The sequence below is a fragment of the Sphaerodactylus townsendi genome, linkage group LG08 (genome assembly GCF_021028975.2).
Source record: "Sphaerodactylus townsendi isolate TG3544 linkage group LG08, MPM_Stown_v2.3, whole genome shotgun sequence".
In the NCBI taxonomy this organism is placed as follows: Eukaryota; Metazoa; Chordata; class Lepidosauria; order Squamata; family Sphaerodactylidae; genus Sphaerodactylus; species Sphaerodactylus townsendi.
Window position 1 is genome coordinate 68177621 of NC_059432.1, and position 136401 is coordinate 68314021.

A 136401-nucleotide genomic window follows, 5' to 3' on the forward strand; every position below is an offset into this window, starting at 1 on the left:
GTTTAGAAGAAGAAAAAGAGTTTGGATTTATATCCCCTTTTCTCTCCTGTAGGATACTCAAAGGGGCTTACAATCTCCTTGCCCTTGCTCCCTCACAGCAAACACCTGTGAGGTGGGTGGGGCTGAGAGAGCTCCGAAAAGCTGTGACTAGCCCAAAGTCACCCAGCTGGCGTGTGTGGGAGTGCACAGGCTAATCTGAATTCCCCAGATAAGCCTCCACAGTTCAAGTGGCAGAGCAGGGAATCAAACCCAGTTCCTCCAGATTAGAATGCACCTGCTCTTAAGCACTATGCCACATTGAAAGTGATGCTGTTTCAGTGTGGGGGATAATCCACCCCAAAACAGCATCACTTTCAATGTTGTTTAACTAGGGACCCCAGATTCTCCCTTTAAGGTGGATTTAAAAGGAGAATCTGGGCTCTCTAAACACCATTGAAAGTGATGCTGTTTGGGGGTGGATTCCAGCATCACAGCGGCTGCCCGGGGTGTGTGTGTGTGTGCAAAACTCAGATTTTGTACCAGGCTCCATTTTCCCTCTATGCCTCTGCCCAGAGGGGAGGGGCAGGGCAGGGCAGTCTGCCATCCCCGACCTTGGAGAGCTTTTATAAGCACTAGGCCAGGGGCAGGTGGGGGTGTGGGGCCCCCCGAACCCCCCCTAAAAAATCTATACCTACGTCCCTGGATAGACAACAGCTTCTTGAATAAGCCAAGGCAAACATGATATTTTAGACAAAAGGATCATTTAATAAAACAGAACATAAAATTGGGCATTCAAAAAATAAATACACAGTATGATGTTCCCTACCACAATGACAAATGCAGTTTTAAAAATACAATTTCAAAGCATCTGCAACAGAAAGAGTTATATGCAACCTGCCCTTGATCCCAGATCAAGAGAAAGGCTACCCCATGAGATGTCTGCAAAATATATTATTTCTTTCATTTCAGACACAGAAAACACACATGGGCGCAGAGAAAGAAGAGAGTGTAGATAAGCATATACTATGAAAAAAACTTTTATTAGTTTTAAGAAGCAGAGAACTTTCGAAGGGTGATGACAATCAAGGCCACAATCACAGATGTGCCCAGCAGAGCAGCAATCACAATGGCACCAATAGCTCCTGGACCAAGAGACCCTGTAAGGAATAAGGGGAGGAAATCCTGTAAGAACGTACTGATTGTGAGGTTCCAGCATATACTTTTGCTAAATGTTTCAGTGTCCAGATAATACACCTGGATTACACTGTATCAGCCTGAAGAGTTCTATTATCCAAAGCCCATCAACTTTACTCACAGAAACCAGTAGTTGCTAATTACATTTAGCTGGTAAGTCAACTTAGGGCAGGGCAGAAGGTTGAGAAAAAAACACAGGAAGGGAACAGAGAGGCAACATTAATAGGCTAAAAACTGATACTGGTTTCAAACAGGAATAAATAAATTGCTCCTAAACTACACTAGGTAGGTGTATAAATGAGACAATATCTTGTTCTCCCTAGAGACCTTGGAGACTTCAAACATTTTCTTATGAAAAATCTGACCTCTTGGCTCAAATAAGTACAGTATAAGTGCTACAGGTTTGAATCCTCCATTGCCATGGAAACTTGCTGGGTGACCTAAGACTTCATCTTGGCTAACCTAACTTACTAAGTTGTTGGGAGGAGAAAACAAAGGCGAGAAGAATGATGTACGCAACTTTGAACCCATACTGAAGAAAAAGATGGCATAAATGAAGGTACTGCTCCGTGGGCCCGGGCTTGGCTTTACGGGTAGGATCAGGAGGGCTATGCTGACTGTGTGTTGGGAGGCGGGAGGGCTTCTGGCAGCCCGTGGAGCAGCAGTGCCTCCACAGGCAGGAAGCAATCGAATGTCTCAACAGCGATCCCTTCAACGAAGTGAGTCCTGCTCCTCAATTGGTGGAGGGTTCGCTGTCGGGAAATAAAATGCTCAGCGCTTTATTGTTTACGATATATGGGCTCAGTTGGGCAAACTGAGCACTCTTTGTGGAGGAGGGGAAATGTCTCAAAAGCAGAAACCATGTGCATACAGAAAATACACAACCATAACCACGGGGAGAACGCCAAACAGGCCTGAGGAGCTGCAGCACAAAACTCCTCGATGCTTAAGGAAGAAAATAGCCTCCAGAATAAATTGGATTTAGATTGCCATTTATAATGAACAGTATTCTCCTGGGCATACTCCGCTGCACGTCCACACCAAGAACATCAGTTGTGTGTTCTTTGGAACAGTGAGTTTGTAAAATGCCAAAGGGATCCACATGGCTAAATGTACAACAATAAGATCTGTACTGTGGGCATTCATGGTTTACAGAGCAATGCAACAGGTAACACTCAGCACCATATCTAGAAATGTATATACCATTGCCATCATCCTGCTGGTGGAGATGAGTGGTGTCCTCAGGTTCATAATCAGAAGTATAAGGTGGGAATCCTGGAGAGTCTGAAAACCGAGTGGTGGTTGTGGTTTCTAAAGGCCCCCCTCCGGAGGGCAGCTCTGGTGGATCATTCCACAGTGTAGGGATGGGTCCTTGGGGGTATTCTGCTGGAACAAACGCAAGTCGAGTTAGTCTCTTGAAACAGCGAACACACCCCTAAAGCATTACTGTGCTGAGAGGTGACTAAAGGCTTCCTGCCCCACTCAGCAATATTCCAGGGACATCTTTCAGTATTACTGCATAGACTGGACAGCATTGCTCCCTAGTGGATAAAGCATCAAGTCCTTTCTTTTAATGTCTAGCAGAATCTAATGGTGCATTGGAGTCACCATCATTCCCTTGCCTTATTTCTGCCCATCTCTTTCCTTTTTTCTATTTTTCTATCTATAGTTTGTACTGATGCTAAATATGAATCTATGTTCATGTTACTTTGCATTCTATAGTAATAATATGCACAAATTGACAAAATATCCAGCAGAAACATGCTATTTGGGTAGGGTTGCCAGCCTCCAGGAGGGGCATAGGGATCTCCCAGGATACCACTTATCTCCAGGTGACAGAGATAAATTCCCCTATAAAATGGTTTCCTTGTAGGTGTACACCACCCCAAATCTCCAGGAATTTCCCAGTGTGAAGATGACATCCCCAAATATCTGGGTGCTCCGGTGGGCAAATTTAATCTGGATTTTCTCTAATGGCTAAATGTGGTATATATGTGTGTGGGGGTGTGGGGGTGTGTCAAACCTATGTTGGTCTAGAAATAAGGATGCAGCCACACAAAAGAGAAAGGGAAATAATCACTGCTGAAACAGACATGACTGCCCTGCTGGAATCAACACTGATATTCTATTTCATCTTTCCTCTTCCCTGTTCCTCCCTCTCTATATATATGCTGCTTGAAGTTTCACTTCATGCATCCAAAGAAATGGACGATAGTCCTCGGAAGAATACACTAAAACAGATCAGCTAAAGACTTCGCATTTTATTTCAACGTGAACTTTCTCGGATTACAGGCCATCTTCCGGATGCATAATGTCCATGGAAGTTTATGCTAGAATAAACTTTTGTTAGGGTTGGATTCTTATCAGTTTTTCTGCTACCACAAGAGGGAAAAGGAATGATGTTACTCCATTTCCCTCCTCACTACACAACTTTTTGATCATGCATCTGACACATATCCTATGCAAAGTCTTATCTAAGGTACCCCCACCACCCTGCTTGAGCCAGTAGATTTTTTTATGGGGGGGTTCAGGGGGGCCACGCCCTCAGCTGCCCCTGATGCTATAAGTATGCCGCTTAGCTGCAATAAACCCTGTCATGTATAGATCTGATATTTTATTGAGTGCCAAAACTTGACTTTTTCCCTTAGATTTCATAGCTAACAAGAAGTCAGATTTAAACTATATACACCTTAAGTAGAGCTAATTTTGTTCAGTGAGGGCATGATGACAAATTCTGACTACTAGGTAAAGAACCAAACTCAAACATGACCACATTCTGCTCATCACATTTTCCCAAATAATCTCCTGCTCATCTAAAAGCTTCTCTATTCTCTAGATCCTTTGAGGCTGAAACAGAAGTAGAGGACAGAGATCTTGAATTCTGCTAACTATTTTTGCAGGTTGCAGATTTTTCATTTACTGCATTGGCTTCCTGGATGACTTCAGAAGCCTGATTCTGTTTCTCATTGCAAGGCAGGTTTGAACTTCATAGTTCAGTGTTTGCTCATCAGTCTGGATATATTCGTATTTGATTTGTGCTGCACAGTGAAGAGTGTACAGCTTGAAAAAGCTCACTGTGTTTCAAACAAGCAGTTGGCCCATTAACAGGACAGCATTATGCACAAATGGTCAATATTAATGGGGCCTTTGCACCGTTGATCTCTTCTTTGCCCCCACTATTCGCTTCAACCTCCTGCAGTAGAGACTTGTTTGCCAGGACAGTACAAGCAGGACACACAGCCTGGAACACAGACCCTCCCCCTGACTGTGCCCCTATGATGCCTTCTCAGGTGAAATTCCATAAAAACTATTTTTTCTTTGATGTTGCAATTCATGTCCTGTTTTTTCCCCCAAGCAGGCTCTGGAGGGACTAAAAAAGCCGTTTCTGTTTATATGTGGCTGGGCCCAGAAGGCAGTATCAATGCACATTTTGTTCAGGCAGGATGAAGCTGAGGCCCTCACAAGAACTGGAGACATTTAGCAGGGCTCTGTCGAAACCACTGGAAATGTCACACCATGGCTGCAAATTTGAACAGAGCACCCAATTGGAACAGGGCCATCTAATCACTGTGAGATGACCAGCTAGCCTCAGGAAAAATGAAGTTAAGGACCAACGGTAATAAACAGCTTGCCAAAACAAGAGCACATATAAGGGGTTTTATATGAATGCACTGCATAGGAAACACTCAGACTTAGACCAATGAGGAACAGAATAAGGATTCTCCCACTCTCCCTACAAAACCATTAATAAGAGATGAGCAGTGTTAGAGCATTTGCTTTTCACATTTAAGTGCCGAGCTTCAATACAAATCATTGCCAGCAAGAGGAAATTAAAATAGTAGGGCTGTTACTGCACTAGCCCAGCAAAAAGACTAAAGAATCCCGACAGACCAGAGTAACATGGGTCGATTCTGCACTTGCGTTATCGACCTAAGTTCAAGCTATGTTCGACCTAAGTGCTCCGCACAACCACTGGGATCGATGTGGTTTTGTACCACCCTGTGTAACGGTCAAATTTCCGACTCCAGTTGGGAACTACTACTTTTCCAGGGAACCATGCTTGAACTCAGCTCGATTCCAGTAAAGTGCGAAATCTCTGGTGCCAGGAGTCCCCCATTCAGCCAATCACAGCTGAGTGTTTCGGGCATGTGTACAGCTGGAGAACCGCCGCAGCGAAAATCGCACCTAATTTTTCCCCCTCTTCTTTCTTGCGTTCGAAGCGATGGCTGGTCGCACAAATGGCGCACAATTTCCGCGTACCAATGTAAGCGGCCAATCAAAAAAATGCCACCTTCGTCCCTCCATTCCTGTGGCAGTTTTTTTAATAACATGTGTGGGGATAGACGGAACATGGCCGTAGAACAGTAGCCAATTGGAACAGAGCGGCAAAGAGGCACAGGATGATTCCGCCCTCTGAGCTGGGATCAAGCTGGTTGCAGTGGGGAACAACAATGGCTTCAACCTAGGTTAGTACCCTTCTCAGGGAACTGGGTTGAACCTATTTTACTCGTGTGCGGAATCGCCCTTAGACCTCTGTGTTACTGAAAGCCTGAAATATACCAATGGCATCTCTATCCTTACATACTTCCATGTCTAGTCTTATCATGCCGGGAATGAGAAAGTTCGCCCCTTTGAATATAACTGTGCAGAATCCTATCATCAATAACTGGTTTGCTCCTCAGCCAAGTATGGACAATGGACACCTGGCCTGCCAACTAATGCTTTACTCAGACAGTTCAAGCATTTTGATCACATTATACTACACTCGCCACATCAAAACATTTCCACATGAAACATTTCTCTCATGGATAAGCCTTCCACGCTTGTTCTTCATACTTCCTCTCACATTATTTAGAAATCTATAACTGTGGGACCAGGTGCTGCACAGCCGCCTTTGAATACCTGACCAAACCTTATTCAAGTTACTTCACAAATTCTAGCATTACTGACTGGTAACTTGTCCTCTCAGATTTGGACAGCAGACTTCACTTTAGGGCAGTTTTTGAAGATTGTTGGATACCCTGCCATAGAAAGCATTTAGGAGGGAAAACCCCAACCAAATCTATGTCTTCTACATCCTTCCCTATAGTGGTGAGACATGGACTTTTTCTAACTGTTAAGAAATCCAGCGTTTATTTTGCTGCTCATATCACATCCTTGACTTTTGCTGGCCAGATAAAATCACCAGTGCTTAAAATGCTTGGCAAGGCTTTGGGTTTTTTTTCTGAAAAATGGATGCCCAAATGCTAAGGGCCCCAGAGGTCACAAGTTACCAATTTAAAGATGCTTAGCATACAACTTAAATACATCAAGGTTTCTTATACATTATCAGACCATTGGCTTATCAAGTTCAATACTGTCTACTGTTGACTGGAAATACCACTCTAGGATTTCACATGAAAGTGTTTAATATCGCCACCTGATCCTTTTAAGTGGAGAGATCAGCAATATGGTCCCTGCCTGTGATGTTCTACTGAGCAATGGCCACACCCTTTGTTTTAGGAAATTAATATCAGTAAGCAAGAGGCTAATAACAGGAATGTCTGTCATCACAGGGATTCATAATTCTGAGTCAATGGTGCCTGGATTTCCAGAACAACTATAGTCCTTAAAAATATTAACTGTGATGCAGCTTACTAAAGAGTTCAGATATGACATACCCATGGCAAATCCTACCAATCCAGGATCATCCTCTGTAATTCCCAGCAGGCAAATGTAATCCAAATTGTTCTGCTCCCCAGGTGGTTATTTAGGTGCCTGCACCCGGCCAAAGCAGAATGTAAGACTCACTGACTCAGTTAACAGTTCAATACTTAAAGCTTTAATTGTAACAATGTTGACAGACCCTGACTCCTCCCGGGTCTAACTAAATAAAGGTTACTTTGTTGCAGAAACTTTCTGGAGTCTGGAATTTATTGTAAATACTGTGAGACTATAACATCTATAACTGTTTAACTTAAATACTGTGAATCTATAACATGTGACTGTCTAACTTGTTGCTGTCACCCAGCTTCCGTTGGCACCTAACTGCAGCTGTCACCCAGCTTCCGTTGGCCCCTAACTGCCAAATCAGACAGGTTGCTGGGTAATAACTGCCGTAGAACACCAGCCCTAGGGCTTCTTAAAGGGACAGAACTAAATTCGGTTCCCTCCCACTGAATACTGTACAAAACATAGCTAAACCCATACTAACTGTGGGGAAACTAAAGGGGAAATTAACAAAGGCTCTGTGGGGGCATGACACAAATTATTTCAAATCCTCCAAGAGGTTACTACAAATTCATAATCTTACAAAGACAGATGTTTGTCATGTATTTCTGTTGAAAGACAAGGTATAGATATCTTAATAAATGGAATATAATGACTTGGACTCGGAACCCCAGGAAGGTTTGTAGTAGAGGGGTGAATTTGGGCTGCTGAACGCATGTGGAGGGAAGAAAGTCATACTATGTGGATGGAAATCCTTATAATCACAGAAACACTTTTCTAGATCCAAGTTAATGATTTGCATCAATTCTCCCTAACATATAATGTCAGCTCAAATGCAGAATTCTCTGCTTAAGGAGAAAACAGATTTTAAAACTTCTCTGACATAGCTGCTATATGCTGTATAAAAATATTACTTTCAGTTTAAGCATCCATAAATATGCCATATTTTAATAGTTATATGATCTGAAGAGAAACCAGAGTATATACTTTAATACTAATAAGATATATTTTATTTATATTGTATAGTTATATATTTTATTTGTATTTGTGCAATTTTTAAATCTGGAATTTTACTGGTCAATGACCATAAATAAGTCTGAATTTACTAATAAGAAGGGTTTGATACTATGAATCTGGAATCCATTAATCTTGCATTAATTAAGCTTTTTATGACTTATTGTAGTGTGGCAGCGTTTGTAGTGTGGCAGCGTTTGGCTTCTTTTAACACACAGGCTGCTTAAGTTCATAACTCACCATTTTCCTCCCTAGACAGTTTATCCCCTGCTGACTTGCTTTTTTTGTAGGAATTTTCTCCTAAAACTTGACACAGGTCAAGGAAAGGAAAATCATAATTTTGTATGCCTTACTAATAACATTTATTTGTATTTTTAACATGTACCATTTTTCTTCCAGAAGTACTGCAAAGCAAATTATAGTAAATGAAGCCAATTTAAAACATTTACTTTACTTAGAATTATTTCAACTAACCGGTAACTCTAGCTCCCTAGCCATAACGCTTATCAAATAATAACGTACAGGTGAAGATTAAGATTTCAGCCATTTTATGTGAATTTGGGCTGCAGTTTCTATACAGGCTTCATTCAAACAAGAACACAAAGTTAGGGGCAAGTAAATGAGCCTCTGCAAATTTATTCAAGAGCAACTTCTTCTCACTAGAATTAACCCACAAAACAGCCTGGCTATAAGTCACAAACCTAGGATCACTGACCAGTCACTCATGAGTTTGCCACAGCGATTGTGATGCAGAGTAGTGGGCAACAATTGTTGGTCTGAGAATATTTCTGTAAATATTTTGAAAGTTTGATATAACTTGATCAGCCTGAACTCCAGCCCACTAACAGAGCAAGCAAAGGCCAAAGATCTGTTCCTCATCTAATGCCAGCAGCATATCTGTCCCATCTGAATAAAACTGAACCATAATCATTGGAAGGCATAAAGGATTTTTTTTGCAAGTTTCTAACCCACCTTTTGAATAGTTCAGGCTGCTTAAAATAAAATTAACACATAAATACTATCTTCCAAAGAAAACTCCATCCTCCAGGGAGATCAAAATACATTTCAGAAAGTAGACTAACACTAAAAAGTTCATCAGCCACTCAGCCCTAAACCAAATGCCCTCTCAAGGATGACCTTTCAGAACTTCTCAAGTCCTTTCAGGGAACCCATCTAATAATGAGGGGCAGCGAGGAAGCATGTTTTGCAGACTCTTTCAAGTAAGTTAAAGGTCTTTCTCTGAGTTTTTGGATGACCAGTAATCTGGCTTCTCCTTCCCAGAGTTCCAGTCTATGAAAGCCAAACCATTGGTGAAACACAAATAAATGTCCTTGTGTCAGATAGCTGCATTCTATGGAGTTGTCCTGGTCATAGAACTCCTGTGATTGACAGACAGTTTGGATAGAATTTGGAGAATGGCAGTTGGAGAGTTCTGACAGATGAGAATTGACAGTTGATTGACAGAGAAGTTAAAAGACAGAGATCAGAAACAGTGGTGTAAGTTGCAAACTGTCTGACGGAGGATTCTCCTCTGAAGTGAAAAGGAACATATTTGGGTTTTACATCAGAAAAGATCCACAGCCAGTTATTTAGGAAAATATTTCTAAGATTGATAGAGTGATTCCTCAAGAGTGTGACACAAAACAGCTCAGGTGAAAGGAGTGATCCCAGGGCAGTTTAAAGGAGAAACTGAAGTATGTTAACATTCCTGACTCCTTCAGCTAAATAACAACTCTGTAAAAGAAGCTCAAGTTTAAGAAGCAAACCAGTGACTGCCAAGAGAAATCACTGTCAATGGAAAATAAAAGTTTCAACATTTGTATGTGAACTATGTTGATTCATTTGGAATTACAATATTCCACTTAATGAGCATCTCAAATTCCCCAGTTCTGTTATCTTGTTACAAATCACATGGCTGTTATGAAGTTTTGCTAACTTGACTTTTAAATCCCTCAAAAGTGACACATAAAACCATTTTAAGTTGCAATTCAAAAAACCGTCAAGTGCCATAGATTTCTGGCCTTTCATAGAAAATAAGTGGCAACGGTGTTGTAACAAGTTAAAAGATTAAAATAAGATGTTGGAGTATGTGAGAGAATAAGATAAATAAAAACACTTTATTGAAACCAGGCATTCCAACACAGTCCTCCTTTGTCCATTCCTTTGCATACAAAATGATTAACAAAGAGGAGAAAGTGGCTGCCATTTTGATCTTCTCTCTCAATATCTGCAGTAATGGACAACAACTGATTTGATTTCTCTGCTTCCTGAATAAACTGGTATTTGGCATTTTCTATTATTCAATTTAATACTGATCTACTTTAAACAAGCAACTTCTATTTATTTATTTATTCTATTTATTTATTTAAGTCAATGATTTAAAACAGTGGCCATCTAGGAGACACCAACCATAGAAGGCTGCTGAGAAGCTGGCATCAGAATTAAGTTTGATTTTAACTAATGTTCTTGCATGAGATGGCTTGGGCAGTGGCTAAAAAGGTTAACGAGGTGATGAAAACGTTTTTAAAAGGTCCATAAAAAGGTAGGGGGCGTTGCTGCTGCAAGTACTGACTGACTGGCATCTAAAGGTCTAGAAGAGATTTTCTGCACTCTGGTGAAACAAACTGGAGCAATCAGCCTTCAATAGCAAGTGATTAGTAAACAATAATGCTTTTCTCCATGGCTTGAAAAATTTCACCTGTAAATTTCTTCATGATGAGTCCTTGTTAAAGATGCAGGTCAAGATCAGCTTGATTTTTATCCCTCACTGCTTAACAACAATCTTATAGTTGGAATTCTTTGATTGTAGTCTTCTTCCCATGGAAGAGTTACTATCAAGAGAGACACTATCCTGCAGCAAGGGATAGGTGTCAGGGGGATTGTATCTAGTTGATTGAGATGCATTCCTAGCTCAAATTGTATCTAGCTGATTGAGATGCATTCCTAGCTCAATGTAACTGCTGCAAGATATATGTAACCAGCCTGCTTATATGCTGTCCTGGCACATTCTTTCCTTCCTCTTTGCTTTATGGCTTTACATGCCAAGTAAGTAACTAAACTTTCCCCTGACACTTTGGTCTCATGGGAAACGGGATTGTTTCTGTTGTCCTGTGGGGTCAGGATGCCAGATGGCTTTATCTCTATTGCCAAGCTTGGGGCACCTTAGCTGTAAACTAACTCTTTCTCACATTCTTTGAGAAAATGGGAGGGGGGGATTAACATCAGAATAAAATGGGTAGCAAAACCCAAGTTCTCCAGAACTGGCTTTGTCCAGCTGGCTGCTTCAATGCCTATCAATAAACACTGCTGATCAACAACACAGAGTCCGTTTATTGCTTCAAGGTTCGAGACCTAACAAAAAGGTTACTTGCAGCAATCCATGATTCTCTCTCCAGTCCTCAATAGAAGATATCAAGGGTTGCACTTACCTGAAACTGTAGATCATAGTGTGGGCTCCTGCGCAGGCACACAACTGGACTACGCATGCGCAGGCCAGCCACAGACAGATTATAAAGCTTCTTCTGTTCTGTTGCTATGCAAAAAAGCACTTACTTCCCCTCCCCCACATCAGAGGCAGGAAGCTTCCCACCCAAACAGTCACATAACAGGAGGTGGAGGAGTGCCATTCCCTCAGTTCTCCAACAGCTACCACAGCTCTGGAAAAATAGCTAAAGCCAGAGAGCGAATAAACAGCCACAGGGGTCGGGGAGGGGAGGATGTGTGCCTGCACAGAAGCCCATTCAATGAACTAGTTACAGGTAAGTGCACCCGTGTATTTCATAATTCTGTGAAGTCCTGCATTTGGAGACTAGCACACAAGAAAACCATGGCAGGCGGGTGTGGGTGTTTATTTGAACAAAGCATGTAACACAGCTTTCTCCACAGTAGCCTCCCTGCAAGAGCCAATATCAACGGCATAGTGCTTCATGAACATGGTCGGGAAGGACCATGCCATTGCTCTGCATATGTCCAGGATATCCACTCTGGCACTCCAAGTGACTGAAGCCTGCACTCTGGTTGAATGGGCATGGACTTCCAAGGGGCAGTCCATGTCAGCAGACTGGTAAGCTGGCAGATCTGTGTATGTAGTACAATAAAGTTCTACACAAGTCAAGTCTGTGCAGCATCTTTTCAGCCAGGTAGGTGGGGTTAGGAAAGAATATTAGAAGGATTATGTCCTGGCCCAAATGAAAACAAGAAACCACTTTAAGTAAATGCTCAAGGCTGTGGCAAAGGACTGCCTTATCTGCATGGAATCCGGTAAACAGTAGATCCCAATGGAGTGCCTGAAGAGCCCCCACTCTCCTAGCTGATGTAATAACCACTAAGAAGGCCGGTTTGTAGGATAACATGGCAATGTCACAGGTGGTCAGGGGTTCAAACAGCAGGTTCATCAAGGAAGTGAGGACTACGTCAACACATTACAATGTTTTAGGCCTCTGGAGGAGGCTTGAATTGTAATGAAAGGCCAACAACCAGCTACTGTGAACTGGCAACTGTGAGGAGGAGGAGGAGGAGGAGGAGGAGGAGGAGAGGCATTAACTGAAGTGAAGAACAGAAATTTACTGAAAGCCCAGAGAACAAAACAGAAGTTCAAAAACTATATGATTAAAATGAGGACTGAAAGCTGGTACAACGAAGCACTGCACTGCCAATTTCTGAAGAAGATCAAGGCCAGGGTGGGCAATGAAAAGACCTGCCTGTGGTTAACAACTGGAACTCTGAAAAAGGAAACTCATTTCAACCGCTCAAGCGCAGGCCATTAGGACAAATACGATCAAGGCAGAATCAAAATATCCTCAGACGATGCAAAGTGCAGATGGTGCAATGAAGCCAATAGAACTGTTGATTGTGTACTCAGTTGCTGCAAAAAGATCACCCAGACTGAGTACAGAGGTACAACTCAGTGGCCAAGATGATCCACTGGAATTTATGCAAGAATTACAACATTAGAACAGCTAAAAACTGGTGAGAACATTGTTCGGAGAAAATCACAGAAAATGAGAAAGTCAAGATCTTGTAGGACTTTCAAATCCAAACAGATGAAGTGTTGGCACATAATACGGCAGACATCACAGTAATTGAGGACAAGAAAGTGACTATCATCAACACCTGGAGAATCTGAGGTCCCCAGTTTAAACAATGAAAGTGATGCTGTTTCCGGATGGAGGATAATCTATCCCAAAACAGCATCACTTTCAATGTTTAAACTGGGGACCTCAGATTCTCCCTTTAAGGTGGATTTAAAAGGAGAATTTCGGCTCCCTAGTTTAAACACCATTGAAAGTGATGCCGTTTGGGGTTGGATTCCAGCATCACAACAGCCGCCCATGGGGCGGGCCCCCCCCCCACAAAACTCAGATTTTGCACCGGGCTCCAATTTCCCTAGCTGTGTCTCTGCTTGGAGGGGAGGGCAGAAGGGACTGCTGGCTGGAGCCCAGCCGGTGGGGGGCGGGGCAGGGGAGTCTGCCGTTTCTGGCCTCAGAGAGCTGCTTTTATAACTGAGGCCGGGGGCGGGAATAGGGGGCGTGGCCCCCCCAGGGGCAGCTGAGGGCGTGGCCCCCCTGAACCCCACCATAAAAAAAATCTATACCTACATCCCTGGGTATTGGTGTTGTTAATGAGTAATCTGAAAAACAACTTCATGCATCTGATGAAGTGGTCTTGAAAGCTTCTTTCTTAGTTTAAAACCTCTTCCGTGAAAGTATGACACTTCGCACATGTTCAAAAGCCTTGTTGCAGGGCTGAGCACCAATATTTCAAACTGGCTGTAGGATTAATTGGTGTTAGCCTTGGCTCAGATGAAGACCGAAGATAAGGCTCTGTAATAGAAAGCAGGTTCTTCAAATACCGATTCATTCTTTTTCTGATGTTTCTTTAACCACAAAGCATAGACTCTGGAGTCAGTTACTTTTATGTTCTGTTTGCAGTTTGGTGGAGGCTTTTAGGTACCTAACTGGTTTCTACATTACTGTGACATAAAGTGGTGAAGGACCAATCCCTTCGGTTCTTAACTGCTAAGATTTAAAACATGAGTAGAGCCTTTGGGATGAGATCAAGATTTCCCTGCCCACTTTGGAGGACTCTGCTGTGGAAAGCCAGGAAATGATGACATTTAAAAACCTGGGATCAAGTGCATTCGGAGACCAAGAGTGGGCAGTACAGACTCAGGTAGCCACAATGGCACATGGCCAGTGTGTGGATGAAAAGAGTCCTTCTTCCGAGGCACAAAGGGAAGTCTGTCATGGTGCAAACTGAAGCATGGGTCCACACAAAGTGCCACGGTTGTGCTGAATGTTAAATAAACTTGTTTACAAAAAAGCTGTGGTTATGTATATATCTGGGCATCCCAGCGGACTGCGTGTACCCTTTTCACTGCTTTGTCGGGACTAGGCAAGAAATTTTCTTCTTGACTATTTAGTTATAATGCAAAAAAACCCCCAACAACCCCAAAAATGCAAAGGAAGAAGCTAACAACCTTTTGTAGGACCTTACAGCAATTACATACATTTTCACAGAGTATACTTTGTCTATTGTGAATTTAAGTATTAAGGAAGCACAAAAAAGGCATATCTAAATCACCTAATAAGTAAGATACTATTTGAAGCTCTGTAGTTCATTCTCCTAAATATATGGTCTAAAAGGACCCTTTCTACCCTTACCTCCAAATGAGGGTGAGGTTTAGAAACTTCTCTTGCTCATCGGTACACTGACTGAAGAAAGCATGCTGAATATTATGAGAAAAAACAGGGGAAGACAAGCTGAGGAGATAATCTGGTATTTAGGGTGTAATGGTGTATAGAGAAGAAATTAAACTTACCAGCTTTCACAAAAGGGAGCAGGATGCCAGACAGTGACAACAGGATGAGACGAAGGACCGTGGTGTGGGGCATTGCTTCCTTCAGGAACCAAGAAGCCTTTGAGACTGCTCAAACTCTTTGGAGCCTTAATGAAGAAGTAAGTTTTGGACGCTAAATGAAACCCTCGTCCCGTCAGCTCTCAAATCTCTTTACACGTGTATATGCAAGAGTTGCAAACTCTCTGTAGAATCTCATCCACATACACTTACTGACTGGCAGGTCTACCTCCTCCAGCCAAAAGACAACTCCACCCTCTTACAGTTTTACTCTACTCCCCCCAATTCCACAGTCTCAACCCTTCCCATCAGAGCAACATATACACCCTCTGGCAGTTAGCTGCAAAACCCCAAAGGCGCCAAGGACGGCACTAAGTATCTAACAACTGGCATATACATCTAACATCACCCTATGTTAAGGACAGTGGTGAATAACAGCATTCATTAAAAAATAGTAAACCAAAAATGGGCGTATATTTGGATACATCCTGTAAGTATTCAGTGGCCAGCTTGTAACAAAATTAATGACCACAGAAATGTTAGGGTTATAAGTGTCAGAAGGGCCTACTTCAACACAATACATTATCAAGACCAAATGAGAAAACAACAACAAAAATTCACTGCATTTCATCAAACCAAAATCCTTCTCCGACTGATACTGAAAAGCATGTATATAAATTTTTTAAAGCCCTGTTTCCTCTTCAGCTGCAGAGCTGGAAAGAATCTTAACTGGGGATAGGGCAATTTGACTGTTTCCAAGATCATTTACAGATCCTATAAGAAACGGATACAATAATTAAATTGAAGATATAACAAATAGCTCAACACAGTAAAAACTTTTTTGTTCAACTAAAAAGGTGGCCCACTCAATCAACTGAATAGTAGGTTTATTCGGGTCCAACAGTGGTAATTTTTGTGTCTAGGAAAGGTTCTGTTTGTAGTGGAATGGACTCATGGGATCCAATCTATTATTTTAAAATACAAATATTTCTAGAAGTTGCATAAAGAAAGCATCACCTTAAAGAACATTTCTTGCCATGGGCTGTAACACACATGCCTTTTTTCTTGAGAACTGCTTCTCAGCTGCAAAATTAGGCAGATTTAAAATAATGAATGGATCAACTGGGCAACAGACTGCATTAAAAGGCATTCATTTAGAAGTGTCCTAAGGTTGAACAGAACGTAATCCACAGAAATCTCAGCTCCATTGTTTCTTATTGATCCAACACTTAAAACCTAAGGAGAAGGCAGATTTCTAAAGACAGACCATTTCAGAGCAGTATCTGCCAGTGCCCAGTTTACATGAGATTAATGCACTGGGTAAACATTTGCAAAACATTGGGCATAATGAAATTCTCATCAGCTATCTTCAGAGTTTACATTCAAAATGAAACACAAAATGCATTTACTCAACCTGTTTACTGAAAAATCACAAATCATTCAAATGGCTTCCACTGCTGACGTGCGCCCCACTATCTGGGCTGCTTTCATGTTTAATAATAAAAAACCATGAAGAAGAGGCAGCAACACTTGAGAACCAATCCAGGTCCAGGCTCAAGTTTTACTCTCACTGCAACAGAATATTTTTGAAACTGTAGGTTGACACTAAATTGCAGCTTAGAAGCATTCTTGCAGATGAGTAAAAAAAGCTAAAAGGGCAGTTTTAACAAAATATAGTGCTAACTTCTGGTTGTGTTTTTCTTCATGAACTTATTGATTTTTCTTAACACAAACAAATCCAACTTATTTCAAGCTGCTTGATCACCGTTTTTGCAGTGACAATACTCTCAAGCTAAACACGAATTATGTTGGTCATTTAATCATTGAATAATTAGTTGAAATAAAACTTGCACACTACAGTACAGTGAAGGATTATTCTGATTGGGAGAGTTTTGGAAGCTGATCGTTCTCTGCAGCTCCCCCCACAAATCAACCTGATATTCTAACAAACCAATTATGGCCTATTAGATGAAAAAGACTCACCAAAGCGAGCTCTCAGATGAGTTACTTTTACATGAAACCATTCCTTACAGACATGCTTGAGCTGTAAGTTCCAAAACCTCCGTGCTACTGCAAAGTTTGGGCCAGACTGATTTAATCTACTGTGGTTTGTTAATTCTCCTATGGTCCAGAATTATTCATGTCCCAGTAAACAAAAATAGGGTTAAATTCCTAATTATGATGCTAAATATGATGCCATATTCAAAGCTCTGGAAAAAAAATAGATGGGTGAGGCTACCTTGTAAATATACTCAGATTTTTAACTTAGACCTGTCCATGGGACAAGGACATATATAAAGGGACAAAGGCACAAGTAGGAAATTGAAAATCTTTCCTATCATCCACTCGCTTTCCTTCCTTTGATTTAGTCATCAACTACTTCCCTTATCACATCCCCACATTTCACTGAATGTCTTTGACAACACAAAGGAGTCAATGAAAACTAGCTGTGGAAAAAAAAGTGAAAAACAAGAAGTTGATTATGTCTATATTTAAGAGTTCCACAAAATTCCCCCTGTTCCTAACGGGTAGAATATTCTAGGCAAGGACTAGAGAGTCATCCCTTTGGGTTTGCTAAAAAAATTATCTTGGTTTCTGTGTAGTAGTAGTTGTTTTGTTCACACCGGGCTTATTAATATTCTCTTTCAAATACATGTTTACAATTTTTAGAAGAACTAGCCAGGCTTGGTCCTCTTGCATAAACAAGGCAAACGCATGAAAGGGTGTGTGTCTGTGGATGGAAGGAGGGAAGACTTTTTAAACATGTCCAGTCTCAACTTAACTGATGTTTATTTTCACCTCTAAAATTATCAAGCCAAAAAAACCACTAACGTTCCTCCAGGGGTATCAAATAAAGCTGCTGCTGTCCTTCCATGTCTTGTGTACTTGATTGTTACTTGACGAAAGGAGTATTGGTAGATTTTTAGGTCTATTTTAGCACCAGGAAACGTTGCCAAAGCTGGCTTTGACAAAAGCAAACAATGTGTGCTCAGGTATAATACAACCAGGTTTTATTTAAATTCTCTCTTTTTCACCCCCCCCGAATGAGCAAGAGTTCCGAGGGAATTTAAAGTTCTGTAAACATTAACTACCCCCTTCTCCCCTTTATAAGTTTACAAAGCAAAGGAGATCAGGAGACCAGATCTGTGGCACCTCCCAGCCTCTCTGTGCTACTGGATCCAAAAACTATATACAAGTCTGCAGCCATCTTTGTATAGTTACTGTACACATTGAGGACAGAGGAAGAAAAGAAGAAAAATCAAACGAAATAAAATCTAAATCAAACTGCTCTGGAGCAACTTCAGTTTCTTCTTCAGGCAGTAATGGCAGAAAAAAATGCTTCACGCAGCAGCATAATTTCCATGGGCACACTGCAACCCTGTGCAAGTGGGAGCGTGGGCAGGGGACTGCAACCAAGTGCACCGGCCATTTCAGATGGTTTTACATTTCTGGTGGAAGGGAGAGGAGCTTTTGGATGACAAGTATCTAAGCACATTGGATTGGAAGTGGTGGAAGAGTGTGCTACACAACGAGAACCAGCATCCCTCACTTTATCCCTCCGTGTGGTTTTTACAAACAGAGACGCTGCCAATGCTTAGATTCCTTGCCTCATTTATTTCACTTGGAAGATGACAGCTCCCTGCTCTCGGTATTAATGCTGCTGCAGAACTTACAAAAATTCTGGACCATCACCATATGTCACCAGATGAATCTGGGTAGGTTTCAAGTTCCAAAAGTAGTGTCAACTCCCACACAAAACCAACAGGTGAAAATACATATGGTAAAGATCCTATGCGTCTCTGAAACGAGACAAATTCACAGCAGAAGGGTCCAAAATAACTGGCCCAATCACTCTGGAGGAAGTACGATTACAGGAAAATTCAGCCTGAAATAAAGAGAGGTACGCTTTCTCCCACAACTTGAGTTCCCAACTGTCCAGGAAGGCTGGAGCAGGCTGAAGCATGACTTCAGCAGCTTTGACATCACCACCCAATGAAGACAGACTTGAATTTCCTCTCCAGATTCAATGTGCTGAAGAAGGGATGGCAGGGGTGTGCAATTCCAATCCAATCCAAACTGTATGCTGCCCGTCACTCCCTGCTGTTTCCAGCTCTAGTGGTAGCTTATGAATGTTCCTCTGCATTTGGAAGGCATCTTTAGCCCTGATGGAACACGGAAGTCAGTATCTGTGTGGCATTTTGGTTTTGAATGACATCTGTTAACCATGAGCTCTCCACCATGATTGCACCAGTTAGATATGATGAGAGTGATGAAGGAAGGGAAGGGGAAGGGAAGCTACCATATGTAGACCTCCAAATGGCTTTCCAATAACGTGGGAGAAGAAATCACAGAACAGTGATTTGCCCCCAGCCTCACGAATAAATCTTCTTTCCCATCTACCCAGCAGAAAGAACCAGAGGCTGAATCAAGTGAACGAGATTGTGCATTCCTGGGCAGAAAGGACTTGCTGAGGCTAGAAACAGCAGCCTGAGATGATCTGATTTTGTGATCCGTTTTGCAAGGCAAAGATGATTGCAGGAGATAGAAAGTACTGTCCAGCAGTAGAGAATGCATGGTTAACAGACACAGGAAAAGCCAGTCAAGTTGCATATACTCAGTAGTCATCCAAAGTCTCTATTTCTCCCATGTTGAGCCGCTCTGATGAGGCGTTGACAGAGAAACCTATAAAGCAAGACAGATTTAGTATTTAGTATACAGAACTGCTACATTTATTCACATATCTCTTGAAAGTAACAGAAGTGATGCTAGTCAAAAATATATCTGAGACAAATGGAAAATGGGCTAGAACATTATAGCATTTACTCAAATGCAAGACTAAGTTTTTTTCCCCACAAGTATGCCATAAAGGGGAGGGGGTCATCTTAAATTCACCAGCAAATTACAGTTACAGCCAATAACAAAAAAGTTCTTGTGTGTAACATTTTTAGGTGTGGTTGTCTTTCATAAAGGGTTGTCTTCCTTCCAGGCAAAGGTGAGAACTGAAATAACGGTGGCCAGGCAGGTTGTAGCTAAACACAGGTGTAGCTCCAAGAGAAAGAACTTGGCTGTCACTGCATCTAGAACGGGGGTCTGCAACCTGCGGCTCTCCAGATGTTCCTGGACTACAATTCCCATCATCCCCTGCCAGCATTGCCAATTGGCCATGCTGGCAGGGGCTCATGGGAATTGTGGTCCATGAACATCTGGAGAGCCGCAGGTTGCAGACCCCTGATCTAGAATCTTAAGTTTCTGTTTTAACCCCTGAAACTCTGGTCCTATTAATCAAATGCATCATTAAAAAAGCTGTTTTTCTGTCACTGCAGAAGGTTGCGTACAGTGTTTAGGGTCAGTATTAGGCCAACTGGATTCCAATCTGGAGTTCCAGAACTCACCTAACAAGCTGGGATCTGCACGAACCATTTTTTGTTTCTTTTTCTTTTTGCCACTCTGCACTGCCTCAAAGTTGGATTGCTGGTTGTTGCTCTGATTAGTCTGAAAGACTGAATGCAACGGACTATGGTTCATCCCCCACACAGAATCCTGGAAGGCAAATAAATAATGTTATTTATTATGGACTGAAATAATGGTGTGCCTAGTCAGAAAGAATACATAAATAGCATCAAGCCAGTTATTTAAACCTGAAATTCTGTCTGTCTGTCTGTCTGTCTCATACACACACACACATACACACACCCCATGTTGTGTGCTGAAAGTATTAAGGACAGTTGCACTACTAACACATCAGCTATCTTCCTGGCAATTTCATAATATAGTTTGGCCTCCTTTCAAAAACCAATTACTATACCTCTACAGCCAGGGAGGCAAACTGTCTGTTCTTCCAATAACAGATATAAATATTAACCCAAAATAAAAGTATGAACCTGCTGCTGCCGCTGTTGGCTGGCTTTTTGTTTGGCACGATGTTCAAGAAACTGCTTGGCAAATTCCTTGGCTTCAGGGGTGTCTCCAAGATAGGCTCTGATGTAATCGTGAACCTCATAAGGGGATTCCACTTCCTTCAGAAAAGAAACAAACGTGGGAACTGCAACAAGAAGGGCAGATGAACCATGAAGAAGACATGCAGAGTATACAGACTCTGAAAAATAACCCAGACATTTCAGTATTAATTGTTAGAGTTAATTTCCCCATTCTATCTTTCTATATACCAATTGCCTTACCTATCCATCTATCTATACAGTGGAGAAATTAAACCTAAAACACACATACACACTCTCTCTCTCTCTATATATATATATAAACTATATATAACTATATAAATAACTCACTCACTCTGTATGTATAAACGATATATATACATAAATCTCTCTGTGTGTCTCTATATATAAACATATGATGTACATATTGTGTGTGTGTGTAAAATGAAAGATAATCTTGACTTGTGAAGCAACAGAAAGTCGTTGCTCCTCATCACTAAGGTATGGAATAAGTTATTTTTCAGATTTAGCATAAGGTCTGTTTTGACATCTCCAGTTTAACAAATCAAGACGTAAATTATAGCATCAGGTCTGATTCTAGCTTTCTTTCAAAAACACCAAGAGCTAAGTAAAGGAATTTCTGCAGATTGTTTTGGCGTTTTTCTTAATGGTTCAAACACTGAACAGAGCAGAACACCACAAGTCAGTGTTCAACTATGATGAGTCAGTTCTATCTGTACACACTGTGAAACACTCACACTCTTCTCCAGTTCTTACCATCCAAGTTGTTGGCTGTGTTGAGTGCATGAAGCATCTGTTCACACCACTGAGTAAATCCATCCTGGGCTTTATTAACTCCTTGGAACAGCTTCAACAATTTTTCTTCTTCTTCTACTTTCTTGTTCTGCCGGGTTGTAACACCTACAGATTTGCTAAGACAATGAAACACTATGTGAAAGCAGAGTAGAAAGAGAAGAGATACATTTCCCACAAACACACGCTGCATAAGATGGGGGATTGGTAAGTTCCAGCAGTCTTAAAGAAGTTCTCCCTCTGAGGTGGAGGACATCTTTCTGGGTAATTCCCAGTATTCACCAGGGAGGCAGGAACAAGGTCTTTATGTTTCCTGTAGTCTGCAGCAATTACCCAAAAAAAATCAGTTCTTTTCCTGCCTCAGGGGAGAGCTAGTTGCTGTGCTACCAAAAAAATCTGCCTTTATTATATTTCTCTTGTTTTCTCCTACTTTTCTTAGTTAATCTTTATCCTTCCTCTATCTCTCTTGTCTATCACCCTCTGTGATTTGTCTTCATTCCTGTTTCTCACTATCTCAGTGAGACACAAGAACAAAAATAAAACACATGAAATATAATTATCATCTGCCTTATCCCTTTAAAATGACAGAAATAACTTAGAAAGCATGGGACATTAAGAGAAGCTGGCTGCATTGAACACAGAATTAATAGAGTGTTCCCTTCCACTGAAAGAATTCAGAGCCCTTCGGGGATTGGGCGGTATATTAAGTCAAATAAATAATAATAATAATAATAATAGATAACAGATCTGAATCTCACCAATGAAAGGAAGAGGTGTTTACCTGATGCTAGCATTGCTCTTGTTTTTATTGGTTGCATTACGAGGTCCCACTTCTTTTACAGCATCATCCCAGAATCCCATGTTGGAGTTTTTTGTATCAGCATTGCTCCAAATATTGCTGACAATATCTGATGACCACTGGCTGTTAGGATTGGTATTTAGAGAGCCCCATACAGAATTGCCAATGCTGGTGTGCAAATTAGAATGTTGCTGGAACACAAGAGAGAAAGAGAACGTGCTTATTGAATTAAAAAGCAGAAGGCTCAACTAAATAAGTTCTAAAACAGGGTAAAGATATTTGGGGAGATTGTCTCACGCTTTTTTTAAAAAAAACTAGAAAATTAGCAACATTACTCACTGTCGTGCTGCGGGACCTGTTTGGCTGGTGCTGCTGTTGCTGCTTCTGCATCTGCCTTGCCTCTTCCTGCTGAATCTCCAAGAGGGATTTTGTAGTGCCTGCAGGTTTGGCAACATTTCCCCAACTAGACAGTTTTTGTTGCTGCTGTTGCTGCTGCTGTTGCTGTTGCTGCTGGAGAGCTTTCATTAGTTCATGCTGCTGGCGCCTTTGCTAGAAGGTAAATTAAATGCAGAGTATTCCAGATTCTTAATATATATGGGATAATCGGTCATCACTTGCTACAAAAACATTTTAAGTAGGGCTCAATAAATATTAATAGAAGTGTTTTGTTGTCTACATTTATCACAGACTCATTAATTAAGTTGAACACTGACTTTTTGTCCAAGAGCAGTTTGAATTTATACCCTGCTTTTTTCAACTGTAAGGAATCTCAAAGTGGTTACAAACTCCTTCCCTTCCTCTCCCTGCAAAAAAACAACAACAACATTTGAGGTAGGTGGGCTGAGAGAGTTCTGACAAAACTATGACTAGCCCAAGGCCATATCAGTAGGTTTCATGTGTAGGGGTGGAGAAACAAACCTGTTTCACCAGATTAGAGTCCGCTGCTCATGTGAAAGAGTGGGGAAATTAAGCACAGTTCTTCAGATTAGAATCCACCACTCTTAACCACACTTTACCATACTGGTGTTCTGAGTACTGGTGTTCTGAGTACTTCTATAATGCATATACCCACCTACACTTCCTACTTGGCTTTCAAGCCAACAACAATGGAGAATGCAAAATGGTAGAGTAAATGACCTCTTCTCAAAAAACAATTTTTTGAGCTACACAGTGAGGAGTGCATCTGCTTGATCTTTAAAATTCACAAGTCACCAGGATGGAAGGACAAGACCTTTTACCCACCAGCTGGCCCAAGAATCCCTATGCAGCCCCCCCCCCCCCCAACTCCTCACAGCTCCCTTGATTCCCGCCAACCCCAGGATGGACCCAAATGACCGGGGGGAGGTATCAGCTGTTTTGGTAATCTTGCTTTTGCACAAATAACACCCAAATGCTGTCTGGTCTCCCTTTTTCATCTTTTAAAACCCAATTATTCATAAGTTTTTCTACATTTGAAAGTCCTGCAGTTCTAATTAAATGATTTTTTAAGAGAGCTAGGGAATTTGGGGCTAATACAATATGGGCCCTCAAGCAATTTCACTAGTACTGGACAGCACTTCTCATTTTCAGAAATCAGAAACTGAGAGGTTTGCTATTATCTTTTTTCCCTCTACTATTTTTTTAAAAAAACTTGTTCTTAAGAAAAAAGGGAAAAGGAGAGCAATACAAAAGAATCATTACAAAATTTCAAAAAACACAAAAGGAGAAACCTTATCATTCCACGGCATTACAGTTATCCCCTTCCACATGGTTGGGGTTAGGGGCACGGTGTCCCCCACAATCTGGAAATTCATGTAAATTGTTCTGATCCTCCCTTTGTACCAGAGAATAAATCTGGATTTTTTTTCTTTTTCTCTTATTTCAAATTTTAAAATTAAAATTGCATATTAAAATATAAAATATGCTGATATTATACAATACTAAACATACATGTTATGATTTTGGAGTTTCTAAACCTTTTGTGTGTCATTTGCTACCCTTGACATGTTGTCTGCAGCTTCCACACAACTCTGAAAAAATTGTTAACGTATCTAGGTGTACTGTTATATTAATGAATCTATTATGATATCAGTTGGTTGCCTGTCTACAAGGGCCAAGAGGCAGGGTGGGCCAAAATAGCCAAGTCAAGCTGCCAGGCATATGCAAGCCTCGGGGAAGGACTAGCTTACTGACTTATTGCAAATAAGATGTGTAAAAGCAATTCTTCAGCATTCTAAAAAAATGAAATGAAAAATATAGAGAAAAATTGGCTAACATCACAAAGAGCAACAAAAAAGATCAAATGCAAGTCTGAGTTACACTGATGGAAGAAGTACTATTTAATGCCTTTGATTATTTTAATGGGGCTAAGAATTGGGGTATTGGGGGAGAAGAGGAAATAACTGAAGACATAGGAAGGAGGGACTGAATTTGTACCCCCGTTGCTGCTTGTTTTCTCTTGTATATACTGTTTCATTTCTGCCTGTGGAACTTTATTGGGAAGATCAGCTGAATATGGAAAGTTTAACACATATCACAGTGACCTCTAACTGCTACAAGCCGAAACTACAGGCAAATCAGCAACCCAGGAACTGCAGGTAAGCACAGATAGGTTTCTTAATGGCAAGAAATTCAAGAACGTTAAGATTCAAATGTCTTTCAGAACTTGGGAGAGATTCTTCTGAGGTATGGGTAACAACAATTACTTTAAGTAGCTATCGGAAACTTATTTTCTGAGTTGTGAAATTTACCTCTTCTCGAAGCTGCCGCTCCCTCTCTTCTTCAAACTTCTGGATCTCAGCTAATGACAATGTTGCCTGGGACTGACATGATCTTGAATTAGATTGCTGACCCCATGTTGATGAAGAAGGAAGCTGGAGAAAAAGACCCAGAAAGAGTAAATTGTTTTGTTTAATGAAGGAGCTAAGTACCACAACAAAAATAAATTTTCATCATTTTCAGCTGAGGAGACAACTCCTACCCAAAAAGAATTCTGTGACACCAACAAAACACAAGTCTCTAGCTCTGGAAAACAGTGGGCTGCAAGCAGATGACTCCTGTATAGTAATAATACTGCTAAAACACATTCTGATGCTTAAACAAATGTTGCCTGAACATGTATGAAATTGTATTGTCGAAGGCTTTCACGGCCAGATTCAACTGGCTGTTGTGGGTTTTCTGGGCTGTGTGGCCATAGTCCAGTAGATCTTGTTCCTAATGTTTCGCCTGCATCTGTGGCTGGCATCATCAGAAGTGTATCACAGAGGGAAGTCTTTTACACACTGTGTATGACAGACTTCCCTCTGTAATACACCTCTGAAGAATGCCTTTATATAAAGACAAAAGCCTTCATATAAAGCAGTGGTGCGACTGTACTTGGAGTACTGTGTTCAGTTCTGGTCGCCACATCTCAAAAAGGATACTGAAGAAATAGAAAAAGTGCAGAGAAGGGCAACGAGGATCATTGAGGGACTGGAGCACCTTCCTTATGAGGAGAGGCTGCAGCGTTTGGGACTCTTTAGTTTGGAGAGGAGACGGCTGAGGGGGGATATGATTGAAGTCTATAAAATTATGCATGCGATAGAAAATGTTGACAGAGAGAAATTTTTCTCTCTTTCTCACAATACTAGAACTAGGGGACATACATTGAAAATGCTGGGGGGAAGAATTGTTCTTATGTTCTTAATGCCAGCCACAAGTGCAGGCGAAACGTTAGGAACAAGATCTACTGGACTATGGCCACACAGCCCAGAAAACCCACAACAGCCAGTTGAATCTGGCCGTGAAAGCCTTCGACAATACAATTTCATACATGTTCAGGCAAAATTTGTTTAAGCATCAGAATTCTTTGTCACGGCCACACAGCCCAGAAAATCCACCACAACCATGTATGAAATTGTCTGACTGCCTGAGCAATTCGCTTTTGTTCTTACAAAGGGCTTATTCTCAGGGGTGCAACTAGTTGACAAAGCAGGTCTCAGCAAGAATGGAAACACTGATGGATAAAATCAAGCTGTCCGCTGACCGAGACTAGATCTATCCTCATACACCTATCAGTTTTCCAGGGATGAAAGGGTATAAAAAGGCAAGCTTTAGCAACAGAACTGTAAATTTTAACACAATCAGCAGGCAGATTCTGCACTAGTTTGGGTTGTGAACACAACATTTACAGGAGTGATTTCGCATAAGTAGGAAAAAGTTTTGGTACCTTCATTTGTGCAAGTTGCTGCTGCTGTTGCTGCTGCTGCAGTCGGCGCAAAGCTTCCTGTTGCTGCTGCCTTTGCCGCAGAATTTCTTTCTGGCGTTGGAGTTCCAGCTCCTTCCGCTTTCGTTCTTCTTCTTCAAGCCTCTGCCGGGCTGCTTCCTCTTCCAAGCGCAGCCGATTTTCTTCTAGCCGGCGCTTTGCCTCCTCTTCTTCACGAGCCCATTTGGCAGCCTCCTCTTCCTTCCCAAAACAGAAATAATATGTAAAGTCTCAAAGTGGCTTTAATACTTATTTAAAAAATGGTTTCCTTTAAAAAACAACAACCTGTATCCATTACACAGGATAAATTAGACAGATAAAAGCCTTTATTTCAAATAACGTTGCTTATTCCAAAACGTTTGTCTGACGGAGTACTGCAGACAACTTATTCCAGAATACCCTCCAAGCAATTCCTTGAGTTCCACTTTTTCATTTTTTTCATTTTACAATCCACATTTTAAAATATCAGTTTTTCTGATGCAGAATCTTTGTAAACACTCAATCAAACAAATCAAATTTAAATGGTAGATGATATTTTAGCGTTACTGAAAGCTGTTTCATAGATGTATGAGGAAGAAAACAAGGGCACACGTGGGTAGGTAGGAGAAAAAAGAACAAGGTATAACAGAGAGCTGTTTATTCGACCTTTTAGGTCTCAAGCAGACACTTCTCTGGCTCACACCCTAGACCATCTGTCCAAGTGGGAGCCAGAGAAGTTTCTGCTTGAGATTCCCTGACAAATTGCGAAACACAGTGGAATTTGAAAGGTGGAATAAACTGATCTCCCTTAAAACTTGTTGCTCTTTATTCTCACAAAAGTATGAACATCCCTTACAATGAAATGCATTAGGCTGGATGTAAAGATGCCTGTCAGCATGTGAAAATGGCAGACCACTGTGCAAGGAAAGTGAAACCATTTTCAAAGAAACCCTTCCACTGCCTGGCAGAAGCAAGAAATAAAAGAACAGTGATGACCGTACATACTTTTGTGCAACTGTTCTTTGCTGAAAAGTAGTTCTGCTCATGGCTCTTTGGAGTCTACACATTGTATTTGAGGTGATGTGAAACAACATAAAAGCTCTACAGCTGGTGCCAAATCAAGCAGAAGCAGTAAAAATTTCATATTAATATCAACTGCTCATATATATATATACACAAGTGACGTTCGTTGCAATCACCAAGTGCCAATCAAATGATTCTGAACAAGGCAACACTGCTCCTCCTGTCACCTGTTTACGAAGCAACTCTTCTTGCTGTCGTCTTTCCTCTTCTTCTCTTCTCCTCTCCTCAAGTCTTCTAAGTGCTTCCTCCTGTTGCTGCCGTTCCTCTTCCTCCCGCTGCCGTCTTAGTGCAATTTCTTGTTCCCTCTGTCGCCTCAGGGCTTCCTCCTACACAGACATATAAAGATGTCAGTTAAAAAGACTAGCAAACATTATTCTAGCACAATTGTTGAGTGCTGGTCAAACTTAGGGCTGACTTATGAAACCACAAACATTTCAAAACACATTTTGTTAGATTTTAAATTGCTCCTGCTTTATTTTGCTACTCTTGAGATCATTATCAAAGACAGAATCATTAATACTTTAAGAAATAAGACATGGCAGTTATGTGAATTCAAGATGGTGATGGTGTAAAGAACTCAAAAGTTTTCAACGACTCTCAATTGTATCTATTGCTTATTCTTTACACTGAGATTAAAGATTCCAGTTCAAGTGTGCAAAAAAATTAAAAACAGCACCAAAAACAAAGTTCAGAATTGTGATTGTGTCTTTGGTCAAAATGAGGATTTTTCACATTTGCTTTGGGAATACCCTTATACCTGATCATGAGAGGAATGTCTATTTCCAATACATTTGTGTGTTTCGAATACATTTATGTGTTACAAAATATTTTCTCCTTGAGGAAGGCTTAAATATTGCTAATTGCATAATTTTGTTTATCCAGCATGAACCTAAACAAATCTCTTTTTGATCTGTATTTAAGTTGGTTAAGTAGAATACACGTTTTTGAAATATGTATACCAAAATATGGCTTACACTGGGTATAATGTTTTGTGGTTTATGTAATAAAATTGTCAGCTTCTATGTTTGCAGTTTTACTGAATGAATACTAGTTTATTAACACAAAGAGAACCCTGGCGTTTATCAGACAAACTGGGATTTTAAGCATTCTACAGGAGATATGAAATATGAGAGAGGTATAATGACTAAGGTGTTTGACTGGGATCTAGAAAACTAAGGTTCAGATCCCCACTTGTGCCATGAAAGCTTGCTGGGTGACCTTGGGCCAATCACACTCTCAGCTCTGATCCTGGCTAGTATTAGGATGGGACATTTCCAAGGTATATCAGGGTTGTGACATCAAGAACATAAGAACTAGCCTGCTGGATCAGACCAGAGTCCATCTAGTCCAGCTCTCTGCCACTCGCAGTGGCCCACCAGGTGCCTTTGGGAGTTCACATACAGGATGTGAAAGCAATGGCCTTCTGCTGCTGCTGCTGCTCCTGAGCACCTGGTCTGCTAAGGCATTTACAATCTCAGATCAAGGAGGATCAAGATTGGTAGCCATAGATCGACTTCTCCTCCATAAATCTGTCCAAGCCCCTTTTAAAGCTAAGCATTCTACAGGAGGTATGAAATATGAGAGAGGTATAATGACTAAGGTGTTTGACTGGGATCTAGAAAACTAAGGTTCAGATGCCCACTTGTGCCATTGAGGCAGACAATGGCAAACCACCTCCAAATGTCTTGCCTTGAAAACCTTCTGGGGTCACCATACTTCAGCTATGACTTGATGGCAAAAACAAACAAAAAACCAGGAGATGTCCATTTAACATAAAAGCAAACAACACTATTTAACTATTTTGGGGACATGTATGATGAATTTTATATAAAATGGACCTCATATTTACATAAGAGATGGAACAGGTAAATTAATTTCTGTGACTGTCTCCACACATAAAGCCATGAAAACAGGTTCTTGTTATGATATCGCTGTAACATTTATAGCACATTTTTGAGAAATCACCTGCTTCCTGCGTGCTAGTTCCTCCTCTTCTCGCCTCTTTCTTTCTTCTTCTTGTCTCCTAAGGAGCTCTTCCTGTTGCCTTCGAAGCTCCTCCTGCCTCTTCCGCTCCTCTTCTTCTCGTTTGGCCCTTAGTTCTACTTCTCTCCGCTCCTGCTCTAGCTGAAAGTACAGAACTGGTGTTGGAAGTGAAGTCCACAGTAAGTGAATATCTCTACAGCATATGGGGTGATTCTTGCTCTTATATTACGAACTGGCCACCTTTAATATAGTCACTGGCTTAATCTGCTAGGTCCATGGTGGCGAACCTTTGGCATTCCAGATGTTATGGACTACAATTCCCATCAGCTCCTGCCAGCATGGCCAATTGGCCATACTGGCAGGGTCTGATGGGAACTGTAGTCCATAACACCTGGAGTGCCAAAGATTCGCCACCACTGTGCTAGGTAATGTCTTCTTTAAGTTGTGTCCATACGATTTCTTGTAAAAACAACTAATCTTCATGTGACAGTGAAATCAGGCATTATGGAAATGAAAGCAGTGATAGACTACGATCCCAGAGCTGTAGAGCTCCCTTCATGAAGAGCCTCGACTGCTGTCAACTCTACTAAATTTTAGTCACCAGGTAAAGACACCCTCCCAATACTTCTACGTGACTGACTGTTGTCCCCATGTTTTCTTCAGCCTCAGTATCATTACAGTCATACTTTCTAATATCTGTATTTTTAACTGAATGCTAATTTAATCTAGCTGCTTTTTATTGTCTTTAGATCCTCTTCATGTTAATTTTCTGCTCTTTTAATTTATGTGTTGCTGTTGTTTTTATATCTGCTGACAACCGTTTGTGTTTTATGATATTTTTATTGTATCAGTTTCTATTATAAACCCCAATGGAACTAGCTTGGAATATAAACATGTTAAAATGGGTTAACAAACAAACAAACAACATCTGCTCCTGAATGAACAGTCTTCATCACTTGCTTTACTCCCAACTGTGGCCACACAGGTCAGGTCACTTATTTCGAAATTGGAAATGACAAGAGGTTACAACTAGAATTGCCAGTGATATGTATCTACAATGTCTTACTTTTGCAGCTTTGGCCTTTTCAAGCTGATGCAATTGTTCTAGAGCTGGTCCCTGAGCTGCAGTATCAATTGGGAGATCCCAGACACTGCTTCCTTCCCAGACTGCAAAACAAAGGGAAAAACAGAATGTGTACTAATGAATATTAAATCAGGAGAATATAAATGTGTAGTTGTTTATATTGGCCAGTTCACTGATAATTTAGAAGTATCACAGTACACAGGAAGGAATCTAATCTGGAGGAACCCTTCTGTTTCTTGGACAGGACCCCTAACTTCTTTGAAAGTCTAAAAGCAGAAAGATCCAGATAGATTTTATGTCCCAAGGCAGATATGTTTTATCTCACAGAAATAGCAGAATACGTGAACAGGCAATAAATATGCATAAATAAACACCTGAAAATAAATGCTGACTAAAAAGATTCTAATTAACTATAGGCTTGTTAAGGACAGATAAAGTAAAATAAAACACCCAATAGGCTAGAGGCAGATAGCCTTAAAATATCTACTTCAGCAGCAAATGTAAATGAAAATTACCACCGAACCTGCTTTCTTTCTCTCATATTTCAAATACATTCTTCCCCTGTGCTCCAAACGACTTCCTCTGAGCCACACTCTGATGTCCAGCAGAACACTGATGTTGCATTTTAGTCTTTGCCGTAGAAACAAAATTGGGGAAACTGGAAGAATCCCACTTTACAAACTGAGCCTTATGTCCTGCCCCTACTTTGTGCATTCAGAAAATAAAACCACTTTTTTTCTATGCAGAATTCAGCTGATATTGTCAGTAATAAAAATGTCTCCACTTACTCCAATACAAGCTGGAACCGATACTTTATCGAAAAACAGTTTTTTAAAGAGACTTTAATATAAAAATAGTCACAACTAGTTTCAAACCTGTAGCCTGTGGGGCTGCTGCCTGAAGTTCCCAAATAGACCCCGTGTCTGGCACTGTCACAGATCTTGTTACAGGTGGCACTATGTTCTGCTCAGACTTCCTGTAATGTAAAGATGATGATTTGGCATGCTGACCTCAAAAGGGCAGTTCTACTCTGCATCTCAACGGACCTGTTTTAAATGTTAACATTGTCCCTGATCTCTCTTTTCTTAGTAGACTGAACAGCATAATAAGGTATGACTATAACTTTCTTTAATTTGAATAGTGTCCCATCAGCTTCACAAAGCAGCCTTCTATCAAAACTGACTGGCATTTCAGCACAAATTTTTGTACTGACAGTGGTGAAAGGTAGAATGTGTTACAATAAATATAGGGACAGGACTAACACAACGAAACCATGTAACACCAAGCTTTCACTCAATTTTGTGTGTCTCATGCCACACCTGAAATATTGGCATATTCTTAACAACACTAAATCAAAGTACTTTTGAACTAGAACTAACAGCCACTATCTGTCACAGATAAGGCATTTTATACATTACATATTTACATATACACCTATGTTTTTTTAACTGTTCATAATTTAAAATGTTAATACAATAAATATGTCTGCAAACTACAAGTGCTCCAGTGATAATTGGCTGCAGCTTCCTGCTGAGTAATAAACTGATTCATATGTGCAGTGGCTCAATGACCAGCATCCTCACCTCATCTTAAGTGCCTGGAACTGTTGCAAGAGGAGCGCCAGCTGCTGCTGTTGCTGAGATGAGAGAGCTGCTTTTTGCTGTTGCGCCAGTGCATATTGTTGTCTTTAAAAGAGAAGGAGGAAACGTTTAGTGCTTATCTCCAGAATGATTCTGTTACTCTATCTCTTGTAGCTCATAATTGGTTTTCATTAAAAATGCAAAATAAAATTGCCAGGTCATACTCCAATATCTCATGTCATAATTTTCAAACTAGAATGTCCACATGAGGCAAAGACACAAAGAACACGTGATGCATAACAACTTAGCCGGAAATGACCAAACACCACAGGAAGAATTTCTCAGGTATCTATTTTCAATGAACAGGATCTTCGTATGCCTCCCCATCCCCCCATCCCAGATACAAGGAAGGACGAATGTTCACTATCATACCACTTTAAAGGCAGGTGGGAAGATACAGCTAAGCAGATACTTTTATAGTGCAAATGGCAAAACAACCATGTGCGACATGAACAGAAACACAAAGACATATACATGCCAGGCACTTCTACCTCAATGCCCTCAAAATCACTCCATGTTGCGCAGATGGCCAGTGCAGTGTGCAGGTGTGGCAGCTCTACCAATGTTAATATCTACTGACCCTGAGTTGAGCACAGATAACTAAAGCAGCACAAAAAGGTCCTTAGCAGATCTTTTTATTGACTTACTGCATCAAAAACTGCTGGTACTGGATATGCTGCATTTGGTACATGGCCGTGAGTTCCTGTTGTCTAGACAGCCTTTCCTGGTCCAACTCACCCTATGGATAAGAACAAATCAGTAACTGAGCTTTGGGGGCGGAAATATCAACTTTCTGCATTGATGAGTTTCCTGGTGTGGAGGGTCAGCTCAGTTACAACCCAGTGTTAATACCCAGCTATGGTATATAGAAAATGGCAGTATATCCTCTGTACTAAAACCTAGTTCTGCACCCCAACACCTCAAATTCCGGAATAAGAAAGCTGACCTGTGACTCGTACAGTGATCTAACACTGACAGTGACCATGAAGTTTTATGTATTGAATATGTTTACCAATGAAACATCCAACCTTTTTTGCATTATATCTTATCTCAGTTTTAGTTATTTTTTATTTGGAAAAATGTTATGCCACCTCTCCAGGAACATGCCTGACATAGCAGACACAATAAAAAGTTACCAAACTGAAAGATATTAATTAAAATTCAGCATTAAAAACCCATCCAAGAATCAAAACATGTACCATAAAACAGACCACTGACAGCTTCATACAGCATTTCTGGACTAGAAGACATTAAATGGGCTGCCTTCATTAAAAGCCTGGGTGGACAGAAGTGTTTTGGCAAAGTGGTCTCAAGCAAGTCTTAAGGGAATGGTCATTCTACCTGGTTACTATGGAACAAGAGTCAGTGCCAGGATTGGAAGATTTCTCTCTTCGTGCTGTATTATGTAATAGCCAGTAATTCTGAATTGTTGCCTTGAATGCAATATCAGAATATCACTAAATTTTGAACAGCTGCCAAATTAAGCTATACTTCCTTTACTGTATGGGACACCCAGTTTCATGTCTATCAAAAACAGGGGCAGAAAACATTTCCCTAAAGGCCACTGCTTTTCTGGTAGCACAAAGCAAATCATAATATCAGCAAGTACATGAATAGAATTGTTCAAGTAACAATAATCTTTGCAATACCCCTGGACAGAAAGCCAATATTATTTCCACACTGCAGATAAGAAACAGGCTAAAAGTGTGCAGTTTGACTAAAGCCAATTACTAAATTTGTCACTGGGCACAACTTGAACTGGAAACCTCGCCAATCACAGCTCATTACCTTGATCATAACGTTACACTGTCTCATATAAACTCGGCAGTTTCCTGCAGATGATTATTAAAATCTTTCATTTTAACTTGGTGATTTAAAGTTCATTGTTTTACACCTGACGTTTCTCAAGTATTTACCAAGTGTGGAGGGGGTGCTGGACCTGGAGAAAAAGGGACCCTGCCCCACATCTTCATGATGTCTCCAAGTGGCTGGAAGGTCTCATCACAAGCTCTTTTTACCAATAGAGACATTGTGAAATATCCAGCCTGGAACCACTCCGTCATCTCCTGATTGCTAAATGGACCTTGAAAAATCACACAACAACATAGGAGTCATATATTTTATAGAGTCAATATAAAAAAAAACTCCAGTAGGTTCTGCGTCAAACTGTTACAGCAATCATAATATAAATAGCAATGTTATTGGGGGGGGGGGGGCTATAAAAATAGCAACATTTTCCCATCAACAATGGCCGTGTATGGCTAAAGGCAGCCCATTGTGGCTTGCACGCTGAACAAATTGTGGCAGCTGAGATTCTGATGGACATTTTCTACACATATTCTTTACTACCCATCAAACCCAACACTTCTCATTCTGATCCAACTTTTAAGATGGTACTGATACTTTCTGGTACAAGTACACTACTTATGTGTACGAGATTATATTTAACTTTTCAACACTGCTTTGTAACAAAAATCAAAAGAGAAAGCTTACCCTGAATTTCTCCTTGCGGATCTTTATAGTACCACTTTTGCATGGACTCATGGAGTAACGGCACTGAGGAGCCCTTTGCTCTCTGATCCTGAAGTTTGGCTGCAAGTCTTTCATCATCTAGGGCACTGTCTTGCAAATATGCTACCATTTTCTCAGCTTGCTACACAATAAATTGAAACACAGAGGACTTTATGAAAAATACCTTCAGTTGGTAGGTGCAACGGTAGAACAGAAGAAAAAATACTCTGACCTTTGATCGGTTTCTTTTGGGATTGCATGTCTTGTGCCATGAAGTTGTTTCCAACTCATGGTGACCCTATGAATCAATAACCTCCAAAATGTCCTATCATGAGCAGTCTTGCAGACTGAGGGCACAATAGTGCAATTATTATAAGAAATTGAAGTCCTATTCTAAAATCAAGGAAGGTCAAATGATGTACCCAGGGTTACTCATTCAGGTCAATCTATGAATTTCTTCAATCAGTTCGGAAGCACATTCTTCTCTTGCTTATTTGGAATAGTGCACTCAATGGTTCCTATGCATATGGTGCTCAGGAATATACAGGTACTGTACATTGGGAACACACATTCTGACTGATCAAGATCCATGATAGGATATTGCGTTGGTTAGTGCTGATCCTTCTAGTGCCCAGATGTTTCATAGTCTCAAATCAATAATCAGCTAGTCTTGGATAAAACAAAAGGGACACTGTGGCATAAACTACCCTACAGATAAAACTCTGCAGCCTAGCTTTCAACTCTGATATTGAACCAAGGATATTTTTGTTGGATTAGTTTATACAAGTATTCAAAGCAGAAAGAATAAGATGGTTAACTCCTCCACCGTGAGCTTCAAGGAGACAAAGTTTCAGAGTCTCCAGGAATCTCCACTGAGAAGGACCATTCTTACCTCCCCCCCCAAACACACACACCATTAAGATAATGGATAAGATAATCCTGTTGTATATATTCTGCTATTCTTTCTCCCCTCCCTAACTGAAATAGCAGTAGTAGTTAAAATGTGACTAGACTGTTATTTGATTTATTTGTGCTTGTGGTGCTTCAAAAAAAAATAAGAGGGCTACATTGAGCATAAAGAAGGAGTGGCAGGTGCCTAGCCAACAGTAACATGAATCAGGCTTATGCTCAAGGAAAGAGGTTTCTTCCTTCCAACCAAGCAACCTCCCATAGTTATTTAAAGTAGCAGATTCCAGTTGGCAAAAGTTCCACAAAATTTCCACATATGGGAAAGATTAAACACGGCTACCTCGAATTAAGATTAAACACTGCTACCTCAAATCTAGTCCTGACTGCTGTTGTGTCCCAGGAGTGAGCGTGCATGGCAAATTCTTGCCTATTTATGAATCTGTTAGCAGGTTCTTGACCTGCACAAGAGGAGGCCTTTGCCTCTATTCTGAGCACAGATAAGGAAGCAACAGTCAAGTCAAAAGTTTTGGTGTGCATTTACCTAGTACTGTGGGTACCAGCTTAACTATCAGAATGTGGCCATGGATTTAGACCTCTTCATTAGCAGGGAAGACCTCTGAGGTACAGAACCAGGTTGATCTTCCAAAATTTTTTATAAGCAACTCTCTACCTGGATTAAGAGGGTGATGGTTCAGGGAGATTTCTGGTTTAAAACTATGTAAGAATAAATAAAAATACTACCATTTTCATTCCAAATCCAAGGGAGACTGACAAACTACATCATAAAGACAAATAACAGATCCATCTGACTCCATCACTGTTGGACAACCAGCTAGACTTTCTAGGAAGTCCATAGGGGGTACTAATATTGGAACTGACGTCTACACACTGCAGCCTCAGGTAGTGGCATCTGGGAGCAGTAAATTTGTATGCTAGAACCCTCCAACCAAAGTCTGAATCCTAAATTGCGGTTAGCACAAACTATGATGGAATGATGCTGTAGGTTAAATGCCTTAAATATACAATTATATACATCTACAGCAACAGGATACAGGCATACCCTGGTACAGGCTCTATTTTGCCATTAATTCCTAGTCACATTCCTTTGTTTAGCCACATAAGAATGTCTTTTACTGCTGACAAAGAGTCCATGTATGCACACAGATACTTTAGGATTACTAAAATGCCAAGTATTAAAAAGCTGAACTATACTTTAAAAAATTCCAGTGTAAGGCATGTGCAGTCCAATACTATGCACGTCTAATTAGAAACAAGCCTTACTGAGCCCAAGGCTTTCCATTTTAAAACTATTCTGTTACATACACATTGCAATAGACCACAGTCAGTTACACTTGAATATTCAGACAGCAATTCTATTAAATGGATTTCAAATGGATTCCAATTCGATTAATTGGATTAATTGGATTCCAATTGGATTCCAATAGTCACCCTTTTAGGGATGAGCAAATAAGAAATGTAGACCTGCTAATATATATGAATATGTTATGTATTTGATAGTTGTAAAGAAATGATCAGAAAACTGAAATCTCTTACAATATGTACTACATTTGAACTACTGGTCAATAAAGTATTATCTGTGTTATTCTCTTCAGATTTGTTAACAGAGACTCACTCTGCCTTTCCGCTCAATTTTTATTGCTACTTCTGTATACAGTGATTACTTTGTACATGATATTTTGAAACTGGCTCCCAATAATGGAGTATAACACACGCATATATCATTTCAGACATGAAGGATTCATAAATGTAAAATACGTAACCAACACTTTTTTTTCATTTAAAACATACAGCTGGCATGGGAAAGGTGTTTGTTTGTATGTATTTTGGAAAAAGGTATATCCAAATTTCTTACTTGAGTATCAGAACCCAAGTATGTCACACATAAAATGCAATATATGAGCTGCTTATCAGCCTTTTTATCAATCTCAAAATTCTTGCTAGTTTCCCACTTCTGATCAACTTGAAAATCAAAACTGGGTGTGATTCACTGTACTCACTAAACTCATCTGGTGTAGTTGCATTCTGGAACAAGATCTAGGAACTGTCTTGAACACAACAGTTAATCTAAAACTGAAACTCAATTTCTTAAGTTAGGCGTTTACCTTCTGAATAAGTAAGAGTTAATTTTCTCTTTCCATTCGAGAAACCCAAGGCAACACCATACGTGATGAGGCCATATCTGTTTAAATTTAGAATCTATTGGAAAATACTACCAGATTACAGAATTCATCAACCCTTAAAGATGGCAAAAGTAAAAAAAAAATCTTGTCTAAGAAAACACATGTCTCAGATTTACAAAGATATTTGAGAAATTTAGCTGAACCATCTCTCGACAGCATTTTCCCAGAAAGAAGCCCAAACTTCACTTCTGCATAGAAACCTGCGTTTAAAAAACTTATTCTGAGATTATTGTTCAACCCCTACCCCCAAACATAACTGTAAGGAATTTAGACAAATAAGTCACTCTTTTTCAGCTCCCAATACAGGACTGTTAAGACCTTTGGATGTCAGTGACAATGCGATCCCAACATGGATCATAGGAAACAAAATCTTTAAAATGACTATTATCTTGTGGATATTCACCATTGAACTTAGAAAGCATCAAGTAGGAATCTGCAAGGATTTGCTGGATAAATTTCTTTCTCCCACACTATTCCCTTCACTCAAAACCCCCCATAGCCTCTCCTTCCTTTCCTGACTTCTCTCCCTCCCTCCCTCCCATCCATCAGTCAATCTACCTTTATCTTCTTCCCATCTTCCGTTTTCTGTCTTACCCTACCCTTGGTCCCCTCTATCCAGGAAAACTATAGCAGTCAGGCAGTGGTGGTTGCTAGGCTGGGCCCAGTTGCACCTGTGAATGGCACACATTTTTCTAACCTCAGCTTCTCTGAATTACTTCCTTTTCCCCATCACCTGGTGTCCCCCATACCCTCAACCTTCACTGCTTCCTTCTGTCCTTTCCACCTACCCGCTTTTCATCTGCTCCTTCATCTCCAGCAATATTTTTCATTTACTTCATTTGTAGCCTACCTTTTACACAACGCAGATACAAGGTACATTCATTCTTCTCTCCTCCATTTTATCCTCAGAAAACACTGTGAAGCAGGAGTGAACTTGGAATGAAAAGCTCCTCCCCAGTCAACTATGGACCTACCCCCCAAGGAGGGAGGGAGGAAGAGTAAGGGAGAGTCTGCCTGACCTAACCCTCCCTCCCAAAGGTGGGAGGAAAGAAGAAGCAGTCTGCCTAGCCAACTGGCCAGGAGCTGCTTTCCTAGATTCAAGGAGGCTTCTGGCAGGCCTCTCATGGGACTCAGCTGGGCATTTTGCCTCACCTTGTAACGTCTAGCTTTGTTCAGGGCTCAGCCTGTCTGCCTCACCTTGAACAGGGCTCTGCCTTGTTGCTGCCTGACTCACCTTGCCCAGGGGTTGGCCAGGCTGGGTGCCACTGCCTACTTCACATCATTTGGAGTGGGCCTCAGCCTGGGTGCTACCATCTGCTTTGCCTTGTGCAAGGCACGTCCAGGCTGGATGCCAGAGTCTGCCTCATGGGAGGTGGTTGACTGGGAGCCAGTGTTTGCCTTGCCTCAAGCAGGCTGAGCCAGATGCTATCACCTACCCTGTCTCACTTTTTCTCAGGGCTCTGCTGAGCTGGGTGGTGTTTCTCCTGCCTAGCCTCAGGCTGGCTGGCTGGTGACTTTTCCACCTTGCACAGTGTTTGGGATAGTGTATAGTCGAAGGTTTTCAGTGTCAGAATCACTGGGTTGTTGTGGGTTTTCTGGGCTGTATGGCTGTGTTCTAGTAGTATTCTCTGCTGATGTTTTGCCTACATCTGTGGCTGGCATCTTCAGAGGATCTGGTAGCAGTAAAGCAAGTGGAATATATATGTATATATGTGAAATTCCCAGAGTGGGAGAAAGAACCCTTTGAAATTGTAAAAAGTGTTAAAGGTGCAGTTTGCAAGTGTAATTTGCATGTGTAAAGTGGAATTCCCCCATTTTTGCATTTGTATGTAACACTGAAGTTGCATAATCAATTGGTAAGGGTATTTGCATAGAAGTTTGCCTGTGCCTTTAAGTACTCATTTGCAATCCTTTTTTTTTTTTTTTGTATCCTGCAGAGAGACATCCTGAGTCTGGGCTCTACAGACCAATGGTTACTCTACTACAGACATCAGAAGAGCTTCAAGATCAAAAACAAACCACAGGAATAAGATAAACAGCCACCCAAAGGGAAGGTGTTTTTACCATCCATCACGGGAATCACTGATCGAATAGGGAAACTGATGAAGAAACATCACCTCCAAACAATCTTCAGACCCACCAAGAAAATTCAACAAATGTTACATTCAGCAAAGGACCAGAGGGATCCTCTAATTTCTGCAGGAGTTTACTGCATACCTTGCAGCTTGGACAAGTCATAAAGGGAGCATGACATGCAGTGTCCAAACACGAATCAAAGAACATGAAAGGCATTGCAGGCTAATTCAGCATGAAAAATCAGCAATAGCAGAATATTATAAACCAAGCTGGACACAGAATGTTATCTGAGAACACAGAATTCTGGACCACTCTGACAACCACTACCATATGTCTGACTATACAGAGAAGCCATTGAAATCCAAAAGCACGTGGACAATTTCAACAGGAAGGAAGAAACTATGAAAATGAACAAAATTTGGCTACTAGTATGTAAAAAAATAGCAAATAGCCAGAGTTAGATGAACCATGCATGTCATATGGTATCAAGTTTAATGATGCTTCTGGAAAAAACAGAATCAAGACAATGATTAATGAACACCATCAGACTCAGGGAGTCTCTCTGTAGGAAGCAAAAAAATGTTCATTTTTATAGTTTCTTCCTTCCTGTTGAAATTGCCCACGTGCTTGTGGATTTCAATGGCTTCTCTGTATAGTCTGACTTAGTGGCTGTCAGAGTGGTCCACAATTTCTGTGTTCTCAAATAACACTCTGTGTCCAAAGGATCCCTCTGGTCCTTTGCTGAATGTAACATTTGTTGAATTTTCTTGATGGGTCTGAAGATTGTTTGGAGGTGATGTTTCTTCATCAGTTTCCCTATTCAATCAGTGATTCCCGTGATGTATGGTAAAAACACCTTCCCTTTGGGTGGCTGTTTATCTTATTCCTGTGGTTTGTTCCTGATCTTGAAGCTCTTCTGATGTCTGTAGTAGAGTAACCATTGGTCTGTAGAGCCCAGACTCAGGATGTCTCTCTGCAGGAAGCAAAAAAAAAAAAAAAAGGATTGCAAATGAGATGCACAGGCAAACTTCTATGCAAATACCCTTACCAATTGATTATGCAACTTCAGTGTTACATACAAATGCAAAAATGGGGGAATTCCACTTTACACATGCAAATTACACTTGCAAACTGCACCTTTAACACTTTTTACAATTTCAAAGGGTTCTTTCTCCCACCCTGGGAATTTCACAGATATACATATATATTCCACTTGCTTTACTGCTACCAGATCCTCTGAAGATGCCAGCCACAGATGTAGGCAAAATGTCAAGAGAGAATACTACTGGAACGTGGCCATGAGGCCCGGAAAACCCTCAACATCCTAGTTTGGGGGCAGTGTTTGGGTAGGTCAGGCTGAGCCAGTCAATCAAAGGAATGGCAGGCCCAGATGTGGTTGGGAGACCATCAGCCCACTGAGATGTGCCCGAGTGCTCTTAATGGTCATGCTTGGCCCTGCCTGTGAAGTGTAAAGGCTGGGAAAAGGTTACCCAGTGAGTTTCTAGGGCAGAATGGAAATTTGAGGGCTTAGTTTGAAACTCTTACCACTGCACTTAGTTTGAAACTCTTACCACTTCACAACACTGGATGTCATGAGGTGCTCTTGAGCATTAGCAAATAGCCAGAGTTAGATGAATCATGCAAGTCATGTGGTATTAAGTTTATGAATGCTTCTTGCTATGTCCAATGGGCTCCATCAAGAGTCCAAAACAGTCCTGGAAAAAGCCCTCCCCTTCCCTCTTACTGACAGAAACAAAGCTTGTTGTTCTTATGGACAGCTGCATTCTGTGGTGCTGTCCTGGTCACAGGATCCCTTAGTTGACAGGGAGTTCAAATGGGATTCTAAGGATGCTAGTTAGAAAACTGACAGTTGAAAGAGAGCTGTTGACAGAGTTGGAGACAGCAGAGAGAGCTGCAAGTTTTCTACAGAGAATTCATTTCTGGAGTGAGAGGAATACACTTTGGTTTAGAATCAAGTAAGATCCATAACCAGCTGTAAAGGGAAATAACTCCAGTAATGAGAGGGTGATCCATATGCATTTAAAGGGAAATAGCTCTAGAGATGACAGCGTGGTCCTTAAGTGTTTAAGGAAAACAGCTCTAACGAAACAAGCGTGATCCCAGGTCTGTTAAAAGAAAACTGGGAAAAGGTATATATGTTTCTAACTCTAACCAGTTTAACAATTATCGTTTGTAGAAGATTATGTTTATGAAACTAAACAGAGACTGCCAAATGCAATCCATTTCAGTACATAATAAAGTATCAAAAGTTGTCTTTGAACCACCTTACATCTTGAATCATAAAATATTCCTTGTAAATAACTATAATAAGTTACTTATTACTACTGTTGTTTCAAGATCCCTCAAATGTTATGAAACCTGGCTAAACTGGGTTTTTATATCCTCATAGAGTTAAATAAAATTGTTAAGTTTTACTTCAAAAAGCCTCTTGTGCACGCCAAATATATCTGACATTTGTATTAAAAGAGCAATCAATCATAGTTGTGATGACCTAACAATGGCTACCAAGTGCATCCACAATGGCTACCAAGGTGCTCCTCTGATCATTTTCGGGTTTTTTAATCCCCTCCTTTAAAAATAAAAAAATCAGATTTTTCTACAAACCTAGGGCATTTTTCAGGTTTGCAAAAAGATCCATCTTGCCCATTCTTGAGTCCAGTTCTCGAATTTACATATCCTGGCCGACTTGACAATTCGAATACAGATAAGTAGGGACCCACAAGAAACTTGTGGGGAGGCTTCATCCCATCCCCTACCTTTGTTTCTTTCCTTCTCCCCATTTTTTCTCTCCCCCACACTAATTTCTCCCATCCCTTTCCTAGACAATCTTACCCTCCTTTGTTTCCTTCCCTGCTGTCAATCTCTCCCTATTTCTCTCTCCTCCTCTGGCAATATCCCCCCCCCCCCGCTTAAATCTCACTTTCTCCCTCCTTCCTTACCCTGCAGCACGGCAACAGGGGCCCTGGCAACTACCACTTCAATGGCAGGGTCCTTGAAAGTCACTGTTGGCTCATCAGGTAAGTAATCGGGTTGCAAGCAGATCACATTTTTAAAAAATGGCATTAAACCTCCAATGTAACTTTTTTTAACTTAAAATATTTTTCTGAAAACCTGGGGGTCCCCCAACTTTGGAGAAAAATTTCCTTTTTCTCAGTGTGGGTCCAATTCTTGGATTTACAGATTTGCAGATCTGCCACACTTCAGAAATAGATATATAAGCTCTTTCTAATGATATTCCAACATACAGAAGCAAACACCACACATCCAATTAAGTTACTGGAACACTGACTTGGCTCCAACAACAATGCAGAATGTTATGCACATGCACAGGATTCTTCCCATACGTCTTTTCCTGCAACAGCTTCTGAGAGTCCACAGCTGGGACTAGAGAGGAAACTGACAGTGCTGTTGTTCCAAGCCGTTATCTCAAAAATAATTCCCTCTCATATGGAGTGACAGGTGGTTTTATAACATCAGGTTGAAAATGTAATAAGCAGGATAGATCAGACTCTTTCTACTGGTGCTGGGAAAATGCACCTGGCAGAAGTACAGATAATGTGTAACAGTAACAAGTCTCCAAGACAAAGATGCATACCTGTTCTACATGTTTGAGGCTCTCTTCATCATCTGGGTCAGCAGGAATATTCCCCATGCCTGGAGCAGCTGTGACTGATGTCTGAACAGACCTTAAGGCAGGATGTGGATTAGAGTCTGGAAAAGGAAGATGAGCAGGGGAAGCTACATCTGGAGCAATCGGTGCTGAAGGGTGGACTGTGGAAACTGGCTCTAAATAAGAAAAGAATGGAAGGCAAATTTCTTTATGTGCTCCTGCTTTGCTGACTCATGAGGAGCCTTGAATTTTCTACTCAACGATCCAAATCATTTGCTCTTGATAAACATACCTTTATTTGTCTAAGGATAAGAATAATTCTGATCCCCTTCACCTAACATTTTATAGATGGCACATGCTGTAACAGAAACCTCAGTGTGCATAGTTAAATTCTATACAAGGAAATGTTTCACATTGACTATAGGCAACTGTCATTTCCTAAGCCAAATTCTAAGCTCACAGAAACAACTAACTGGCCCATATATGCCCCCTTTTAGAAAGAAAAGGTTTAGCCTCAGCAAACCTCCTCACAGCTGGCTTGAAATGGGAAGGTAGACAGGTTATGTGTGGAGAAATAAGAAGGAACATATCAGAAACCTACAGACCAAACTATCCACGTTTTCCTGAAGTGTTTTCCCCTTCTGTCCACTACAGGTAGTGAATGGTTTGTAAATTTCAACCTTGCCCAGCTGTAAATATCCTGGGTTGTGGCACATACAGTAAGTAGGAAGGAGGTGAAAATCAGCCCTCCCAACAAATCCAGTTGCTGAGTTACATTGAACTTGTATTTATACTTGAACAAATTACTAAAATTAGCCAATAAACACAATGAAATACTTTCAATATTAAAGAAAGAGCTTGATTTTTCACCTGATCACACATACCTTGCTTTAAACATGCACTCTTATGTTCACATTTTGGATATTTGCTCTTTCTAAAGTATGTCAGACTTCATATGCCTCCACTGTTTTGATTACCTTCTCTATTGGGCACTTTGGATGGTGGGATATCCTCCATTAGACTCTCTTTATCCCCTGTTTTTTCTATTACTTCTGGAACATGGTCCTCTCTTCTTTCAAGCAGGCATGTTGGTAATGGCTCCTGTGACTGGGGTTTTGATGGAGTACCTGGCCTGGCAGATGGTGAAGATTCTTTGACTGTTTCTTCTGTTACTTCTGAAATCATGGATAATTTCACTTAACTGGACTGGAAAATGGAAGCAATGATTGAGAAATAAACTCAAGAAACCCTCCATACCTGCTACGGTTCGCTCTGCTGCAACACCTTCCTTCACGTGGGTTTTATCCAGTTCTTTGGCTTCTTCACTGTGACTTCCATCTGAATCAAAATGGTCTTCCCCTTCTTCCACAGGCCGGAAATCCATTTCCTGCTCCTCAGGAATTGGCTCCTTCTGAACCTTCTAAAGATGAAACACACACATCCACCTTTACACCACTACTTATTAATAACAGGCTTTGGTATACCAAGTCCACAATAAGTTTCTCACTTTTAAAGACAGGAATGCCCCAGAGGAGTCAAAAGTTCCCATTTCTTCTTCCGCATCTTCCAAACACCATTCAGGAAGGCTATCCCTATCCTCCCTCCGTACTACCGCATCGCACTCTTCGGTAACCCCGCTCATCATCTCGGTCTCGGAAATCAAATTCAAACCGTCGCCGTCGCTCCATGTGCTCTCTCCAGCCTGCAGAACGTGGACCATCTAAGGGAGCAGGAAAGTTACTTAACAAAAATGTTCCATAGGGAAAGAATTGTCTGGAAGGTAAAAGGGATACAGAAAAAGAGGACACTGAAGAGAACATAAAGTGACAGCTCTTTATAGTATCACTGCAGCTTATGATCCACCTTGAACTTAGTACTTTACAAAAAGTTTATCACCAGTATTCTTCCCTCACGGTGCTCCTTTGAAAGGCCACTACCTCTCAGCCACGTTATTATTAACAAACAAGTACCTTATGAATGGGTGTGCGGCATAACTCCAAACAACTGGATCATACACAGCTGCAGAAAAAACATTTCAGTTTTCTGCATATGAAGATCATAAGAAGTGATCAGTAGAAGGTTATTTCCCTATTTTTAGGCTGGTGAGTGAAACACTTCTTCCCTTTTCCATTTAAATGTGAATGGATTAACCAGAGCTCTTGGGTACAATGAGAATAGGGAAAAGAATGTCTCAAATACAATGACTCCTTTGAAGAGAGAAGGAGCCAATTAGTACACAACAAAAAGGAGTCCCTATAACTTTTTTTTAAAAAAGACATGTGGCCAGAAGTTGCAGAACAATAATGATAAGTGTCTTACCTGTTTTTAGACAAGCATGCATGATACCCCTGAGCATGTGTTAGGATTGGTGATTCAGTAAACCCAAATCACAGAAAACCCCCCAAAAGCCATATTAGAATATTGACTTTTTTCAGGTTTTTCATTTACTAATTAAAAATTTAAAAAAACAGATGTATTTGAAAAGCCAAAGACACCTGGGTCCGAAAAAGCTTACTAACATTTGGCTTTTTCAATCTCCCCACTGCCACCACCATTTCCCAACTCCACGTGGATTTGGGACAGAGAAGGACAATATGCCATGCTGGGCAAACTCGACATGGCATGGAGCTCTCTCCTCTTGTGGGCCTTGGAAGGAATCAATGGAAGAGGTAGGGAGAGAGAGAACTCCATGCCGTGCTGGGGAAGGTCAGCATGGCATGGAGCTCTCTCCCTTGTCAATGTTTTTCAAGCCCTCAGTGGGGCCATTTCTCCCCCACCCCCAATAATGTCCCAAGCCAATGACAAGCAGGTAGGGAACTGAAAAACTTCTGGTTCAGGATTTTTAACCCCAACATTTTTGCAACAGCCAAATAAAGCCAATTGACAGTGGCTTTATTTGGCTTTGCAAAAAATGTCCAGACAAAAGAACCATACCCAAAGTTTACCAATAAAAATTACTGGTGCTCATGCCCCATTCCTTTATGCATGCCCAATAAAAACAAAACAACACTAACAAGTTTACAAATATTTTTCAGCTGGATACTGAAACAGATGCAAGTCCCTCCCCCCCCCGCCCCCCATGCCCTCTCCAGCCTTCAGAGTTGTTCCTATATTTTGATTAAGAAGTTGTCCATACTCAGGACAGGAACTCTTTGAGAACTGATGCCATTTCAGTCTTCCAATCCATTCCTCAGCAGTTACTACTAAGTATTACTGAACCTCACTCCTACACTAACCATGGAGGGGCAGCAAGACAATTCTATGAAGTTCTACAAAATGGGTAGATGTATGTACATGGAGCTCATGAGAATATGGGCATCTGTGTGGGCATCCGGCTGTGCCATCTTCACTCCACAAGTGGAGCACTTCTTGTTTAGGGCAGTCTTTCTAGGCTCCATAGCTCAAAGAAGTTCCACTGAAGCAACAGAAGATCACAAACAAGGCGAAGCATGTTCTCCCCTCAGTAGTGGTGAAAATAAAACTGAGGGAAGGCTGCTCAGCCCTCCTCACATGACCATTTAGGTGGGAAATTTCCTGCCTTTCGCTCTTGAGGAGAGGGGAGGGAGTTCTCCAGAGAGCAGAAAACTTTTGGAAGCTTGCTAATCTTCTCCACAATCAGCCAGAACATGTACAGTCCCCCCATGAGGGTCTGTACAACAAAACCATGAAAATGAACATGGGAGTTCATCAGAATATTATTATGCCTTTCCGTAACCAAAGATACAGGCATTCTGTTACGAAAGTCAGTGACATCTTTACAAAATCAGTGATTTCTTTTCCTCCTAGCGGCTAGCCCTTCCCATGTGCAAAATGTACACATACACATCTGTTTGTAAGAAACAGTCATGTTATGTCCACTTTACAAATGAAACTGGGGAGCCAGTATCTGGATATAACAGGGGTTTAAATCACACATTCAGCTATATATATGTGGAATGTACACAGGAATTGCTCAATGCATGTATGAAGAAAAATGAAGCACATGTTGTAACTTGTAGATTGTTTGCCTGCTTACCAACAATGCCTCTTTCCAGGGGGGATTGAAGTGTAGCTTGTAATTTGTGGTCCTTCATTTTATTTCTTGAATTAGCCATTATTCATTCACTATGGTAAGGAATCCTGCTAGCACAATAATTATTTGAAAGATTTACAGATGACCAAATTATGTTAAAGGTTTTCTTTAAATGGTTGTGTGACTGTAACCATGCATGAAAATGAGGCAGGGAGGAGGCTGAAGACAGCGACTGCTTCATTTGATGCATCTCTATAACCTGGGACAGGTGTGTGTGTGAATCAGACTAGAGATGGCTTTGCAAAATCCATGACCTTTATGAACATGGTTCTGCTAGTTAAAAGACTGCACTGTATCCCTAACCCTAACAAACTTCCCATCAGAATTAAAAGCCTGGGATGCAGTCATACAGCTGCAAGCTTCTCACAGAGAGTAAGATCTAATACACATATCCTTTTATTGTATTCAAAATACATACAGTATTTTGACAAACCAGTAGAGGGCCTGAGGCTATTGGAACTCCTAGTCTACTGATCAATTATATGCGTGTGAAATGCTAAACAGTGTACATGATCAGGGCACTTTCTACTTTCAGCAACTAAAATCAGTGCTTGTAGCCATTTCTACTGCTAGAACAGGGTTGTCAAAAGACCTACAGAAACTCTGTGTCCCTTTTGCGGAGGCTCAATACATGGAAACAGGAGTTTGAAAGTCTTCATGCTTCAGAAACACAATGTAATCTGGTAAACAACACCCCATCCATCCTTCTAATAAAAGGGCATGGTATTTTTTCTCTAGGTAGTTGGCAACCCTATGCTACAAATTAGCTTTGACTATGTCTCGTCTAAAAGGTTTGTATACGCTGATATTTAACTCTCATCCTAATGCAAAATGGAAGCATGGATAGGAATGTCACATGCCTTCTATCTAATACAGCTTAATTTTGTTTCCGTTTTAAATTTAAAAGACCCACTAAGAAAGTCTACTGTTAATACTCTCCATTATATCAACAATTGTGATTTACTATTCAGAAGAATCATGCCATTGCCATTCCTCTGCCCAGTTAAAATGGTCCCTTTCAAACTGTTCAATGCTTCTATACATTTTCACAGAAAGGAAACTGCAAGTTGGAACATGGAGAGATTTGGACAGACCAAGCACTCGAGTATTATAATCCTCGCACAGAATTTCTGTTAAACAGAATACAAATCTCATAATATAAAGCTACTTTCATTAGTCTCATAAGACCTGAACAACCAACCACTGATTCTACAGCAAACCAACATTTTTATATTTTACTTCATACATTACATAGTATTGATTAAATATTTCAGCATTGGAAATATTCCCTTAAATTTATTTCTGAACTAAGGGGAATCTACAGAATGTTTATATAATACATAATGTAGCATTCTCCGACATAAGAGTTCGGCTCTGCTGGTTAAGCAGCGGAAAGTAACTAACAGGGATTCAGCCTCAAGAATAATCTAAACCAGTGGTTCCCAACCTTTTTTCACTTGTGGGCTGAAGGGGAACATGAGATCAGGAGCTCTGGCAAAAGTTTTGATACCAAACTGAAAAGCAAACTGACCACGGCTACAGTTGCAGGCCACAGCTTCCTGGCTGTGTGGCACTTTTGCTTGAGTGCTTGGCAAGCCTGGGCAGAAGGAAGATCTTGCTGAACTCTGAAAGCATTCTCCAGACAGGAGAGGTAATCATAAAAAAGCTCTGTGACACTAATTATAAGAAAACCTTGTACTAATAAGTCAATAAAGAAGAAGAGTGCTTTATCAGTCTCTGAACTCCCTACTTTGTTAATGAGTAGGAGTACTTTACAAGCCTGAGGCCACGATGGACTCTGTACTTTGTTAATTCTGTTAATGATCTTGCAAGGTGATGTAATTAAGTAACAGTATAATAAAAGGAGCCCAGTTCACAATAGAAGTAGCTGCAAAGCTCCAATGCAACTGTGTTTGCGTTTCTTGCTATTGCTTCACAATTGCTCGCTACATCTGGCGCCCAAACAGGGACCCTGCTACTTGCCGAACTGCCATGCCCGGCACGGGTTACAGACGTCATTCATCTGCAAGGATCTCGGTAAGTATCGGTAAGAATGGGTTCCTCCCTTACCACAGATCAAAAGAAACAGAAAGATTATTTGCTTCACAAGGCAGGACATCAATGCTCTGATTCAGACTTTATTCAGCTGCTTAAGGTTATTGATCAGCACTGTGTATGGTAGTTGGGACTTTGAAATTGGAGGATTGGGAAAAATTGGGATATGAATTGCATCACATTAAGGAAGTGGCTGTGGTGGTACTCCACACATGGCATCTCTGTCGAGACGTAGCAGAACATTTGAGTCCTCAAACTCTTATGAGTGGTCCTGGACCCCCTGAGTATAGTGCTACACCCATGGCACCTCCAAACTCATCCCTCACTCCTAAGCTTGTTGCTCCTGTACAGGGGCTAGTGGCAGAGCTTAAGGAGAAAGGAGAAGTTTCAGTTGACACCTTGCCGCTCATAGCAGCATATTCAGTAGTATGACTAGCGGGACAAATGCTCCTGCATGAACATTTGGGGTTTACAGTGTTTAAGGAATTAAAAAAGTGCATCCATGAGCATGGGGTCAGCAGTGCCTTTACGAAAGGAATTGTTGAGGGTATTGTCGGAGGGTTCGAGATGACTTCGTGGAATTGGAAAACTCTCATAAAAACAATCCTTACCTCTGGCCAGTATGCTGTCTGATTACAAGAATATAATGATCGCTGTGCCAGCATAGCTGTACATAACTTGCCAGTAGCAATTCCTATGAGTTTAGACATGTTGTGTGGTGAAGGTCAATATCTGGCACTACCACAGCAAGTTAATATGGATTGCTGTGCTTTTGGCCAGATAGAAGATGCTGTGATTCATACCTGGGCTAAAATCCCCGACACTCGTTCCCCGACAGGGTCTTTTTCTATCATCGGTCAGCAAGCCACTGAGGACTATATGTCCTTTATAAATAGGTTACAGAAAGCAGTAGAAAGACAGTGGACAATGAGGAAGCTCAAGATGTTCTTCTAAAACAGTTAGCTTATGAAAATGCTAACTCAGATTGTAAGAAAGCATTAGCTTCCATTTGGGCGAACCCTGAAACAAATATAGCTGAGATGATTCGCCTATGTCAAAATGTAGGCACTCAAGCCCATAAAGCTGACATTTTAGCAGCGCCCTAAAGCCCCCTGACCGAAACTGTTTTAAATGCGGAAAGCCTGGTCATTTTGCTTGGGAACACCACTTCCCGGCACAAGAAGCTGCTCGACCAGCAAAGAAGTACCCACGATATCAGAAAGGATTCCATCGGGCAAATCAGTGTAGAAGCAACCCTATGGGGCAGGGAAACATTCAGAGGGGCGGGCTCCGGGTCTCGAACAACAACTCAGGGAGTCAGAGGGCTTACCCACAACACTTCCCCTGAACCAGAGGAAATGATGTTCAATCCTCAATAGTGTCTCTGAAAGCCACTACTGCAGGAACTGCAGGACTAGATTTGGTCACTACTGAGACTGTAGAATTCTTACTGCCAGAAGAAGCGCAAAAAATCCCTACAGGACTCAAAGGACCACTGCCTTCAGCTCCTTTGTGGGTTCACGTTCGGTGTGTACGGCCTATGGTTTGAGAAACCAATGAGTTGGCATTGCGGGTTGACGAATCTGATTCCCCAGTTTCACCTGATGGGGATGGCGACCCAGATGAGCCCAATTCAGGAGGGAATGAAACAGAAGGGGCGCTACAGGCGTCGTAGAATCTTTGGGGAATCACACACTGTTACTTGGGGGGATATTAAAGCATTAAGCAATCAGGTGCAACAGCAACTGCAGTAAGAGAATATAGCTCAGTGGTGGTGAACATTTGGCACTCCAGATGTTATGGACTACAGGGGCTGATGGGAATTGTAGTCCAAAGGTTCGCCACCATGGACAGAGCTGGAATGCCTGAAAATCTATTTGTTGCTTGTTTGATGGTGATTACAATGAATTCTGTAATGATTATATGCTGTATAATGCTTTTATTGTAATGTTCAATGGTGGAAGGAAATGCTTTTATGCAGTGGGCCACAAGTGTAGCGCAAGTCCACAATGAAAGTGATTGTTGGGTTTGTGCACCTCTCCCCACTGAGTCTGCTCAAGGGTTCCCTTATTGGATTAGCTCAGCCAATCAGACACAGATTGAAACAGAAATAGTTGTAGCTGTAAGAAACTCCAAACAGTGGAAAGACACCTGAAGTTATATTCGAAAGTTAGTGCACCAACACATTAATAAAACTCAACCTTATCCTCACTATGTTATCTGGGATGGACTCACTTGGGTCCCTGCTCAGGCTGTAACTGTCTCTGCAAAAGTCCCCATATGTTACAAACAACTTAATGTCACCACTGGCCCACAGATGGGTTCCATATCTCATGAGTTGTGCAATAAAAAGGAGAAGCTCTTTGGGGACACTCGCACCAAAGGGGCTACAGTCATCCTCCCTCCATATCTATTTGTTTGTGGCACCCATGGTTGGCCCTATTTAGCCCATGATTGGCAAGGTCGATACACGATTGGGAGACACTATCTACCAAGACGAGTCCACAAAACTCTCCCCCGTTGCCCACGTAATTGGGACATGCTATCTGCATGTTATCTACACCAGAGCAGACATGCTATATGGTGGTATTACCTCAACGCCATTATCAGCCCCCAAGCGGGAGCTATCCTCACAGAAAAGGCTGTAGAAGTTCTTGCCCTGCATGCTGCCATTTCCAATGAAACACAATACGAAATTACTTTGATCAATCAGGAAATATTTCAAATGCGTCAGGCAGGAATGCAAAACAGATTAGCCCTTGATATGCTAACAGCAACACAGGGAGGTGTATGCACAATGGTAGGTGTTGAATGTTGTACATATATTCCCGATGCAAACGCTAGCATCAATCAAATACAAAGCCGAATAAAAACACAGGTTCAGCAAATTGAGCAACTGGAAGAAGATCCAGTCAGTCACTGGCTGACAGAAAATGGTAGTAACATAAAATACTGGGTTAGCGTCATTCTTCTTGCGGCTCTTATGATGATTTTCTTGTTAATGATTTGCTCACTGTACTCCTGCTTTAAAAAGTTTTTTAAAAAGGGGAGATGAAGGGGAACATGAGATCATGAGCTCTGACGAAAGTTTGATACCAAACTGAAAAGCAAACTGACCACGGCTACAGTTGCAGGCCACAGCCTCCTGGCCACATGGCACTTTGCTTGAGAGTGGACCCCTTGGCAACTCATTTCCCTAAAACTTTACCCCCATTTAAGCAAACCCAACAATAATTTATTTCACACACTCCAAAATGCTCTGGCATGTACCCCAGGTTGGAAACCACTGATCTAGACGCAAGTCAGCACTTCTGAACTCAAAAATATATGAGATTTAGTAGTGGTCTTGGTGAGCTGAAAAAGATACTCATGTCTGAAATTAAGTCTCTCACATCTGATCATCATGAGGTGCTGGTTCAGCTATTTCAATACTGTCTTAAGTTAGACACACTGCTGCTTTATTGTGCATTTATCAGTTATGTCTGACGTCAGGAAGACACACAATGCAGCATTCTTTGTGACAAACATTTCTTTCTGTTTCTTTCCTAGTAGCAGAAAGCATCTGATCACTGCAGCCTCAGAAATTTGAGTGATCCTTGAAAGAAATTAGACCTGGAGGACATCTGATAGAAAAAATCCCACAGAAGGTAAGAATAGCTCAGTTATTGTCTAGCTGTTTTCGGATAAAGGATCGTCTTTTTTTTTCATCTAAAAACTTAAAACTGATTATTTCTATCATAGAGCAGTTTTACAGAGATTTTCAGATAAGATCTGTTCTTTGCAGACTTTGTTTACTTACTGTCCTTTTGACCAGTTTGTAACCTCCCTTCCCGTATTTCCTCTCACCTGGACTATGAGGACGCCACCTCTCACCATCCCTTCGTGAACCAGCCAGTCGCCAACCTCCATCATCATCTTCACCATTTTGCTCTTCCCTGAAGATGCGCCAGTTTTCGCTCTCAGAGCGTATAAATTCATGCTTCCTTCCTGTGGGAATTGTCCCACCTTCCTCAAAGTTCGGTCTCACTGCAAACACAATAAGTGTGCAAGGGATAAACACATTACTATGAAGAGCATATGGAATGTTGTAAAGAACGGCACAATTGAGATCACAAGAGCACCAAGGTGAAACGGTACAAAACCGAAGATGTTTTTCTTTGCCTTTCTTGTAACAATAAATTGTTTTGTTTAAGCTATCCTGTGGATTTTGTGAGGTAAAAACCAGATTTAGGATTTTGAGATGCACAAAGCAGATTTACAAGGCAATGCGATACGGAGTTACCCCAGTGTAAGCTCAATGAGTTTAGAGTGGAGTAACTGTGCACAGGATTGTGCTACAACATAGGATTGTGCTACAACGCAGCTGTAACCATTTAAGAATGTCAAAAGTTCACTCAGCAACAAGTGATGGAGACGCATCTGCAGAGTCTGTTTGCATAAACAGTTTCACGCCACCTGATGTTCAATGAGATCGCCTTTCAGCATTATCAAGACACTATTCCTAGTCACTCAAAGTTTACCATGGCACAGCAATTCTGTTTTTGTTTGCACGGGAGGAATTTTTAAACACTGCATTATCCAACCCATTTAAAAAAGCTTTATTTCTATCTTCTTTCCTATTGAACATCCACCAGGGATCATTCAAAAAGATCTTTTTTTAGAACAATGATTACAGCAGTTCTGGAGTGATTATGTTTTGATCAGTAGCAAGTAATGGGTCAAAGGCAAACAACAAATCACTGACGTTACATAAGATTAATGTATGTAGAATACTGCATTTCAAATAATGATACGGAGAAGCCAGTAGGATGTAAGGATTAGAGCATCGGGGGGGGGGGGGGCGAGGTTCTGCTTCCCATTCATTACTGAAGCTCATTGGGTGACCTTGAACTAGCCATTCTCTTTTAGATTAACTCAGAAATGTTTCAGGAGGATACAACAGAAAAGGAGGAACCATATGAACGTTTCTCCTATCTAAACATTTGACATCTTCCTTTGCATCAGTCACAGTATTCTACATGGCTGCATTGATTTGACACGATAAACGTTACAACAAAACTGGGGTGGGTGGGGAGAACATGGCCCTGCACACACTTTTTAGTGAATGTCACATTGAATTAGTATGATTACTTCCAAGTTAGCCTGCTCATGATTGAGCTGCAAGTTTACTAATTCCAGAAAAACACAAAAATGTGTTTGGAAACGGGTTGTAACTCATTGCAAAGCCCAAGCAATTAAAAAACTAATTATAGAAAAGTGCATTATATTATGTTCAAAATGCCAAACATTGTATTCTGAAGTTGCTGAAAAATGAGGAACTGAATAGAGACTTGTTCATTATTAGTCTGGGTTTGGTTTTTTTTAAGTTTCACAAAACCCAAAGTTTCTTGATATGTGTGTACGTTTATGGCCCTCGCATTTTACTGGATTTAAATTATTTAGTACAGAGGTCGGTGCTTGGCCACGATTTCTCAGGATGAAAAGAAAAAAGAAAAAGATCTGTGGCTTTGCCTCAAACTAATTGACTGGACTTCCTGAGGAGAAGGAGCAGTGAAAGGGCACCTGCATTCCATGTCTGACCCAAAGCCAGCTATGGTGTTTATGGAAAAGTTCAGATACAACAAAGATATCCAGCCAACAAAGTCTACAGCTATGTAATCTGAAGTTTTAAAAGGGACTAACTTCAAAGTGCTAAAGTGGTGTTCTGGAATACAATCTTTTGAGAATTTGTTTATTGAGGATTTTTTACTAGAATAGCAAACAGCAATGTCAACAATCTTTCTATAACATGTACAAACACCCATACTGTTCCCTACTATAATAAAAAAGGTTTTCACAAACTGCATTTTTAGGAACCTCTAAATAGTTTTCAGTGTTCGCTAGTCTGGCCTTAATACAATGTTGTGCACGAACAAATTTTCCACAGTAAAATGAAACTTGCGATAGATGGAGGAATAGCTATGGGTAGGGCGAACCTTTGGCACTCCAGATGTTATGAACTACAATTCCCATCAGCCTCTGCCAGCATGGCCAATTGGCCATGCTGGCAGGGGTTGATGGGAATTGTAGTCCATAACATCTGGAGTGCCAAAGGTTCACCACCACAGGACATAATTTCTAGCCATGATTTCTAGGATGAATGTAGACCACCATTTGTTCCATCTTAATTCAATTTGTTCAATTTAGCTGCTTTCCTATACATATGTGCTTTTCCCTCACAGAATTAAGGGGTTTCTGCTCAAACAAGAGCAAATTTCACGACAAATAAACATTTCAACATTCTTCAAGGTTTTCTCATATATTAGTATGTGTTGCTGAATGTTTATAAAAAGGCTAATATGGCAGATTCCCTTTCAAACTGTAGCACACTGCTCATCATGCTAATCTATGGCACAGACTACATTTCTAAAGCAGTTTAAACACACATGCAAATATATCTACGTTAAGAGACCAGAACTTTAAAAAAAACAGAAATTGGTATAAAACTACCACCAAATGTGCACAGTGCCTGTAATTTAAAAAACAAATAAGAGATCCAGGTGGAATTAAAACAAATCTTAACACACAAATGAGTGAAGTCTCCTTCTCCCCATCACCAAGAAGGTCACAGTGTTTGTCTCTCAGGTTTATGATGCTATGCCTCAACATGTATTGAAATGTTCTCCCCTAATGAAATCAAGAATTAATGTTCCGTATTTTATAGGTTTTTTAAAAGGAGAAACATGAGGGAGATTTCAGTTTCTAAGTAGCATTATATTGGTCTACATTAATAATTTTCACAGCAGGTCTTCAGTACTTCTACTGCAAACAATCCCAGTCTTTGTTCCTCAGATCCTCTTACGTCTGACGTTTGATCAAAGTCCTCACATCAGCAGCTAACTAAGGAAAAATGTGAAATGTTGCTGCACTACAAAGCAACCCTCACAGACCATGTTAGTGGTTCTGGTAGGTAGACCTTATGGCTAGTGTTCAGTTAACGTCTTTACTACTCAGTTGCTCCATGCAGCATAAAACTGGAACATCACAGATCTATATGGCTCAGTTTAACCTTAAGATCACTGTAATAATGCCTTACACCCCAGTAATACTATCCCCTGCTTTCAAGGCAGTTGTAGGAACCAAACAAGCTCAACGGGAAAAAGAAAATAAATGCTCCAGTCGATTAGAGAGGCCTTGACACCTACAGGTGCAGGCCAAACAGCAATCTTATTCTACTGTATATTGGCATCCCCTGTAAGTGGCCAGTTTGTCAATCCCAAAACATAGCAAGAAAAAAATTCTACAGAGGCTGGATGAAAGCGAAACAGAAACTATACCTTCACCTCAACCTACCTGATTTTGCTTACTAGAAAATATCACCAAGTATGAACGCATTACAAGTCCGTAACAGAAAAAGCTGAATGGAAAAGTTCTTAAGGATTTCGTTCCTTTGAACCTTTAAGCAAAATCTTAAATAAGATTATGCAAACCTAAAAACCCCATCCTGATTAAGAGCGGGGAAATTCACCCCTTTCTCCAAGTTCTTATGAATTTCTCCACAGCTGCTAGGGTAAAGAAAGCTCCAACAAACCAGCATTCTTTTCCACATGACCACAGCTAATTGGCCCCCCTGCAGACCAAATGACCAATCACATCAGCTTCATATGAAAACCAACCCCCCACATTATAAACTGTGGAATGAGACCTGTAAACCCATTTTGAACAAACCTCTTTCCATACTAGATGCCAAAAGGTTTTTTTCTTCATTGCGCTGGGATCCCTGTACATAGAAGAAGGTTTGGTCTGGTTTTCCTATCCAAGCTATACACCTATACACCTACCTCCCTTTCCCTTCCAAACAGATAAACTAACAAGGATACAGGTAAGTAAGTAAATGATGCTAACATAGCATCATTTTTTATTTATATTTCTAGTTGTGTAATTTTCTAAGGCAAAAAAATGATTTTGAGGAGTTAGTATTTGAAAAGATCATGTTTTGAGGATAACAAATGTAATTAGGGGAGTTGATTATTTCGTCTTTTCAAACTTCCACTTTTCAAACTTTCAGAGAGAGAACACATTTTCTATACAGGTGGATCACTAGAAATAACCACTGCATCTTCCATGGTCATCTGGCTTTAATTAGACAAAAAAAAAATATGAAGTGGATCCTAGCAGTTCAGTTCCAAAGAGACATTTCTGCACAAATTAACTACCCTTTGATTAGAACCAGATTTAACCCCCACTAAAACATTTAATTGTCTGACAAAATTGGTACAATACTAACAGCAAGCATTCATGAAAAACGGCTGAAAGTACACAGCCCTAAAACATATGACTGTGTGAGAGTATTTCTTTCAAGAGTATTTCAAGAATAAGAGCATTTATTTCAAAGATTCAAGATTATAAAAAAAAATTAAATCCCAGGCCCAATCTCTCATATTTATCTCCAACAATTTTGAAAACATTATTTTGCTATTTCAGTTTTAATATAGTTTGGAAAAAAATTAAGAATTAACCAAAGAATTCTGTAGTAATATGAAAAAATGATCATTGGATTATTGCAGTTTCTCTTGTTTTCTACTGTCAAGTGATTCTAGAACTGGCTGGAATATCTTTTCTCATTTATTGGATATAAAAGTAGTCTTGAAGACATACAGCACATTTTTAAACTAAATGGCTCCTTAGCAATTCAAGTGAACTTTATCAATATGATAAGGGGAATATTTTCTATCACAAATCAACCAGAAACTCTAAGATTTCAAATGATTAAGAAGAGCCTGGTCACAACTGCACATTCCCCTAAAGTAATCTCATTTTCTGTAGGTAGGTAGAAGACAAGTGAATGGTAAACAGATGTGAAAGAAATAATTCAAACACAGCAACATTTCATTGGGTTGTTTTTTTAAAGACATCAGTAAAAATAGTCATAAAATCTGGTGATGCATTTTTAGCATCGGATTCTTAACTATCTGAATTGCTATAGGAGCCTGAGATGGCACCACAGATTTATTGTAATATTGGTGTATTTAAATATTGTAATACAGTCCTTGTTGAACTGTAGGAATGCTGAATTCAATGCTTCTGTTCACTAGCAGTGAACCTCCGGATTGAACGTTAATCAGACTTCCTGAGCACAATCTAGAATGTCAGGTTCAAAACACAATCCTCTCGCCATGCATGCAAGTTTTCCTTCAAGAATACAAAAACAAGTGTTTGATTTATAGCAAATCTGCCTCTTAAACACCTTTGTTCCACATCTTTATCATGGGCATATTAAACCTAAGTATGTAACGTGAGAGGGTAAAGAAGACTCATTTTATATTCAACTGATATTTAGATATTTGTATTTTACGCCCCCCACAATTTTTTTTAGAAATGCATGATTTACACAGCTTGTAACAATTCAAATTGTTGTGCAACATGCCACATTTATTTTATCTATATTCTTTTTGCCTAGGCTCTTATGTTCTGTTTTCTCATTTTAATCATGCTGTCATCTTATATATCCACTCTAGCTGTGGCAGTGGGGATAATCCAAAATGCAGCTCTGATCTATGCTGGCCACATCTACAGAGGTGGCCTTATATACATTCCCTTAATTTTTGCTTTAACGAGCAGATACAGGCTCTCATACAAAATAGCAATGTAACAACAAATGTGGACAAGTGGACATGATAGAAGATGGGAGGGAGTGGAAAGGGAGAGGTGCAATGGCTACTTCCTTAGGAAAATCTTTGGTTTTTGTAGACAAATGGAAAGTGATATAACTACAAGTTGCTTGCGTCACTGCAACTAAGAATATCTTCTGATCAGTGTAACAGATCAGTGTAATTTATATTAATTATATAATTCAGATCAGTGTAATGTATATTGATTATATCATTGATCTAAATAATAATTATAATTATAATTATAATTATTTCTACAGTCACATATGCATGAGAATCTGTAACTGCTGCCACCAGTTAGCAAAGTAAGCAAAGACTTTTTGGTTGTGTTTGGTCTTCCCTTAGCAATCCTTCTTTCTTGTCCAATGTTATTATTTATTTATTTGTATTTTAGTTCTGGTTTTAAATGCATTATTTTGGAGTACACTTAAATGGTTTAAATATGTGAGTTTATTCTGCATGTTTTAATTAGTTACCTGCCTTGGTGGCTTCTACGTGTGCGAAAGGCAAGATATATATTTCGTAAAGCAAAATAAATAAAATAAGCTACAGTAGCTTTCCACCAGTGTGATAACTAGGGATGCTTATGAAATTCTCTTCAGACTCTGAGATTATGAATTACCTGATCTTGTTGATAATGTGGCATAAATTAGTGCTTTGACATTGTTGAGATTTTGCTGATTTGAACATGGACAGGTTGTCAGTTTTCCAGCTTGTACCAATGTGTGTAATTAAGTCACAGTGCATAAAGGATCTTGATGTGATGTGGTGACAGAGGTAATATGCCTTGTTATACAATTTTAGGATGCAAACTGAGAGCTGTGGTAAGCTGAGCATATGTGAATTCCAAAATTAATGTGAGATATTCTCAAAAAAAGCAGGTACAAAAAAAGCAGAGCCTACCCAAAGGGAAAAAATGGGACACTGATCCATCCCTTACTCTAGCTGAGTTTGGTAGTGTATACTCAGCAAGAGACTTTTAGTACCTGATCATGAAAGTACTTTTCTAACATAATATATGTACACCAATAGGAAAAAAACTGCTCCACAATAACCTCAAGAACTAATAAATGTCTACAATACAATTCGACAATACAATAAATGTCTAGTTTTTTATTTTGACTTCCAAAAAACTTTTCACAAACTCCCTCATTAATTGCTCCTGAGCAGACTTACAGTGCAATCCAAAGTGTGCGTATATGTGTTGGTGGGGGACGGGGGGACAGGACAGGACTGCTGAGGACACAGACTCCTGTGCCAGCGTAAATGCTATTTATGCAGGAGTGAGAGGCATTTACGCTGCCGCAAGGTTGATGTTGGGGAGCTGCGTGGCAGAACAACACTTGAGAGCCAACGTAGCTGCACCGCCAATACTCCTCCAGCACAGGAGCCCACACCAGTGCCAATAGAGCCATTCCTAGGGGTGGAGCCAGCTTTAGTGGTTTCCTGAGTCCCTTCATTCCAGGAACAACCCCATTTGTCAGCACAGACTTAGACCAGCAAAAAAAAATAAATTGTGCTGCATAGGGGAATTTCACAGTTTGGGGGAGCGTCACTTTTGTCGTGCACCATCCCAAGTCATGCCGTAACTTCCCTTCCCCACCTTTAGGACTGCATTGTCTGCAGGTCTTTAGAATGGAATTAGATAATTTCATGAAAAACAGATATGTAGTATAACTATTAGCTATATCAATTAAATGGAATATCAAATACTACCTGCTATGGAAAGGAAGCATACCTTAGTTGTGAACTTTCAAGAAGCATCTGGTTGGGCAGTTCTAACATGGCTCTTTAAAGGATTTTTTTTGTAAAGCAATCTTACATTGTGCAGGAATACCTCTAAGCACTGAGGGCTTTAGCAGTACATATGTTATACACGTTTTCTTCAAAGCCAATTTGAATTATCTGGCATAGAGTGGCAGATGAAATATGTCTCCTCTCCTATTAGCATACAAGAAAGACTATGTCTACATAGAAATAGCATACTTTTTCTCACATGCCTAGTAGGAGAGGAGACATATTTTATCAACCACTCTATGCCAAATAATTAAAACTGGCTTTGAAGATATTTGCATAACGTATATACTGCTGTAGTCTTCACTACTCAGAGGCCCTTCTGCATAATGTAAGATTGCTTTTTTAAAACAATCGTAAAAAATCTTTGAACAGTCTTAAGCTCTGCTCGCAACAATGGAAGTAGGTTTCAGATAGCCGGCTCTAGGTTGACTCGGCCTTCCATCCTTCTGAAGTTAGTAAAACGAGTACCCAACTTGCTGAGGGTAAAGTGTAAATGACTGGGGAAGGCAATGGCAAACCACCTCATAAACACAATCTGCCTAGTTAATATCGTGATGTGACATCATCCCATTGGTCATTAATGACCCAGTGGCTTGCACCTGTACTTTTAAGAACCATAAATACAAATAGAACTTTTAGATAAGCAGCATGAATGGATGCTCTTGCTCCAGTGTATACATATGCATTTCAACATTCTCGACACACAGATAATGTGCAGCTAAGTAAAAATCCATTGTCTATATCTGTTCCATTCCACTTTACCTGGAGTTCCAAATCCGCTGAGGCGAATGCAAAATGCTGATATGAACTTGTATCAAATACACATTGGAGTGCCTAGCTGAATGGTAAATCCAGTACATAAAGCAATGCAGGCAATAAATTACTATATTATCTAGGTATACTTTTCCTCTGCTGTAATTGATAGATATAATGAAATTTTAATATTAAGACTAAGAATTAAGCTCGAAGTTGTACAGAGTGAATTATAATCAGCAACACTGAATACCACTGATGCTGTAGACACTGTCATGTGAAATGAGGCTATAAATCTCTACTATATTTTAAGAACATAAGAACAAGCCAGCTGGATCAGACCAGAGTCCATCTAGTCCAGTTCTCTGCTACTCGCAGTGGCCCACCAGATGCCTTTGGGAGTTCACATGTAGGATGTGAAAGCAATGGCCTTCTGCGGCTGTTGCTCCCGAGCACCTGGACTGTTAAGGCATTTGCAATCTCAGATCAAAGAGGATCAAGATTGGTAGCCATAAATTGACTTCTCCATAAATCTGTCCAAGCCCCTTTTAAAGCTATCCAGGTTAGTGGCCATCACCACCTCCTGTGGCAGCATATTCCAAACACCAATCACACGTTGCGTGAAGAAGTGTTTCCTTTTATTAGTCTCTAATTCTTTCCCCAGCATTTTCAATGTGTAATGCCCTGGTTCCTAGGTATTGTCAGGAGAAAGAGAGAGAAAATTTCTCTCTGTCAACATTTTCTACCCCATGCATAATTTTTTATAGACTTCAATCATATCCCCCCCCTCAGGCGTCTCCTCTCCCAAACTAAAGAAAAAGGTCCCAAACGCTGCAGCCTTTCCTCATAAAGGAAGGTGCTCCAGTCCCTCAATTCTCATCCTCTCGTTGCCCTTCTCTTGCACTTTTTCTATCTCTTCAATATCCTTTTTGAGATGTGGTGACCAGAGACTGAACCACACAGTTACCTCCAAGTGTGGTAGCATACCACTTGGCTTTTATATAAGGAGCATGACAATCCCTTGCAGTTTTATTATCAACTCCTTTCCTAATTATCCCCAGTGCGCATAGAGTTTGCCTTTTTCACAGCTGCCATGCATTGAGTTTGACATATTCCCAACTATCAACTCAAGATGCCTTAAGAAATCCACTTTCACTGGTCTGTGACTGATTAGCGCACTGACCCCTGTAGCGTGTATGTGAAGTTTGGATTTTTTTTGCCCCTATGTGCATCACTTTGCATTTTGCTAAGACATTGAACTGCAGTTGCCATTTCTTAGCCCACTTCACCTAATTTATCAAGTGTCCGCTTTGGAGCTCCTCGCATAATCTCTTTGTGGTTCTCCACCCACCCTACATAATTTGGTATCATCCTGCAAAGCTTATGGCCACCACGCTACCCACCCTACTTCCAGGTCATTTTATGAATAGGTTAAAGAGCACTGTGGTCCCAATGTCACGGGATCCTTGGGGGACACCACTTCACCCCACATCTCTCCATTGTGAGAATTTCCCATTTACACCCACTCTTTTGCTTCCCTGTTTCTCAAACCAGTTTTTTGTAATCCAGAGGAGGACTTCCCCTCTTATTCCTTCATTGCTTTAGGAGTTTTCTCTCAATGGAGTCTCTGGTGAGGAACTTTGTCAAAAGCCTTTTTTGGAAATCCAGAGTTAGACAATGTCCACTGGTTCCCTCTTATCCACATGCCTGTTTACACCCTCAAAGAACTCTAGTAAGTTTGTAAGGCATCAGGATTTGCCTCTGCAAAAAAGCCATGCTGACTCCCCTTTCCTCAGCATAGGTCTTGCTTTTCTACATGCTTTATAATTTTTTTTATCTTTAATGACAGATTCTACCTGAATTTCTACCAGGGAACAGATGTCAAACTGACTGGCCTTGTGAATTTCTCGTGGTCCCCTAAGATCCTTTCTTAAAGAATTTGGTGTGACATTGGCCATCTTCCAGTCTTCAGTGTGGATGGAGCCTTGATTTCAAGGATAAGTTGCATATTAAAAGTGGAGAACATCAACGTTTCATAGGCTTGAGCTCTTTTAAGAACTCTTGGGCTGAATGCAATCTGGGCCAGGGGATTTGGTAGCATTTAGTTTATCAATGGCTGCCAGAACTTCTTCCTTGTCTACCACTATCTTAGTTAGTTCCTCCCGGATTAAGCCTCCTAAGAAGCTTGGTTCAGGTGCAGGGAATTTTCCTCACCTCCCTCTTGGAGTGAAGACAGATGCAAAGAATTCATTCAGCTTTTCTGCAATCTCCCTGTCATCTTTTTAGCACACCCGCTTTGTTCCTTTTGTCAATCTAACGGGCCTACCGCTTCCCTTGCTGGCTTCCCTTAGCTTTTTGATGTACTTTTCTTGAAGAACTGTTTCTTTTTGGTTTTGATGTTCACAGCCATGCGTTCCTCATAATCCTTTTTTGCCTCCCTTACAGCTAACTTGCTTCTCTTTTGCCACCACATTTGTGTTCTCCCTTTCTGGTATTCTTTATCAGTTAAGGTTTGGACTTCCATTTTCTAAAAGACATTACCTTTTTTTCCCTAATAATTTCCTCTCAAGCGTCCCTTTGTTAACCATGGTGGCTTTCTTTTGGACTGAAGCTGCTCTTTCCTAACCTGTGGAACACATTCCAGTTGAGTTTCTTTTAAGACTGTGTGTGTTTTAAATAACCCTCCAAGCATCTTGGACATTTTTGACTCTCTTGATTTTCCCTTTCAGCTTCCCTATGCGCGCACTATCCCCCTCATCTTTGAGAAATTTCCCTTTCTGAAGGCTTTAGATGTAACTACATTTAGTAGTTGTCACTTGTTCACATGCAGAGATACTGAATCTGACAGCATTGTGGTGCGGCTGTTCCCTATCGGCTCAACAACACTGACTTCCCGCATTCAGGTCCTGGGTCCCACATAGAATTAGATCTAGGATCACATCTCCCCTGGTTGGTTCTACAACCATCTGCTCTAAGCCACAGTCATTTAGCATATCCAGGAATGTTCTCTCCTTACTATGACCTGAACATGCATTTATCCAGTTTATATGGGGATAGTTAAAATCTACCATTACCAATGACATTTTTGCTTTGTTGGCCTCTCTAATTTCTTTTTTTCTCCATCTCAGCATCCTCTTGTGCGCTTTGGCCAGGGGGACGATAATATATTCCTAATGTTAAACTATGCTTCACCCCTAGTATTGATATCCACAGTGCTTCTGTAGAGGAATCAGCCCCCCCTGCATTGTCTATTTTATGTGACACTATACTCTCTTTGATGTAGAGGGCCACCCCACCCCCATACTCTGTCCTATCCTTCCTGTAGAGCCTGTAACCTGGGATAACAGCATCCCACTGGTTCTCCTCATTCCACCATGTCTCTGTGATGCCCACTATATCAATGTCCTCCTTCAAAACTCTGTACTCCAGCTCCCCCCATTTTAGGTCGAACGCTTCTACTATTAGCATAGAGACACTTGTATACTCTGTCTCTGTCCCTAACCTGGGATTTATGTGTTTTGCTCTCTAGCCTTTTGTAGACACTATCACTTATCACATTGCTATGTTCCTCACTTGTATGTGGTTGATTTAAAAAACCTCCTTCTCTGTCTGCATCCCCATGGACTCTGTATTCCGAACCGAAGTCACCTCAGCTCCTGTCGGCTTTCCCCCAGGAATCAGTTTAAAAGCTGTTCTGCCACCTTTTTAATGTTGAGCGCCAGCAGCCTGGTTCCTCTTTGGTTAAGATGAAGCCCGGCTCTTTTGTACGGGCCTCGCCTTATCCCAAAAAGGTTCCCCAGTTCCTGACAAATCTGGAAACCCTCTGCCTTGCACCACCTCTCTCATCCACGCATTGAGACCCTGTATCTCGCTTGCCTTAGCTCGGCCTCCAAGTGGTGGAACAGGTAGCATTTCAGAGAATGCCACCTTGGGGGTCCTGGATTTTAACCTTTTTCCTAGCAGCCTAAATTTAGCTTCCAGAACCTCCCGGCTACATTTCCCAATGTCATTGGTACCAATGTGGACCACAACTGCTGACTCCACCCCAGCACTGTCTAACAGCCTATCTAGACGTAGTGTGACATCCGCAACCTCGCACCAGGCAGGTAAGTCACCATGTCATCACGCCTGTCACAAACCCAACTCTCTATATTCCTGATGATCGAATCACCCACTACAAGGAGCCCCCCACCTCCCCGAAGGGTATCCTCAGTGCGAGAGGATAGCTGATCACCAGTTAAGGAAGGGATCCCATCTAAGGGAGCATCTTCCCCCACCTCAGACTGGCACCCTCTGTCACCCAGACTCTCATTCTCCATGACATCTGAAGAGATGTCACCTGCTAGGTCCCTGAAAGCCTTGTTTGTTGCCCTCTCTGCCTCTCTCAGCTTCTCCAGGTCTGCCACCTTGGCTTCAAGAGAACGGACACGTTCCTTGAGTGCCAGGAGCTCATTGCAGCGAGGGCACACCCACGACTTCTGGCCTAGTGGCAGATAGTCATACATGTGACACTCAGTGCAAAACACTGGCAAGCCCCCATCCCCCTGCTGGCTTCCTGCCTTCATATCTGCTTTTGTTTAGATATTTAGATATTAAACTTTTAGTCAGTGCCCCTTGGAGCTATCTGTACCTACTATCCCTCAATAAATGTCCTTATTAATTAATTTATTTATTTATTTTAAAAAAGAAAAAAGAAAGAAATTGCGCGCGCCACTAGGCGCGCGCCGCTGGTTCCAGAGACTGAACTAAAGACTGAATGACTCACCTCAGGAGCCCCACCTTTAGCAGCCCAGGACAAAGAGTAACCTCTGTTAACCCCTGTTAAGCCCCACCTCCAGCAGTCTCAGCTCCTAGTAGCCTTAAGGAGAAAAAGAGATAACCCCTGCAAACCCCTGTTAAAAATACACTGTTTTAAAAGATGTGGCTTTGAGAAAAGCCCTCCAAAATGAACACCAGAGTCACTCTGTTCTTCCTGGCCCAGATGCCTTGTCCACTGCTGCTCCTTTCTGCTGGTTCCAGAGACTGAACTCATTTTGATCAACCCAACCCCTTTTGGTCAAGAACATAATATGGAAGTCAAGTTAAGCACAGCTTGATCTCTCTAGGCACTGTAGCTTCAGTGCACTGAAATGAATGAATAGATATACTACATATAATTTAGAAACTTGCACATTTAGCATCAAAGGACAGTTCACTTTCTAAGCAGATCTTTTGTCAGGTTTCAACTTAGCTTTCTCTTAATTTCACTCTCTTCAAAGAGAAAACTCCATCTGAAAAACCCAGTAACATTTATTCTTTTTAAAATATAGATGATTTCAAAATCTAATATTACAATACTCACCTTGTAAACAGCTAAAATGCCTTCAATTACTTCTAGCTCCTTAAAATAACAGAGGCGGCCATTTTTTCCATATGAAAGGAAGCATCTCTTTAAATAAGGGAGCATCAATTATTCTGGAATGAAATAGAAACTGTCTACTGTGTTCCTGACAGAACCAGTATACTGTAGCAACTAAGGAACTGCAGTTCAAATCTGATTCTGCTATGAACTCATACTTTGCCCTGCAATATGGGGATAATCATTCTGACCTACTTACAGGGCTTTTGAAAGAATAGGTGACATAATGTGAAAGCCTTCAGAAAGCTCTGATGTGCCATACAACTATAAAATATTTCTTTTAATATTCTTCTTTAGTCCCATCAGCTCTTGTTTTGGTGACCAATGCTCTCAGCCACAGGACATGGAATTTTAAAAAGAAACTTAAAAAACCCTTCTCATGAGACTTCAACAAGAACTAAACTGTACAGTTGTGGCACAGAATGGTGTTTGGTGAATGAACCCTCAGACTTAAAAGGATGTCAGTTCTGGGTATCAGTAGGTTGTGTGAAAGTATGCTTCATCAGATAACCACTGATGGCAGGTATCTTGGTATGCCACACTGAAATTACCTTTGTAACATTTTCATAATTAAAATTATATTTTTAGTAATACTGTGCCATGATACTGACATAGGGTCTAGGGAAAACAAGCTTGGGATTAGGTGGCTAATAACAGTCGCCTGGTTATATACAATTTTGCCATTCACATCCAAAGTGAATAAGAAAGCTGCCATCCGTTTTAATGGCTGCAAGAAAATCCAAGCTCAAAACTTCCAGAGCATCAGAAAGCATCCCAGTGCTGGACTTTACACAATTAACTGTTGTTACCTAAACTTTTTCTGAAGGAAAAAACTGATGGGTTTGCCCTTTTAACAATGGAAAAACAGAACCCAAATATATATATAATGAGGTGAGCAGCAATGGTCTGGCATTGAAGAGGGGAAAAACAGACCACAGCACATAAATAGATGTTAAATTTGTATTAACAAATCAATTTATTTATCAATTATTAATAAAATAAATGGTTACACATGTACAGGTGAGGGGAGGGGATAAAGAGACGTATGGGAAAACAACTGAAGTTTCTCAGTAGATTATATACTGCTGTACGATTACTGGGAAAATGTGATAGCCTGTTACCAGAATTGCTACCCTTGTGCAAGTTACCTTAATCCCATGTTGTGTATTTACTGCACAAAAACACTGTTGTGCATCAAAGCTAAGTAATCTGAATACAGTTGCAAATTTACCACCAGTTAAGGCCATTAAGAGTTGGTACCATACAGCAATATCATTTATCAGCAGATCAGTGTTATATACCAAAAGTTGTCTATCCAGCCAAATGCTTGTAGACAGTGAGATACAATGACTGGATATTTTGTTTCGTTTTTTGTTATGGTTACTACTATTGTTGTGATGGTTATATTTGAGCACTCTTGACAGAACAATAACAGCTAATAAAAAGGGGTTTTATTTTTAGATGATCTAAAAACCTTCTACAGGAACCACAGTAGTGCTGGAAACCAGTTAATGTAACTAGAAATTAAACTTGAGTAACAGAGCCCAACAGACACTTCCCTCTGTCCATTCTCCTTTCTGGCATATTTGATTTAGAGCTCGAATTCTTTCCTCAGGGTTTCCTCTCAGTTTATACAATTGCATAATTTTCCCTATTATTCTCTATCCCCTTTTTAATGCAGCTTTACATCATCAGTGGCCTGAGTATGTTCAGCAGAAGACGCTATATCCCAGGTACCACAATTCTAGATGATAAAAATATCACAGCTATTAGTAGTAAAAGTCTTTAGATATTCCCCCAAAAATTCATGCAGTAAAAGTGACCCAATGGTCTCAACACCATATACATAACAGCTTTAAAAGACTTCCGAAGACAAGCAACACTGTTACTTTGTTTATATGCCAAACCACTGATCTGCTATTTTTTTAAAAACAAACTAAACTTTGAATTCCTGAAATCTGACTTGTAATACTCTTCAGCTATCTTAGAACTATAATATCAAACCCATAAGGAAACAGAAGATACAGTGTAAAAGTTTAGTTTACATTTCTAAATTACATAGAAGTCTGAAAAAAGTCATCTGATGTTTAATTTTTTTAGATGATCGTTACTGCATCATGAAAGCAGTGGCAAACCTGGCTTGACAAAGTTAATTTTCTCAGAACGGCATGTTTTAAGACTCCCTTGGCTAGCTGCAGGTGGCATCTGGTCTACTGCCAATGTGTCAGACTCTCTGATCATCATCTGAGCTACAAATAAACAAGCATCCCAATAGTTTTTTATTTTCATTTTCAGAAGATGAGGACGGAAGTGATAGAAGGCAATAACACCAAACCTAGTGCTCCTCTCCTGGCCCAACGATACCCAAGAATGGTCACGAAAGATGGGCACAGCACTCTCCAGATGGAGGGTGCTCATGGGAAAGGCCTTGTATACCTGAAGGATGCTTGGGGAATCTTAATGGACATGCGTTGGAGATGGATGATGCTAGTATTTTCTGCTTCTTTTGTCCTCCACTGGCTGGTCTTTGCCGTTCTGTGGTATTTACTAGCAGAGATGAACGGGGATCTGGAAATTGATCATGACTCACCACCTGAAAACCACACCATTTGCGTAAAGTACATCACCAGCTTTACAGCTGCATTTTCGTTCTCACTGGAGACACAGCTCACTATTGGTTATGGCACAATGTTCCCAAGTGGAGACTGCCCAAGTGCAATTGCTCTGCTGGCTATACAGATGGTGCTGGGACTTATGCTGGAGGCTTTCATCACAGGTAATTCGTTCTTATTTCACTATTAAATACTTTAGGAAGGCAACAAAGGGGGACAAAGCAGAGGATATAGCTACACCACTGAGCATTCTTGAAAATAAAAAAAATTATTTCTGAATGGCTCAACAAGATTTTATAGTGTAAGAAAGAGAACAACAGAGTCAAGACAGGAACCAAAAATTCATTCTGCCTGGCTCGTGTATAATGGTTCTAACAAGTTTGTTCTTCAAACCTCCAAATAAGAAGAGTTTTAATTTGAAAACTCTTTGCTACATTGCTCTGGTGTGTTAGAACAGTTAGTAGTACTATCTTTTATATAGATTTCAACAGATCTGCCCAGATACATAGATGTGGCTTAAAGTAGGTTTGCCCAGACAATAAGCCCTACTTATTTCAATGGAACATTTCCTGGTAACCATATTTAGGACTATAGCCAGTGGTGGGATTCAGCAGGTTCGTACCACTTCGGCAGAACCGGTTGTTAAAATGGTGCTTGTAAACATCCAGTTGTTAAATTATTTGGATCCCACCACTGGAACCGGTTGTTGGATTGTTTGAATCCCACCACTGACTATAGCCTAAGATATCTTACCAAAGAAGAGTTACTTAATGTCACAAAGTTATCAAACTGTATTTCATTTAAAGTAATTTTAAATGTTCTGAAAAATACTGAAAAATAGGTTATTCCATATCACTATAAGCTTCTATAAGCATATCACTATATAATCAATATAGTATATAATAAAATGGTATTTATTACAAACTATATGTATCAGACATGATATAGCAAAGTATTATCACAAAATGCTAAACCACAAATCAGATGCTGGCTTTTATTTTTCTCTGTAGTAAAGTTAATCAAGATTGTGGCAAACACATTAGTAAATATTTTAATCTACAATTGATCTTTTTAAGTTGCTCATCAATAGTGTATTTATGGTTCAAATTATCATTGTGGCAGAACCTTATAACTCTTATATTACTATTAAATATAACACAAATATTAAAGCTAACATTAATGTGAATTAAATATAGAACCACCTCCCTAATAGAACTCCTGTTCCTGTTTACTATTCATCATGAAACTATATTTACCTGCATGATCAATATTTCAATTCTCTTTTTATTTAGGTGCATTTGTAGCAAAAATTGCCCGCCCAAAGAACCGAGCTCTGTCTATCAGGTTCACTTATTCTGCAGTAGTTACACACAGAGAAGGAAAGCCATACCTAATGTTCCAAGTAGCTAATACTCGCCCAAGTCCACTCACCAGTGTTCGGATTTCTGCAGTGCTTTATGAAGAACGGGAAAATGGTCAATTGTATCAAACAAGTGTGGATTTTCATCTGGACAGCATCACTTCTGAAGAATGCCCATTCTTCATTTTTCCCTTAACCTATTACCACTCTATAACTCCATCGAGCCCTCTAGCTATTCTCCTACAAAGGGAGGCTCATCATCATTTTGAACTAGTAGTCTTCCTTTCAGCCACGCAGGAAGGCACAGGAGAAACATGTCAAAGGAGGACATCCTACCTACCATCTGAGATCATGTTACACCACCACTTTGCCTCCATGTTAGCTCGAGGCTCCAAAGGGGAATATCAAATCAAGATGGAAAATTTTGATAAGACAGTCCCAGAGCTTCCAGCTGCAGACTCCAAAAGTTTCAAGAGGACTGATATGGAGATCCGCATCAATGGACAGCATATTGATAACTTCCAGATTTGTGATACTCGTCTGACAGACTAGACTTTGAAAGTGGTATTTTTCTTTTTCATTGGACTAGAGTACCATGTCAATGTTTTCTTTTTCCTCCCCATTTCCTCATATTCTTTTTCCCCCTCTGAATAATTTTGACTTCAGAAATGTGTGCAGAATAAAAAGCATAGTGTGTTCATGGTGATGAGACACTGGATTAACTGCACAAAAACAGTCAGGGACAATCAGCACTACAAAAATTCTGGGAAAACAGAAATGCTACCTGCTGAATTCAGTCGATTATGATTAAAACTGCACTGACCCTGAAACAAAAGACTTTGACTCACAGTTTGGCAAAAATCTAAAGAACAGGAGAGTAAAAACTGTAGCAAAATGGACAAAACTTTAGTCAACTATCTCAACTAAGAAGAATTTTCACCTGGAAAGCTCAAGAACCCTCAGATTCTTTGAATTAGTTATGTCTTGCTATACAGTTACAAGAGAATATGCTGATGTCTAAACATGCCATGAAGAATGTTGCTAGTATTTTCTGTGGCAATGAAATTGCAAGCCTGCTGTGCTTGTTTATTAAGAAAAATCACAAGCATTTGCTGAAGCATTAGTTCCAGCGGCTAAGAACAAGTTCAACATCCGTAGGCATTTCTGGGTTGAAAGTGAATGACAAGAATCCTGATATGTATTAGACTCTTTAACACTCTGAACCTGGACTCTTCTCACAATTAAAAATAATCAATATGTTTAGAAGAAGAAATAAATTGATTTGTAATTCTCTTGTTGGGGACAACCTCATGTATCGGCTGTGATGCAACCTACAGTCCTGATATCAGAAGGATACACTGATGAGCAGATATTCTGTTTAAGTAATACAAATATAAACTTGTGACTCTAAATTATCTATACAAACATGAAGTCTAATATGAGGCTTTGAACTCAAGGCTCTGTGCCACATTTGCCTCATGATATTACTAGACCCAAATGCCAGAACTAAAGTTATTTTTGCAAAGAAACTCTGACTTTGAAAGGACAAAGACTCCCATGAGTTCTTCAGATTTTTCAGCTTGAGGGAGAGAGAACAATAATCACTCTATTCAAAACCAGGAAAAGCAACGAAGTATCATGAACATCATTTAAGTATTTTCATGCTGATGGACAATTAAAAGGCTCCTGTCAGAAAGCACAAGTATCAATATCTTGACACTCAAAAGACCATTTAGTTATTGACTTGTAATTATGAAGAGCCTGTGCCTTAGCTCTTGAACATGGATAAACATATTTATATGTACATACTAGTGTTGAGGTCTTGTTATCAAATCATATCATGAGTATTTTCTAAGAAACCGTGTTTCTCTTTACCAAATCTAAAGAATGGTTTTTGTGACTTAGAGGTCATGGTCAGTTGACAATATGGGGGAAGAAGGAGGGCCTGGGGAAACTAGCTGGACATAATGGTGCAGGCTGTCAGCTTCCAAGTGCTAAAAGGTCTTAGGGCAACTGAAAAAAATATATGTTTTGTATTAATGCTACTAATGCTGATGTTCCATGTAAGTACCTGCTATTGTAGTCAGCATATACTCAGAAGAGAGAAAGTGCCTTCCGCAACTGAGCATAAGAGAGGAAGCAGTCATGACAACCTTATACTAGAAATAATTTATATCTGGAACTGTAGAAGTAGATTCCTCATGTTCTCTTATAGGGTTTTGAACATGTTATTTCCTTGTCTGTGCTGAGGCTTTAATCTTTCATTCACAGTGAACTGTAATTATGGTTTAGCCCAATGCAAAGATGGAGCAGCAATAGCAATCACCATATTGGATTAATACACATTAAATTGTATTTGTGCTCACTATATTCTTCGTTCATCATGATCACTTTGAAGATTCCTCTCCCCTTTACAACAATATCAGTCATATAAAAAGGACACAATTTTTAATCTGTGTGAAGTTTTAACATTCTTTATGTCCTAACTCAATCAAAATTGCAATTCACCCATTGACAAAAGTTTAAGCAAGTATGAGAAGATCCCACTGCTATTAAGCATATTCAATGTTTACAATAAAACTGCTGCAAAATTTCATTCAAGTAGTAATTTTTCCAGTCATGATATGAAATACTTACATATTTTTATGTATATGCAAAGTCATTTGGTTTGTCTTACCACCCTATCTAATTTCTGATTCAGATACCAATTTACAGGTTTATATTGTGCAAATTGTTCTTATAAGCCAACAAGTTACTTTTTTTTTACTCATTTGCTTTCTATTGGGAAACAGGAAATTGTTCTTATTTAAATACAATGCATGTTAAAACACATAAAGTTGGTTTAGGCAACTTCCAATGCAGTTACTCCAGGTAAGTTCCACTGAAATCAGTGGGAGTAACTCTGCAAAGGACTGCACTGCTGTTTACTAAGGACTGAAATCTGCAGTCTAACTTTCCTATAAAAAGCAACAAATAGTCTTCTGACACTTTAAAAAAATAACAACTTCATCACTGCATAAAGCAGTGCCAGAACACAGTTCCACAAGACACTGTTACCAGGGCTACTCCTCTGTAACTGACAACGGTATACAAAAAAGTAAGCTTCTGAAATGGACTGTAATTAACATTAACTTGACTACCTGCAGTCTGCTTTCTCTTCTCAAGTAATATTTGTCCATTTCCCCTTAGACATAATCCAATGAAAATTAAACACAATTTCATCCCACTGATCTCAACACAAATAAAGTTAAGAATATAGTTAAATCATTCCCATTGACAAATGAGGAAAGTGCTTAACTTCCACTGGATCTTCCCCATGTTTTCTTTTAAAAATAGTTTATCTAGCATATCAATAATGAAAAGATGATGTACAATCTCATTTAACCTCAAAATAATTCTGTCATTTAAGCTTGCCATGCTTCCCTCTGAACAGGTGACTTGCCCAAGGGTGCCCACTAAAAACATTTAGATTAGGAAAAACAAAGATTCTCTTGTTGCATTTGTTGTGTTTCTGCAGATTATGGATTAAAATAAAATGGATGTCTCCTTTCTAGGTTTCAAGTGTTTTAACATTTCTCTCTGCAAGTATGGAATGCAGAAACACTTATAACACTTACAATACTTATAAACACTGATAATACTTATAGTATGGAATGCAGAAACACTTATAATAATCATACCTGTGACTTTCAGGATTCTACAAAAATGCTCTAGAAACCCTTCCATCATTTTGGGTCCTACCCCCTGAGGATGCTTTGTACAATACTGCAGTCATCAACATAAATGTACACAATTCATGACTGTTTCCAAGGGAACAACAGCTAAAAATTGTGTATCTTCTACAGATTATTGAATCAGTATCTCCAAGTTCAGCCCTAAATCTCACTGGTTATGCTCTGGGTGTTGTCACTTTACAACCTAATTTGCTCTACAAGAATTTCAGTATGGAAAAAATCAGTCAAATTCTATAGAGTTTACACACTAAAAAGTGTTATAACAATGACAATAATTTAAACTTTCAAATATTAATACAGTATATTACAAACATTACTAAGCTTAACAAACAGCCTTGAAGGAACCAGATGAACTGAAGCGATAGAAAACCAAAAACAACAGATTTAGAAACATGCCTTTTAATTCTGCCTTACCAGACTAAGTCATAAGAACTAAAATAGAACAGCAAAACCAAATAACTTAGATGCTTTAAAGGGGATTCAAAGGGCATTAAAAACAGATGATTTATACAATTTTCAGTCACACATCACCATAGAAATCTGGCATTGTTACAAAATGCAGGGTTTAGATATCTTAAATATCTCCTTACACAGAGAAGGGCAAACTGAAGTTATGTTCTCAAATTCTCCTGACTTTCAGCAGGAGTGGGCGCTTAGCTGCTTTTGGCACTATTAAAATCTCTCTTGGAAGATTCTACCTGCCAGTAAAAAACTGTTCACCAAAACACCTGAGCACCTTCCAAAAGCATATGACAATGCTAGAAGGAAACACAGAAAGAACTCTGCTGCCTCTGTAAAAGGCACGTTAAATCTTTTATTAGTTTGAGTGATCAAAAAACTAGAAATAGGATACATGGTGGATACACGTGTTCTGCCTACCTGCAAATCTGCACTCTTCTGGACAACCATCTGGGAGACAATACAACCCAAACCATCACAAATTAAATGTAGCTTGCAGGATCATGGTCTGTACTTCATCAGTCTGCTATCTAAGCAAGGAGCCTTCTGTCAGTGGAAGAGGGTCTTCATGACAGATCAGTTGAGCAGAGTGGTTAGAACAGGGGTAGGGAACCTGCAGCTCTCCAGATGTTCAGGAACTACAATTCCCATCAGCCTCTGTCAGCATGGCCAATTGGTCATGCTGGTAGGGGCTGATGGGAATTGTAGTTCCTGAACATCTGGAGAGCCGCAGGTTCCCTACCCCTGGGTTAGAAGACACTTCACCATGTATTTGGGTGGGCTAAAAGGCTCCTACCGTGTTTCCCCAAAAATAAGACAGTGTCTTATATTAATTTTTGCTCCCAAAGATGTGCTATGTCTTATTTTCAGGGGATGTCTTATTTTTCTGCTCCTCAGCGGCATGCTCTGGTGTTCTGTTCGACAGGCATGCTTCCAAACAAAAACTTTGCTACGTCTTACTTTCGGGGGATGCTTTATATTTAGCACTTCAGCAAAACCTCTACTACGTCTTATTTTCAGGGGACATCTTATATTCGGGGAAACAGGTTAGCTAAGTCTTCAAAAATACCATCCTGCATTAAGTCACCAAAAATACCTAAAGATCTAATAAAAGTAACGAGTTCAGGGAATAAACATTTTTCACTGTGGATTGACACATACAATCCAAAATATGATCTTATCACACTGCTACCCTAACAGCAGCAGGACTGCCTCTTCTCATTGGTCCCTATTCCCCAACTATAGTCCTTAGGCTGTCACTTTCCAGCGGTTTCTTTGTATTTACAGTAGCCCACCAGGCCTTGACCAGAACTCCTGCTTTTTCCATCACAGCTCCTATCCTATGAAACAGGCTTCCTGAGGAGGGGAGGGGCATATCTAGCAGTTCTTAGGAGGCACTGCAAGGCATTTGCATTTTCTACGGCTTTTAGTAGTGTATAGGCTACAACGGGTTAGGAAGAAAGAGGGATTTATTTTGGGGGGGGGGTTATTGCTATGTTGTATGTTTTAAATTTTGATTTGTAGCACTCTATTTGAGTAAATAAGGAAGGTGGAGAATAATAAATAACGCAGGCCATTACTCTTAGCAAAGCACGCATCCCAAGACTAGCCAAGGCAAATCTGAACACACAATGTAGCAAGTAATTTTTAATTCCATTTTTACTTCATTGTATCCCAAAAGTTGGCTGTGTGGCAGAGTACCAACTCTGAGAAGCACTGAACTCACTATGTGCTGACAATCAGTTTTGGGGGATCTGAAAAGGCATTTAAGAATAAGTGATTGCTGCTTTCAGTAAGTTGCATCTGGCAAAATACAACATAAAAGACTTTGGGACTGCCAAAAATTAAGGATCATGCTTTGAAATTATTAAAATTCCCAATCTCAAGATTAAAAGGATTAGTTTTATATGAAATAAAACATTAAATACTTAATGTAGGTTGTCTTCAGAAACTCAGTGCAAGACTTCAACTTGGATAAACCTAAAACTCACTTCCCCTTATTTCCTTCAGACTAGACTGCATCCAGTTACCTTAAGCACTATACGTTACATATCAAAATTGTTCTAGACAGATACATGAATCTCATATTGTTGAAAATCAAGATACAGATTGCAACATCTAAAATATTATTTTGAAAAAAGAGAAAAACCCATACACATACCTGGCTCTTTTCGCCCCGGTTTTTCAAATCTCCTGTCACCCCTGAAAATTCAAAAAGTAAGTTTACATAAGCATTCAAAAGGATTTGAACTTTTTAAAATGTCAAAGTTCAGAAGAAAAGTTATTTCAATGATAAAGGAGTTATATGTTGAAATGAATTCTAATTAAGTTTTTAATAGATTACTTTGACTGAATTCTAGATTAATTTTAGTTTAAAAAAACTCTCTGAAGATGAAATTCTTACTCACCAATAGATCATTTGCCCCTATGATCCAGTTCTAACAACAGTTTACAAGCCTTACAGTTGCCAATTGTAGCGGGAAGAGCAACCTATATAATTTCAATTTTTAATCTGATGTTCTCTGTGATACCATGTTTGTATCTTCCTGGCTTTTTAATCCAATCAGAGTTTTAAAAAGAGTTTCTTCTGAAATAACCAAGTTATTTGCAAAATAGAAGTACTGTGAAAATCCCTATTAACTAATGTTTTCTCAGCATATCATGGAAGATTTAACCTCATCATGATGAATCGCAGTACTTGTTTTCCACTGCACTATTTCAATCTATTTATTTCAACTGATCAGTATATAGCTGAATTTTTGGGGGGTGGAATACAAAGAACCAATCAGGCTTAACACAAGAGGCTTCTGTCTGTCCTTTTTCATTTGAACTATTGGCCCTCACACCAAACCATCAACTACTTTCATAATTCCCCTCAACATAAAAGCAGTTACTCATTCTCTTCATGATTATAGGCTTGTATTAATTAATGATTTTATGAAACCAACTTCATGTCCTTCCAATATTCCCTGTGGGATAACATCCTGCTAAACTAATATTTCTATTATCAATACCACCCAATTTTTCATTTCAGTTTTATTTAACTCATTTATCCCATTTATAGAAAAATCTGTTCCTGACTGTTAATTTCATAGCCTCCCTATTTTCAAAAAGAATCTTAAAGCCATTTCATTGCATAAGGAAAAAATTGTGTATGTGTCCCCCGCTCCCGTACTGGAATTATAAAAGTGTTTGTAAGCATATGTTTATTACATTCAATTTTTATATTTATAAGTACTGTATATACTCATGTATAAGTCGACCCGCATATAAGGTGAGGCACCTAATTTTACCACAAAAAATTGGGAAAACTTATTGACTTGCGTATAAGTCGAGGGTGGGAAATGCAGCAGCTACTGGTAAATTTCAAAAATAAAAATAGATACCAATAAAATTACATTAATTGAGGCATCAATAGGTTAAATGTTTTTGATTTTTTTTTCAAAGAAAAACAGTAAACTAGTTCTGTAAGTGGAAAAGAGGGACAATAAGAACAATATGGTATCAACAATAACTTTAAAAGTACAAAAATCTTAACTTTTTTTGTAAGGAAGGGTTTTAAACAACGGTTCTTTCAATAAAAACTGGAATGAACATGCCTGTTCACTGTGACTCAAAACTACCCTGCTTTTTAAAATAATAGTTCATTTTTAGTGTACATATTTTTAAAATTGCACATGGCAGGTGTCATTTTAGAAGGACATTTACACAACCTGTCTGGGGAGGAATGTTTACGTTAGCAGTACCAACATTTCAGAGTATCTTTAGGAGACCCTCCTGATGATACCACCCAGATTTGGTGAAGTTTGGTTCAGGGGTCCAAAGTTATGGACCCTCAAAAGGGCAGACCCATCTACTATTAGCTTCCACTGGAAACAATAGGGGATGGGAGCACCCACTTTGGGGATCCATAACTTTGGACCCCCTGAACCAAACATTACCAAACCTGGCTGGTATCAGCAACAGGTTATCCTGATGATACCACCCAGGTTTAGTGAAATTTGTTTCAAGCGGTCCAAAGTTATGGACCCTCAAATTGAAGCCCCATCTACTATTAGATCTCATTGGAAACAATGGGGGATGGGGCACCCCTTTGGGGGTCCATAACTTTGGACCACCTGAGCCAAACTTTACCAAACGTGGCTGGTATCATCAGGAGTGTCACCTGATGATATCCTGAAATTTTGGTGCTGCTAGCCTAAAAACTGCGCCCCCTGGTGGCCAACAAAGTAAAAACCCTAAAATATTTTTTAAAATTCAGCTGACCCAGGTATAAGTCGAGGGGGGCTTTTTCAGCACAAAAAATGTGCTGAAAAACTCGACTTATACACGAGTATATACGGTATACACTGAAAAAATAAAATGCAAAATAAGGCGTCATAAGAGTGTGAACTTGCAAGTAGAACCAGATTTGTACCAACAAAGGCAATTAACTAAGCTCCAAAAAAAGATGCAAATCACTTTAAATTTATAGGTATTTAAAATTACCTTTCTTCCCAGCTTTGAGATCTGTGCATCTCTCTGCCCCCTCCACGGCCAAATCCACCCTCAACTTCATCAAAACTTCTTTGGTAGAAACCACTTTCTCCTCGCCCTCTGCCTAAAAGATAAAATGGGGTTGGAAAAAAATTAAATTTACACATATACAATAATGTACAATAATGAATTAGAACAATTAGAGCAATTATAACAATTAGAAGTGTAATTCTAATAACAATTAGAAAATGTAGGAGAGTCTATTTCTTGTATGCTGCAATTAATAATTTCAGTACCAACTCCCCATCTGAATTCTCCACCTAATCTGTATTCTCCACTTCACTGTTAAAGATAACATAACAAAGGGACTGCATATCTGAGGGACCACATCTCTCCATGTTGCCCTGATAGGTCCCTCAGCTCCTCGAAGAACTTATTGGAGGTCCTGGCCTGAAAGACATCCGGCTGGAGCTTTTACTGCCGTGGCCCCTACCTTGTAGAACAGGTTACCTAGAGAGACCAGGGCCCTGCAGGACTTGCAAAGTTTCCGCAGGGCCTGCAAAATGGACCTGTTTCACCAGGCATTTGGCCAGCCAGGTTGACTGTATAGCCCCATTTCAACATGTCATTATATTTCTTACTAAATGCAGATAAAACATTTCTAATCTATTTGGCTGATTTCCTTTCACCCTTCCTATTATTTTATCGTATGACATTTTCCTTATTTTTGCTAGGCATTTTGACTGTATATAGGTTAGCCTCCTCCCACTGCTGAATATTTTTAAGTAGGTTAAAGCATGTAGCTGTTCACTGAAAGATAAACTCAAATTTCATTTTTATTTATTCTGTTTGACAGCTAGCACAGTGAGCACTATCTTTAGTCAACCGAACTCTGCCCTTGTTAAGTTGGACTATTTGCTGATATAGAGGCAAAATTTAACTATAATAACTATCAGGAAAGCCTGATACCATCCCACCCCCTTGTCTGTTTCTATACTGAGCAGTGACGTCAAGCTCCTGGAATATTACGTACCACCAACTGAGGCTACAGACCCATCAGATTTGTCTGAATGTTTACTGATTAGTAGGACCCACCCACCCTTCTCTGAATTCTACATTTGGTATAGTACAATACTTAAAGGCCCGTTTAAACCTTAAAGGCTCATCTATTGCCCTGAGATAATTTGAAACTGTAAACAGCTCCTTCAGGGCAACAAGGTGACTGTTATTGTTCGGTGACCCATTTATTCTAACTTTGATTATGCAATGAGAAAACTCTCTGATTTCCAGAAGTTATTTTCCCTTCCTGGGTTTATAACAATATTTTACACTCTTCATCTTTTAAAATCAGGGTCTCTAAGAGCCAAAACTGAAGCCATGCCTAAGAATGGACTTGGTAGCATAGTCAATCCCTCAGAGCATGACCCCATTAGTTGGGATGAACCTCCCACCCATCTGGAGCATAAGGTGGGGGATGCCCCAACTGCATATGCTGCTGAGGCAGATTTAATCAATTCTTTCCCTTCTTTACCAGGGGAGAAAAAAATATATTACCGATAGGATTAAGGCAATTCAAGACTAGATTATTGGCAACAAATGATCACATCCAGGATCCTATACTGTTCTCTCCCACAGTTATAGTATCTTGTCCAGAGATCCCCATTTTGGTATAAACATCAGCAGAATCTGAGTTAATTGTTGCATCCCTTAGTAACTATCTACCTGTCTTATAAATATTATGGTTTTCCTCATCTTTAAATAAACTCTAGCCTATTCAAGAAGGGCTTTTTAACTGCTATTTAGAGGACCATGAGATTGGCATAGTGGTCCCTCAACCCACAGGCCTCACAAAGCCCTCCAATTTGACCTCACCACCCATATAAAAAAAATGGTTCAATCTTAGTGGATTCTAAAGAGATGAGTATAAACTAAACTGACAATAAGAAACCCAGATGACATTATTTGAAGTATATTTAATGACATGTGACTGGGGGGGGGGGGTCAAATAAAATTCAGGATTCTACATTCTTATAGTTTATCAGATATTAGGATATATTTTTTATCCAAGAGACCTGGTTAAAATCAAAATTGAAATCCAGTGCATTTCCTCACACACTCAGTGCCACTCCCTCAACTACAAAAGGATATCTTAGTACAGTGGTTCTCAACCTTCCCAATGCTGCAACCCTTTAATACAGTTCCTCATGTTGTGGTGACCCCCAACCCTAACATTTATCCATTTTACAGATGGAGAACATGATGCAAAGAGTCTTAGGCGACCCCTGTGAAAGGGTTGCTCGTCCCTCAAAGGGGTCCCGACCCCCAGGTTGAGAACCACTGCCTTAGTGGGAGGCTAGCATGCCTGATTTCCTCAAGATGAATCAGTTTCCTTTCAAATAATGTTTCAATTATTGACCATCTCAGCATCATGTTAAGGCTAACCCTTCAATTTAGATTCCCAGATAAGGCATAATGATATTATCTGAGGACATTAATCTTTCCAAAGAGTATAATCATCCATTTTTGCCACTGTTCTATTATTACTGGCCCTGTCCACTAATGTACCTTGTTAAATACAAAACATATTTTAGGTAACACAAGGATTTTAATTGTGTCCCCACCTAATCAAGAAATGGACAGCTTATTGCAGTTAATATCTTGTAACCTTCAGAAGTTCCTTTGGGACCATCATTACAAGAGGCTATTCCCACAGACAAAACTGAATTTATATAATGTTCCTCCTGAAGTCAACCCTCATTCATTCTTTATAGGGCATGGCTTTCTAGCAAAGTACTAGCTGATTTGTACATGGAACTGGTGCCCCACATGCAGAATCTAATGCATACAGAGCAAGAGAACACAAGGGACGAATATAGATACAACAATTTGAACTCTTTGCAATTTCCCTACCCTTGCTCCTTCACATTCTATTTTCTACAGTGAAAATATTAAAAGGAAGGAAGCCAAGCTAAGAAAATTCTGCCAACACCACAAATGAAACAGAAAAAATAATCCCATTCTTTCATCTCTTACACATAGTTTTATTACTGTTTTCACTTTAAACTATACTGTGACTTCCTGATCAGGTTCATAGGTTTCTCAGGGGTGGGGGCAGGAATCCTCTCAATTTTGAGTTGATTCACTATACTATTTCATTTTGAATTGCAAGGTTAAAAATACGGGGCTAGGACAAAGATTCTAATGTCCCCTTTTTACCATCTGTTGGTGGTTCGATATCATCATTTATAAACTGAGCTCAGGGTTTTAGTATACCTTGTCTCAGATCCTATCAAAAAGCCATTTCACATATTCCTCCCGCTACTAATTTTATGAACATTGGCTGAATATCAATAACAACAGGACACAGGACTATTCAATAACCTCTTTGGTTATCTTTTGGTACCACAACTCTCTTCTGTATATTTTTTAGAGAACTGAGAGCCTTTGCAAGTTCTTTGTAACAGGTTATCTCTCTTACTAGCTTATGTTTAATTACTTGAAATATTTATTTCATCTCACTTCCTAAGAGAGACACAGCAAGTAAATTACCCACATACACCAAAAAAAACCCCTTTATGACTGGGTTTAGTTCGTTAAATTCTACAAAGGCGTATGTTCCCACTACAGTGGTGTTGCTTGGGAATCCACAAAACATCTCACCTCGACCTCTAGAGGAACTTCGACCTCGAGGAACCCCTACCACTGTTCCTCCGCCTCGTCCCGTCAATCGCATGACGGCAGCACTATTTACAGACATAGAGAAATTTATCTGCCAAAAAAGGAAACAATGAATGAATTATAAAAACAAGATCATAAAAATCAGAAAATATATCCTGCTGAAGTATAAAATACTACCTGCAAGTGAAATCATTTTCATATGAGATACCAAGTCAAGATGGTAAAACAGTGGCAAATGAGCAACAAAGTCTGGTACACCTGGATTTAAACCCTTGTTCAGCTATGAAGTACAATGGGTCATCCTGGCAAATTATTTTCAGCAACACCAGGTGATTGTGAAGATAAAATGGAAACCCTGAACGCCTCAAAGGAAAAATGAGATAGAAATGTGAGACACACAGCAACTGACCAGAGCAGCAGCTAAACTTGCAATTTTTACCAAAATAAACTTTGTATATGCATTTCATTTTTCAAAGAATGATATTCTACAACATTTAAGATGTCAATTATTGCGTGTGTGTGTTTTAATGGGGTTTTATTGTGTTTTTAGAATGGGGTTTTGTTGCATTTTATTGTGTTTTTACTTTCATGACTTTAATGTTGCATATTTATAGTAACCTGCCCTGAGACTGTGGTATAGGGCAAGTAATAAATGTAAACAGGGCAGGTAATAAATGTAAATATAAATAAAGTAGAATATATTACTTTCCAATTTTTTACCAAAATAAACTTTGTATATGCATTTCATTTTTCAAAGAAGGATATTCTACAACATTTAAGATGTCAGTTATGCAATCACATGTTTGTATGACAGAAATTCCCAACAGCAAGAAAGAATGGGGTTTTTTTTCCCTCCGATAACAACGAACCATGAAGTGGCTTATTTTTCAACTCAGCCAGATAACAAATATAAAACAAACAGATGCCTATTTAGATACAATATTTTTTATTAGTAACATTGGCTAGTGAATGTATGAAAATGATACACTAATGGCTTGGTTTCTTAATATTTCAGACCGTCATGAAATAATTCTTCAAAATTAAGCACCGAGGGTAAAGGGATATGTGAAAATGTCATGATTCTGAGCAAACAATCATATACAAGGAGGGCACCTAAATGCTGAAATACCTGACCTATTACCCCCACCCTCCAAATTCCTGATACTACCATTTGCACCCATAGTAGTCCTTTAACGTTGGGAACAACAGCTACCCAGTTCTATACCAATGAGAAATTATGGCACAATGCTAACTATGAACTCAACTATCCTTTTCTCACACTGGATGCTAGAGATGCAGTAATATTTTAAGGATGGAAAAGAAGAGAGATCTTATGTGTATGTATATGCACAGAGCACAGCTGTTTGCTCCAAGTTAAAGAAATACCGTTCAACACTAGAGCTGTTTCTGTGCAACTCTCTCAGTGTTTTGGAAATATGTTTTTAAAGGCAAGGACAACCCAGAGCTGGTTATGTCTGTCACGACTACTTGCTCAGAACAACTGCTATTTGTCCCAGTAGACTGCAAACCTATGACGGTACAACCCCATTGAAAAGCAGTTGCATAATGATTGCCCTCCTGTAAAAAAAAATTTTTTAATCAGCTGACCTTCCTTTGAAGTTTAGTATTAGCAATTTATCTTCAGTAAAATAATTTTCCAGATGGTTACTGATGTACCACAAAGGTCATTTGTATCACAACTGGTACACCTACTACTCTTTTCTTTGTAGCAGCAAACATTTCCCCTTCTTATTCATGACAACAACACAGAACTCTTCTGTGTTAAACGTTTCTTCTCCCCATTGGCTAAGGTTACTATTATTTGTCTTGCATGTGCTTCCTCAGATTCAATGAACCATGTGCTTCCTCAGATCCACAAACCATTTGTCATTTAAGAGAGTAGGAGATTCCTTGACATGCTATTGTCTTGTTAGTGAGAGAATGAAGTAAAATCAGGAGTTTTTGAAAATTTACTTGCGCCATTTCTTCTAAGCTCAGAAAAGGCTCCACAGTCTCTTCATTATATCCTCACTACCTCTAAGAGTGATTAGCTTGAAAGACTGAAATAGGCTCAAGGCTACTTGGTGAGTTTCAAATCCTGAGTGGGGATCTACATCAAAGTTTTCCTATTCCTCATTCAACATCATATTCATGGCTTTATGTGGATTATGACCAAAATGGAAAAGACATGAACTGGCAAGTTCTCATTCTGTGCAGCTAACTGGCTGCTGTGCAGGGGCAGCCGTGTCCAGCTTCTCCCCCACACAGCTGAGCAACAAAAGGAGAAGATAAAAACTACTGCTTTTGGCACACAGTGCTGGTATTACCCAGTTTTCTTATTCACCACTCATGGCTCCTAATATGAAAGGGATGCTGAGTGTATAATATGAAAGGGATGCCCAGGGGGCAAGGCAGGACAGGGAAATCAAGTCTGCTTCTTTTAGAATGATACAGCATTAATCTGCCTGAATGTTATGTGTCCAATTTGAAGTATGTGAGGGAAATTCCAGAAAAAACATTAATTGCTCACTCAATACAGATCCAAACAGTATTAACCCTGCCTTTTTCTTGCAAATCTATCAGCTTTCATGTCTGACTCCTTCTTTCTCAAAAGATGCAATCAACATCATACTAGTATGACTTGCATCTGAGTATGAGATGTGTTCTTGCATTTGTACATTCTAGCCTTTTCCATAAATCAAATTTAAGACTTATAAAGACCACATGTTTCATTTTATTAAGAGACCAACCTGTTCTTCTTCTGTAAAAGGTACTAGTGCCAATGGTGGTAGGGGCTCCTCCTGTAGAATGGGTAGAAACTCCTTATCCAGAAGGTCTGAGGGTACCTGGAAGTAAATGGGGGGGGGGGGCAAAAGAAAAACAGTAAAGCTCAAATGCCAATGCCAATGCCAAAGAAGCGTGCAGAAATTAAATTATCTTGCTTCTACTTTCATTTTACAATATTTATCCAGCCATAGCTAGAAAGCAGACATTTCCAGGACTATACTTAATTGGATGCTGACCTCTGATATTGCCCCTAGCTCTCAGTACATCAATTAACTAAACATCTTCATAACCCTTGTGCCCCTGCAGAGAAAAAGAGTCTGTTGGGTGATGCCTGCAACAGCATGTTACAGCAGTTTTTCTTCCCCAATTCCTCTAAATTAGCATCAAGGAGAATGAAGCACACTGGAGCAGACTGGAAAATGGAGCTGGCTAGCATTGCTGCAAAAAAGGAAATGGGCCTTAGATAAGATGGGTGGTTGTGCTCTCACGTTGGCAAGAAGCAAACATTTGGGATTGGGGTTAGATTATAGGACTTGGAAGCTGAAAGGTAACATTCAGGTCAAAGTAAAAGCAGAAGGATGATGGCAATGATGAGTAATAGGACTTGATGGGTATAAAATTTGGCAGGTGAGATGGGAAGGGATGAAACTACGTAAGAAGAAGTGATTAGGATGTTTATTTACTTCATTTATATCCCACTATTCTTTCCAATGGAAACTCAAAGTGGCTTACAGCATTCTTCTCCATTTTGTCCTTACAACGACACTGTAAGGCAGGGGCGTACCACCAAGTGCGTGGTGGAAAATCACCCCCCACACTCCTCCTTCTTCCCCCCAAGTTGGGGCATGTTCTATAATGTGATGGTGACTTTGAGATGACCTGGTGCAAAAAAAGTTGTTTGGTCGTGGTGGGGGAGGGCGGCCACCCAGTGCGGGGGGACGGGACTCAGATTTTGCACCAGGCTACATTTTTCCTCTGCTGTGAGGCAGATTAGACTGTGTAAATCACCTAGCAAGCTTCTATGGCAGAGTGGGCATTCAAACCTGGGTCTCCAAAATAATAATCCTGAAATGGAAATGAAGCTGAGAGGGACTTGCTGATAGTTGAGATCTGAATGTAGGTCTCCCCCTACGGACTCTATTGAGGGTTAGAAGACTACCTGTCTTTGGCTCAGTTCTCTTTGGCATTTGATTTTTATCCTAGAGATAAGCACTGTTTTCCCCCTTGATTGGGTATTATATAACCTCTTTCCACATTTACCTACCAGCATATCTCTTACCTTATTATCTTTCAGAAAAAGTGCTAACATTTCTTCTCTCCCATAGCGGTAATCTGCTAATTTATACTTTGGCAAAGCTGGAGATAGAGGAGGAGATGTCACACTTCCACCGCTAGACAAAGCTCGCAGCCTATGGCAACATAAAGAAAGGGAAATTAATGTGACTAACTGTCTATATCAAATCACAGAGTGGACTTTTAGATTACCAAAGATATTAAGCAGCAATCCCTCACTGCCATACAGAAGTAATTGGAGAAAACTAATTTAACTAACTTTAGATTAAAGTCCTTAGTATTCGCACAATACTCTTAAATACACTCATCAGGTTTTATGATGTTTTAGCCACTCAGGCACACCTGAACTAACCACAATGACATTCGCATTAAGATAAGATGATTAATGTCATCCCAGTACTGCTTTAGAAACACAGGGGAAAGGAATAAGATTGTTGGGATCCAAACATGAAACTAGTTTTGATTGCTTAAAGAAGCTTTAAAAGTATTGGGGGGGGGGGGGTCCTCTAATAGTAGCCCTACTCATGTAATATAAGGACAATTCGTTCTAGATCCAAGGAGTTTCAAAAGCAACTTGTAATATGATATGAAAGATGAAAACAATTCCAAAACAGCTAGTAGAAGCTCACTGCATGTGTTATGCCCCCACAGAGGCTTTTGTTATTTCCTTATTAAGCTTTAGTTTCCCCATGGTTAGCATGGTTTTAGTTCATTGTTAAGTCTTCTATGTGAGGGTATTTTAGTTAGCCCCTGTCCCTTTAAGACATTTCCCAATAAGCAGTTTCCTTTCTTTACTCAGCAATCCCCTGTTTTAGTTTTAGTCAGTCAGTCTGAGAGAGGTGTTAAGGGTATTGAAAACTGGAATATTCATGACATCCATTATTATATGGTGGTCCAAAGAGTACAAGTCAAGTTTAATAGCAGTCAGAACAGGAAAAAAACCTGAAGGATCTGAAAGGAAGCAAGACACAATGGACTTTCCTAAAGCAACCAAGAGAAGACACAGTCCACAGCTTCAAACCTGCTCAAGACAAGCAAGTACTCTGACTTAGATAGACCCAAGGGAGGAGTTAGGGTCTTGTTTCTCTCCAGTAATAAACCCACTGTAAGAACTGTTGAACCTGGCTTGTGTCTCCCTCATTCTGTCCTAGCCAAGTAAAAGGGTACCTCAAACAGATTCACTTGGGGGGCAGAACAGCATGAATCAAAGAAGCTCTTTAGGGAGGAAAAGGAGTTTAATCAAAAATATCATATAAAATACAATACATTCTACTCAAAAATATCTGAAACTGAAATATACAAGGCAATGGAAATTTAATGTCATTAATTGCTAACATTAAAAATGCACATGCATTCTCTTGCTCAGTCAACACACAACTCCCTGTTGTGAAATCCCCTGTCTCTAACCTCTCAGAACATGGACACTGGTAGGCTACTGTACTCTACACTGGCTTGGACCATAAAGGTCTAACCATCACAGATGCAGCCTGTCAAAGAACTCACCATTTAGTAAAGAACAATGTATATACTGATCGGCAAGTTAAAGGTCAGAAAGAAATGCTTTCAACAACATCTTTTAAGAGTTACAGCGACTAGCTGAGCATGCAGGAAGCTCTCCACAGTGCATAGAAATGCTATCCTCTTGCCTGCCTTTGCCAAGCTGTTTACCTTCACAGCCTGCTCTACAATGGATTGCAGCATGAAAGCAGCAGGTCACTGTCCTGCCTGCTGTTTTCCGGCTCTTGAAGACATAAGAATATAGAAGACTAAACCAAACTGAAATGTATAAAATTGTTCCTATATTAACTCTGGTTGGGACCAGCGTGTACTCCACCACAGTTACTCTTATTCTAAACAACTGGCCCAAGTTACAGAGGATACTATAGGGAGATCTGCTCTGTTTAGACAGCTCCCTCCCAAACCCCCCACCCACCCACCCACCCACGGTTCTAGTTTCAGAAGAAAAAAATATAGGTTCAGCATAGTTTTTGATTCAAGCTAAGTTTGACTGCCACAAATATAAGGAAGAAATATTTTATAATGTCTTACCAAACTCTTAGCTTTGGCAATTTAACTTAACATAAATTAAAAAACAATGTTTTATTCAGATAGTTTCCAAACTATAACCTGGATGAGGAGGAACACGCCATGCAATTTCATGTTCCAACATCTCCCCTTGCACACATAATCCCTGCTGCATTTCTGGATTAGCCTCAGATCATAGTTTTTCATGATGTCCAAAGTATTCAACTTGGATTATTACTAACCATGCCATAAGATTAAGATATCAGAGTAAACACAACAACCTGGAGTAGGAGAAGAGAGGCAGAAGCATGTGAACTTGCGGCACTTTCTCATTGCTCTAAACCAGTGATGGCGAACCTATGGCACGGGTGCCAGATGTGGCACTCAGAGCCCTCTCTATGGGCACGCGCACACAGAGTTTGTCATGTGGGGGGCGGAAAATCACCCCCCCACACACACACACACATCTAGGCTGGCCTGGGCCACTAAGCATGACGTGCGCGCACCACGGAGAGCAGGGAGGTCTCGGCTGGCGGGCCTGGTGCCTGTCCTCAGGTTGGCTGTTGCCTGAGGGGGGGGGGGCGCAGAGGAGGCAGAGATGCTAGAAAGGCATAGAACAGTGTGTGCGGTACTTGCAAGCTGGCCCCTGCTCAAGCGTGTGTGGCGGAGGAAGAGGGAGTCAACTGGTTTTTTTTCTAAACAAAAACCTCAGCATTCAGGTTAAATTGCCTTGTTGGCATTTTGCGATAAATAAGTGGGGTTTGGGTTGCAATTTGGGCACTCGGTCTTAAAAAGGTTTGCCATCACTGCTCTAAACCAAGGTTTGTATAATCAGCTGCTTAATGTCTGAACAGATCTTACTTAACTACTAGGATATGGAATAAACTGGGAACTTCCTCCAGTATTCCCTTAGGTAGCCATTGCCTTTTTATTATTTATTTATTTCTTCATTAATTAATTCATTCTATTTATTTATTTGATATCCCAGCTCCTTGACCAAGGTCAAGTTCAGGGCTTGTAAACATGCATGGTTAAAAACAATCTTAACAAATATACAAAGAATTATAATTACAATATAATTAAAATCTTCCAATATATAAATCATATACAGTTTAATAGATGGCAGTTAAACGATAACTTACCCATGTACCAGTTCTACCCTCACCTCAGTTCCAACTTTTATGGGTGAGAAAGGAGCCAAGACATTACTATATAATCAATGATTATATAGTAATTGATTATATGATCATTCATTATATGCCCAGCAGAATATTTCAGTCTTGCGGGCCCTACAGAATTGGTTTAATATCCTGCAGAGTCCTAATGTCCACCAGGAGTGAGTTCCATCCAGACAAGGGCCATAGCCGAAAAGGCCCTAGCTCTGGTGGAACTCAGCCAAATATTCTTGGGGCCAAGGATCACCAGTAAATTACTACTGGAAGATCAAAGACTCTTCCAAGGGCAATATGGGAGAGCCAGTCCCAAAGATAAGACGGTCCCAGATTGCTCAAAGCCTTAAGGGTCAGAACCAAAACATTTAAAACAATCCAGAATTCAACTAGAACCAGTCCAACCGATGGAGCACAGGTCAAATGTGCTCCTTCACTGGTGTTCCAGTGAGCCTCCAGTTCCTGAACTGTATCTTGAGTCACTGGCAGGGCATGGCAGAACGTCAAGACTTTATCCACAAAAAAGCTTGCAAAAACTTCACAGCGAATATCCAAATTGCTAATATTTTTAGATTCCATAGGAAGGGATGTTGAAGCCCGATTAGCTTAAAACAACTGCGTCAGGCAAGAACTAGCGTATGTGATGGAGATCATTTTAGAACTGCTTCTTTGTGGCCCTCCCAATAGGATTTCATAAACATCCTATAAGATGTTCTTGTGCTTCATTGTGAGCATGCCATCAACCTCTCTCCAGAGTTCTCAGCTCCTGCTTCACCATCCGTAGCTCCCTAGTATACCGGGGCTTGCAAACACGGGAGGTGAGAGGATGCCAGGGAGCAATCTCCTCAATGGTTTTGGAGTGCTGGGCATTCCAATCCTCCAGCAGCTCATCAAAGGAACTGCCATTGAGCCTGGGATCCCGCAGGGCATTCCGGAAACCAACTGGATCCATAAGTCTCCATGGGCAGGCGTAAATAACTCTGTCGCCAATGCAGGATGGGGCAGCAGTGTCCACCCAGGCCTTCAGGGCAAAGTGGTCAGATCACGGCACCTCCTCAGAGGAAATAAAGTCCACATGTATCCCCATGCCAAAGGTCAAATCCAGTGTGTGTCCTGCTTGCTGTGTGGGATCCGTATTAACAAGGGTGAACCCCAGTGCTTCCATGGAAGACACCAGGTCCGTTGCTTGCAAAAATGTGGCCAAATCTACAAGAATGTTTAAGTCCCCCAAAGCCAATAAGTCTGGGAAATCCCAAGACCCACTCCAAGACGACCTCTAAGAACTTCAGCAGGGTTTCTGCTGGTGCGCTTGGCGGCTGGTACACCAGCAGAATGCCCCACCTCTCCCCAGCATCCCATACCAGGCCCACACAATCAAAACCGCAGATTTTTGGGAGAGGGACTGGTCTGAAGGAGAATGCTTCCCAGATAAGCATCATTACACCCGGCCCTCTGTCTGGAACTGGTGGAGAACCTAGAAACCGGGGTGGGGGTGGGGAGTTCTTTCAGGGCGACAGTCTCACCCTCCCTAGCCCATGTTTCAGTCACACACACCCCAAATCCACTTTCTGGGCTACTAAATAATTTTGCAGCATCACGGCCTTATTGTTATTGGACCTAGTATTACACTAATGCTGGAGGAGGGTGTATCTTCCCACACCCTCTACCATTTAGGATGGGATGGAAGTCAGAAGGAGGGCAAGCCTGACCACATCTCAGACTCCTTCTCATGCAACCTCTTCCCACCACTATACAACCCTTGCCCAATAACTACTTGGATCCCCAGCTCCATATTTGCCACTTAAGATGGAATTCTAACTACTCTTTCCTAGAAAGCCTCTCGCAATATACTAATCCTAACAATAAAGAACAACCTCTAACTAAACTGCACTAACTCCTAAGTCCACTAACTAAACACTCTACAAGCTCATTCAACTAAACAGTAAACCCCTTTCCAGGTCCCAAATATTCTGTCACTAGCTTGGCATTCACAAATCAGAGCCAGTACACAACAAACAACATACAATGGACTTGAAATAGCTATCTGTAACAATTGTTACAGCTTAGTGAACCTAAATCTGAAGCACTTCTTATAGGGATACAATCTTCCAGTTCACCAGTTTTTGCTAAGGAAAACTCTCCATGCCATCACAATGTTGAAATCTATAGTGATGGTGAAGATGCAGTGAGATGGTCCTTCTATTATAGTAGGCTACTGTAATAAAGTAAATGGTTAAATTCTTTGCAGCTAAGGGAGTCGAGTCAGCCGAGTCTCTCCATAACTTTCTGAACCTCTGACTGATGATTGCGCAAGCTCGCCCTCTGCAGGCTTGCAGGGGCACAGCTCAGTTTCTATTCCAGTGCTGGGGGCAGAAATGGCAGCAGTTCAGAACTTCCACTGCCCAGATCTTATTTCTGCCCTGCTGGCAACATTCTGCTGGTGCGGCTCACGGGTAGTGATGATGTTCAACCCCAGGACTCGGCCCACAATCGGGCTTGGCAGCTCACCCAACCCACAACCAGCCATCTCTGCGTGAGCAGATGAGCCATCTCCTCCAGCCGCTACCGACCAGTCCCCAGCCTCAACAGAGCTTCTAATTCCAACGGTGGTAATTCCATGAAGCAAACAGTGCAAGTCCCACTGTTGAACGAAGAGGAGACTCAACAGGATCCAGTAGTTACAACAGCTCCAGTGGTCTGACTCACAGGCCTGTCCATAGCCTCCGGCATCCAGCAGGCTCCACGATTGCAGCCTCAATCCCACAGCCAATGAACAAAGACAGGTAGCACAGTTAGTATGGCTAGCGTCTTCCCATGGGTCCCAAGAGATTCCACAGTAAATTCGATATGGTTATCTCCAAAAATAACTGCCCAACTGGTGAGATAAATCTCCAGTGCCATGAGTACATCATCTTTTGCTGAATTAGTAATGTTAATCGAGTTAATACTCTAAAATGGGTTTAAACTTACTTTAAAATAAAAACTGTGCCAGAACTCATATTCTAATGCCCTGCTCCGACACCATCTTGTTTAATCTTTTATTTGCCTCCGCCCCCTTTCCCCCACTCCTTCATATATAATAGTTACAATGTATAATATCTGACACTGAGAGAGGAGGTTGAAAGCTTTACTAAGCCAAGTCATACAAAAAGTGAGTACCTGACTTCCACGCTTTATATTTTGGCAGTTACAAACTGAACGATTGTGGTTTGTTTCCTTGGAAATGTCTATTAAATATTAGTATACGCAACTAGTAGGATGAGCCTATATTTTTAAAATGCCTGCTTAACTGAAGTCCAGCAGATATATGGGTTACTAGTTTTTCACAAGAGACAGCATGTTGATTGACAGTAAAACTTCCAATATGAATAAAGGTAATTGCTAAATTGTGACCCAAGCAAATTTAGAATTACAGTACAACATTACTTTGCAGTCTGCTGCCCCCCAGTGGTGGTTGTTTTTATGCCAATTGAGTAAACTTTCATCACACCAGTAACCTTCCACTTCCATATGAATAAACAACTTAAAAAAATTAAGCAAGACAGAGAGTACGATTGGTATCAGAATAATCTCAGAATCTCTGGAAGTAATTCACGTGTCAAAATTTGGGTAGCTGAAGCCAATTTTATCTCCAATGTTTTACTGTCCAGGCAAAATAAAACAAATTCGTAACTTACACAAATAATACTTGCCTTTTCTTTCAGTGGCATTTAACATTCACATAAACAATGCCGCATACTCCTTGGCCTATTAAATGCTTTCCTAGAATTTTTCATACATTTGCTAAATAGTTGGGTTGTATTTTACTGGAATCTAAGAGCAGGTAAGACATTCCACACACCTGAACTGGAATCTTAGAGCAGGTAAGACATTCCATACACCTTATTTAGTTATTTAGGCCATCTGCATGCTACCTCTCCAGAGTTATCTTCCACAATATGGCTGTCAACAATACAAGAAAGACAAACACACAAGTGGTATCTTCCTTTTTACCAAATAAAAGCAAGTGTAAAAATAGTTTGATAAGAAGCAACCGCAGTAACAGCTCTTTCTTACGATCTGTCTAGTTCAGTATCATAAGGTAACCTGTGGAGCTTACCTTAGCTCATCATGGCTAGTAACCACTGATGGAGGAACAAAACAGCGCGTCACACACTGAAGACGGAGAATCAATATATTCAATGAATGTATTTATGTATATTTTATAATTGTCCAGTTTCTGAATCCAATATTTGTACATCCAGTTTTTTCAATTCAATTTCAATTCCATATACAAAGTACTTCCCAAACGACTCACGTGTTTATAAGTACGTTTTCACTGTAGTCTTCCTCAGGAGAAGCAATTCTTTCAGGAAAATTATTCATTCATTTGCCATGCACAGGTCTTTTTGTCTCTCAACAGAGCTGACACACAAACCCAAATGGCTGCATACACTCTACAAAAGCTTAGGTAAGAATAATTTTCCTGAAAGAATTGCTTCTCCCGAGGAAGACTACAGTGAAAACGTACTTATAAACGCGTGAGTCGTTTGGGAAGTACTTTCTATATGGAATTGAAATTGAATTGAAAAAACTGGATGTACAAATATTGGATTCAGTAACTGGACAATTATAAAATATACATAAATAGATTCATTGAATATATTGATTCTCCGTCTTCAGTGTGTGACGCGCTGTTTTGTTCCTCTGTCATTTACGTTACACACAATTTGGCTTGTTTTCATGTAGTAACCACTGATGGACATATCACCCATAAATCTGTCCAATCCCTTTTTTTAGGCCGTCTATGTCCTCGGTTAGCACTATGTCCATTGGTAAGGAACTGCGCAATTTTAATCACTCACTAAGTTTTTCCTTTTGTCCATATTGTCCATCACATGCCACTGAGTGCCCCCAGAGCTCCAGTATGTTGGGATAAGGACACAAAGCTCTTTTACCTACTCTCTGTACCCCATGCATGGTCCACGCAGTGCCTTTTTTCTAAACTCAAAAGTTTCTAGACTCACCAACTCAAATTTCAGTTCCCTCATAAACCAGAAAATGAAATCATGGTTTGAAGTGGGTTACTAGACCACAGTTTCATGGGAACCTGATTTATACTAACAATAGTTTGCTTCACTGGGTATGTAAAGCAGAAAGAATTACAATGTCCCAAACTGCCCTAAAGCCAGAAAATACATGTTGAGGTATTCTAAGTATACACTGGAAGAAGGCACTGTAGATTAACTTGAAATACGGAAAATTAAAAAAATATGACTGATGTTACTTAATACCAAATCCGATTCAAACTAAGTTGGTTCTGAATAAACAGGTGCTCATCTGGGCTCCAGATTCCAGTCACTGATGTTCCATAAAAAGACTGTTTATACTTGCTCAATCTGACTAAATTTTTACTCTTTCTCAGAAAGATATGTTAGTACAATCAGTTGAGGTGCAGCAGCCAAGAAAATTGTATGTTTCTACATTAGAATATAATCCCAAACAAATATGAGAATTATCATTCATTTTACACGCTGCCGTTGTCAAATCATTATTTTGTGCATTAGTGAAGATGATACTTTGATACACGAACATTTATAGTTCATTGAACAACTTCATTAATACTTGCCTTTTGCAAACTGTGTCATACTTTTTCTTGGCAAAATGGCTGATGAAGCAGAAGGGGACACATCTACTTATGGAGAGAACTCTCCTCACTATTACTTTAAATCCAATTGCAAAGGGCAGACAATTCGAAGTCAGACCCAGCTAAGTTATGGACCCGTCTGGCAGCTGTTCACAGCCGGCCAAGCGCATCCAGGTAAGTGAGGCTCGCAGTTGCTGGCAGCCTACTGCTCTCAGCCAACCAGCTTCAACAGGGAGACTGGATTTGCTGTGGATGGGCAGACACTATCAGTGTGGCACCGGGGGTGGGGGGGTGGGGGCAGCCAGGAGTAATGTGTCTAACTGAGTTGGGTTCCAATGTTGTATAATTAAACTGAACGTCAAAAGGTATTTTAACTTTCAAACAGATGGGGAGGAGCAGGGCTAGGTAGGCACTAGGACCCAGGTGAAGCATTCTACAACAAAGAAGGTCCCGCATGTTGTGTTCTGCAGTGGAGAAATGCACAGCCCTACTAACCTCTTTTTCTGAGAAATAGTATCCTCAACAATATTTAAACCAACTATACTGCAGTATAATCCAGAGACCATTAAACAAACATGGAGAGATGCCCATCTTGCAAAAATAGAAATAAGTCATACTGACGTCTCATTTCACAAGTAGTAATTGTTCTGTCCATGGAAACACACTGGCAGGCCCAAGCCATTGTTTCATAAAATAGTAATGAATTGACTCATTGTTTAAATGTTTAGTGTTGTAACCCGCCCTGAGCCCTTCAGGGATAGGGCGGGAGATAAATTTGAAATAAATAAATGAATACTTATTACTAATATATTATTAGGCAAGCTTGGCACTTTCACAGTTGTAATCTATGCCTTGAATCCTGTGGAAGGGTGATGTTTGCCTGTGGAATGAGCATTTCTTGCCCCTGTCCTACTGCAGCACAAAATAAGGGGCGACAGAGAACTCTCCCCTCAGAGATAGCATAAGGGGAAGTCTAGGAAGGGAGAAACTGAGGAAAATATGGGGACTGTGGGGATTGTATCAGAGACAATGTGAAAGCCCTCTTCAATCCATGGCAAATTCCAAAACCAAAAGCCATGTAGTAGCTTTTATTAAGATCAACCAGAACAACACATGTGTCCAAGCTTTTGAGCTATCCAGAATTCTTCAGTAGGCTGGATGTTTTGAAACAAAGAATGTGGAAATGAGAGAAAATGTGGTCACTGCAGAAAGGGATACTTCATCTGGACCATGGGCTGAGATATCTTGTTTCTCCCCCTCTTTTTATTTCTCAGCATCCAGCTTGATAAAGAGTTCTGAAGAACTCAAAATCTCAGACACTGTGTTGTGATTTCTTGACATGGCTTTTGGCTTTGGGTGTTATCAGTTCTCTCCTTCTTGTCTTCTGCATTGATCTTGTTCTGCAATTACTAAACTGTCTGTGAGACTGTGATTTAGTACAGCCTTCTTTGGGGTATCAGATACAAGCCATTGTGCCCATTCTACCTATTTTCTTGAAGAGTCAAATACCTGTGTCTTCTTTTTCCTTCTGCAAGAATCCATATGACATCTGCGTCCACATTACTGGCCAGTGTTGGAAACAGAATGCTCAACCTTTCGCCTGATTCAGCAAGGCTTCTCTTATATATGTTTATCACAAGAGTATATCTAAAGTGGTGCTGCTGGAAAGAGTCAGATACATGACAATAGGAGAGACAAGACTACTGGAAAAGCAGAAGTCCTGCTAGAATAGATTTAGGAGATAGAAGATCAAGATGACATCCTATATGAATTTTTTAGACATTCCTCAATACAGGAAAATCTTTATGCTGATGAGACATCATGCTTTACCAACGCTAATTTTAACTGATAAATATTTCTAAAAAGCCAGTGAAGCTTGTAAAATGCTTATGCAATGAAGGATCATTAGAAACTATTGAGCACCTTATCTTTGATTGCAAGTTGTTAGAAACTGAAAGCCATAATTTCAATAACCCAACATTGACTAAATTTCCTGGAAGAGAAAGGAAAACCCTCATCTCAATTTTAGTTAATGGAATAGACAAAGAAATAATGGCAAATGTAGCCAATTTTGGTTGGAGGTGCTGTAAAAATTAAGATTAATTTATGACTAGACCTGAATTTTAATGATATTATGAATTTATGGATTTTTAAATTTTTTAAATTGTATTTTAGCTTTACTGATTTTACTTGTAATTTTAGCATAGAAACAGAAATGTAATTGTAAATCTTAGGTTAATAGGGAACTATTTTACCTTGTATTGGTTTTAATAACACTTGTAATACTAACTAGTTGGCTTTGTATACGCTGGTCTCTGACTGTAATTTTAAATAAATTTGAATTTGATTTAGGAAGTGATAAGATAGGAATAAACAATATGTGATATTGGCTGTATTCAGAAATCACAAACAAATCTTGGCCTGTTCATGACTGTGACAGGTATGCACTCCTCTTGTTAACAAGCTCACACCCACCCTAGAGCCTTTTATAAATGAAGCACAACTGATGACTTCTTGGTTCTTTGCAGTTTATTTCATCCCCACAAACTGGAATCCTAAACTTAATTTTTTAAAAGGCCAATTTGAGGGGAATTACTTTACACAAATTCCTTCATTCAAACTTCAGTTTGTTGTGACATTTGAATTTAGGCCCTTAGATAAATGGTAACTTGTCTTTCTTCCTAGTTTGGGAAAATTTGTAAGTTTCGAAACAAAGCATTAACAGCCAGATACATGGCAGAACGTCAAGGTGAATATGCATAAGAGCCAGCAGGGAAACATCTGTGTTATCACAAGGACAACTATCCAGAGGTGTTTCCTCACCAAAGATAAGACCTGGACATCTCAGAAGAAGAAGCTTAATGGCCCTTGATGGCCCTGTATTATTATTGTATAATTCCATCTATGATGTAACCTCTAAAATTACTATAAGAAGTCTGTATTTTTCTGTGTTCAGTGCGCTTTTGCCTTGCGCCTTGCCTGGGCCTTGTGAGAATTGAGCCTGCGTGCCAGTGTACCACCGAGCTGCTGAACGAAACTCTGTTCGACCGCATTAAAACATTATTTTATTTTTCAATTTGAATTTTGTGGCTTCAATGTTATTGCTGCGCTTGCTGCGGTAACAATTTCATAATGGAAGTTAGACCAAAACAATCTTGCTCCCAGAGGCTATTTAAAGTTTACCCATCTAGCATGTGAGTTTAACAGCCAATGTGACTTGGCCACTAGGTCACCAGGAGTAGGCATCTAAAGTCTTTAATACCAGCATGAAAATGCAACATGAAGAACATTTTTCTGCGTGGTAAAAGATTTTAAGCAGTGAGATGCTTAGAATTATTTTTCAATGACTTCCCTGTGAAATGCATCAAGTTACTTTAAATGTCTGCATTTTTGAAGGTAGGAAAATGGGTGGAACATGCAAGATCCTGTAATCTTCCCCATGCTCAGAAGAGGGGGAATGGTAGAGCCAACAGACAGCAGCCAATGTAGGGAAGAGGACTGGCTAAAGAAGGGATGGTACCAAAGGGGAAGGGAGGAACAGCTTTACTCTGGCACCAAGAACTCACAAAACGTGTAGCTGGCCCTTGCTAATATGGCAAGGAAAACACTGTATTTGTTAAAGACAAGTCTGGCACCTGCATTTTTTGGGCTGGCTCCTATACTCTTTTCCACTAAAAGATGAAAGTGCAGTCAGCTGTAGTACAGCAGAAGAGGAAATAATATGCTTCTGCATTAGAAAATAGTCCCCAATAAATATGAGAATTCTCATTCATTTCTAAGCACTGCCTTTGTCAAAACCATTATTCTGTGCATATTTAAACATAGCTCGGTAGGTGTGTGGAGCCGGAACCCACTGGGGGGAAGAATCTTTAGGCCACCTCGCTGACGAGGCAGGAGGCAGCAGTTGTAGCATAGCAAGGCTTGGTAGTTGTTGCAATGGAGTCGGAGGACAAGAGGGGGCACACAGGGGGCTGCAGACAGCTGAATTCGGCCACAGCCAGCCCCACGTCAAGGCAGAGCCAGGCAACGCCCCATGCCCAACCTTTTAAAGGGAAAGGAGGGATGGCAAAAGACAAACAGAGGGAGGGGGGAAGCAGAATTAGGACCCAGGTGGAGAATTCTACAACAAAAAGGTCCATCATGAGGCAGATGAATATAAAGTTGTACTTTAATCTTTTAGTGGAAAAGAGTATAGGTCCAAAGAAAATTTCCCCAAGGCCCACTTTAAAGTATGTATGTTTACAATAAAATAAATATTACATTAATATGTCACTGTTCTAGGTTTATGGCATGAATGATATATTATTCCTAAAATCAATAACTTCTTCACAGGTTCTTTTATACTAACTTTTTTTGTACTAAGAAAAAATCTCTCTCTGACTCAACAGAGGTTATGTTCACTCAGTTCCTGGAGACAAAATTGGTAATGACTTTACCTTCACTATCAACTACTAAGCAATCAAAACCATGATCATTTCCATAGTAGCCAGGACATACCTCAACACCTTCTCATGTTCAATGGGCAACAATAGCATGGACAAATGAGCAACATCCACATACACTTTCAGAAGGAGCGGCAATAAGCAGTGCAAGGAATATGCTTCCAGCATAGAAAGGCTGCAACAGGAGAGAACACCGCCCATAGCTCAAGGGTTTTTTCCTCCACATTTCTTTCCCTCAGTCGCACTGAATGGTCCTGCTTACAGAGACATCCCTACATCATTTGAGATTTCTTTAACAGAGAGATAAGAGGCTGCTGCCTTTCAGTACACCAATGACATAATGAAATAGCTATAAACAAAAAGTTAATTCAGCAGCTCATATTCCTTTCCAAACCCTACCCAACCCAACCAAACAGATAAACAAGACATTAGTCTTGTGGGGGAAGGAGCTCTAGCATACAAACAAAACAGGATACTTACCATTCAGGCCCAAAATTAAGTGTCTGAGTTTCTGCTGCCATTTTTTTTAAGTAAACCTGAAAAAGAAAAACAAGATAACGCACCAGAAATCTCATTTCAACACATAAAAAGTTAAAAATGGACACCAAATACAGAAACAAACAAACGATGTTCAGAAAAAGGAGGAAGTGCCTGTATTCAATTCTTCCTACTTCCCCAAAGGAGGAGAAAGGCTTATTGAGCTGCACTCCCTGATCCCCACCCCTTAAAAAATGTCTATAATATTCAAGGCCCTGAAATGCTGGAGAGCACATGTTGCCAGATATGCTACTTAGCATGGGAGGATCTAACTGACTGCCCATATGGTCATGATCTGAAATACATGAAAATTAACATGGGTACTGAAAAGGGATCAGGAACGCACTGGATTGGGATCAGACCAGGAGTACTGGATCCTCCCTACAGCTCTGCTTCCATAGCAACGTATTGAAAACCAGGATGCACTGAATCCAGTTCTCACACTCAGATATTCTCTTGCTGGCTCAAACCCACTCTCTCCAGGTCAAACAATGGAAGTGATAGGCAATTGTGTGAGGTTTCAATCACAGCAAAACTAGCAGCTTTTCTCCATGTAAGTTCAGCTGTGAATATTGTTACAGTCGCATTCCCTGTCAGCCTAATGAACATTCTGTGACATCATACCTGGTCTACCAATAGCAATTGGGAAATTTACAACAAAGCCTAACATTGTAAAATATCTCAAAAAATATCCATTAAACATATTCAAAAGAAAGAGTAAAGCTAAAGACCAGCAGATAATGTGTTTACAGAATACAGATAATGTGTTTACAGATAAGGTGTACAGAAGCAGCAGCAAAATTATTGTACCCTTCTATCAACCACAAAGACCACAGTTCCTCACGTGATATGGCAATTTTGAAGAAAGGGTTAAAAAAAGCAATCTTCAGCTTTCCTGCATCCAAAAGATGTAGACTCTGAATTCTAAACTACTAATTGCTAATTCACTACAAACCATTTAGACATAAATTGCTACTAATTTTAGCCCCATCATTTGCCAATATATAACGTGAGCCTATTTATTAACTGACTCGCACCTCTCTAGATGAACCTTCTCAGGCAAGAAATTTAAATGTTAGTATAATATTGAACTGTTCCTTGCACTGTCTATTATATTACATGGTACTGCACTCATGATGAATACAATATAAAGTTGAATTAAAAGTCAAACATTCGACCTGCACAAAATGCACAGGGAAAAAAGTCTACATTGAAAAGATTCATACCAAGCACATTTTCTTACAAATCATACATTAATATCATTAATGTGTCAGACAGTGAAGTGGTCCCCCACACACACACACAGAAACACACACAAATCACAAAAGCAGCAAAACTGGGTAAACCAAAAGCTAGACAGGTGTTTTCTGCAAGTTTCAGGAACTGACTCCATTTGCATGCAGAAAATTATTCTCCTGTAAATTAAACAAAAGAGAAAAACAACAAGGTCTGACAAGGTCTAAATATGGCATAGGAGCACAGACTGTTGAAAGCAGCTGAAAGACAAGGAAAAACCGGTCTCTTCAAATCCCTGAGAGTATGAAATCCTTCAGGGGGAGATCTTGTTTAACTCGGACTGACCTGATTAGCCCCAGACTAACCTGATCTTGTCATATTGCAGGATTGGCCCTGGTTAAGAATTTGAATGGGAGACCTCCTAGGACTCCTAGGGTTGCAACATGGAGGAAGGCCATGACAAACTACCTTCGAAAGTCTATTGCCTTGAAAACCCTACAGGGTTGTCATAAATCAGATGTGACTTGACAGCACACACACATAGACTTGCCTCCTAAACTGTGCCACAAGCAACTGAACTCACCAAACGTTGTCCTTGTCATAATAAAATTGCCCTTTTTAATTTCCCCACTACTAATTCATTTACTTTAAGGGCCACCTTTTTCACTGAGACTCAAGTCAGATTACAGGACATAAAACTACATAAGATAACCAATGAACATTACAGAATTAGAGAATGTGAGTTCATCTGGTCGTAAGCAGAGAAGAGTGAATTCAGACACCCAATGGCAACAGAATACAAATGTCAATAGGAGGTAAATGACAGAAGCGGGCATGATTGGATTAGGTATGATATGCAGAGGGGTATCAGGCATGGAGAAATCAGTGCTAGTAATGAAACAGGAATCATAGGCCTCTATTCAGTCCAGAAGAATGCATTGTCTTGAGCTTCATTATTAATTTAACAGTCTCTCTTTCTAATTTCCCTTTGAAATCCCTTTTTAAGAGAACTGCTACTCTTAAGTCAGCAACTGAACGTCCTGAAAGGTTAAAGTGTTCCCCCACTGGTTTCTGAATGTTTTGGTTTCTGATCCTTAGGTAGACTTATACCCATTTAATCATCATCACAGGGAATGGCCTCTCTGTCTAATGCAGAGGGTGAAAGGGCACTGCTGGAATGTGATGGCATAAATTACTTTTGAAGATGAGCAGGTGTATGAACCTGAGATTGTATGGCTGGTGTTGCTGGGTCCAGCGATGATGTTGCTAGAATCAATATGAGAACAACAGTTGGATATTTACCATGAACGGTCCTTCTCCTCTGAGCTAAGGAGGATGTCTTGTGGGTGTTTCTCACCATCCAATCAGGGAGGCAGGAAATGTATTTTTTTCCCTTACTGGCTGTGATGAGACCGCCCTTCTTTCTTCAGTTCAGGAACTCCCTAAACTTAAGCAATCTTAAACTAATCAAGAATAATAACAACTAATCCAACTTGCAGTAACTAACAAGAACAACTAACAAGAAGGAGACTAAGCAGAAGTAAAGAAATAGAAAAGGTTGTCTTGAAATAGTCACAATGACCTTTGGGAGGGGAATTATGTCCTCCTTAGCTCAGAGAAGAGCAGAGAACATCTTGTGGGACCTTCCAGAGCAGTGTCCCAAAGAATGGGTGGGTCATCCTTACGTAGACTGATGTATGCAATGTAAGGCTCTTCAACTAAAGGTTGCACCCAAAGAGCTATGTCAATTTTATAGTGCTTGACAAAGGTTGAGATTGAAAACCAAATAGCTACTTTGCAAATTTCTTCGACAAAAGCAATTCCATTCCAGGCGGCATTGGTAGTCACGCCACGCACCTAATGTGATGTGATTCTGGCTGGAATTTTAAAGTTTTGAGATCAATACACTTCCATACACTTCAATTTTAAGCATCTGATGATGGTAGTACTGGAAATACCCTTCCTCGGGTTGGGAGGGAGAATGGAAATTAACCTAGACTCGTTTTTCTAATAGGCTGAGTTCTGATGATAAACATATTCAATGCTCTCCTCACATTTAATGTATGCCATAACACTTCAGTGGGATGTATGGGTGGGCAGAAGGGCGGTAAGCATACCTCCTGCTGCCTGTGGAATTTGGAATCAACATTTGGATGGAAGGAAGGTACTAAATATAAGACCACTTTAGCCTTATGAAATATGCACAAATTTGAGTTTACGGATATAGCACTAAATTCAGATACCTGATGTACTTATGTAATTGCTATCAGAAAGATAGTTTGTAATTTCAGGAATTTCACTGTAACTGAAGAAAAGGTTCAAAGAGGTGTTTGGTGAGCACACTGAAAACTGGATTCAACCTCCACGTAGCAAACCTATGCATTGCCAGTAAATCCATTACCTCAGAACCTCTAATGAACCTAAGCACAAGTGGATGTTGCGTATGCAGCCAACAATTTAGCCATGGGATGACCGTGGCCAGTGCCACAACCTGCCTTCTGATTGTGGCTGGTCGAATGGCTGTCTGGAGACCCTCTTGCAGAAATGCCAGGATAGTAGGAAAGTCCAGGAAAAGAGGAATCAATTTCTTTGGTTTAGACCAATGCATGCAGACCCGCCAAGCCTCATCATAACTCCTGAGAGTAGATTTTATTACCATTTTACTCAAGCCTTCTCTGATCAAGGGTCTCTTTTTAACCTCCACATAGTCAAGTTCAGCCTGGAGGGCCCTTGCTGCAACATATATCTGCTCAGCAGTAAGCATAAAGGAGGTAGCGATGACATCTGGAGAAGGGTGGAGAACTATCACTTCAGCTTCCTCCCTTGGATTTGCTGAACAGCCTGGAAAGGACTGGCATGAAAGGAAAGGCAAGTAGAATCTCCCATGACCAAAGTGATGCCAGAACACCTGTGGCGCTGGTCATTGGGTGGTAGTATTGATAAACCGAGGAGTCTGGGCATTGACAGAGGATGAGAAGGGGTCCATAGTGGGGTGGCCCAGTTGTTGAGTTATCCATGCAAGGAGGTATTTCTTCAGACTCCATTCCACTTCTTGTATGTCTTGGCAACTAAGTTGATCCGCTTGTGTGTTGCTGATGGCCTGTATGTGTTCTGTACATATGGAGAGGAGGTTCCTCTCCACCCAGATAAGCACTTTGATACCCATATTGTGTAGCATTGAGGACCAAGATTCCCCTTGATGATTCAGGTGGGATTGGTGACAATATTGTCAGTTCTCAGTAGTCCATGGGAAGGTTAATCTGTGAACTGAACTCCAACAAGGCATGAAGAGATGCTTTCATTTCCAACCTGTTGATGGGTAGGAGGGGCTCCTTGATGGACCATCGCCCCTGGACCAGTACTCCCTCTAGCGTTGCTCCCCAACCGGACAGATTGGAATCCGTAAATATCTCATAGGTGGTTGACATCCAGTAGGACTTGCTGTGTAGCACGTTCAAGGATTTGGTCCATCAGGGCAAGTCAAGTTTTACCTGAATCAGAACTGGAAGGAAAAGGTCATATCTCTGGGAGATCTCTTCCTGGTAAGGCCACAGTAGCTGTTGGAGCTGCCTGCAAAGAAGTCTCCCCCACTGAATGGTATCTATGTTGAATAACAAGAGACCCAGGAGAGGTGAGAGAGTCATGACAGGGGAGGATTTTAATTTAGGACTGCCAGGACTTGGTCCTTGCCTTTGCCTCTATCAAATAGTTTATTTTTCTTGGTGTCGAACCTTTGGACTAGTTTGAAAGGACTCTTTTTTACATTAACTCTTTTTGACATCCATGCTGTCGAAGACAAGGCAAGACGGTCTGAATGTCCCTCTGGGACCGTAAGAACCATGCTCACACAAGAAGATCGTCCAGATAGGAACAGTTCCCCACCCAATTTCACACCAGGTTTATTAACAGTTTAGAGAAGACCCTCAAGATCAAAGGGAGTCCGAATGGCAGAGCCCTGACTTGATAGTGGGACTGCTCTATGCAAAACAGAAGAAATTTCCTGTGCCCTAAGACAATGGGGATATGGATGTAGGCTTCAGTTAATTATTTCGGGGAAATTATTAGCATTAAACCTAAGACCTAGTTTTGGGGAAGCACTGTAGGTAACCCTGTTAAGCACTGTTAAACCCCATTAATTTTCATGGGAAAAACTAAAGCGTGATCCTTTACCTGGGAGTAAGCTCATTTGCTGGCAATGGGGCTTGCTTCTGAGTAAACCATCCTAGGGTCGTGATTCATCCCTTTGAAGAGTTGCATGGTTGCTTCAAAGCAAAGCCATCGACTATCACCAAGCTTACTCCCGAGTAACGCGTGCCTCGGAGTCAATCGTTTTTCTAAACTAAGTATTCAGGTTAAATTGCTGTGTTGGCACTTTGCAATAAATAAGTGGGTTTTGGGTTGCAATTTGGGCACTTGGTCTTGAAAAGGCTCGCCATCACTGACCTAAGCCAAAGCATGAGTCGAGTGGCTGGGTAGACATTGCAATGGCATCATGGGCCTTGTGCAAGGTCAGATCTATTCTCCTCTCTAGGCTGTCTCTGGTATGGCCTTCACCATCTTGGACAGTAGCCTGGAGACTGTAGAACCATCACCTGCCTCTTCACGAGTGGCACCTGAAGGAGATTACTGGCATATGTAGGCAAGTCATATAGTTATTTAACAAAGCTAGGAAAATTGCCTATTTGACATGGGCTTTTTTCTATACAGATTTTAATTGCCTTCCAAAAAACTAGGGAAGAGGGAGACTTCCTTCCCTGACGTAGGGTTGGGAAAAAACTTGTTGTGCCCAACACAAGTGGACTTGTGTCTGGTGTAGGTTTTTCCCCCCTAGTCCTAAGAGCTCTTCAATCCAGGACTGCTAAGTTCGTAAAAAGGTACCAGTAATCCTTAGCCTGTTCTGGTACCCACCAGCCTCCTCCTCAAAGAGGAATTTACCCTCCTCTCTGGAATTTGAATTGCTACCTGAGCCTCTAGATGCCCGTCCACAGGGACTTAAGAAGCTTCTCTTTCAGGCTGCTTTGGTTGGCCATGATTTTATTCCCCGCTTCCCTGGAATCCAATTTCTTTATGATCCATAGAAGAGGAGGTCTGGCTCTGATCTTTAGACTGCAGACCCAGAATGCCTTGTTGCACCAAGGACAAGTCCAAAGTATCAATTTCAAAGAAGCAAAGGCCTGCTGGCAGAGGGTAGGGGCTGGGCACAGTTACATTACCCCTTTTTGTTCCTTAGGGATTACTCCCAAGGAGGACATACGGCTGTGCTCCAACACTCCAGGGAGAGACACGATTACTCTGCCACTGCTGTGGCCCACAGTGGCTTCAGGCTCCATTTGGTGTTTAGTGGCACCCACTTTGTCTGTGCACGTTTTGGCACACCTTGCTGCTGCTTCCGCTGCCTTAAGAGTTCTACCACCCTTGGATTTGACCATTCTGGTAACAACACAAGAGGGTGTGTCCCTCAGGTCCGGGTCTGGCTTGGCTGTTAGAGGGCCTGCAAATCATCCTTATCACCTCTGGAACCCCTGCATGCTCGGACGCCCACTCAGAGCACCTTACAAGCTGATTAAATAAGGAGTGCTTGACTCCCACTTTTCTTGCCCAAAGCAGGGGGGGGGTCAGCTGTTATAGGGGCCTGCAAGTCATCCTCAGAAAGGAACACGTTTGAAGCCCAGCATGCTAAAGTAGCCACTCAAAGCACCTTACGAGACGATTAAGTCAAGAGTTCATTGACTCCCACTCTTCTTGCCCGAGAGGGGAGAGAAGAGAATTAGTGAGAAAAGAAACAGAAAGCAGGAGTAAGATAGAGATCAAAACGATTGAAATCAGTAATAAGGCAATGAAAATTCAAACACTAGAACAGACTATAGAGCCAAACAACAGAGAAAATAGACTATAGAATATAATTAGAGTAGTGAAAATAACCTAAAAGCTGCTCTCTCCTGGCTAGGCAAGAAAAGAACTGAGGAAAAAGGGGCAGTCCCATCACAACCAGGAAGAAGAAAAGTTCATTGCCTGCCTCCCTGACTGGATGATGAAACACCCACAAGATATCCTCCACACAGTGGGAGAATAAAGTTGGTACCTTGGTTTGTTGTAGGCCTTGGTTTCAGAATCCATGCTACTGTGAATTAGGTTACTGTTGTGGGTGGGAAGTTGTTTTAGGATAGCAGATTGTTTGTAAGCAAGGAAGGGGCAGTCCCCCAGTACATTAGCAAGGGAAGTATCACAGGCCAGCACTTGTTGTAGGTTGTTAATAATACATTGGACTGGCTTGGGTTGAAACCTCCAGAAGTGTTCTCTTCTAATTTTCTTTGAGCTTGTCTTGTAGCAAGCTGTGACTGGGTATCATTCTGGCCTTTCCAACCATCTTTCATACCATATTACCAGAATACTGCAGTAGCTAAAGTGCTTGCTATAGGTCCTTCAAGTGAGTATCTCTTTCTGAGGGGTCAGAGAAGATAAGGCTGTAGCATTAGGCTTGCCTATGGATAATAGGCTATTTGATATGGTTGGGGAAGTAGTTGAAGATATGTAGATATGTTTGCTGATCTATCAGTTTCTGGTATTATGTGGTGCTTATGTGTCCCTCATGTATCTGTACTATAGTATCTAGGACAGTGATGGCGAACCTTTCTGAGAATGAGTGCCCAAATTGCAACCCAAACCCCACTTATTTATTGCAAAGTGCCAACCCGGCAATTTAACCTGAATGCTGAGGTTTCAGTTTAGAAAAAAAAACGTTGGCTCCCTCTTCCTCCGCCCCACCAACTCGAGAAGGGGCCAGCCTGCTGTAGCCTCCAGCAAGTCCCGCGCGCACCACTCTGCGCCTCTCTAGCATCTCTGCCTCCTCTGCACCCCACCCCGGGCAGCAGCCACCCAGAGCACAGGCACCAGGCCCGCCAGCCAAGTCCTCCCTACTCACTGCGGTGCGTGCACATCGTGCTCAGTGGCCCAGGCCAGCCTAGATGTGTGTGTGTGTGGGGGGGTGATTTTCCACCCCCCCATATGATGAACTCTGTGTGTGCATGCCCACAGAGAGGGCTCCGAGTGCCACCTCTGGCACCCGTGCCATAGGTTCGCCATCACTGATCTAGGAAGTTTATTGGTTATTCAGAGTAATTCACAGTTAAATCCATAGTGGAATGGAAGTTACTTAAAAGCCTGGTGAAATCTTTTGAAAGCTTCTTTGCAATGAGTCCAAAGAAATGTCATGAATTAATCTCAAGTAAAGAATAGTGTCATGCGCACACACACGGTGAGTACCCAGTAGTCAAGTCCAATCCAAGGTCACCACAGATAGTCCTTACTCACAAGCATCAAATCCAAACAGGGGCAACATAACCAATGCAAATCAGGTGTCCAGGGCAAGATCAGAATAATATACACAAAGACAGGCAGGGCAGTGGCAAGCCCAATTATCTTGCTTCCACACTGCCGCCTGTTTTCCAGACTCTTTTAACAGGACCCTACCCAAGCAGCTAGATAGCCTGCACCCATCATGTCAGCCCTGCACCTGAAAACACTACTTCTTGCTGTTAAAACTGGGGTGGTGCAGAGCTGCTAAGTACACACTACACCTCCTGCCCCGCAGGTCACCATGCAGCCTTCTCCTGCACCACTCATGGGACTTGGCGAATGCAGGGGAGAGCAAGCCACACTCCCTGCAGTCAACCTAGGACCAAGAAGCTGAGGAGCTTCTGAGTTGGTCCCCGGCTGGGGCTCAGGATCCACTCCCACACCCTCTGTGCCGGTTTCCAGCTTTTAGCCTGGGCCTGACCCCACAGGGGCCATCTCCTGCGGTTCTTCTTCTGCTGGCTAGGGGTGGAGCACCATGCCACCATCTGGCTCCTCCTCAGAAGAGTCCTCTGAATCCATGGGCTCAGCTGAACCTGGCTGGGTCATGATGATGATGATGATGAAGAAGAAGAAGAAGAAGAAGAAGAGTTGGATTTATATCCCCCCTTTCTCTCCTGTAAGGAGACTCAAAGGGGTTTACAAACTCCTTTCCCTTCCCCCCCAACAACAAACACCCTGTGAGGTAGGTGGGGCTGAGAGCTCAGAAGAACTCTGACTAGCTCAAGGTCACCCAGCTTACATGTGTGGGAGGGCACAGGCTAATCTGAATTCCCCAGATAAGCCTGCACAGCTCAAGCAGCAGAGCGGGGAATCAAACCCGGTTCCTCCAGATTAGAGTACACCTGCTCTTAACCACTACGCCACTGCTGCTCCTGACAGAGAGGTACCAATGGATAGGAATTCACAAACTCCATTCTAGATCTGCCATGAAAACATTGGCATACTGTGGACCCATACAGGTGCCCATGGCTGTTCCACTGATTTGAAGGATAAGTCCTTATCAACCAGAAGTGGTTGTGGGTGATTAAAAAAAACCTGCAGAGCTCAGTGGCAAGGTCTGTTGTGGTGTTGTCAGGATTAGTGTTTCTAAGGCCTTGTGGTCTGTCCTCATGGGGGATGTTGATGTACAAACACTCAACACCCATGGCAGCTAGAATGCTATTTTCTGGGAGATGGTTGGTAAATTACAGTTTCATTAGGAAGCTTATGGTGTGTAACGGACATAACTGGAGGTATTAATGACATATGGTCTCAGGATGGAGTCCATTATATCCTGATATTCCTATGGTGAATACAGTAAAAGCAAGCGATACCTACAATAATCACTGCAGTGAACTACAACTCTATTCTGTTACAAAGGATGATCCTGGATTATTCTATTTTACTACAGTTCTAATATCTTTAAAAATTCCCTCTTGAACATTACTGTTTTGCACATTTTCCAGAAAGACAAAACTGTGGTAGCCCATCCTGACCTCCTAGACCAGTGGAGGCAAACCTATGGCACTCCATATGTTCATGGACTACAATTCCCATCAGCCCCTACCAGCATGGGAATTGTAGTTCATGAACATCTGGAGTGCCATAGGTTCGCCGCCACGATCCTAGACAGCCCATTCCACAAGATAGCAGTTAATAGTGACAATACTCATGACAGGAAGCTGTTTTGCTCAGCTGAGAGTTTTGAAGCTGATAACCAGAACTGATCAGTAACCAATGGCATGCCCAAATAATGGGTGGCTGTGATGTGTTTTCCCTGTGCCTGACAATAGCTGAGCTGCAGTGCACTGACTGAAATAACTAGTTCATAGTAAGTAGCACTCTTCCATACTGTCCATAAATATAGGAGCTCTCTCCTCCACTTCAGCAAAAATCAGTCTGACATAAACTAACAGTGCCATCCTAATCAGTGTGTCACCCTTCCAAACACTGACTTCAATCAACGTTTAAAGGGAATTACTTCACTTTGGATAGCACTGCAAGGCATACAAGCACAGTTGATGTATCTGACTCCTCTCTCTGTCTCTCTCTCTCTCTCTGTCCTTAGAGAGAAAGGAGTACACAGAACTGACAACAAAAATTTTTAATTGCCAACATGTGGAAGAGTGAACAGTGAGATGCCATCCAAAACTGGGATTTTGGTGTGATTTTTGAACAATATACTGGAAAAAATGAATGTTCAACTGTACTTTATATCAGCCACCTTGAAAATCCTTCTGGGTCAAAAGGTGGGTTAGAAATCAACCGATGTATTTAAAATTATGTCCTCCACATTAATGTAAATTACTGTGAGTACACATAAAATGAATTGCATGTATAGATCCTAGTACAATGTAACTCAAGACCTACTAGCATTTTTACTGTTCCCCAATTCCCAAGTAGCTACCGAACAGAGAACATGACAATGTACTCCAGCAACTTGAGGTTTTCAAAGGCTGGATTACTCACAAGGTGTTTGCTGTGTGGTAGAAGTGAATGTCTGCTGCAGCAAGATTTCTTGTTTGGATGTATTTCCTGTAGCCCTGCTTTCACTTTTCACTATCTCCATGGGAAGCAAATCCACTTGTAGCACAATTTTAATTTTGTTTTGCTGCCAGAGCAGGACAGATTTGTCAGTGGGCACAGCTTTGCCCTGGATCTCTTCCCTCCACCCACAGCCAGTCCGCCTAGTCTTACCCTGCAACTCCCTTGTGCTGCTTTGCACACTTCCACCTCGCCCGTGGCCAACTACTTCCCGGTTCTTCTCCAGCCATATCATTTCTATTGCCCATGGCCTCCCCACTTCACCAGATCTTTAGATTTTAAAAAATTAAATAACCATATTGACAGATTGATAAATCAATACTAACACTTAAAAATGTAAAAATAATAAGACTAGTTGATCAGTCCAAACACCCAATTCGCCCCTGGCATTTGACCAACAAACTGGGATGACTCCAGCCTTGTAGTTTTATACATAAGCAGTCAGTGATTCCAGACCACACAGGGAAAAGCCCATTAATCTTGTCACATCAGGAGACAAACGATTGTGAACCAGGGGAGATTAGCAAGTGGCAGTTCATATTGTCCTTTTGCGGTTTTGCAGTTTGCATTTCACCATCACTTCTCCCTCACATCCCAACATAAAAGATAATCAGTATTCAGGCAAAGCATATAGGTAGATGCCTTATTTAAGAGTTTTCTCTAACAGTTTTCTAACAGTCTCTAATAGTCTATCTCTAATAGTCTAAAAAGTTTTCTCTCTTTTTTATGTCGATATATTGATCTATCAATACATAAATTGATAGACTGATATATCAATATATTCATAAGATTAAAGATAAAAATTACAGATTGTATTAAAAATTAAAGCATGCATGTGCAATAGAGAACCTGCGAAACATCCCCCCTTCCCGGATGTAAGCCAAAGGCCAGCTGATGAATGATGCCTGCCCTGCTAAAAACAGGGCGGTGGGTAATAGTGCTAAACATGCCCCAAAAGAAAGACTCCAACCAATTATCTTTTAAGTTGTGGGAACCTCACCATGCAAAATCAGCCAAACTATACTTCTCTGCTAACCACAGTTTTAAAGAACCATAATACTTACACACATACACTAGACAGCCAAGAATTTAAACTGGTACTAACAACTGACCCTTCTTTGTTGTTCAGTCTTAGGATGGTTCCAAATCAATACCAGCAAGACAGATACACATAACATAAAGTCAAACTTATATTTGAAGAAGTATGAAAATAGTATTTTAGTTGTAATTCATGCAGCTATTTCAAATAATGGTTTGCACATGAATCTAAAACAGGTTCCAAGACAATCTTTCTAAATGAAAAAAGAATACTTATTTAGAACGTGAGCCTGTTCATTTTTAATTTGGTGTAAGACCCCCCCTAAGGATATGGAACAACAGCCTGAGACTGAGGAGGCTAAGTAATTTTTTAGTTATGTTCACTAATGCTTTGCTGTAAACGGTCATATCTTCATTTAAAGAGGTGGTGATGAGACCTCTGCCTAAAAAAAAAAAAGAACATCAACAATCTAGCTCATTTTAAACCAGTTTTTAATCTTCCCTTTCTTGGGAAGGAAGTTGAGTATGTGGTAGCACAGCAACCACCAGAGCATTCTGGATTAAACATTCTGCTTCCTTGACCTGGACATGCTCCTTGGATCCAAACATACAGTGTCTTCTTAATAACCCACTAACAATGAAATCTTGCTGGTTCTGTCCATAATGCAATACTTCAACCAGCTAGAACCAGTGTCACTACTTAACTGCCCATTCAATATTTTTGAGTCAGACTTTCTCTATTAGGTAATGTATATTTTGCCCACCATAACTTTTTGATCAATTATATTAAGTCAACAGCTCCTGAACGGATCATGGTATAGTTATTTCAAGCACTTTGAGACACAATGACAGAAGCATTGCTATTCGGCTAAGAGAAACTATAGATGACACACCAGGCAAGGAATACAACAGTAGGCACAAACAAGACAGATGTGCTTTCTAAAGCCTATCAGAGACAATGAACTGCTTTAGGGTTGTAGTCCACTAGGGCTACATAAAATAGTTTAACAGATGGTCCAGGCAATGTTTATAACAATGTGATTAATGAAATGGTTTAGTAAAATAAGGTGCTCTAAACATAAGAAGAGGAGTACTTATTGAGGGAATGGATAACTGCTCTTCAGTACACATATTCAATTATCCTAGGCAAGCAGCAGGATATTTATGCTTCTGGTGATATTTCTTTATTTTATATAAAACTAATTCATTGAATTCCCTCACATTATGGAAGTTTTTATGAAGTGTTTCAGAAAGAAAGATCTCAAATATTAGCAATGCCATGCTAAGTAGAGTTCCACTCTTCCAACTCTGTTGAAGTCAGTGGGTTTAGAAGGGAGTAACTCTGTTTAGGGTGGCACTGTAGTGTATGGAGGCAGTATGTTCCAAAAACAGTCATTAAAAACAAGGCTAATTGTTTAAAGGGGGAAAAAGCTACACAGGCCTTAATTAATTAAATGCTTGAAATATTACCTCAAGATGCTTTGCATAGATATTTGTTACGTCATGAAAACTTGAGACAAAGTCTACTGTACACTTAAACATTTCTTTTTATTTTCTTTAGTTATTGTTTACAATGAAAGATGGACTATAAGCTTACTATATATAAGCTTCTAAACTTAAGTTCAATTTTGATCATGTTCTTTTATATAACACAATTATTAAGAGAATAATTAAGAGGTCCGTGGAATTTCTACTTTCACTTTTTACAAACCAAGAAATTGTGGCAATTGTGAATAGTTTGAATAGCACTAGTTAAAGAAAGTGTGGCATGTGAATGTCTTCTAGAAATCATGGAATTACTTGAGTATAAGTACTGGATCCAACCTTTTCATTGCACTGCCAGTTACAAGTAATGTTGCATCCTAAAGTTCCCAGCAAATAAAACTGCAAACAGAAGAGCTGAGAACACAGAGTGCATACATTCTGAACACGCAAGACATTTTTATTACTACACTCTTCTAGGCATTGCAATGTATTTTCAGATTAATACACTAGGAACATACTATGTTTGGATTCTCCACTTTGACAGAATAAAGGTAGATAACCTTTACAGCAGCATTCCATATCGTACAGTCCATAAGATTATTCCTCAAAGAAAAGAACTACTGAGAATACCTGGATTCAACTACAATACTATCCACGCATTACTTACCCATGTAATCTAAACAACACCCCGCAGCTTTCCCAAATTGAACATGATCCTCCATTTCCTGAACCTCGTACATAGCCATATATACACACTTCGCTGTTACAACCCTTCGGTAATTGGCTCCCAGAGAGGGAGCTGTCATGGTGTTGAAGCCGTTCCTCCCTTTCGATGCCGGCAAGTCATAACCGTGGAGCGAGAAGGAAAGAAGGGGGCTTTTTTTTTTTTCGGAATAAGCCCGAATCTCCCGGGGGGGGGGGGCGCCGCAAAAGCTCAGCGAAGTTACACGCGCCTCCGTAGCCGCCTGTCAAGGAGCAGCCCGGTATCATCCGCCCACCCAACTCCAGCAGTTGCTGCCAACACACCGCATGGAGAAGACGAGGCCCACAACTGTCTGAAGTCGGACTGGAGCCCAAGGCCGGACTGAACCCACCCACGCTTCCTCCCGCTCTCCCAGATGCTAGTGGACAAGCCGGCAGCCCATGCCAGGACTAACAGCCCTCCATGCCCAACTGTTCCGCCGCTTCCCATGCGCTTCCGTGGGACAAGACCCATAAGGGAGGCCGGTGCTTCCCGAAAGGCCTACGACTCTCCCCGAAGAAGGGCCGCAGCAACGGGACAGGCCCGGGACAGGAAAGGGAGGCGGACACTCAGCAAGAGGGGCGCGTCCAGAAGAGGAGACGGGACGACGCTGAGACTCGGTTTACCTGAGGTCCCGGACGGAGAGTCTCTCGAATCTGAATCCAATTCTCAGCCCCAACAACACAAGATGGCTGCTGCGCCGACACGCAAGGTCATGTGACCCCGCTCTGGCCGTAGCTCCGCCCCCTTCTCCTTCCTTGGATGGGGAAGGTGCCCAGAACTGGGGCGACGTTTGGGTAGCCGGTCGTTCTTGCCCTTTCCCTCGCAGCCAGCGCCTCCGCGCCCCGTGGGAGCCTCGTAACGCCGCACTCATTCACCAAGAACTGTAACCCGAGACTGGCTCGGTCCTGTAATCACTGACCTTGCTTATGAGGTTGGGTGGGTTTCCACTTCAGATGGTGCCTTCTGTGGGAACAAATGCCAAAGGCGAAGACATATTTCAAGGCATTTGTGGCTCTGCTTAGAATCTCCACAAGTGAAAAATCTTACTGCAAGAGAGTCAACGTGCATTTTTCGTTAGCAACCATCTACCCTTCTGCAAATCCCCTTTGTCCCCGTCCAGCATCCTTTGGAGATTGCTTGCTGCTGCTGCTGCTGCTGCTGCTGCTGCTGCTGCTGCTGCTGCTGCTGCTGCTGTTTTTTTGGGGGTGCGGTGTACCTGTAAATCTGCAGTGCACTTAAATAGCTTGCAGGAGATATTGTATGTGTATGGTGTCAATAAACTGGTAACTTCACAACTATGAAGTAGGAGCAGCCCAGACAACAGAGTGATGTTCCATGCTGTCAGATTGTTGAACTGGGCCTGGCCAGAAGATCAGTTGAATAATAGATTGGTCAGTTTGAATTTACTGTCGAAACCTGATTCCACACTTGCTATTGCTAATGGAAATTATCATCTCCACCTGGACTCACAATAATTATCACTGTTTGGACTACTGTAGCTATTTACAGTAGATTAGAATCTTCACACAAATACCTAGTTAAAGTTTGGGAGGAGACTCCAATTCTTTATCTGGCTTGGCTATGCATGTACAAGGACAAATAAACGGCATTCCAAAGTTAACTCCTCTCTAATAAGTGATCTTGAGAATACTTCCTAATAAGTGTATTATGTACAGCACAGGGTTTCCCATCCCTCATTTGGTTTTCTAATTTCAGGACAAGGGTGAGCCCCCAGAAACCATGAACAATGCAGAACCCATACAAAAACGAACAATGACAAATGTATGGATAGGTGTTGGGTTGGTAGTATTATCCTAATACAATTTTATCACCCTACCTACTTACAGTAGGCAACCCTTGGCACAAGTGCTGAGCAGAAGAAACCCAGACCATATTGCTTGGCACATGGGTAATTCTTCAACAGAAATTGAGGTGAACCACTGCAAATGTGGACAATGCTGCTTGGGCCCAGCTTGCTCTAAACAACAGGGATCCCTGAGTTGTAGAGTAGTAAGATGCAGTACAGCAGTCAAAGCTCTGCTCATAACCTGAGTCAGTTTCAGGTAGCTGGCTCAAGGTTGACTAGGCCTTCCATCTCTCCAAGTTCAGCAATATGGGTATCAAGCTTGCTGGGGGTAAAGTGTAGATGACTGGAGAAGGCAGTAACAAACCACCATGTAAAACATTGTCTGCCTAATAAATATTTTGATGTGACATCACCCCATGGGTCAGTAATGACCCATTGTTTGCACAGAGGGCTACTTTTTTCTTTAACTGGGTCAAAGGGCCACCAAATCTGGGACTGACAAGGCAAGAAATCATGCTTTTAATAGTCAACTGTGGGTCTTCATGCAAATTTTTAAAAATCTGCAAAAGTGAGGCCTTACACAGCTATAGATTTCAGCAAACTGTGGGGACGTAGGTTAGGTTTTTTTTAAGATTTAAAGAGCAGCTAAAAATCCCTCACACATCAACAGTGACATCTGCACATGTGCAAAGGAAAAACACAAAAAACTAATTCCACAGAAAAAAGAAGGTGAGTTGGGGGAGATGGAGCAGGGTGAGATCAGTGGAGGGGGCAGAAATAGCAAGTGGGTGAAGTTAGCATAATGGAGAGGAAAGACTGGACAGGCAGGCAGGCAGGCAAGAGGACCAAAAGGGAAAAAGGTCAGAGGGGTATCATCAATTAGCAATAATCGTGCCTTGGTTAAGCCTAATTGGCTACAATACTGCCACTGCGCAAAGCTTGGTCAGGAGGGCTAAACAAGAGTAGATCAAAGCCAGAGTATGTTGGATGAAGAGGGTGAGAGGAGTTGATTCAACTAAGTAAAAGCCTAATGGCATCAAGAATAGTGCGAAGACCCTCACCAGTAGCATTAATTGGTGATGATGCCATCTCTCTAGTTTTGTCAACCAATTTAATATCTATGATGACTTAGGAATCCCAGATCCTCAAGTCCTCTGAAAATCGAACCAAACTTATGAATGTTGATCCAAAGCAAAATTCAATAATTTCACACTCCAGTCTTTCTCTCTCTTTCTCCCTTTCATTGTCTGTTTCTTTCTTGCTGGAAAAGAGCAACTATTAGATCAGCAACTAAGTCAAAATGTTTCCTCTCAGGTTTCTAAATATTCCTGTGCTTTATGCCTGATTTTTGTCCATATATTATTTCACATAGAGGCAGCTCTGCTTTCTTGTATAGAGAGCAGAAGGATATTACAAATACATGATATGCAAATAGAAGAAGAGGAGGAGGAGGAGGAGGCGGGGTTTGGATTTATATCCTCCCTTTCTCTCCTGCAGGAGACTCAAAGGGGCTTACAATCTCCTTTCCCTTCCCCCCCTCACAACAAACACCCTGTGAGGTAGGTGGGGCTGAGAGAGCTCCGAGAAGCTGTGACTAGCCCAAGGTCACCCAGCTGGCGTGTGTGGGAGTGTACAGGCTAATCTGAATTCCCCAGATAAGCCTCCACAGCTCAGGCGGCAGAGCGGAGAATCAAACCCAGTTCCTACAGATTAGATACACGAGCTCTTAACCTCCTACGCCACTGCTGCTCCCTAGGTGAATCCAAGATGGTAAGACTGATGCTTGAGGACCAATTCACACCATAAAGTCCTCATGGCCACATGAGGGCTTTGTATCACTGGAAGGAGAGTTTTGTGGCTCCCCTGCTCACATAGGTCTTATTCTAAATGAAACTGTACAGGCTTGCCTACTGTATGCCACCGTCAGGCATTTGTCCACTGCCACACTTACCTGCCTGCTGCAACTGATGGTTATGGCAAGAGAAAAGGGGACAGAGAGTGGGATCTGATCCCAGAAGTAACATTGCATTTGGGTGACATTGTATTTGGGGTAACACTCTAAGAATTGCCTCCAAATCATTGAGATTTTTACTACTGGGGGAGTCCTAGAGTACCAACCAGAACTGATTTTTACTACTGGGGGAGTCCTAGAGTACCAACCAGAACTGATGCAACTTCTGGGGCTCAGATGCAGCCCCGTCCCCAAAAATCACCTGGGGGGTGCAGACACAGTCCTGAAACTCTGCGACTATAACTTGTGGTAAGAATGAGATTAAGTGCTCTCATCACGATGACTTTGCATCCTGAAACTTGGAAGCTACTGTTTGCTTCTTTGCAAAACTGCAGCTCCCCAGTGCAAAAGTGGCAGGGTGGCAAAGATGGCTGAATCCTCTTCATGCCACGTGCTGCAATTAAAATTAGAACTGGCCCCATGTATGTCCAGGGGACACAAAAGTCCCTCTGCAGTCCAAAGTAAGATGTCACAGAGTGATTATGAGAACAGAGTTGGCATGTGGACCAGACCCAGGAACAAACCACATGCCAACTCTGTCCTCCTATGCAAAGTGGTGGTGGTGAGATCACTTAATCCCACTTAATTCTTGTTAGGAGTCTACTATTGTTGGTAAGCAGCTATATAGATTGGGAGATTATTTTATGGGGTGAGTATTGCAAAGATGTATTGTGATGTATTTATCCCAGTCACACCATTTCTTTATCTCATTTATCTTTATCAAGTGTTGTACCAAAATTCCTGTTAAAAGTCCATGGATGATCTTGAATTTAATCCCAGAAGAAGGGCTGGCTATTCTCATAAGAACCTTTATACCAGGGTTGCCAACTTTGGGTTGGCAAATTCTTGGACATTTGGGGGTAGAGCCTGGGGTGCTCAGCAAGGTCTAATGCCATGAAGTCTAAGCACCAAAGCTGCCATTTCTCCAGGTGAACTGATCTCTATCATCTTGAGACCAATTGTAATTCTGAGATATTTCCAGACCCCACTGTGAGGTCAGTAATTCTAAATTACATTTCTCTTTAATTGTCCCCTCCTTTTGTAGTTGAATGGGAGTTACCAAATTAGGGCCTTATCTTTCATGGTACTTCAACTGTGGCAGATCATCCCAGAGATATCTACTAGGGGCCCATTCTATTTCAATTTAGGCTTCAGGTAAAAACTTTTATTTACCCAAGGTTGTTTTAATGTCTCATTGCTGTTGTTTTAATTTCTACTGTTTTATTAGATCAGTAATTTGTAATTTTCTGGAGATTTCATGTATTTATTGATTATTAAAAGTCTTGTTGAAGTTTTATTATTGAAAGACAGGGTTAAAACGTTTTTAATAAATAAAAATTTCCTAGCCATAACACTTTGATTAAGAACTACATTCTCCTACCTAACCTAACAGTATAACCCTATGCAGTCATTTCATTCTAAGCCTGTTGACTAAGACTGCATTGATTCTGCATAGAATTGTGTAAATAGGTTTGTAAACCATACATTCCATTTTAGAGGGGAAAGAGATAGTGTTAGCTACCTCTTCTCTCAAATAACTCTAGTCATTTTGCTAAGCTTCAAAGTAAAATGTTCACTGAACAAGTTTTTGGTAGGTTGGAGATAGGCAACAATTTGCTGTGTTGTGTGTACACAGTCTTTTTGGCAAGCAAATCCATCTGCGCAGGCCTGCCAAGTCATAATAGGAATATCACCATACATCAAGTGCAGATGGCAATAAATATATCATTAGAAACTGTTTATAATTCCTCAAACTGTTTCAAGGCGATATAATTAACTTAAAGTTTTATAACTGGAAATCTTTTTTAAAAATAGGTAAAATTAACTCATACATGATGTACTATGGAGTAAACAGTCAGAACCAAACCCCACGAAAACTCAGCCAAATCTAAACAAAAGCGAGTCTTGTGGCACCTTTAAAACTAGTACTGTAAATTTATATGGTGGCAACAGCTTTCACGGGCAAGAGAAACTTCATCAGATTCATGAGGTATTTCCTCAGCGTGCGTATATTTGTTTATTTAGTACATTTTTATCCATGGAACTCAGTGCGGTATACATTACTGTTCCTTCCTCCATTTTATCCTCTTGAAAGCCTTTGGGCTAGGCTAAGCTGAAATAATGCCCAGGCCAAGCTCATCCAGTGAACTTCATGGGTAGAATGCAGCTTTGAACCTGGATATTCCAGATCCTGGGCCAATGTGTTATTCACTGCACTGGGCACTGAGAAACAAACAGTATGAATATTGAGACTCAAGGGGAATTAAATATAATAGGTAAAGTCTGTTATATTTCTATAACAAGCTCAAATACAGCATAAGCACAGTGACTGTTTACAACAGCTGTAATAGGTGATTTCCCATCTCATTAGATTTTAGCTTGAAGAGCTGCACTATGAGAGGAGCTCGTAAGTGTAACTGAAGCCAAATTGGGTAGTGTCAAGTGTTAATTATACAGTTCTAAAATTCAGCAAGGAAGCCAGTCTCTTATAATTTTTCCTCAATCTCTGAGAAAATTTAATTAGCAATTAGAATTTTGAAGTTCTAGCAGTGGTCTTGCCTGCTTATGTTTTTAAAAGTTTATTTTAAAGAAAAAGAAACTTCAAAAGGAGATTTCAATATGATGTTGCTGACTTAAGAGTTCCACAGGAAGCTCATTGTCAGTTACTTGACACTTAATGAAAGAAGAATTATGGCTCATTCTTTTAGGTATCCAGTACAACCAAAAGACCCTTGTCAGTACTCGCTGTTTATAGAACTGTCTGCAATTAATATAACTGTAAGCATACAGCACTCAAGTTTGTTTCCTTATGTAAATATTTAAATATAGTACAAAGCAGAAAGAAGCAAACAGTAAATAATGAATTCAAAATGGACTAGGAAAAGACGCATTAAAGAAACTGCATTATAGACTTCAGCAGACTTTGAATTGCTGAAAAGTAAACTCATTTTCAGTTCATTCCAAGCACATTGTTTTATATCTCGATATTCTGTATTTCTCTTATTCTCAAGTGCTCACTGCCAGACAAGGTTGCAAAAGGAGTACAGTTTCAAATGATCTTACGCCACTAGAGGGCGAACAATGAAAGACAGTGGGGAAAGAGGCACCCTTCCAGTGCCTGGAAACCTTCACTTTAACAGAAGCAGGAAAGCAAATGATGGAGTATTCTCTCAGGTGAGCCACCAGCACTGTCACTGTCACTGTCACCACAGGTGACAGTTTCCCTTCTTGCAATTTAAACATGAATTTGTAAGCAGCATAAGATGCCATAGAGAAGTTAAAAGGTTGCAATATTGAAAAAACTCCCCCCTCCATGTGTGCGTTCAGGTTATTAGCTTCTTTCTTTCTTTCTTTCTTTCTTTCTTTCTTTCTTTCTTTCTTTCTTTCTTTCTTTCTTTCTTTCTTTCTTTCATAGGTATTGATGAGGAAAGATGTCAAGGGTGGATAAGTAATTTGGGAAAATATAGTCTCACAGGGATTTTAATCTAAATAAACTCTTTGATAAGGAGGATACACTGCTTGAAAAAAAGGATCTATGTATAACATTGGGTGGCTTACACCCATGCTGGATATTTAATTACTTTATTTGGGGGTCTGGGAAATTTTTCCACTGGCTGGAGACTGTTTCCATAACATTGAAAACTAAGACTGAGTTCTGGTGTTGGTATTTTTATTATGATGAACCCCTGAAAAGTGGCCTATGAATTTATTAGTCAGTAGGAGTCAGGATTCTTAATGAGCATGTTTTTTTGGAGGGAGGGGTGTTTGTTGCCCTGATCGTAGTAGCATAATGGAATATTTCAGTCAAATACATCACTAAACATGGTCAATGACTAGACACCTAATGAAAGAAAAATCCATAAATTCATAATTATAACTGTTGGCCACAAATTACAAGGCTCAACCTGAATGTTAGTCATTAACTATCTATGTTAGTCATTAATTAACTATGACATATGTAGAGGTATTCAGTTTCTGACTTAAAGCAAGAGCAACATCCTCCAATTTTAATTGGAACTCAAGGATGGGTGGAGACAGGGGAAAGCCTGTTCCTGGTTTGTCCATCATGCATTACTCCTTCTCTTCAAGCATCTGTCTCTTTAAATGTTAAAACATGACCTGCTGATATTATAGTTTTATTTGACTATTGGACAATGATAATTGCCATGTTACCATCTCTTCTACATGTCTTAAGTGTATCTGCTTTTATCCTAACCAGTTTTGCATCCTCCCTCAATGTAACACTTGTAATAATATCAGATCTTTCTTGCTGCTAAAAATTAGGGAGGTCACTGGATTCAGAGAAAACTGGTGGAAGCGGAGGGAATGGAAAGAAGTTTCAAACACAGGTGAGTGACACTGTAGGAAGGAGCCAAGAAGTTACTATGTTTTGAGTTAACAAGAGAGCCCTTTTAAGCAGTTCTATCAATCCAACACTTTAACTTCTGAGTATTGTAGAATGCAAGCAGTCTAGCGTAAGTGTACTAAACTACATTTCTTTCGCAGCCACCAAAGAATGGATATTGTCGTAACCCAGGATTAGTCAAAGCAAACACTCCAATAACACAGAACTTCACTTTATGGTGCAATAGATCACCCCCTGCTAGACCTCAAAGAACAGTCCCTGTCATCAGCTTCAAACATGTAGCATCTTTTCTTTTCAGCCTTTGTAGTCTTTTCAACTCAGTTTTCTCCTTCACTTAACTATCTGTTCCATTCACACAATGAGATTCCAGTCTTGCCTCAGTCTGTACTATGGTTTTTACTTTTTGCAGATGTAACATATTGTCAAATGTATTTTTATGCTATCAAGTGAGACCTTAGTTCTCAATTAATACATGCTTGAGAATGGAAACAATCCACTGGAAGAAGAAAGGAATTAAATTTAATTCATGAGCTCAGACAGAAGTAGCAGGAAGCCAAACAATGCTTTCAGATCAGGACCAGGCTGGACAAATAGATGTCTTGATCAGGTGGGGGGCAGAATTTTCACTCCTTGGGATACAGGTAGAAGCTCAAAATTCCCAGGAGCAAAAGCACAACTTAACTTTTTGCACAATTTGCTATTCTTATTCTATTTGGGTGAGACTGGATTCTGTAGAACATCTTGAGAAAGCTTAGTATCTCAAGGGGATAGATGACCACAGATGGTGTCTACTTGGCTCCTTATGATCAGAAAGCTTTGATTGTTTCCTTCCAAAAGGTTCCATGCCCAAAGCAAATAGTGATTTTAGCATTAAGGCCATTTGAGGAAAATGAGTCACAGAAATAGCTGCAAGTCAGCTGCTTATGTAATCCAAGGAGTTTGGAATCTTGAAAACCTGGGCCAATGTACCTGGTGCAAGCATTGTCCTCACATGATACAACTCTCTATCACAGTGGTGGCAAACCTTTGGCACTCCAGATGTTATGGACTACAGTTCCCATCAGCCCCTGCCAAAGGTTCGCCACCACGGCTCTATCATGTCCTCAACAGGATCATAAGAATGATAAGAAGGAGAGTTTGAAATAATCCTAAACATCTCAAAGCTAACAGATTTCCTTAAACAAAGGAACTTGTATTGAAGATGGTGTAAAGGTTTCAATGGTGTTGATTCTCAGCACAGCCGCTTGGCCTTGAGTAGATTCCAGGGCTCGGGCGATGGGCCAGAATCGGCTGCGATTTCTCTGGCGGAGGCCTTATCTCACGGAGAGAGATGAGCATGCCGCTCCCATGAGAATGGGACGGGAAACCGAGGGGATGGGACGGAGAAAAGAAAACCTCGTGGGTCTGGCGCGGAAGACTTCATTCCTGCTAATACTGCGGTAATGGAGTTTAAGATGTCTGAATAAACGGTCTTTCAACCAGCAAAGCCTTTTATTTCTGCTCTATGGAATTCCTTACATTGTGGCAGGAATCCTAATCCTCATTTACTTCTACAAATCAGTGGACCTCTGGGTGTTCCGCATGCAGAGGTTGAATATCTTGAAACTGAGGAAGGCTCAGTAGCCCCTATAGAGGGTTCCGGTGCCTTCCCTTCCTGACTTGGAGAAACTACGGGGAACGGTCTCGCTGGTAACTCTCCGCCCCGACACGAAGTCTTCCCTTACTTCGCGATGAGGGATGAAGCCGCATCATGGGAGTGGCATGAGACGCTTGGGGTGCTGTCTATGGATCGCGGCGCCTGTGGATCGGATCTCTACCCGCTGTGGATTACAAACCTCAGATGCTCCCTGTCTCGGAGGAGATACCTGACCACTTTCATGCGGCAACCCAGGAATCAATAGAACGACTTTGGACTCGTGATTTCGATGATGCTCCCAAGAATCCACAGTGGCATAGCACCGGAGCCCGCCCTAAAACTACAGTTAACACCGGGTCTTTGTCGAGATCGGGTTCGATGATTGGGAGGGGGCTCCGTGTCGCACATCCAATCTGGCCCATCAGATCCCGGACGAGGGGTAGCTGATGTTAGTTATACTACCGCTCTGTGGACTTGAGGTGCTACCATGAGGAGGAATCCGAGGAAAGTCTGCCTCCCCATCCGATTTGTTTCCCCGCCCAAAGAAAATTGGGACGCAGGAAGTGCCCGACTGCCAGATGCCCAAGAAGCGCAATCTGCGGAACGCCAGCTATGGGAGGAGGAACGAGCAGCTGCAAAAGGAACGCAAAAACCTGCAAAAAAGATGCGTGGAACAACAGGCAGGAAGACGCCCTAACTTTGGAATTAGGACCGAAAGACCAAAGATGGCGCGGTAAAATTCGGCAATATAATGCAAGATTTATCGATCCACAATAAGGTCCCCTCAGGATAGCACTTCTAGGATGGACCTGCAGAACGATCCAACGCTTGAAGGTATTAAAGGCTATCCGGACGCCAAAGGTGAATTGACTGCAGCTATTCAACAGGGATCTAACTTGATAAACTGGAGGCGGGAGAAGGTGGCTTTGCATCGCCGCATCAAGATGCCTTGACTCGGGCAAAGAGAGGGAGTTAGCTGCCTTAGAAGCAGGAGCTGAAGAAGCAAGCGGGACAGGATGACCCGAAGTTGGCGCCTTCACACTGTTACGTTAACGGGCCCGAAAGTGCTCCCACACCATTGCCTGTCCTATCGGTAGCTGACGCTTCTTGGTCCTGCTACTGCTGCTCCTACCACCCTCCTCCCAAGGTCCTGCTACTTTCAACGTGGGGACCAACGGCAGGCTGTATTCCCCGCAAGGCTCCTCGATTCCTGCTCCTCCTCCTGCATCCACCGCCTGTGCTTGTGCAGTGGCCAAGAAAGTCCCCAGCGGGTTCCAAGGGCCGTGGAGAGAGGATACTACAGAGCCTCGATCCCTCGCCCGCTTCGGACATGGGACCGCCATTCTAAACTCCCCTTACGCTTCCATCTTGCAACTCCGATGCAATATATGGAGGAATATGATGACTTATATCGATCTGAACGTGAAAATACGTGGCTTTTACATCGGGTCTGTCCTGGACCGGGAGTTGGCTGCTGACTGGTTTGTAACCCTTTTTGGAGCTGTGCAGGCAGATTGAATACTTTCGCGACCAGTGGCTGCATTTCTTCAAAGCTTCCCTAAGAGCCCGCCTTCCAAGATCCAGACGGCTTGAAAATGGAAGCCATCCGCACTCATAAAAATCCTATTCAACAGGGCAACCGCTCTTTTTGCCGAATTCTGCTTTCGTGGAGTTCCGGCAGCGGCTTGCCTCGACTTCATCTCCGGAGTGGCCTGAACGCGATGGAAATGTGAGATACTTCTCTGATGCCATCGGTTTAAAAACTTCGGTGAGATGGAATTGTTTTCTCGGCATCCGTTATCCCGCCAGCACTCATCGCTGGAGTGGATCGACTTGGGATGGCAAGTAGCGGCTCGCTTGGACTACGCCGCTTGGGCAGAGGCTGCATCAGCTCAAAACCCGCCACTACCACCTCACCTCTACAACTCGCAAGGCCAAGCCTCCAGCCGCCTTCTACCGAAACCACCTCCTGGAACGCCGGCCGACGCTTAGGGATTGGCATGCGCCTCTTCTTATTCGCAGGGGACCAGGCCATCTTAGCTGCCAACTGCCCGAAACAGAAGCCCACCGGCATGAACGCACTCCCACGCACTCACTCCCTGCCAAGCTTCACCCACGGAGATCCGGCCCCTCCTCCAACGGGGTTCGCCTAAAGCTAAAGCTGTTACCGAGGGTTTGACACGCAGGGAGGAAGTAACGGAAGTGGCAGTTTGCCTCCTCATCGCTCTGCCCATGGATGTGGATCCTACTCCAGAATGGAAGTGAGTGAAGGTGCAGCTCTCATTACTGTTCAAAGCGATTCTTGGCCAACCTGCTAAACGCACGGCATACACGTGATTTTAGCCTCGGCCCTCAGATTCTGCTGTTTGCTCCCATTGCTTCTTAATGCGCCCCAAGTGCTTGAAGAGCTCGGGTTTAGACCGAAATTCCCTTCTTAGCAAAGCCCACATACTGCTCACACAAATGGACGCAGAAGTCTCCACTCCGGAGCCTAGGCGGTTCGCTTCGATTCAAAGCGCCAACCTTGTCCTCCTTACGCGCTGCGCTCGGACCATTGGGAGAAGATTAGTTTCCATACTTGGTTCGGTGGCCAAACATTCCATTGTCCTGGGCATGCCATGGTTATTGCTGCATGAGACCAAATATTATTTGGAAGGAACGGATTCCTAGAATTCACTGATCCCCTGTGGAGAACATATGAATCTGGAGGGAGAACCCCCATCCAATGAGATAAATCCCCAGGTTTCCTTCAGCGGTGCACACCCCGATGGTTCTCCAATTCCACAGACATTCCTCCAGCTTACCCGCAGGACCTTAGCCAGGAGTGTTTCAAGAACAGGGAATGTGACCAATTGCCCCCATAGAGACACTGACTGCAAAATCATATTACAAGCAGCCGGGGGCTCAACTACTCAAGGAATTGCAGAATTTATCGCATGAGCCCCATTTACGGTGAGGAGAAAGAACTCCGATGCCTTCTTAGGATAAAAAACCTTGCTCATGATTCATAATGACGGGCTACCAAACATACGCATCGCCCTGTCCTGTTTGTAAAGAAGAAGGACGGTCCTTAAGACTTTGTACTGATTACGGAGGATTAAATGCTGTTTCCATGTCCACAAATACCCCCTTGCCCTTAATCAAGGACCTTTAGATGACATTTCAAGGGACCTGATTTTCACTAAGTTGGATTTGAGAGAGTATACTACAGAGTCAGAATTGCAGAAGGCCACGAGCATTTGACAGCATTTAACACTAAATTCGACAGTATGAATACTTTAATTATGCCATTCGGTTCGGCTAGCCCGGCCTTTCATGGCCCCTCATATCACGAAGTTTTGCATGATTTATTATATAAAGGAGAAGTTGTGTACTTAGATGATGTTTTAATTTACTCACAAAACCGCGGAGGAGCATGAGGCTTTAGTTCGGGAAGTATTACAACGCTTTGCTCTCCGACAACTCCTCTTCAAGAAAACTGTCTAAGTACTGCTTTCTATCAACCCTCCATAGACTATTTAGGCTACAGGATCTCATCCTAAGGTTTAAAAATGGATCCTGCTATAGCTGAAGCAGTCCAGCAATGGCCAGTTCTCTACCAACCGGAAAGAGCTAAGCAATCTTTCCTAGGGTTTGCTAATTTTATCGTGACTTTATACCCCGTTTTGCTGAATTGGACCCTTCCACTCACAGACCTATTACGCACTAAAGCGTAAAGACTCCTCACAAGCTGCCAAGCCCGCCTCTCCTTGGTCTCAAGATCGTCAAACAGCCTTCCAGCTGTTAGAAATCGCTTTCACCAATGGTAGCCTGTCTTTAAAACACTTCACCTTGTGACCTTCCCTTCGTGGTTCACGTGGATGTTTCGACAAGGCGCCATGCAGCCTCCTATTGCAGAGAAATAAAAAATGGTAGGCTTGTTCCGTGCAGCTTATTTATCCAAAAAAATTCTCCGCCAGAACCTCAACTGGACCGTAGATAAAGAGACCGCTGCCATCAAGGCAGCACTTTCCACTTTATGCCACTCGGCTTGAGGGGGGCTAAAACACCCTTCCAGGTTTGGCCGATCACAAGTACTTAGCTGCTCTTCTACTCCCCTTCAAAATAAAGTACCCGCAAAATAACCACGCAATGGGCCGCATTTTTTTTCCCTTTTTTTTCCTTCACTGTCCATTTTTTCCCCGAAAAAACCAACAAACTGGCTGGATGCGCTTGTCGCTTTCCTGGGTGGAGCTGTCTTTACGGTGACATCCCGCCGCACTGTCCTCTCCTCCCAACTGGGTTGGCTGCCACCGATCCCAGACATCCGGGCTTCCTCCTCCAACGCTCAGTTCCTTAGCCTTTGTCTCCCCCCTTCCCGGGCGGAAGTCCTCGAGGAGGCGGTCTTCATGAGCTGCCGGGCGGAGTGAAGGTGACACCCAGCCGCGCTTCTTTAGTGAATGGTGCTTGGAAGCAGGGAAATTGTTGGTATCGCGTCTCCCCTTCAAGCAAGCAGGTTCTCGGCCTGCCATGACGTCAGCCAGCTGGGACATTTTGGCTTTCTCAAGACACTGCATTTAGCCCGCCGGCCACTTCTGGTGGCGCCATTTACGCTAAAGACATTGAGGCTTATATCAAGGGGTGCTCTGTTTGTGCGGGAGGCCAAATCCATCCCGGAAAGCCCTATGGACTGTTAAAACCTCTCCCGTTGCCTCCTCACCTCTGGGAAGCAAAGTCATCTCAATGGATTTTATTACGGATTTTACCGGAGAGCCAGGGAACACAGTCTTGTGTGGTGGTGGTGGACCTGTTTTCCAAACAAGCCTATTTCATCCCCTGCACTCTCCATTCCTTCCGGCCTCCCAAATTGGCTGCTGTTCATTCAACATATATAATCAGCTTCCACATTCCTCCCCTCAAGGTGGTGTCCGGACTCTACGGGCCCCAATTCATTTCTGCTTCAAAATTTTGGAAAGCTTCCTGGGTTTGTTAGCTACCCCTGCAGTTGTCACTTCTCTTACCATCGCTCAAAGTGACGGTGAGTCAGAAAGCGACTTAACAGAACTCTTTGAACAGTATTTAATGCTTGTTAAGACCAACTATCACCAAGACAACTGGTGCGACAATTCCATTTTATGGAATATGCCTATAACAAATGCCGCTCATAGCAGTATATGCAAAACCCTTTATTGTGGTTCGTCATTCTTCCCACCATTGCCCTTAACTACCCGCTGGAGGCGCTTGCATCCTCCAGAATTCCAGCAGTGGATTTCATCTCTGGCTGAGGGGTGAAAACGTTCAGACTGCCTTGCAGCAAGCTAAAGATCTCTAAAAGTTCAGGCGATAAACATCGGGTCTGACTTCCCTTTATGTTGTTGGGGCTTGGGTCTACTTGTCCACTAAAACCTCAGAGACGGGCATAAATATTCAAAACTGGGCAAAATTCTGCGGGACCTTTTAGAATTACGGCTGCGATTAATGATGTTACTGCCCGGTTAGAGCTGCCTAATTTTTTTTAAGTAATGTCCATCCTGTCTTCATTCCAGTTTGCTCAAGGAGGCTCCCGCCTCGATGCCTTGCACGACCTCCTGAGATACCCCTACTATAATTGATGGCCACAAGCATTATGAAATTGACGCTTTCATCCTGGACTCTCGCTTTAAATCCACAAACGCTTTTGCGTAAATACTTTTGGTTTCCTGGGTGGGGTATTCCTCTGGTTATAACTCACAATGGGTGTATTCCAGAAAAAATATTAACGCTCCCTCCTTATTTCTGCTAAGTTTCCATCAGACCTTCCTACACACAAACCAGGGGAGAAGTGTTTAGGAAGCAGAGTGTAAAGGTTTTCCAATGGTGTTGACTCTCAGCATAGCCGCTGGCTCTTGAGTAGATTCCTAGGGCTCGGCTGCGATGGGCCAGAATCGGCTGCTAAGCATTTCTCTGGCGGAGGCCTCCATCTCACAGGAGAGAGATGAGCATGCCGCTCCCATGAGAATGGGACGGGGAAACCGAGGGGATGTGATGGAGAAAGTTATAACCTGTGGGTTCATGGAAGACTTCATTCCGCCACTGCGGTAATGTGAGCTTTCTAAGATGTCTGAATAAACGGTCTTTCAACCAGCAAAGCCTTTTATTTCTGCTCTATGGAATTCCTTACAGATGGCAGTTCTTTGTCCTGAGTATTTTTCTACACTTCAACAACCACCTGTACATCTTACAGTATCATTTGAAATGCAGGAATGCAGCCCTATCAAGGTGTTGCCCATAACTCCTCATTTAGAAGAAGAGTTTGGATTTATACCTCACCTTTCTCTCCTGTAAGGAGACTCAAGGTGGCTTACAAACTCCTTTTCTTTCCTCTCCCCACAACAGACACCTTGTGAGATAGGTGAGGATGAGAGAGTTCCAAAGAACTGTGACTAGCCCAAGGCCACCCAGCACAAACGTAGGAGTGCGGAAACACATTTGGTTCACCAGATAAGCCTCTGCCACTCTCAGCTGGAGGAGTGGGGAATCAAACCCGGTTTTCCAGTTTAGAATCCACCTGCTCTTAACCACTACATCATGCATTATGCATCTGATGAACTTGATTTTCACTTGGTGAAACCTATGCTTCAATCAATCTTTTTGTCTTTAATATATCACAAGAGACTTCTTTTAGTTTTCTCTGCAAACAGCTATTCCACTGGCATTTAGCCTTTACTTATCTTCATCAATTGAACTGCTTCGATTAGATTTCGTGAGTCCAAGACTGGCACAGCAGATCTGAGCAGCATGGAAAAAATGACAAGTACAAAAGACAATGCACACCTTGCAGAAAGGCACATGTTCTGAATGATTCTTCCAACCATGAAATACTCTCTTCACACTACTTAATACAGAATGATCCTTGATTTGCCATGATTAAATAAGAAGAGTTACTGACAATACTGGAGCAATCAGTCCACTTCTTTGCACTCTGCTGCCATTTTAAAGAAATCACAATTTATTCCTAATGCTGTCAAATACTTTCTTTCTTGAAATCTAGGAGTTTTATACACAGTATTCTACTCAAATGAAAGGGTGGGGGATGCACACTTTGACTTGCTCTGGAAAAGTTTTTTTTATTGTCCTCCATCCTAAAGCTGCTTCAGAAGTGGGATATATATCTAATAAATTATTCCAGAGCAGAATTTACTAATTTTAGATCATTCTGCTTCATTTGAGCTTTTTTTTCTTCTTTTTTTTGGAATAGTAGTTACCCTTCATGGAAGTTTAGATGTTCTAGGAAACAGGGGAGTTCTTCATGCGAAAGGGACCTGGCTGTCTTAGTTGACCACAAACTGAACATGAGTCATCAGTGTGATGGGGCAGCCAAGAAAGTTGTATCAATAGGAGTATAGTTTCAAGACCGAGGGATGTAATTGTACCTCTGTATTCTGCATTGGTTAGACCTCACCTGGAATATTGTGTACAGTTCTGGGCTCCGCAGTTCAAGAAGGATATTGATAAACTGGAACAGGTCCAGAGGAGGGCAACCAAAATGGTAAAAGATTTGGAAGCCATGCCCTATGAGGAGACACTTGGGAAGCTGGGTATGTTTAGTTTGGTGAAGAGAAGGTTAAGAGGTGATATTCATATTTAGATATTTGAAGAGATGACATGTTGGTGAGGGAGCAAGCTTGTTTTCTGCTGCTCCAGAGACTAGGACCAGGAATAATGGGTTCAAGGTGAAGGAAAAGAGATTCCACCTAAACATCAGGAAAAACTTCCTGGCTAAGGGCTGTTCAACAAATGCACTTCCTCAGAGTGTGGTGGAGTCTTGTTCTTTGAAGGTTTTTAAAGAGGAGCTTGATGATCATATGTCAGGAGTGCTTTGATTGTTTGTTCCTGCATTGCAGGGGTTGGACTTGATGGCCCTTGGGGTCTCTTCCAACTCTATGATTCCATGATTCACATAGCTACAGTGGGTATATTGCAAATAATTTCTGCAGCTTCCAGCAAAAGACTTTGGAACTTCTTACAGAGATAAATCAACAGGAAGCTTGTTTTGCCTCCGCTACCCCCTTTCATTCTTGAATTTCTTATTTCATTACTCCTTGTTTAACATTTAGCGATGTGTTCTAGTGAGGGAGTAACATTTTTTAATTAGCTTAGAGATCGTCCAGTAGGTGGCAATGAAAACAAGTTAATGTGAGCAACAGAACCTATACTCATATTAATAGTGCTGAAAGTAAAAGCTGCTGATCCATGTACAATTCAGCAGAAGAAGCTTTGTTTCCTCTGTAATTAACTTTTGGGTGTCCTCATAATTTATCTCCTCCTACTTATATATTTTTGAAGGCAGTTGTAATGGGCAAGGCAGTTTTGAGAACTTTGGCTTGGATCCAGTTGAAATTTCCACTGATGGAAGTCAGATGATTCTTGAACATTCCCTCCACCTGCTGCAGAATAGGGCTGCCCCCGCTTCCCAGCTGTAACATTTCAAAGAGCATTTTGTTGCTTGATCTGACAGCAGCGTTTGACACAGTCTATTACAATCTACTGGTTTGCTACCTTGCTGGTGCTGGGATACGTGAGACAGTCTTACAGTGGCTGATCTAATTTCTCCAGGGCAGGGGACACAGGGTGGTGCTGCGTGGAGGACATCGCCACAATATTTGTTGGTGTGTGGTATCCCACAAGGAGTAACCCTCTCCCTGATGCTGTTTAACATCTATATGCACCCCCTTGCCCAGCTGGTCCAGAGTTTCAGGCTGGCTGTCACCAATACGCTGATGACCCCCCGCTGTACCTGTTGATGTAGGTGGCTAGCTGAACACTGCCTTGGATATTTTGGCCAGTTGTCTGGAGGCTGTGGAGAAGCGGCTGAAGCAGATTTGGCTGAAACTAAATCCGTTGAAGACAGCAGTCCTGCTGTCGCAGAGACTTGGTGGGGACTAATCACCTTCCAGCTCTTGATGGGGTGCAGCTAACATTTTTGCCAACAGTCAACAGCTTAGGTATGATACTTGATGCCTCTTTGTCTATGGAGGCTCAAGTCACAAATGTGGTCAAATTGTTATTTACACTAGGCCAGATTACTGGCCCCCTACTCGTCACGCCCTGACCTAGCTACAGTAATCCATGCAACAGCCTCCTCTAGACCATTGTAACTTGCTCTACGTGGGATTGCCTTTGGGACTGACCTGGAAGCCCCAACTAGTTCAAAATGCAGCAACACAGCTCCTTACCAGGACATCACGGTTGGACACATCCATCCAGAGCTGCCAGCTGCATTGGTTACCAGTGAAATACCATGTCAGATTCAACGTTTTCATACTAACTTTCAAAACACTGACAGATCACCCCTGCATACACCCCTAAGAGAGTACTTTGCTGTATGGATACAACCTGTTGATGATTCCTGGCCTGAAAGATATCCAGTTGCCCTCAACCAGGGCCATGGGCTTTTCAGCCCAGGCTCTGGCCTGGTGGAAAACTCTTGTCAAATGAGACCCAGGCCCTGTAGGATCGAATGTTTCATAGGGTCTGTAAGACAGAGCTGTTCTGCCAGGCCTACAGTTGAAGGCAGAAATTGTATTACATCTCAACTGCCTCCCTTTCCCCCTTCCCCTTTCTTCTTTCCTTTTCACCTTTCCTTTCCCTCTTCCTTTAATTCAATCTTTTTAGTGAGGAATTGACTTCATGGCTCCTTTTACAATGTACAGTCCCGTGTTTTACTCTATTGTTGTAAACTGCCCTGATCCCATCGAGCGGAAAGGCAGCCTGAAAATAAAATTGTAAATAAATAAATAAACAAATAAATGTTGGGCTTCTGCAGGAGCAGGCAGACAAGGAAGGGCTACCCCACTGACAGAAATCCCTTCCATCAGAAGAGGTTTTCCACAAGATCTAATTCTTTGTCTTAGCTTAAAACAACAGTCACAAACACCATACATACACAGTCTCTTACACAATACCTTTCAAACTCCACAAGGGCTCCAAAAATGGCACGACGAGTCAGGTCACCAAGAATTTTACCAAAAGGAAAAATAAAACTAATATTTGGACCTATGTCACAATCAAACTGCCACTACAATGTGCACAAAGGAACACACAGTTCACAATTAGGAACAGGCCAGTTCATTTTTACTCACTGTAGATGCTGACACCTCGTATATCCCACACTTTACAGATATTATTCACTAGTACTTCTATATCTTCTCACTGTATGTCTAACTTTTGACTGTCTAACAGTAATTGGGAGAATGTCACAGTTCATGTCGAGTAAATTTGATTATCCTTTGGATCTTGTTTTTAACCAGCTGCTCTTTCTAACATCTCCCCCCATTGCACATCTTACTGTAGTGTACATAAATTGGCAAATGGATTTACACTTCTCTGCATTTGATGAAACAAGCTCTGATTCATGTGCCAGAATAAGGTTTGTTGTTACAGATAGATCACACAATCTTCATCAGCAAATAGAAGTTTGTTGTTCTTTAAGGTGCCTTTGGACAGGTCAGAGGAAACTTGGGGAGAGGATAAAAGTTAGGGCTACCACAGGCCCTCAAAGATTCCTAACCCAATCCAAACATCACATGAAAATAAATTACCTGACTTGCTGTTAGAATGACTAGGCTAATATCTGGTTCTAAGTATATTATGCATTATTCTTTTTGTTCCTTACACCCTTCCCTGAAGGACCTTGAA

At 41.1% G+C, this 136401-nt stretch overlaps 3 protein-coding genes across 6 annotated transcripts; 1 reads left to right on the top strand and 2 right to left on the bottom strand.

The window, feature by feature from the left end:
• Positions 1-723: 723 nt before the first annotated feature.
• On the bottom strand, positions 724-16716 carry SNORC (secondary ossification center associated regulator of chondrocyte maturation). 2 transcript variants are annotated; one of them, XM_048505072.1, is made up of 4 exons: positions 15770-16716; positions 14717-14841; positions 2377-2559; positions 724-1136 (listed from the first exon to the last, which is right to left on the bottom strand). In XM_048505072.1, the coding sequence occupies exons 2-4, from the start codon at positions 14787-14789 to the stop codon at positions 1027-1029; spliced, it is 366 nt and encodes a 121-aa protein (XP_048361029.1). In that variant the 5' UTR covers positions 14790-14841; positions 15770-16716; the 3' UTR covers positions 724-1026. The 2 variants fall into 2 exon arrangements, with proteins under 2 accessions (XP_048361029.1, XP_048361030.1); XM_048505073.1 differs by lacking the exon at positions 15770-16716 and having other exon boundaries at positions 2377-2556; positions 14717-15170.
• A 1025-nt stretch (positions 16717-17741) lies between these two features.
• GIGYF2 (GRB10 interacting GYF protein 2) lies at positions 17742-116621 on the bottom strand. The gene is given in 29 exon segments (XM_048505068.1): positions 17742-19435; positions 20146-20293; positions 20635-20795; positions 21466-21620; positions 22283-22491; positions 22640-22849; positions 25030-25152; positions 26487-26723; positions 27752-27910; positions 29550-29708; positions 30634-30734; positions 31527-31627; positions 32235-32336; positions 32939-33030; positions 34208-34374; positions 34785-34944; positions 43605-43795; positions 44597-44794; positions 44877-45039; positions 45127-45220; positions 45222-45339; positions 53593-53772; positions 77671-77711; positions 79998-80109; positions 83646-83754; positions 86414-86509; positions 87730-87859; positions 101486-101541; positions 116549-116621. Coding segments are annotated over 28 exon segments (3825 nt in total). The 5' UTR covers positions 101527-101541; positions 116549-116621; the 3' UTR covers positions 17742-19367.
• Positions 57464-73912, top strand: KCNJ13 (potassium inwardly rectifying channel subfamily J member 13). Of its 3 annotated transcripts, none has more exons than XM_048505070.1 (4): positions 57464-57607; positions 69026-69077; positions 69640-70120; positions 71249-73912. In XM_048505070.1, exons 3-4 carry the CDS (start codon positions 69643-69645, stop codon positions 71866-71868), a joined length of 1098 nt encoding a protein of 365 aa, XP_048361027.1. In that variant the 5' UTR covers positions 57464-57607; positions 69026-69077; positions 69640-69642; the 3' UTR covers positions 71869-73912. The 3 variants fall into 3 exon arrangements, with proteins under 3 accessions (XP_048361027.1, XP_048361028.1, XP_048361026.1); XM_048505071.1 differs by having other exon boundaries at positions 69643-70120; XM_048505069.1 differs by lacking the exon at positions 69026-69077 and having other exon boundaries at positions 57475-57607.
• Positions 116622-136401: the final 19780 nt, after the last annotated feature.

What these genes read in the sequence shown, in the direction of transcription:
- KCNJ13 (XM_048505070.1), top strand. Translation starts at nt 69,643, where the DNA reads ATGAGGACGGAAGTGATAGAAGGCAATAACACCAAACCTAGTGCTCCT. An exon ending in GCTGGAGGCTTTCATCACAG is followed by an intron (nt 70,121 to 71,248) that starts GTAATTCGTTCT and finishes CTTTTTATTTAG; the next exon opens with GTGCATTTGTAGCAAAAATT.
- SNORC (XM_048505072.1), bottom strand. Translation starts at nt 14,789, where the DNA reads ATGCCCCACACCACGGTCCTTCGTCTCATCCTGTTGTCACTGTCTGGC. An exon ending in GCTCCCTTTTGTGAAAGCTG is followed by an intron (nt 2,560 to 14,716) that starts GTAAGTTTAATT and finishes CGTTTGTTCCAG; the next exon opens with CAGAATACCCCCAAGGACCC. An exon ending in CCAGCAGGATGATGGCAATG is followed by an intron (nt 1,137 to 2,376) that starts GTATATACATTT and finishes TATTCCTTACAG; the next exon opens with GGTCTCTTGGTCCAGGAGCT.